This window comes from Gambusia affinis, linkage group LG18 (assembly GCF_019740435.1).
Source record: "Gambusia affinis linkage group LG18, SWU_Gaff_1.0, whole genome shotgun sequence".
In the NCBI taxonomy this organism is placed as follows: Eukaryota; Metazoa; Chordata; class Actinopteri; order Cyprinodontiformes; family Poeciliidae; genus Gambusia; species Gambusia affinis.
Window position 1 is genome coordinate 4136519 of NC_057885.1, and position 144179 is coordinate 4280697.

The window sequence follows — 144179 nt, forward strand, 5'->3', positions numbered from 1 at the left end:
CCTTTTTGGAACTGCACAAGAACAAAAGTAGCTCCAGTATTTGTGTTTCACACACTCTTATGTACACCCATAAACTGTATTTATTGATATACACATGTATATGCTTGTTTGGGGCACTTTTGTGAAGCTATTGCAAAATTATTTGTAACCAAACATATTTATACTGACTTTGGTGTGATTATTAGAGATGGACTGTGTAAATAGTTTTATGTTTATAAGCTCTGGACAGACTGGCGACCTGTCCAGGGTGAACCCCGCCTCTCGCCCGGGACGCAGCTGGAGATAGGCACCAGCAACCCTCCCGACCCCATTAGGGACGAATGGTGTACAGAAAATGGATGGATGGATGGATGGATGTTTACAAGCTGATTGTAGGTTGTTACCCATAATGTCCAATAGGGGATGCTGTAGCTCAGTTCATGATGAGATTTGTCTTCATTAAAACCGGAAAACAAGAGTTAGGATGGTCTAATAGTTTCCTGTCAGTCAGTACTTCGGGCTGAAACATTCCACGGACTAGACGAATAAGAGAACGTTCTTCATCTTTGGGACTCAGGACTGTTGCACATTCTTCAGAGAACGGCTAAAGGCTTCCTAGCAGCACAACACGGACTGTACCAGCATAAAAACTTTGCAGGGCTTGGACAGGGGAGCGAGGTAAATATTTAGAGCTGTATTTGTTCATAAAGTTAACAATTTCATGTAATGTATTCATGTTCTGTGTCAAACAAAAGCACTTCAGCAGCTGTATTTTATTTTGTAGATGACTCTTGCAGGTAAAAAAAATATTCAGATAACCCCTCAAAGAACAATACTACTGATGTATTTTTCAAATAGCAACTTTGTATTTGGAGAAAATTACAATTGATCATCTAAAAAAATTAAAAAAGCATTTTTTTTTTTTACAAATTATTTTTTCCTACCTCTTTTATGCCTTAAGAAAATAAAATCAAACTGGAAAAGAAATCTGACACAAAGGATCATAATTCATGCATGTAAGGGTTAAGCAAAACTTAGTTTCGAACGAAGTAACTAAATGTGAATCTACACCCGTCGAAGCTCTCCGTGTTTTCTTGGCTCTGAGGATTCTGATCTGAAAATTTGAGCCGATATCAATAGCCAACATTAATATTGATTTAATAACAATATTTACCAATTATATATATCTACACACATACCTCTGACATTACTTCTCTGCTTCAGTTAAGTGCCACACAATCCTGCGCTGCATCATCATCGGAGCACACAAATACCACAGACCAAACTCTACGCTTATGAAATGAAACATAAACGGCAACAAGATAAAAAAAAAAAAGAAAGAAAAAAACCCCACTGGTTGTTAACATCGATCCATTTACATCTGTCCAACTGATATGATATCTTAAAAACACGACTAATATTGGCAGATACCGATGTTGATGTCGATATATTGTGGTAGTGATTATCGTTTGGTTTTTTTGCAGTGTGACAAATGATCATTTTCTTGAGGTGATTTTGTCCAATCTGTGAACAGGTGTATTTCACAGTATGTCCGACCACATCAAAACTATGAGCATGGTTTTCACATGTAAACCGAAATTGGATGTGTCACCATAAAATTGGCATTTTACACCCTGGTGTGTTTAAATAATAATAATAATAATAATAATAATAATGATAATAATTAATAATAAATAAAAAGCTAGCATCAGTGAACGGACTGGAACAGGCTTAACCGGAGTAGTTTGGCTGTTTGCTTAATTACTTAAACAAAAGAAGGAAATAAAACACTTTTTAGTGTTTTTTCTTATTTAATTTTGTCCAAACTGTGCACATATGTGCTTCTCAGTATTTTCCCAAACCTATATATTTCAATCCTACACCAAAATAAACTATCTTTGTTAATGTTTCTTTCCTATTGTTAATACAGCTGTTCACAATGTTTGCAAAACGAGTCTTGTTGGCCAAACTGAAGCTATCATAATCAGAACTTTTTTCCTCACTCCCGGCTTCAACATGTATGACGGACCCACCAGCCTACAGCCCAGCAGGCAGACCCTCCTCTTCCTGACCCACAGCTGCCCTGAACGCTCCACCCGCCTCTAATGCCTGTCTGGGTGAGTATTCTCTAAAGCCTCTAGTGAGGCCGGCTAGTTTGCAATGCCTGTATTCCTGAAACGGATAAAAACAGGCCTGCCAGGATATCTGCCGATGGTTTTGATTTAGACGGATGTAAACAGGCGTGGATGAATCATTTTGTGAAAACCCTTCGAGTCGCATGCATTTATGTATTCAGAAAGTGTCGGACCTGAATGTTTGGGCTGCTTTTGTGTGTGAGTTGGAGGAACGGGTGTGTGGGGGAGTGCTGGTAAGGAAAGCAGACTTAGTTTGGTAATTGAGTGCTTAATCCCATCAAAGAAAGCTCCTTGCCATCCTCTTCTTCCATAATCTGCCAATAATTACTCAGTGGCAGTATTAGACTGTCAAACACACACATACGCAAAGTTGATCCTGTGCGGATGCATGGAGAAGCAGAGTGCCTCTTTCAGCCCTAAAGTCACTTCATCTTAAATTTAGATTTTTTTTTTTTTCGCCCAACCATTATAACCCATGGACGAACATCCCGATGCAATGTGTTGCACAACATGACTCCTTCTTTCTGGCTGATGAGTGTTTTAGTTCCAGGTTATTTTTATGTCACTTTGTCTAATGTCACATAAGCTGTTGTACCTTTAAGCTCGGTATTTTCAGACGTTGAAGCGAATCAGAGGAAGAGATGAGCTTCCTGAACGTATAGCTGAACAAATCTGCTGTATGCTCACATGGCCTGCAGGTTTCTGACATTTACGTCACCTTTATGGGGTGATGTACTGTACAGTTGGACTGTTAAATAGTGCTAGGATTAAATGTGTAGTGTACATCCTGCTAACTCTTTCTCTACTATTTCTCCTGACACTTTTTCCTTACAGAGAGGTTTTATTGACTTACCGAAACCTTGTCAAACAAAGGCTTAAAACTGTCCTTAATGAAAGACACTTGTACAAAATCTATGAAAACAAGAAAGTGTTTCCTGGTCTGGGTGAAAAGAAAGGCTGTTTGGACATTATGAAGATTCTGTAAGGAAATATTACACCATGTCTGTTATCTTTGGCAGCATTTTGTTTCTATGCTCCTTTAGTCCGGAAGAAACTTCCAGAAAACTGCAAAACGGCCAAAACGCTGAGATCTTTCAAATCCCACCTGTTTGATTAGTAGCACTGGAACATTGATGATTATTTCACCACTTAAACTCACTAATAGATTATTACATTTTCTTCCTCAGAAAATCAGTTAATCTGTGTTTAAAAAAAAAAAGAGGAAAAAAAATCCCACAGAGAAAATTAACATTTTGATGAAGCAAAACAATGAATTCTACACCCTTCATCCCATTATGCATACACTATACTTCATGCATTACATGTATTTGATGTGGAATGCCAGGTTTAATGATGGCATTTGACAAAATGTAATGTTTAATCCTTGTTTCATAAGAGGTGACCGTTTGGTGTTTCCATGGTGTAAAGCACTTTGAATTACCTCCATGATGAAATATTCCATATAAAAATAAACCTGACTTGAACCTCTGCTAAATTTGAAGCGAGTTTGGAGGGGTTGAATAGTAATAGAATCGCATTTTATGTAAAATATTTTTGCTGTCTTGAAGAAATAAGTTTAACTTTGACACAAAGGAGTTTTATTTGCTCTTGCGTTTGACTAGCTAGCCCGTCGACTGCAACTGATTTGTGAAAGCAACAAAAAGATAGAAGGGTGGAATATTTTTTGTTTATAATCACTGTACATGCCACCACGTTTAGTCCTAAGCCGTGGGGTCGGTGTGGTTAAAACCAGTGCTGACACATCTCTAAACGGCCCCAGCTGGGCGGCTGTTGCTCATAATCCTAAATGATCCTGGTGAGCCAAAGATGGGAAGGAGAAGCAGGAGGAGAAAGAGGTGGTTTCTTCACGGGCGGCAGTAGCCAAAGGGACAAGCTCTAGTGCTAGTAAATAATATGGTAAATACTGAGTCTTTTATTCCCGAACACTCCCATCTGTCTGGCCCAGGGAGGGAAAATAAACACTGGTTGACTGGAAAGTATAGAGGGAATGTGATGAAGCAGCAGGGCCCTGCAGCACATTAGAGATGCAGACGTTTGACTGGAGGCACCCACAGGCCCAAATTTGTAGTAGAAAATGAGTATGTAAAACTCTCCCTGCACCATCAACTATTATCAGTATGCCCATGAGTAAAGCACTTTATCTGGCAGGCTGCCTCAGAAGGGCTGCTGGTGCATACAAGATGACAGTGGTTCCCCTTAAATCTAACCTGGGAATAAGACTCAGGCCGCCGAGGAGTCCATGGAAGCTGCAGTTGGAAATGAACCGGCTTTTCTACTGCAGGGCGTCGCGAAAAAAAAGAGTCCGAGCTGGAAATTACGTTCCTTTTCCAAGCAAACCGGAGAACGTAGCAAAACGCTGTCTTTATGTGTAGTCATAAAGGCGGAAATGTTTCCATTTCAGAACATTTGAAGGGACATTTTGAACGCTTCGGAGTGAAATTCAGTAAAGTTATAGTAAGGCAGCTGTCATGTCTTTGAGTTTATGGGAAAGTAAGTAAATCCCAGGAGGACTGGATGGTAACTTGTCCTCTGAAAGGGAGTCTTTTTAAAAAAAAAAACTCATTACAACAATTTGTGACAATCTTTTTATGAAACTTGTTCTTGGTTTTAGCTTATTTTTCATTAGCTTGTTTAACTGAGTACTTTTTATTAATAACTTATTTTATTGATGTCTTTTTAAATTTGTTTTTATTAAAACAGGCCTCTCTTGTAAATAAAAGTTTAATGAGATAACCTGTTTTAATAAAGGTTAAATCAGATGGAAAAAAAATATTGAAAAGTAGTTCCTCTGCAGCTACCTGAAACCTAGCATGGCTGTGTTTCCATTCACCATATAATTGTGTAATATGATATTTTGAAAATAAATTTGCTTAATGGAAACACGCAAATTTGAAAAAAAAAAAAACAACTCATTTTGGCCACATAGAAATTGGTTCATGTTGGACTTTTTTGCATCATGAGTCACATGATCAACAACTGAAAGTTACTACCGGCACAAACCACAAAGAAGACGACAACAGGAAGTAGCTGGAGGTTTATTAATGACTCACTGCGTGAACAAACGTATTCAAGAGTGATTTTAGTTGTGTTCATTATTTAATGAACACATTAATTGCAAAATTGTATTTTCTTCTACACTAGCAGATTATTGAACTAAAGTTTTACGCAGAGTGGAGGAAACTTGTACACGTTTTCTCCTTTGTGTCTGTAAACAAATACTTCTTGAAATTTTAAACATAAAAAAAACTGATTTATAATGTTACAATCTGGTATTACCTGACTTCCTCATTTCTCACAGCAAGTGCAGCTCTTCCTCACTCATGCAGAATCTGTTCATTCTGATATTTTTCAGTGATAAAGATTGATTTATGACATGAAACTATGGCATGATGCAGGATCGTTAATTTACAAGCTCAAAATCTAAATGAGTTTAAAGCGAACACCATATCAGTTCAAATCTGAAAACCGTCTGTTATCACTCTATGATTTAGCTTTTCATCATTTCTATTTATTCAAACAGCGACCAACAGACAAATCTTCTCCCTCGGTGTCTGTTGATCGCTAATCTGCTTCCTGCGTTGGGGAAACAGGAATGTGAATATTGTTTTTTCACCGTCACTGTTGCCATGTTGGCATCGACGTAAACTTTCAGTCACATCATTATTAAAAAAAGCATGAGAATCACATTGAGATGTATTTATATTATAGACAGCTCAAGGAAATACTGATGATCATCCAGCACAGCTGCTGGAACACTGCAGATGATGCCAGAGGTGGGATTTGTGTGTAATCACGTCGAGATGCGTTTCTGTTGAAATATTCACCGTGTTTCTGTGCATCTCTGCTGCTTGTATCGTATTGTTTATATAATGCTTAATAGTTAATAGCAAATGGCGTTTTGTACTACTCAGATTGTTAAATTCAAATTATATAACACAGAAAAATCTGCACAACGTATTGAAACCTGAGGTCAAAATTAAATGCATTGAATCTGATGTAGAACTATTATTTGTCCAACAGTGTAGAGATGATTAGTTGTGCTGGAATGTAATACTAAATTCAAACTTTAGAATGTTTATGACAAATGTATTGCTCAAGACAGTTTTAAAGATGATATAATCCTGAATACAACACAAGATAGTTTCTATTAGGAAAACTGTTTCTTTAAAATCCGACTTACTAAAAAAAAACATGGAGCTCATCGTACTTTCTCTTCTATTGGGTGCACTTGAACATAGGCCACACTCACTAATTAAAACAAATATTTTTTTTTTTACTCTCATGTAAAGATGCCAACATTACAGTAGCTAGCCTTGGAAATTTTAACCAGGTTCTTTCAGAAGATTATTCCTGTTAAAAAAAGTATTAACCCTTACAGATTTCCTCTTTTTATGATTTCTGCCAAGTTTAGAATATTTCAGGTCTTAACAAATCAGTATGTGGACTGATTAGACAAAAGTGGAACTTTCTGGAAGGTGTTTATACCGTTTTGGTGCAAAAGTAACAGATGAAGGTTTAAGACTTGAGGCTGAGTCCAGTCTGGGCCAAGTTTTAGCCCAGACTGGACCCACAGGCTGAGTGGCATGGCCTTAGATCAACTGTTAAAGCAAAAAATGTCTAGTGTTGCTGAGTTAGAACGATTCACCAACGAACAGTGGGGAAATATTTCCTCACAGCGATGTAAAACTCTCATTACCAGTTATTACAAACGCGTAATGGCAGGTGTTGCCACCAAGGGGGCACAACCAGTTATTAGATTTAGAGGGCAATTAATTTTTGTAATAAGATCCGGTTAGTTGGGACAGCTCTTTTCACATAAGAAAATTAATTCATGATATGAAAAGGTGTGTTTTGCATTTCAGTGGTTGTCTTGGCCTGATGTTAATTGTGTTTGATGATCTGAAACATTTCAATGTGACAAAACAGCAAAAACAAAAGAAATCTGTAAAGGAGAAACATGATTTTACAAACCTGTGTTAGTGAGCAAAGCTGCTAATTAGTCAAATCACCTTCTACTCCGTTACAGAGACTCCTCATCAGCCTCCAGAACAGCACACATCCATCCAGGTCTGGTCCTCACTTTACTAATGTGCTGCTGTAATGTTGTGTTGGCTTATAGCTCACAGCATAAGAAGAGGGCACGTTTGTTTTCATCCAGTTGTCATGCAAATTTTGAGTGAACTTTTAACATTTTTGCATAAAAGAAGAAAAAGAAAGCGGAAATCAGACAGGTTACCACCTACTGGTTTTTGAAGTGAATCAAAGTGGGATTACATCATGGCTATGACACACAGTAGTTGCTTTTCCACTGATCACATAATTGTTCAATTTGACATTTCAGAAATGAATTTGCTCCATGGAAGCACATCAATTTAAAAAAAACCACAAACCCTCTTTTTTTTGGTACTAGAATGAGGTGTTTTGTTTTTTTTTGGCTGTATTGAAATGAGTTTATTTCACGAACTGCAATGGAAACACTTTGTTCACATCACTCGAGTCAAACCACGAAGAAGAAGGTTAGTAGTTGGAGGGCAATGGCCACACAACATGTTTTTAATGATTTCTTGAGTGAACAAACTTATTCGCATTTGATTTTAATGTTGTTTCCTATGTAATGGAAACGAAGCAATTGCAAAATTGTGCATTTTCGACAATACCTCAATGTTGACAAATTTTTTTTTTTTTTTCACACATTTGTAATGGATCAGCAGCTGATTGGCAGTGTGTTTCCATCTCCCTTTTAGCACATTAACTCCTTTCGGAAAAACTAAAAAGCGTAAAAACGTTTTTTTTTTTTTTTCCGAAAATGATTTACAACGTTGTTATTTTCACCACTCTTTTCTAATGCGACTTCAAAATGTGTCTTAAAAAAACCATTGATGGAGGAGTTGCTTTATTCAGAATTGCAAGGTCTATCCGGTCTGGCAGTTCATTAGTCCTAACTACCATCAGTGGGTATTTGGAGATATTTTACATTTTTGTCAGCTGTTCTCGAGGTTTGAGGTTAAAAAAACACCCACGCATTTTCTGAATTTTATTTTTCTTGATCAGAAACACGATAAGCTAAAAGCTGTTAAGAGTTGGGCCACAGAATTGCTATATATTTTCATAGTGTAGAACCCTGAAAATATTACAGGATATATTTTTGACGGTGTAAAATACCATAAGCCTTAAAATACTCGAGCATATATTTTTGAAAACTTTGTCTTTGCAGTTGTTTTTCATTCCTTTCTGAAAACCAACAGAATCCACGTGTTTGGCTGCTTGACATATTCATCTTTTGATCGGCTGGAATATGTTTAGATCAGTGACATCCCGTTTTGAATCTCTGCAAAAGCAATATCCCAGCTTACCTCATAAATCTGACACAAATCCTTGGGAAACCTGCTGATCAGCGGCAGAATTTGTAAAGCTACTGTAGAGGATACAATAATATAACAGCACTGATGTCGATTTGCTGAGCGAACAGAAAGTAAAGTGCTCCGGTGTGAGGCAGGCTGTTTTGACATAAAATACGTTCTCTCACACTTGCATTCCAAATATGTAACATTTATGACTAGATATATTATATTAAGATATCTTGTAATTATATTTTGACAGGACAAAATACTGAGTTGTATGGAGGCTGCAGATGAAGCTATTTACAATAAACTACTGAATATCTGAAACATATTTCAAATAAACAAATGACAAGTCATGAAATCAATTTGCGATATCTCACATTTTGCTTTTTAAAGATATCTACTGTCATTTTTACTCATCAAAATTCCTTTTAAATGTGTCTTTAAATGAGTTAGAGATAACTTAAAAATATTTTTGTAGTTTTTTATTTCAGATATATTGGATTAACGTTGTGACTAGATTTGTGTAGCATTTATAAATTTCAACAAAACAATGAAAAAATAAAAGATTTTTTTTAAAATGCACCATTTTTAGCTTGGGAATGGTTTGAAAGTAGTTCTTAGCTTTTCAAAGCCAATTTTAAGTGAAGCTTGTGTGTCGTAAGAGAAGAAATGGAAAATATTGGAAGCAGTCTTCATGTTCATGAAGTTCCACGTATCCTGTTCTGCTGAGCTCTTTGTACATTGTGACATTTTCTAAGAATTTGGCACAGAAAACTCAAAATTCTGCAGGCAAGACTAGAGTGCGACAGAAGAAAAACTTTTAAGATGGAAACGTTCGCAAGGAAAATGAACAACAATGGTTTAATTGTTTGACAGCTAAATTAAAAGTGATCTAGTGGATTTGTTTTTTATAACCAGTCGTGTTGCCAACATGCCTTTTAGAAAGATGAACATGTTATCTTCGATCTGTTCTTTTCCTGAATCTTAAACTTAACTCTCTTAGTGGTAGCAGAAAAGGACAGTAATTTAAGTGCCCAAAATGTAATTTTGACTAATAAGTATGTTTAAGAGATTTTGAATTGCAGTTACAGGCGAGTGATCCTGCAAATGAGGAATCTGTTGATTTCATTTGAGAAATTTTAAACGGAATTTTGACTCATCAAAATGTAACTGAAGACATCTTCAATTATTCTTCCTAGTAGTCAAAACGCCAATGCAGAGATCTTAAATCGGGGTTCAGGATAGACAAAATATAGATGTTTGGTCAACATACATTTCTAGACATCTAGAATGTAAATACAGGTTGTCAGACAGAATCTGTTTGCAGTGTTCAAACTGTTTTTTTCTGTGTTTGTACCTCGATCTGTATTACATTAGTATTTTGAGGTTCAAGATGTTGTTTTGTTTCGTATTTTTGATTTTGCGTCGTAGTTGATCTCGTTGCCCCTTCCCCTCCATACGTGAACATGTATCGCTTTCTTCATCAACCTGCACGATGCCTTCATAACTTTACATCTCTTTCAAATGAGACAGAAAACAGTTGATCAAGCTTAACTGTATATTAACGGGGAAGAAGCTCCCCAAACGTACAAAATGAAAGAGTCGACGACTTACGATTTGTCAAACGAGAAAGGCACACGTTCAGCCATGCTCCGTCAAAAGATGGAAATGGGGCAGCGTGCTTGGTGGACGGGTTGACTTCCTGTCTTGTAAAGCTGTCTTATTAGGTAAGAAAAAGGGGAAGCAGGACGACCAAGGAGAGGCGGCAGCAGACTGCTAGATCATTGTGTGGCAGATCAGTGTGGCCTCTGGCACTGTCACAACTGCTGCTATCGCTGCTGTCGGATGACAGAAAAAAACAAGGACGGTTCAGTGGAATCGGAGCAGTTTTACTGATTAGAAATGCTGACAAAATATCCTATTGAAGCAAAGACACTTAGAAACCCGGAACAAAACAGCAGAAGTTTTGAGAAGCTGCTACATTTTAGTTGTAGAGAATTTAAAACGTAAATAGTCCAAGCACAGTTAGAGCGAATGTTTTGTAATACAGTTCTGTAGCTGTGTGTTTTTTTTTTTTTTGAACCCACAATTCTCCTGTTACACACTGAGGCCTTTAACACCGAGTCTGTAGCAACACTTGATGTCTAAATGTTTTTGTCTCACATTTCTGATTCGTAACTTCGGGCTTGCACACATCAGCCGTATGGAATATAAATTGTGTGAAATCCGTGCTATTATCAGCAGCGCTTCAGTGTTGCTGTGGAAACATCATTTATATGCAGACATAATCCTGTGATGATGTTCACTCGCCTATCGGTGGTTTCATGATTTTTTTTTTTTTTTTCTTTTAGTTCGTGAAGGAAACAGAGAGGAGCCATTTTGCCCATTAAAACTGTCTTAGTTAATAAACAAAATCTGATGATCTAAATGATGAAGGACATGCTTTGAGTCGCGCATCTCACCTTCTCTGACAGACAAATCAAGAAATCCCACATTAGATTCTCCACTCGGGCATGTCGGACCGGCACACAAACGAGTCCGCCCGCCCACGCACGCACGCGTGGCGGGGACGGGGTACATCGCCGTCATTCCAATTAGCTGTTTTCACACTTGGCTAGTTAGCCTTGTACGCCTGCAAAAAGTTCCATCTGTTTATGTATCACAACTTCATGTTTCTCATCCCGGCTTTCACAGGTCATTTAATCTGCCAGAAGGGAGTCGAGCTTCCACAGACGCCCGAGAACGACTCAGTCGTCATCGCGGAAAGCTCCGGTGACAGAGGGCAGTGGCGGTTCTGGAGGTGGGAGATGCAGCTGTTCGCGGTGACAACTCCCGACGTTTTACCACGCTGCCACGTGAGTCTGACACAGCTGCTGTGGACGGGAACACTTCCACAGCCTGACATGAGACGGTTATTTTTAGCAAGAGGACATTTGATGGCTTGATGAAGATTTCAGTGGAAACAAAGTTGTTGTTTTTTTTTGTTGTTGTTTTTCTTTTCCAAGAAGGATGACATGACGCTAATCCCGCCGTAAGACAGATAGACAGCTTCATGCTCGGTTTGAGGGAAAACGTGCACAATTCGCATTTTTCAAACATGTCCCCAAACAACTACATCAGTGATTACCACAGAAGTGAAAATCATCTGCCTTAATTAAATGCCATAATCACAATTAGACTGACAGACTTTAGCAGTCCCACACACATTACTGCAGTAAACACACACACACACATACACACCCAATCTGCAGCTAAGAAGCTTTTATTGTTCAGATTAGTCCAAACCTGATTTGACTGTTTACTTACAATTTAGCTGTTTTTGTGATGTACGCCAATTTCCTTCCGAGTCTTATGCACAGTGTTGTTTTCTGAGAGGTACTTGCAAAGCAACAAAGATGGACGGTAATGGGTAATGTACGAATCAAACCCTGACAATGACCAGGAAATGTTAGAAGGGCAATATTATGTAAAATGGACTCTGTTTTGTTGCTTTACATCTAGTTAAAATGTTATTCCCTCATAAACAACATACCTGGAGTGTTGCTTTGATTCTTTATCAAATCAAAATCAAACTTTATTTGTATAGCACATTTCAGCAGCAAGGCATTTCAAAGTGCTTTAATCTCCCTTGGCAACCATTAAGCTATTCTAAATGCGTGGGTGGACGTAGCCCCACCTTTGAGGACGAAGCTCCTCCTCTGAGCTGCAGTTTCCAAGCTTCTGAGCTTCTGTCTCACCTGCAGCCTCACCTGCTCCTTCAGACTAGCCAGCAGCAGTTAGCAAAGACCTGGTGAAACTGCATCTCCTTAGCTCATTGTACAACCTAGTTGTAAAAGAAAAACGTGTTAATAGAGGATCTATGTTGTGGTGACTTCCCAATGGTGGAGTTTCAGAAAGAGCAGGAGTTTTTAAAGAGACAGAGACCCAATTTTATGACATCAAGTTACTAAGTCAAATTTATTTTAAGTCATGCTTGATGTATATAGTGTTTTATAAAAACTGAAGGTAAAATAGTTAACATAGTTGATAGATACTATGTGGCTGGAAAACACATAATACTGGCCCTTTAAGTATGTGTTATTCACAAAAGTAAGAATGTGAGATGGATGGTGTCTTGTTTTTGGTTGGTTTTCTGTTCAAATTCTGTGAAAAAGACAACTAGCAAAACAAACAGGAAACGTTGGACTGCCTGATAGAAGTAATTTATTGGGAATTCCAAATGCTCAAGAATCTTAAGAGTTGAGGATTATAATATGTCCATTTACTGGGGATTGCTTCATCCGCAGAACCATATAAAGGATATATACCAGGGGTCCCCAAAGTTGGTCCTCGAGGGCCGGCCCCCTGCATGTTCAAGTTCTCTCCCTTGTTTAACGCACCTGGATCAAATGATGGCCTAAGAAGAACATTGACTTGCTGAAAAGGTATGTTGGTACTACTCGGGAGAGAACTAAAACATACAGGATGCCGGCCCTCGAGGACCGACTTTGGGGACCCCTGCTCTATACTATGAAAACCAGGAACAATAAAGTCACACAGCGCAGAACATTTTGGGGCAGGGTAAGGCCAGGCTGGTGTTGGTCCAATGGATTTTCTTCACTACAACTTTTTTGATAAAGTTCTGATGTAGTGAGTGCTGCCGTCCACTGGAGGGTCTGTGCCTTACCAGAAACACAAAAACCCCACAACAGAGGCACATTTATCTGAAATATGTGGTCCATGCTAATTTGCAGCCTATTCTTCTTGTTTATTGCAGCCATCTGCAACGTTAGCATCTGACAAAAATGCGCTTTGCGTCACCTGGGTCATTTTGAAAGTTTGTTCAAAATTTGCATGACAATTGGAGGGAAACGTGGCGGCTATGAGCTGTTTTCAGTTCATTTGGAATAAGCGCAGAACTCGAAAGAGTTATTAAGTCAAAACTTGAGTTCTACTTGGCTTGAGGTATCTTCGCTCAAATAAGACTAAAAGGAAATTAGAACGTCTTTCTTTTCACATTTCAATCTGTCCCAATTTCTTCTGCTTTCCACCCCCAACATCTGAATATTTGCTGAGAAAACTCCAAGAAGAACTTATCAGAACTCCAAACATAAGTCAGTGGTGTGTGGCCTGAATACACAGCTAGCTGCTAAGGCTGAGGAAGTTGGGAATGTGCTCCATTAGGTTTTTCTCTTTTTTAAAAAAATATGACAAATTCTTATCTACAGCAAAGGACTTTTTCCTAGAGCAACTGTAAATGCTTTCATGAACCGCAGTCTGAGTGTGAATTACTATCGCTTTTAAACGAGAGGGCAAGAGACTGGGAAGGCAGCCAATTATTAGAAAAAGTTGTAGATTAAAGTATCACTTTAAACATGTAAAGAGATAGAGGAAGCGACACGTAAGGAGCTGAGCTTGAGGCACTGAAGAACGGCTTGGGTATTCATTTCTAGGACTGATCAAACATTTTTTTTAATTACCTCATCCGAGCGTGTGCCGGGGCTTCGGCGTCGACCACTGCATTCGTGTTGCTTCGCGTTCTTCTGCAGCGAACCGATGCTGAATTTTATGAGGTTTGGTTGAGCCGTCTGATCATATTTAGCCAGCATCACGGGACTTTGTCAAGCGCAGTTTCTTTCTCTACATGTTGCTTGCTAAAAATCAGTTGCAAAAGTGGGGAAAAAGAAAAATGGTACAACTTTATTTTTGATGTACTACATTTCAGTCTCTGTAAAATAGTTTTGTTTAAGACGAGCAGAAGCTGATGGATAAGTGCTGCAGTTCTGCTAGCTGAAGCTTCTTTTTGCTGCACATAGTTTCTCATCGGTTATAGATGATGTTATCCTGGATTGCGTAAGATTTTCATGGTGTCCTAAGGCTCTAATCGCTGTATGAAGTCAGCGCTGGGTGGAATATGGAAACCGTAGCAACAGAAACACAGTGCCTTTACGGTTGGCTCCTTCAGTAGGACAGCCAGGCACTTTGTATTTCTGCTTTTTTGCAGATTGCCCAGTTTATATGAGGTAGTAGTAATCCTGTCACAATAAACTAGAAATTAAGTAATCGTATAACAAATTAAACCAGGCTGCATTTTTTTAAGGCAGTTTTTGTTTGTTTTTTTTAGTTGCTTTATTTAGAATATTTAACATTTTCTTCCTGTTTCTCTGTTAAATATTAGCTGGAAATGAAAGTTTATTGATCTTTGTGGGAGTGTACTTGCATTATTATGCCATTGCCATTGTATTACTTAAAAATGATCTCAAGATAACAGTATTACTGTTTATAGTAAGAACTTCTGGATGAATTTATCAGCCAGGACAATATGTTTTTTGTTATTTTGTCAGGCCTATGCATTATATTCACGTTTATGAGGAACACTCAGATACAGCTCTATAAACTATCACCAGCAGAACAACGAGCATCAAATTCTCAAACACAGACGCTATTTGTGACATGCAGTAAACAGGAAGTATTTATGCACTGCTGTCTTGACAACAAAACTGGACAAAACGCATGTCGTGGAAAGCAAAGTCTATCTCACTTTCTGTTAAAGATGCCAGACATCAGAGCTGTCCAAATCTTTTCCTTTCTTATATTAGTAAATATTATGATGCCCCTGAGCATTGTGGGGAATGATATTTGTGTCGCCTGTGAACATCTGCTGCCTTGAGACTAAATATTACATCATTATGTAAAATACATGTCCACAACACTTGGCATATTTCAACCAACCAACAATTACTGCACACCAAGCAGTTCTTTGTGATATAAATATTGCACACACTGATATTGTGATGATGCCATATTCGCTGTACATTGTGTAGTCTTACCTCAGATTGTTTTAGATTATTTAATATAAAATTAAATCAACAAAAGAAAGCATAAAACATTTCTTGAGTCACGCTAACAAAATGTAATCAAGAAAACACTTTTTATTCTGACAATTTATCACAAATTAATACAGTTTCACATCTTGTTCACTTAACAATATTCAGAATGAAGCATGAATTGCAAAATATGTAACATTTTTACATAACAATTGCTTTGTCCTTGATTTGTGATTTTAGTAACAGTGGTGGTTTTCGTTGTCTTCAGAGTCACTGCAGGCACTCTTGTTTTTGTTTTTTTTGTTTGTTTTGTTTTAAACAGGGTTTTTTTTTTTTTTTTTCACAGTCAAAAACACAATAAAACTATAAAAACTGCCTGGTACTGAAAGCCAAATGCTTAAAAATGGGACAGTGGGTATTGAGGGTTTAATCATGCAGAAAAGCCACTTAAGATTAAGATTACTGTGTTATGCTAAAACTTGATTAAATATTGAACGATTCAGTCTGTGTTCCCGTTGTAAACTACATCAGCCATTAAATATATTTTATTTCACAATTTCAAATGTAATAACAACATGTTAAGAATATTTTTTTTTTTTTTAATAGAAGTTGTTTGTTTTCTAAAATGAAGTCCTTTGGGGAAAGTCCAATATGTGGCAACGCTGTATTAAAAATAACATTTGTATCAAAGTTGAAGTTACAGATGACATCATTTTCTGTCACTATTGAGGATTAGAAAACTTTGAAGGTTAAGAGATTCCATTGGCACAGTGAAAAATGGACTTTTAAAGCCTCCATATGTGGACAGATGGAGCAAAAATTTCCTCAGCGCGTCTGACCCATTTTACAAAGCAGCTGATTTATTTCTATATAAAAGGAGGAAAATTAAAGGAAACTGACTGATAGAAAAACTAAACACTAACACATCTTACACACATTTAACTAGTCCAAATAAAGTAAAAATAAAGTGTGTGTTGGGGGTTAAATAGATGACCAGTTTGCTTATTGTTTTGTTGCAAAGTTGCACCCAGTTATATTGCTGCAACCATTAGGAAAATTCATCTGCCAGAGCAACGTTTAATGAAATAAGCAAAGTATTGCCAAAGTAAAGGACACAAAAAGGTCAAAATTTGCACAGAAACATAAAATATTTTGTTTCAGAGAAACCAATTGCACTTATTTGTTAACCTTGTTTTTTTCCAGCCACATAAACATAGAACCCTAAATAACCTATTTAGACAGTTTATCAGTTAAAAATAAAAAATAAATAAAGAAAAGATGATTTGGCATTAGTTTCAATGTAACATTTTCCAGGAAAATGGGTCCTTCTATAGTGAGTGATATTTTAATTAATATCACAAATAAATATGTTTACACTTTTTTGTTTGTTTCAACAATGACTAAGAAGTTTTTTTTTTTTCACAGTCAAATGAGCACAATAAAAGGTTTGGATTGCCTGGTACTGAAAGCCAAATGCTTAACACTGATGAGGGAACTATTCATTTAATCATGCAGAAAGCCACTTAAGTTAAGATTACTGATGTTATGCAAAACTTGATTAATTTGAAATGAAAGCTTCCTCCATCGTGTCTTTTCTGCTATTTGCTTTGTGAATGATGTAGTAGGTCACTGATCATTTCAAAGTTTACAGCTAACAGTAGATGTGGGGTGATGCTAGAAGTTGTTTGTTTTCTAAAATGAAGTCCTTTGGGGAAAGTCCAATATGTGACATGCCACTGTGTTTGCACACACCAACACATTTGTCTACCTGTCTGTGCCTGAGTTAAGTGTGCTGGCAGGGCTATAGCTATTAGACTGCGCCTGTTCATCAAAGCCCTGCTCCCAGACAACCTTGTCGCCTGGCAACACGAGCGAAGTTCACCAAGAGTAGACCAGACTCAAAAGAAAAAGAAAACAGGAGGAGGAAGAAAGGGCAAGCTCCACCTCGCCTTTTTTTTTTCTTACCTTTTGACTTTGACTCAAAGCGTTACAGACAGATGTTGACTCTTTTTTTTTTTCTTTTTTCTTTTTTTTAAACCTACAGTTCGGCGGCGCTTCTCAGTGGCGCCCTGTTGCTCGACAGAAATATACCTCACTCCGCACAGACAGAGCAGCCGCGTTCCCCCAATCAGAACTCTCATCGCCCTCCGCCACGTGCGCCAACGTGAAATGCGTCTTCATTTTGGAGCCGTTACACCGTAGAGCTGCAATTACCCACTGATGCCTGCTTACTGCCAGGCAATCAACACTCCATTAGCCCCTCCACGCTCAGCCCTAAGACACACACACACACACACAGAGATATCTACAGATACACACACATGCACAGAAACACACTTGCCTCGCGTCATCTACGATTCTGGAGGGGACACAAATCATTACTGACTGCTGTGCCTGCTTTTTTTCCCCTCATTGTTGATCTTGTTTTTCCAGCATTTCTTTTCCCCCCTCAATCCTAAAATAGTGTTGCTTCTGTAGCTTCTGCCTCCTAAAGGAACAGATTCCCCCCTCCATTTAGAACATATCCTGGCTGAGGAAACTGATCATGTAATACTTTGCCTTCGGTACAGTAGAGAGTAAATGTGTTATTCATGGCCAGAGGCATTTCTATCATGTTAAGTGGAAAAATGTGCCACGCAGAGCGAACCGGGATGCAGGTGGTGGTGAAATGAACACAAACACACACACACACACGCACACACACACGACAAAACATGTTTAGAAATCAGCACACAGCAATACAGATGCGTGAAGTGCAAACAGACGAAAATAGGAGGGGCGGGGGGTTGATGCTTAAATCCGCTTCCCCGGTTAGAATGCTAAGCCTCAGCAGCGACTTTTACATTCCAGTTCACAATCTTTGGACTAATGCATATTCCTGTTCACTGCGCCTCTCTTTCTTTCTAACTTTCTAATCGAGTCGAGCACACAGGGAGAATTTAAGTACGTTTTCCACCCGCGCCGCATGCTTTGTTGATCTGACGGTCCTTCGCAGCGTGTGAGCGTTGTTACCTGCCGCCCTTCAAACTGGAAGGGCTGCCCTTCACGTTGCCTACTTCCTGCTGCCGTTCCGTCTGAAGGCCTGAGAACAAACACTCAGTCCAGACTGTCATTAGTCACACAGATGACTCAGTGTTTTTCTCACAGAATACTAATCAAACGCCGTTGCCGTTCCTCGTAGTAGAGCCGATTTAACTGCGTTTTTTTTTTTTTTTTAATGGAGAGCCTAAAAACTTAGCAGCCCACAGAAACAAGAAATCACCTTAAGTAGAACCTGTATGACAGCATGAAGTAGGCTTAGGAGTTCTCCAAAAGCAACACAAGATGGCCGGATCTCAAGGAGTTTAAGAGATAAGAAAACGTCATAAATGTGAGCAAAACCTTTTCAATATTCTGATAATGTCAAAAAAGTCAAGCTTATTTTGTATTTCAACAACAAGGCAGTTCAATGGGCTTTTCATCATAATAAACAGCAATTATGAAACAAGCAATCAACATTGCATTTTGTCAAGTCATCAAAATCATCAAGCAATAAAATATTGATCAATATGCCAGTTATTAATCAAAGACAACTCAAAGGCGAAAAAAATAATAATAAAAAAATTTAAAACTGAGGTTGCATCTAATTTTGTTTTTGTTTGAGTTGTTTTCTCAGCAGCTCAGCAGCTGCTCTGGATCTGACAGAGCGCAGTAGAGCGAGGAACACGATTCTACTTCCACACTGAAACACAGGCGGGTTCAGCCTTGGTTTAAAGGCAGTCAGTGTTTCAGTTGCTTTGCAGTTTTCTGGTAGTTTGTTCCAAATTACAGGAGCATAAAAACTCAATGCTGCTTCTCCATGTTTGGTTCTGATTCTGGGGATGCAGAGCAGAACCAAAAGACATGAGTTCAAACGCTTAATTAGGAAGTGCAAACGGAGGAATTCTGTTGACACCGAGACATGGTCAGGTGAACTCAAAAAAACTGTCCTTAATAAGAAGTAAAATGCAGATCAAGATGGACAATAAGGAAAGTTGAAGAAAAATGGGCTGCATGGTTGAGTCAACAGCAGAAAGTCATTTCTACTAGCAAAAAGGCGAGCCCCAAAACCTCCGGAACAAAGCTATTTGGAGTGATGATACCAAAATTGGACTTAATGGCCACAACAATAAATTCAACATTTGGAGAAAAGCCAACAAGGTTTTCTACACCAAAACACCGACGTGGATATTTTGGGGATATGTAGGCAGCACAGGGAGGTAGGAAAGTGGACGTAACAGCAGCCAAGATTAAATCAGAAAGTCACCAGGAAATACCTGCAGGAACATCTGTGCCTCAGAAAGTACTTGGACATTTCAACATGAAAATGATTCAAAACACAAGGGCCAGCGGACCGACCCGTCACACCGAGTCCAATAGAAAATAAAAGGAAGGTGCCGGAGTGGCCTCCACGGTCTCTTGAACTTAGTATGATTCAACTATGGTCTAGAATTTACTGTTCAACCCAATAATTTACAGAAATTCTGATGTTCTTAGCCATCAGAGATGGTAAAGCATGAAAGTTAAAGGATGTTAAAAGAAGCTTTTGATCGGGATGGATTGGTTTATCTTGCAAAACTACAATGGATTTTTTTTTTTTCGCATCATACGAGTCACATGTTAAACAATCGAATGTTGCCACTGGAACACTTGAACTAATTTAGATTGTTTCCAACAACGTAGGTACACTTAATTGACAAAATAATCCGAGCGATTTCTAGTAATTCTGTTTCCCAGGGCAATACCCATGTTCTTCACTTTAAATTGACAGTTCCCTCTTGTCACCTGGACCCCCCCCCCAATGCCACCCCATATTAGGGATTATCCGTTTCACCACAGCAGTAAGGCAGACGTTTTGGCGGAGCGTCGTCTGTGGTGGAGGGGACTGGAGCCGGCAGTAGCTAATATTCTGCGGGCTAAACAGTGATTAATGAAATCAAACAGACAGCTTGGGGAGTGTTTCAGAGCTTCCAACGAACCGTGTGAGTCAGAGAAGCAGATATGTGGAAGAAATTCTTTGATGATTCATTACAGCGAAATTAAAAGAAAAAAAAAAAAGCTTTGTATACCGTCTTCAGCGCCTACATCATCTTTTACGATTGTATAAAGAACGAGCTCTCGGCACACAGTGTGAAATAAAACCTGTTAAATTGGTAAAGATGTAGAAGACATAGGTATGATTAGAAAAGGTGATAGTGAGCAGTAAGTGAATGTAAGCATTGCAAACCTTTTATTCACAGCAGTGTTATGAACATGGAGGAAAATGTGAGGAGGCCCAGGTGAAGATATTTAATTTCTACATACAGAAACATGAAAAGGCAAAAAAAGCTACGGAAGGAGCTGAAGAACTGTCTGAGAGAGTGACCATTGGAGACGAACTCCATGCTCCTGCAGTAGAAGTTTCAGATGGAAATACTAAATTGATATTGACTTGAATTTGACTTTGGCATAAAATCCTCCCAAAAAACAACAACACCAAAAAAAACACACACTCTGCAGCTGCTGGAGTGAATTTAATGTTGAATTTGTCTTTTCTTAGAAAATCTGAAAACAGAAACCATCTTTTCTCTGCAACTGCTGCTTTCCTTTCCATTAGTACTTTTCCAGTGGGACCACATGGCTCACGAGTAAAAGATATCAGAATACCGTATGAAAAAGAAAAGCATTTCCTCCAGAATAAACAAATTGGAAAAAATGCAATTATTATTTTTTTCTTTTTTTTTCCTGTTTGGTTCGCTTGTAAGTGTAGACATTTTACAAAAAGACAGCGTGGCCCATGGTGTTTTCTCTGTTTGTCCAATACATGACCCACAGAAGAAATAAACAGCTACTTACACCAACATCTCCATGAAAACCCAACCTGTAGTTTGTGGTAGTATTCCAGTTAATGCACTCATCTCAGTATTTTGCCCATTTCTATAGACCATAATAACTCATAGATAATTCAGCTATTTAGTCATGTTTTATTTAGTTATCCTTCAATACTTCAAAAATTAGCAGTTACCTTTTTATCATCTCGCATTTAATTTTCCATCCGAAAGGGTGATATTTGTACTATTTTGAAAATTAACCAAATGTAATATTGACCAGAATAGAGAAACAAATAAGCATTTATGCTCTAATAGAAAGAGATTAAAACTTAGTTACATTTCTAAATGAATCAATTAAACAGCTTTTAGTCTTTAGAATGAATAAGTAGTTTTATGAGCTTTAGCCTAAAGGACAAATGTAAAAGTGATATTTTTTTTTTTCCGCCCATGCAGAAAGTCAGAGAAACAGAAAAAAGATTTTGCAGTATTTAAGTATTAAACTGCATTATTTAGCATACATAAAAATAGAGTAAAAATAACTGTTGCCTATTTGCCCTGGCAACATTCTCCTAGTGCTCCATCCTAAAGTGTCGTAGCTCTACTTGGAAAGTATGATTGTTGTACAAGTGACATTTTTCTTCTGGAATAAACTGAACTTTATGTCTGATGATGTTAAGAAACGTCTTGCTGTTTGCAAACTAAAAAGCTGCATTGTTGACAGTTTGGAGTCACAGTCATCTTTCCATCCGACTGTAATGTATAAATATTTAGAGTGTACCCTCTTAGATTGTTCAGTGGAACTTACCTCCAAAGTATTCTCTATTTGTGGCTCTATTTGTAGCGCACGTCTAAAATACTTGATTGATAATCACCTTGGGAAGCTAAAATATTTAGGTTGGCGTTTACAAAGCAGACGGTCCAGAAGCACCATTTATATTCCTCTGCGCTGATTGGTTGTACACCAAAGAACAGAAATAAGGAACAGAAATGCTCCATTCGCTTCTGGAGTGGAGGGTTTCCACCTTGAGCATCGAGACTTACTATTAATTTGGTGTTTTTACTATTGAAATGGGCAGTTATCAATGTTTTTAAGAGGAAGTCCCAGGTATTTGTGAATTTTAACTTTTAGGAACCTGTGGTCCCAAACGTCTGCAAATGCTGGAGCTGTGCTGTAAATATCTCATATTTAGCACTATTCTGTGAATTTCTCTTCCTTTGGTTGGCATTATCCTCAACAAAAGAGTCAATATATCTTTGACTCACACTGTTGTCTGCGTAATGTCTTTAATTTAATTAAATTTAATTTACCTTGGGGATTAAATACTTTTGAATTTGATTTGAATTTTCGTTGAAAACATCTTTTGCTCACTTGGGTTTATGAATATCAAGCGATTAAAAACAAAAACAGAAAACGGGAACCATTTGGCAGTCGAAAGCACCGTCTCTTTTTGTCGCGTCGAGCCTTAAAATTCTGATCCGGAATTGATTCGTGCCTGAATGAGGTCTACCTTTAGCTGCTGCACAATAAGCATTGGAAGTTGAGTGGATTCAGCTTTTCCAATAACAGTCATTTAAAAATGATGATTAGATTCCACACAGATGTTGGATTGGATCCATCCCAACAGCAACAAATATAATTTTTCCTTTTATGAGATTATATCCATAGCATTGCTGTTGATGTTCAACCACAGAAAACCTGACATAGACCTTGACGCAATGTCACTGTACTATAATACACAAAGAATCAAATACCTGGCAGTTTTGCCTTTCAGGGACTGACAGATTGATTAAATAAAACACATGAAAGGCATCATATCCATCCATTTGTATAATCTGACATAACTCAACCTGTTTGGTAAAAACCTGTTCGGTTTTTCAGTTTATTCCAGTCAGAGGTTTTCCATTATTTAACTGTTAAAGATGATGCTGTCTGTGTAATATATGGAACTCTAGACACAATCCTGAGTAGATATCAATCCGTCTGCCCACATCGATTGCACCACAAACGCACTTACTCACTCAAAGTCAATAAGAGAAAGTCGTCGTCTTTTGTTTTTCGCCAATCTCACTTCATCCCCCCCCCTCCACTGCCAGTCCCCGTCTCCCATTCTTCTCAATGGCAGCAGCAATATAAATAATTGGCCGTAGAGCTGAAAATGGAAAACAGAAACACAAAGTAGAGATAAGAAAAAAAAGAAAATCTCTCACATAGACATCTCATAAACCACCACCCTGTCAAAAATGAGCCTTATTCCCGATTGCGGTTTTCGATCTGTGTGTCAGTGTACTGCTGAAAGTAGTAATTAGGTTGTCAAGGAGAGAGCATGCCAAAAAAACATAATAACCATTTCACACACACATATACACACACTGGAAGGGGACATTTTGGGGATAGAAGAGCCATTATGAATAAGCTGATGACAGGGACAATTGTGTGTCGTATGACTTCACTCCATTACTTACCTCCAAATACTGGCTTATCATTATGCAGATATGTTTTTTGCCTCATATGGACATAGATGTGAACATTTCCCATGGACGTTGTGGAGAATGTATTTAGTTTTAGATTTCCACAATAAGTAGTAGCACAGTTATCTAACAAAATCTATACACTTCCAAAAGATTTCATCCCAATGGAAAAGTTTGAGTTCTAAGTTTTAGAACACATTATTTAACATGTTATTTAAAAGTATCTCCAGATTAGAACACCCAGTTAAATATTCTTCTCATTTAAAAGAAATGTTCATCTAAAAATGTCCAATTCTTTGTAGATTTAGGTTTAAAGGAATATGTAATTTTTACTGACGTGTTTATTCTTTCTGGAAGTCATTAGCGCTATGGACTGGCCTGGCGTCCATTCTTCCATTTAAAGAGAATTTGTTGAAGTAGACGAGGATTAGGGTGACGGCCAGGAAGCTTCCAACCTCAAAGACCCAAAGATAAATAATTGAAACACCTTTCCTATAATGTTGCTGTTGATTTTTCTCTTGAAGTGACATTTTAGGGGTTTTTGAAGACTTCTTTCAGCATCTTGGGGCATGCTTTGGGGGTGAACTGGCTTTACCATTAGTAGGACGGCGAACTTTGTGCTTGAACTCACTTTGCTTACAGAATAAATTTGAGTCGGAAGCTTTTGTGGAAACCCACAGCTGATTAACACACCAGCTTTGTTTGGTTACTCACAGTGCCGTTGTTGGTTTTAGACAAGAATAAGAACAAGAGGAAGAATTTGACAATGGTGAGTCATGTGACCAACTGCTTTTTTTTTTTTAATATATCGGATGAACAAACATCTTGATGTGTAATTTTAATTGTGCTTCCTGTTTAATGGAACCACGACAATTGCGAAATTGTGCTTGTAAATTCCTATTTTGTCCGAACGCTGGAAGAAACAATTTGAAACATTAGCAGAATATTGACAACGTTTTGTCATGGAAACTACTGCTGGTAGATGTAACCCAGATGTTTCTGCAACAAGAAAAACAGATTATGCAGATAGACAGCACAGACGGTTGATTCTTATCTGTTCCAACACTGACTGCGTTTTGCGTTTGGTTTTGGACAAAACCACACTAAGCTTCTGAATTTACTTTTTGAAGCTACATAACACAACTGAGACAAAGGAACCCCAAAAATAAACAGCAATGATCTGCAAGACTGAAAAGGAAAAATAAAAATAAAACATAATTCTTAACCCTGAACTACATTTTAATGACTTCTAGTCTTTTCTTCTCTGAATTGACGTCTTCATTCTCTACATAAAAACATCTTTCCCCAAAGTTCTCGTCATATTTACATAAATATTTCAAGCTCTCTCGTCTGTTCCAACTTCCATTTCAGGAGGAAGACGCGCCGTGACCACCGACTGCAGCTCTTTCATCGGCCTTTCTCTCTCGATTAGGATCACAGCAGAAGGAGGTGGGAGGGGAGAGGAAAACAGGAAGTAGAATTAGTGGAGGAGGTGGAAGGAGGGGAGGGCATATTCTCTAGGAACACACACCAGTTGACTCTGTTACACCCTTCACAGCAGGAGCTGCCAATCCAATTATGCCCACGGCCTGTCCGACACACACTCACACCTCTACAAAAAGACTAGTACACAGACACATACATTACTCAAACAAGGCCAAGACTTATAGGCACAGTCTATGCCCTACACACCGATAAACATACACACACACACACCTGGTGAAGATGGCTCCAGCTGAGTTGCTGACAGTCACTGCATCCCCGGTGCGGTGAGGGTATCACAGCAACAACATGTGCAGCAGGGGAAGAGGAGGGGGGTTTAAAGTGTCTCCAACTAATGAAGGTGTGTGAGCATCAGACACTTCAAAGTCCTGCTGTTAGCTGCTTTTCACCTGCCTGATGTAAATTCTTTTTTTTTTTTCCGAACACTGGAACAAAGCCTTTGAACACATTTCCTGCCCCCTTTTGCTGTTTTCCTCCCACGATCTCCTCCGCTTTCTCCTCCTCCAGTCCCCCTCACCCCCCTTTTGGCAATCCGTTTCTGTCATTCCAGCTTGTTTACCGAGGGGTTAACCCGTTTTGTTCGTCAATACGGGGGTTTACCTTTTCGTGGATTGCAGTCCTATTGCGTTGCCCCGGCTGTCGGAATCGTCTCCAGGAGAAAACACGGTTGTTTTCTTCCATCCTCGAAAAAATAAAAACGACAACAACAACCTCCAACGAGAACACACGCAATCTCGTTGCAAGGAATTTATTTTTTAATCAAAATGGGATTTTAAAATAGAGAATACATTATAGAAAAATAATCAATTTACATTCATGGGGAGACTGCAGCAAATAAAAAGGAATCTAAACCAGGCAGTAGCTTATACAGATACATTTACACTTCTGCAGTGGTCAGCAGAAATCCTGGGAGCACTCAGCCTGCTCTCACTGTCACTGAACAAGGGCCTAATGGAAGCACAGTGTGTCCGCACTTCAGGGATTTCACAACTTAGGCAAATAAATATCCCAAAGCAAAATTAAGAGGAGATGAAATGATAAGAAAATACATTTAAAATAGCACCAAAACACAAATATATACACGTACTTTTAAGCAGCATGGGATATGTGTAGAGGAGAATGCATGGGTGTGATAGATGTTTTTCTTTTTTATGTCCAACAGTCAAGTTCCCCTGACTGCAGCCTTGATTAGTTGTATAAAACAGATTTTTCTGAGTTATATTCATGACTGCAGTTTTTCTCTGTGGTTTCTGGAATAAACTAGCTGTGTTTACACTACAAATGTTCGCATAAGTTTTGTCAAAAAATAACATTTTGCGGTGCTTCCATTAAATAAGGAATGCAATTGAAATCACACGTGTCCTCCAACTGCTTCCTGGTTTCTTCTTCGTGGCAACATGCGGCGGTCAAGCTCAGGTGACTCCTGACTCCTGAGTGCTGCAGTGGTTAGCTAGTTCTGTTCGGGTATAATGTCAGTAACATTTACACAGTAAACAGTGACTCCAAAAATATAGCTATATATGTCTTAACCAAAAGAGTTTTACTTCAACACCTACTCTGTTTTATGCTTTTGGACCCTGATTTATCTTTCTCTGTCTCTCTACCAGCCACCCACCTGGGCTAACCGTTGTCTGTCCAGTTGGTGGGAATAGGAAGTCTCCTGTGCTGTCCATAGTGAATCCCTGGCTAATTCAAGTTGGTGTCGACTGAAACACTTCTAGCTTGTACAAAACTGCTCTTTTTTTTTTTAACAGTTTTGTTCAATCTGTTACACAGAGAGTCAGGTTACACTGTAGCAATGAACGAGATTTTAAGAATCTGGATGGAATGTGACTCCCTCGATGTCAAAGAAGTGCAGTGGTCCTCTGATGTTAGGGACTACAACTTTCAATTCGGTTCAATTTATTTTGTATAGCACCAAATCATAACAAATGTCACCTCCAGACACTTACCATCTTTCACTTGTCAACGAATAGCTAAAAGTAGTAGTTCAAACACCTTCATTTACTCCACATAGCACACACAGTGTAACAGGCACTACCACATAACCTGATATGTACAGTCTTCCTTATTTCCGCTCCTGGGTGTACAGCCAATCAGTGCCAAGGAAATTAAATGTTACTTCACAGATTGGCTACTTGGGAAACAACAGTCAAGTAGCGTTGCAACAACATATTTCACCTATGTTGTTTTTTTTATATATATATATATATTTTAGAGCTGCTCCACAGAAAAATCTGCCAACTAGGTAATTCATGAATCCTGAACTGTGAATACGCAGAGATCCACTGAAAACAGGCATCTGAAATCTGGACCGAACCTTCTGACTATTACTAAAATCACAGGAGCGATTTTCAAGCAAAGTGAGAATCTTATTGTGAAGATCTATAATTAAAAACTGGTTGATATACACCAGTACTGCAATATTTTTATTTCACCGTTTTAGCCGCCTCCTGTTTTTGCCGGATCTCGGTATTCCTAAGCCTTTGAGAATGCTTTGGAGATAAATCAGGTCAGCTGCAGCCTCGCCGAGTTGCATGAAGTACCTTTAAACCCCAACGTTGAACTTTTGACTCGTCTCAGACGTCTAAAGCATTCAGGGAGCCGAACATGCGATGCCAGTTTAAGCGACAGCCCTGTGCAATGTATTATGCTTCTGAGGCGACCGCGATGTGTGAGAAAGAGGTTACACTGCAGTAATAAACGAGATGAAAGATATGCATAATGCGTAAGACCAGTCACACAATTTTTGTTGTTGCCACCTTTTTGAACAGACTTAAAGGCTCAAAGCGATTCTTTAAGCTGATGGTGCAAATGCAGTTTGAAATGCTCAAGGTCCTCCGGTCCCGAGGTGAATATTCTCACAATCTGTTTTCCTCTTTTATGTTGCATTTATGAATTCTCTTTTTATTAGTATTATTATTTTATTTTTTTTTACAAGAGCTGAAGCAACACAAATAGAATTTCCTCCCACATAACCAAACGGCATATAAACATTGCAGTATAATTACATTATAAAACTGGAAACGGAGCAACCGCTGGCACACAATCTCTGCTTGGTTATGTGATATAAATTTGCTCATGTCTGAAACCTTAGCATAATTTCACTTTTAGTTTTTGTTTTTCCTCTGGTTGCAAATGTGTCTGTACATCCGCAACAAAAATCTGAATCTATTCTTTTGATGAAAATGATTCACGTGTGAGCATGTTGGATTACTTCTGCAATAAACCATTAACAATGAATTAAACCCAAACACACTGCAAGTTAATCCCTCCACTCCCTCCAACCAAATGGTTTTTCATTTTCCCAATGATGGAGATTAAACACACCGGCTTCTACTCACGTCTGTTTATGGGTACTTTTCCATGGCAACACATGACCAGGTCATCTCAGAGAAACAGAGGGCCAAGAAAAACAAAATACTAATTCAAAATACTCAAACTGATCAACCAGGTTTGAGTCTATACTTAAAGTTGATCACTCCAGTTAAGATACACCTTAACTATAATGAAGCAACATTCTCTTTGGTAATGAAAAATGGTAATTGGTTGCATAGTGGCTCAGTTTGTACCACTGCTGTCTTGCAGCGAGAAGGTTCTGGGTTCAAATCCCAGCCTGTGGTCTTTGAGCATAGGTGGGTTCTCTCCAAGCACTCACACTGTTCAAAAACATGAGTAGCAATAGATGCAATTTCATTACAAAATTGGGCAATAATATGGTCAATGGAAAAGCAGCTTACGTTTCCATCCAATTGCAATGTGAATTTTTAGCAAACTTTTGAAATGTTACAAAAAAAGAATAAAAAGGAAAATGCGAATTAGACACAATTCCATTTACTGGTTTGGAGAGAATCAACCAGGCAAAAAGTGTAATTTTGTCTGATGTTGACATTTTGCTTGGCTGTAATAAACAGGAAGTAGAGGATGCAAACTAGCATACACTGCTCAGAAAACATGGAGAGTTTTCCCCTCTGATCTGAAGGCTTGGACCCAGAAATGTTTCAGGGTTTTATGCCTCTGGTAAGGCACAGACCCTCCAGTGGACAGGAGTGTTCAAGACATCAGAACTTATTCAGCAGAGATGTCTCCATCTCCCCATTGGTGTATTTATTCTTCTTGGAAAGAATTGCCCTTAGGTATGAGTGTGTGTGTGTGTGTGTGGGGAGGGGCATGTCCATGGCTGTGTGTTTTTATGTTGCACTGTGTACTCCGCCACCCTGCAAGGACAAGCACAATGAATAGTGATTAATCGTGACTAATCACAGCACTAGAGTGTGATTAATCTGATTAGAGCTTTTAATCGATTGACAGCACTGATTTAAAATCAAAAAATGGGGTCATGAATACTTTAGTAAGGCAATCCAGAAATACTAATAGCGACTTTGCATTCCAACTTCTTCGTCTTTGACTAGGAGATGGAACACAATAAGACTGCAGATCCTCCTCCAGCACTGCTCAGGAGTGATTTGGGCAGAAGCAGCGAAACCATTATTGGGACATTGGGGAGAAAAAGTGAGAATAGACAGGCAAGTGCAAAGCATTTAACTGAGGTGGTATGAAAGTAAAATGGGTGAGTTAGAGGGAAGAGATGCTGTGTGACGGCGAGAGGAAAGGGATGGGGGACATAAAAGTAGTTTATGGTAGAGAAGAAAAATATGACGGTCTTCTTCAAGTGAGTCTAATGGATTTCTCTTGTTGAGCCCTCATCCTTTCTGACACACATCGCTGTCCACCGCGGCTTTACGCTGAAAGCACCAGGCCTTCATCATAACTCACCGCCTCCAAGTAATGGCGGTTCGCCTCTATAATATGAAAAGCCTGTTAACACAAAGTGCTTTTGTTGCCACGATCTTTGGTTTCTCATTAACGTCAGCTGCCTCTGACGTATTTATGCGGCGGCGAGACTCACAAACGGTGGTCGGTCAGCTTTCTTTTGAAGTTATTTTTATTTTTTTTCTTTTGAACAACGCGGGGCGATGATTTTTTTTTTTTTTTTTTCTCGCCAGATCGAAAGCTGTATTTTCACACTTCATGCCTGATGTGACATATGATAATGGGTTCTATGTGCACAATTCCACCCTCTGTGGCATACGTCTCTGTCATACGGTGATAAATGTGGGATCTCTCCCGGACAGATTGATTTTGTTTAATTCAGTGATTTCTCAGTAAGAGGAAGAAAAAAAAAACCCAGCTGTCAGCAGTGTCTCCTTTTTCTGTTTGTGTCCCGGCGCTGGAAGGTGCAAGGCGCTGTCGAGTAATTAAGCGGCTCAAAAATAAACTGGTCTTTGATGAGGAAGCGCCGCTTGTCCACAGACATTGTGGGTGTTCATTTTTAACTATTAACATATAAATGCCGGCCTTGATTGATTGACCGGGGTCTGAATGGTCCAATTTTTAACACTCAAGTAATTTCAGCTCGTTCGTTATCGGCGCAGATGTTGTCACAACAACGCGACGTGGGAGCTTCGGCAGTTAATGCTCCGGCGTCACACAACGTTTCCACAGTCGGGCTTTTTGTAGCAGCTTGGAGCGCGGCGAGGCGTTAATGCTCGTTTTAGAAAAAGGTGACCTTCGGCGCGCAGACTTATCACGGCCGCTTTTAAGAAGAAAAATCAAAAGAGTAGCTTTTCACTCCTCAATTCAGGTTCTCTCAAAGTGTTTTACCTCAGCAAACAGAAGTAGGTAAAACATATTAACGTTAAGAAGATGTTATTGAATTTTGGTTGAAAGACTCACTGAGTGATGAAGCGTTGTTCAAATTCTACACAATCCACCAGTCGTTGCTCGTTTGACCTGTTGTGTAGTTTAGGGGAATGTCTGTAAAGCAAATACAAATTCTGCTATAGTTCTGCAGAAAAAAAAAGCACCTGTTAGCTTCGGTGCCCAGTTTTGGTGTCCTATCCACTGAGGACAAATGGTTTTTACTAAAGCAAATTATTTATGTGTTCTTTCGTTTAATTACAGTTTGAAATGAACGTGTCATATGTTGCGATAAACTAAAGCTTTGAATGAAACGGAGTAGACTGAAGAAAAAAAATCTTTTCTCAAAAGTAAAATCACTGAATCCTAAGGAACTGACCATCAATCAAACTGAAAATTCAAAGTAATTTTGGCAAAAAACCCAAATCATTTAGCAAAAAATTGCTGCAGTCATTGTTTTAGGAAGGTGACGATAAATAAAAATAACACAAATGGTATATATATATACACACAGGTATATATATATTTTATTTTTTTATGACAGCATTCTCCTGAATCAATATACTTTCTTATGTCTTAATATTATATATTTTTTTTTTATTAAAAGTAAAAATTGAGTTACTCTAATTATTTACAGTACTTTAAAAAAAAGTGCTGGTCAGATACTGTACATTAGCATGTATGAATTTATGGACGGTAGGTTAAACTCCATGTTGTTCCCAAACAAATCAGTTGTTATTTTAAAATACTTAAATATTGTTTATATTCATCCATCTATTTTCTAACACTCTTGTCCCTAATGGGGTCAGCAGGGCTGCTGGTGTCTATCTCCAGCTAACGTTTCGGGCGAGAGGCGGGGGTCACCTTGAACAGGTCGCCAGTCTGTCGCAGGGCAACACAGAGACAGACAGGACAAACAACCATGCACACACTCACACTCACACACACACCCTCACACCTCGGGAGAATTTAGAGAGACCAATTAACCTAACAGGCATGTTTTTGAAACACACATTCATTAATAAAATAAAAGTAAAAAATGTTGGGCCCTGGACTACTGCCCCTTTATTCTGTGCGTTAGAATAATATGCAGAAAACATTAAAGCCGTCAATTAGAATTTCATTTATAAAACAGAAATGTTTGGTTTTGATCATTAACATTTCTCGCTACCATAACAGATAAATGTGTGATGAGGTTGTAGATGGTGTCAGAATAAAAGTAGGATGTTATTACATGCACCCAATAAGAGGACACATCTGTTAATGTCTTCAAAATCAGAAGTATACATACAGTAATACTCAATTATTGACTGTATGGTGTTTTTATGACTTTGTATTTTTTGTGTTTTTGAGCTGTAAAGCACTTTGAATTGTTACCGAGATGCGCTATGCAAATAAACTTGATAGATAGATAGATTGAGATCGATTGCTACCTCTCTTTAAATAAAAAGGGAACGCCCAGATGATGATGTCATGGCTTTTGGAACTTCTGATAAGTTAACTGATGCATTCGAGTAGATTGGAGTCTGGCCTGTGGATGCATTTTAATTATCTGTTAGGATATTTTTGGCTCTGATGGTGCATCAACAGTGGTGAAAAGTAGCTACTGACATTTAATCATATTTCCTCTGGCCGAGTACGATTTTGTGTTGGAACTTTTTGAAGTTTTTAAAATCTTTACTTTTACTTGAATAAAATATGTATCAAGTCGTGAACTCAATAAGATTTTGAATTCCCTCCAATAGTGAGTAAAATAAGAAAATGGGGAAAGACAAAATAAAAAAATAAAAAAAGTCTGTCATGCAGTTGCGTGTTGTTCTAAAATGTCTGCCAGTGGAAGCTCATTACCCTCTGTGGGAATTCACTCAGACTGTTGATGGAAGGAGTCGTTTCCCAGCTCTCCACTTTATGGCACACCACAGGAAACTGGCCGAGCAAGTTGTGCTGAAAAACCAAAAGATGGAGATGAAGCTGAACTCCAGCATATTCTGCTTGGGAAGGGATTTCTTTCTGTGGACGGCATATAAATAGTCTTGTTTGCCACCGTCAGACATTACATCTGGGAGAGCAGCAAACTCAAATCAGAGCCTCCATGTTCTTATCAAAACATTTTTTCTTTTTGTTTAACAAGCAGCCTTGGGACCTTTCCTACCTCAATAAAGAGTACTGTGACAGTATGATACAGCTGGTAAATATGAAATTCATACACAATTCTGGTTGGGTGGCTAATGCTAACAGTTCAGTTGTAATCAGTGATTACAACCTTGATTTTAATTTTAATACGGGAAAAAAAACAGAACTTAACTTTCGACTGCTCCTCTCAGGGGTCACCCGGTGGATCACCTGTCTCTGTCTGACTGTTAGCATTATTACACCAACCATCTGCAGTCTGTACTACATAAATCTACATAAAAAAAAACAAAACACGTTAAGCTTACAGTGAAAAGTATTTTCTGATGTATCTAACCATGTAGCAACATATTATGAAGCATAAAATCATTGAATGTGAATAGTAATATTATTTGTATTTGATTTATACCCAGTAAATAACTGGATTCACCACAGATAGGTGAATTGATCCAAAATATCCATAATCCATACCGATAATAGCATGGCAAGATCAATACTCTGGTTTCCCTCTGGAAATGTTTTACTTTTGTTGTCTTTTTCTGGCACTGAAGTAAAAGTTGGATTTTTCTCAGTTGTTCGGTGAAAGATCCTACCGGTGCAATAATTCAGAATTTAATTTCAAAAACTGTTTTAACATTTTTAGTATTGGTTGTGCGGGGGCGGTAATGCATGTCAGCTCGAGTGAGCAAAAATATTCCGGCTTTAAAAGCTTTTAAATGCAGCTGAGTGTTTGAAACACTATTAAAAGCCTAACTTGTGTTTACAAGCTTTATCTCCTGGTTTGTTGCCAGGGCAGTGAATAGTTTAACCCCAGTGGAGTACTGGCTGTTGGCATACTGTAGTTTCATTTTCTTTTAGTCTTTGTACGTTTTGTTCTTCGTTTTCTGTGATTAAGTAGCTTCTCATAACAGCTTTGTTTTGATTAATTTTGGGAACTATGTGAATGAAATCATCAAAGAAAAACAAACGGGAGCATATCTCACTTCCATCGGTTTTATTTTTACGCTCACAATGCGAGGCTTGATTCTGTCGGTGTGAATCAGGCAGCAGGCGGGCTCTCTTTACAGCATGTAAAATGAAACCAGTACGTCTCCTGTGTCCCGTTTCTCCTGGAAAAGCTCGAGTTGTGCTGTTTAACGTTTGGAGCCTTCAGCCACCGAAGGAACGCCGTCAGATGTACATCAAACGGATCTCTCTTTGGGTATGTGCTGCGCCAGAGGGGTTCATCAGTAACAAATGGCCCCCAACCAACTCATCTGAGATGTACTTAAGAAAAGACCCACGCTCAGCACTCTGATGTCTCATCTGATCTCATCTGGTGCCTGTGTGTGTGTGTGTGTGTCTGTCGTGAGAGGCAGATGTAAGGAGAAAATCGTGCAGTCTTGGATATTTATGGTGAAGTGTTCGTCTTGTTGCCTCGTTTCTCACAGCTGGCAATCCTGGCACACTGGAGGCTGTGTTACATAGATGAGACTGTAGTCAAACTGCTGCACACTGTAGGAGCAGGCTGGCTGTAGATGTACACCAATCACCTGTTAGAGAGTGGGATATGTTAGCCAGCAAGAGAACATTTTGTCTTCAGAGATGATGAGCTGGAAAAGTAGAGAGAACGGTGAAGAAACCAGAAAGTCTAAAAAAAAAAAAAATTTAAAGAGAACCGAGTGAGAAAATGTAGCTTGTGTGTCGAATCCTGGGTCTGCAGAAGGAACGCACCGATCCACTTTGTTCACTTCTGATATCGATATATTGATCCGATACACAAAAACAGATTAAGTAACTTGAAAAACTTTTTTGTTGTTTTTTAAACAGTCATGAATGAACTGAGTCACAAATGAATTTAATAACTGCACCAGAACAGCTTCACAAGCTTGGTCAAACATGTAAAGACAACATTACTTTCCTCAGTTAGTGCAATTAGGAGAATAACGACAATGTAAAATAAAAAAGAAAGAACGCGCAACTGATAACCACAATAGGTTTCTGTCTGGTTTTTGTTTGTCTTTCACGCTTACTGGTGAAACGTAAAAAATAAACTGCAACAAACCATTCAATGGATTAAAAAGTGCAATTAGGAATTCTTAATATAATGTGAAATAAATAAATAAAACATAATGTTTCTCAAAGTACACAACACAGAATTAGATTGAATAGATCTCCCCCTTATGGATTAGGCTCATTGTAATCGATACCCGATCTAGAATATTTTTCAATTTTGGAACAAATAATCATATCACATTGGCGCATCTCTAGTCTGCATTTGCTTATATTTATTAAAAGTGGAGCCAGGACATTAATGATTTGATTTTGATTCAATAATTACATAGATTTTAACATAAAGAATGTTATGCAATAAATAGTTTTTTGTTTTTTTTGTAACATACAAAAATTCAGAGTTGGAAGCTTTGCATTTGCATGTTTCTGGTACATCCGTAAATCTGACGCACAGACAACATCCGCAAGCTAAAGCGATGGACGGCAGCTTCTCCTGGCACTAGTGAGCATTCTTTTAGTTTGGAAAAGATCATTTTTGTGTTCAACTTGTTGTTAAATGCAAATTCTGATAGAAAATTGTCAGTTTGCTAAATATGTGGGGAGGTAAAGTGTGAATTAGGTTTTGATTAGGGTTAGGAATAGACTAGTGATAGCTAATGTTCAGTAAAATGTCTGGGTTAGGTATAATTGCAACTACTAAAATGAATGTAAGTGAAAACATCACAGAAACTGTCCATCTAAACTGCATGAGCTTGAGCTGCTTTATGAAAAATAATTTAGTTTGTGACATAAAATTCCATCCAAACAGTGGTAGAGCAAATAACTATTATATTTGCTGTAAACTCTCTTCCTTCACAGAAATATCAACAAGATCATTCAAAACATCAGATTGCTTTAGCTTTGTTGGAAAAGACGACACATAAACAGGTCCATCGTAAAAAAATAAATAAAAAAAAAAGATGCAATTACAAGCACATTTCTGAAAAACAATGAGAATATTGTTCCGTCATGTCACAGCAGAGAAGCTGTGTTAATGTTCCCTTCATTTAAAAGATGTCCTTATCTCCACTTTTCTCCTCCCTGAAGCTACAGGCATGCAGCGAGCTGGGATCAAAATGAACCTGCGTGTCTGTCTGTCTGTCTCTCAGTATGTCTGTCTGTCTGTCTGTCGGCTGTGAGGGCTCAGATTCTGTACCGTCACTGAACGGTTAAAGTGACTCACACCACATGGTGCTGCCTTCAGCAGCACAAAGGCACGGCGACTGAAATAGCACCCGTTTATGTATTTCCACATTTGATTCTGCTTTTAATTGGGTTTTCCACACACTCCCAATGATTGTGCTCTCCGCTGTGAGATTCACACACACACACACACACACCCACACACGTCCCCCCCAAACAAACAACATTTTCTCTCATGGAGCCAGTGAGGGAATGCATGTGAAAATTACTTCTTTGTGTTTGAGACATTCTGAAAGTATTTATGTCTCACAACGTTTCCCCGTTTTCTCATATCCCAATAAATGTCAATGATTTTTTTTTTTTCCTACCAGACCAACACAAAGTAGTACCTTCATGTCAAGTGGAAGGTAAATGACACATGGTTTTCTAATTTAATTTTTTAGAAATCCCAAATGTTAGGCCAGGCATTAAGCGGGACTTCATAGGCATAGTAGTAGCATCTTTTATTTTGAAATATGAGCTGCCTTTGTGCAGCATATTTCATTTTCAGACTTGTTACGATACAGCAGCTTCTACATGTTTTTAAAGGAGTAACATTAACAGGGCGCCTGCACATCCTAAAAATTCTCATGCAACGAAATTTAAGGCTTTAAAATGTCTTAAATTTATAACAAAAATATAAATTGGCCTTAAATACATAAATAAGGTCTTAAAGTTCTGTGTAGTGTATTTTTTTATCTTTATAGGACTTTCATCAGGCAACAGTTTTTTGCACGCAGCAGACATCTTCCTTGCTTCCTGCAACTTGGCAGTTGATGCTTCCGCCACCTGCCTGCTAGTATATCCTTGTCAGCTAGATAGGTGGCTTTTTTGCGTGTATCATGAGTAACGATAAATTTATCAAACGCTATTGACAATGTCCATCTTGGTCGCTAACTAACGTCTGTTGCCGACCCGTACGATGCTACCAGCATTTTGTACAAAGATTTTTTTGCCTGTGCGGTAGAGCCACATGCAGGGTGAGAAGCATGAAGCTGCTGCCAAGAACAAACAGACCCCCAGAAATGTTTTTGATCCGTTGCTGTGGCTAGACCTCCACAGAAAACAGAAAGCGATGCTACTGCTAGCGCTAATCTGAGAGTGGCATTTGGTTTGACACAATCTCTGAAGTCGGTTTGTGGATTTAAATATGTTGCTTGAGCACAAGTCATATACAGCTAAGAAGGACAAGAAAATGCAATTTTCTTTTGTACGTTTCTACGGCGATACAGGTCTTAAATTTCATTCATGGTGTTCTTGAAAAGGTCTTAAATTTGAATTGGTGACCAGCTCTTCCAAGTCATATTATTTTTGCTGCAGTAATGCTGTAATGGTGACAAGTCTTTTGGTTAAGGTGATATGTAGAGTTTTTTTTTGTTTTGTTTTTTGTGAATCATGTGGTGTTTTGCATATTGGCTAAAATATTTAATCTGATCTGATCTGATCATGTTTTATGGTAAGAAAGACATGATGTGACTACTCTTCATTGCTGCCCAGCTGCCATAATCGCATTAGCTAAGAGGCTCCAAAATAAAAAGAAAAGACAACCTGTGTAAAAAAATAAAAAATCTCCTCTCTTTGTTTTGATCTGGTTTATCAAATAAAACAAAAAGAAATTCTAGAAGGCCCTTTTCTTCCCCTTCCTTCTGACCCACTTCTCCCCGGATTGCAGCTTTTCTCTCTCATCCCTGCACCTGTTGCTCCAGCAGTGCATACGCACAGACTCTCTGTTGGTTCATTATCCAGAGGAGATCTTAGACAAACAGAAGATGACTCACCATTTAGTACACAAGAGTCTTGGAGTCTTCCAGTAACTGGACCATTAATACTACAGCGCATGATTCCTGGAAAATGTCACCATTGGCTGGGTTTTAGTTTTTTTTTACTTTTCCCACTTTTTATTTGCTTAAATCCTTTTAGAAAGTCTCATAAAGATGGAAAAGATGATTTTGATATTCAGAAGTACACTTTGCAACAAGATGTTGAATGAATTGTATTTAACAATCTAACTGGAAACTCAAAGTGGTTTCTCCATCAAATTAGGCTCATCATGAATACCTTTGTGGTTTCTCTTACATAGCTGAACATTAATCTACTTGCTTATAAAGTGTTGGCCTAAAAATGACTTGTCTGCACTTTTCAAATACAGTTTGTCCCAGAGGAACCTTCTACTGTGCATTATTTTACTTTCTGTAGAAATTTGGGTTGAAAAATTAAATAAGAATAGAAGAGAGGGACTATTTAAAAAAAAAAGGTTTTCAGAAATTTTTTATTTTTACATATGGTAAGAAAAACTATGTTTTGGTTGCTGTTTAAGTGATTAAAACAGATTTATCCAGCTAATTTAAGTTGTGCTCACTAAAACTGCACAGGTTGGTGTTACACAATCAGTCAATTTAATGGAAGCTTAATTTGCAACAACCTTTAAGTTAGGCGAACTAATTACGTTTTGCAGTGTATTTATTAGGATGTCCAGAGTTTTTCACATCACTGTGCACACAGTAAGCCCTGGTCTGTTCAGTTTATGCAAAACCTGTTTTCCATTGCACTGAACTGCTCTGGAACCCATGGATCAACTTTATGGACTCTTGAGTGTCGTCTCCATTGGACTGTCACAGGACAACAAAGTGTCTTCAGTCAGAGGCTTCTTTAAATTTGCTGTATTACAGCAACAACTTGCATGTTATCATTTACAACATTCAATTTCCCTTTGGGAAGAAAAACGTTCTGGAATACCGAAGATAAACAAAAGGTTCATGTCACAATCCACCATGTACTTGTCTGTTAGAGCAATGTTGATGTGAATGATCTAATTACTTACATTGATATGTTGACTTTACTGACCCGTTGGTTTATTTTTAGCTCCAATTCTATTATTGGGGTGGTGAACATTTGATTGTAATCCAGAATAATGCCTTTCAATCATCCTTAACCAATGCACAGGTTTTGGCTGTAGAGCTAAAGTGTTCATCACCCGCCCCCTAAACGAAGAATTGTGCAATTTGGTTGCTCATGTTGGAGAACAATTTCTCTAAAAGTTCTCAGTGACCAGACTTTTCCATCAAGTCCAGCAGATGGGACGCCCATAACCAGCAGATGTACAAATGATGGAATATGAATAAATGTTCAGCTTTTACAACGCGCCACAATGCTGTTTCTAAATCAATGGGATTCCACAGATTGCAAGACCCCTTTAACGGTTTCATTCAGAGATAAACAGCCTTGATAAAAATCAAAACGTGCATCAGATTGTCTAAACAAACATGCTACAAATGTAATAACTTGTAGAATTTTATATGTCACGATAAAATAAGAAAATACTTGTTTTTACTACCAGGCCTTTTCCAGACAGTTGTTTCTCCTTCCAATCTGCTGTAAGCAAACAGCTCTGGTCTCAGAGAATGCCAGGCAATTTGCTGTGGTTGTGATTTGCATAAATATGCATAAATATGTACGGACTTCCCCTTAGATCCATGTGTAATGCTTTGGCATCAGTGCAGTGAGAACCTTTTCAGCTGGTGGTGCCACTTCAGGGACAGAGTACAGTCTTCATTGTCTAGATTTAGGATAAGAAAAAAGAAAATTGCACTTGTAAAACTTTAGCAGCCTGTTTCTAAAAGACTGCGTGTTTTAGGAAAGATTCACAATTACAGTAAATATATTTTTGATTTAACTTACATTACAGAACAGAAGTTAAGTGTGTCATCTAGCTGCCTCCGGTGCCTTTAATGTTTCTGTGACCACTGAATAAGTTAACTGCACTTAAAACCAAAACCTTAAACCAATGTTTCCAAATGCTAACACTATACTGCTCTGTGTACATGTTAATCTTTTATGTAACTATCTTTCCAATGCAAACTTACAGCAGGGTAAAAGTTTAAAAATAGCGTAGCATGACATAAATTTACCCTAACCACTCTGTGCTCTAATCCGTATCTCCTTTTCATTGAAATGAAGCTGCAAATTATCCAGTGCTGGTCAGATATTGAATGCTAAAAAATTTATTTTCTAAATGTCAAATGATACTATTACATGGTCAATGAAAAAACCGTGACTTACACACGGTGAGTATTAAAGTATTTGAATTTAACACCGTAGCAGTAGTATCTGATAAATACCAATTTGGTATAGCGTTAGTGTAAATAGCCTTTCTGTTTAGTGCCTTTCTGTTTAGTGCTTTAGTGTTAGCGCTACCAACGTTTTAATTAGCATTACTCACCACTGCTCATTTGAAGTTTTCCACATGAGGTAAAACTACAACCAGCATGGCCTGTGATTCTTTCTTGTAGATCATGCGTACCGACAAACCAGGAAAGATAAATGTGAATCTAAAAAGCCGCCATGATGTTCAAGGAAATGGTGGAGTTTCAGAGATCCATAACTTGGATGAGAGAATTTGCTGACGGATTATTACTAGAGATACACAAACCTGACCTTTATGAAAGAGTGGCAACAAGAATGCTATTTTGAAAAGAAAGCCATCGGAAGTTCAGTTTGAACTTTGTCCCAAGCAATGCAGAAGACACAACAAACATGTCGAATAGAGTTGCTTGTGTTCATGTCGGATAAACGCAGAAATACAGTGAAGGTTCAAATGAAACAATGATGAGTCAGTTGGTTACCATAAATAATCCATCCATCCATTTTCTATACACCCTTCATCCCTAATGGGGTCGGGAGGGTTGCTGGTGCCTATCCCCAGCTAATGTTCTGGGCGAGAGGCAGGGTTCACCCTGGACAGGTCGCCAGTCTGTCGCAGAGCAAACAGAAAACAGACAGGACACACAACCATTCACACACACACTCACACCTAGGGAGAATTTAGAGAGACCAATTAACCTGACAGTCATGTTTTTGGACTGTGGGAGGAAGCTGGAGAACCCGGAGAGAACCCACCATGCACAGGGAGAACATGCAAACTCCATGCAGAAAGACCCCGGGCCGGGAATCGAACCCAGGACCTTCTTGCTGCAAGGCAACAGCTCTACCACCATAAATACAGTCCCACCATAAATAATAATAATAATAAAAAATAAATAAAAATAATAAAAAAATGTAATGACCCAAAACTGTGCCAGCCCACTGGGAAAATGCCCAGTATGCCTGACTATCAGTCCTTCCCTGATGAAAGGTAAAAAGTACACTAGCAACGGTTCAGTCGACTATGAAATTTCTGCAGAATGATAAATACAGAATTCTACATCTGCAGCTGCTTTACCGTTCCAAACCTTCAGTGTTGCTTTTGATGAGTGACTGTGATCGGAGCCTCTGATTCAGTGAACAAGAGCTTCTCTGCACATCACTCCCTGCTTAGCATTACTGCTCCTCCTTTGCTTTCAGCTGACTCCGGTGGCTCTGCCCGCTCACATGTTCGCCCACACTTAACACACCTGGATCTAAAAGTCTGCTCCCTGAAAGCATTCAGACTGCTCTGCCAATGCTGAGGGCTCTGTCAGATCCCTCTGCCCTTATCTGGGCTAACAACGGTCCTTAAAGTACTGAGGTTTTATGCGCCGACAACACAGTGATTATGGTTCGAATGGATGTGTTGGGAGGGATTCCATCCTGTACAGCAACAGGTTACGACGGTTCTTTGGCAGCAGAATAGCAGTGATAGGTCTGACATGAGAATCTATTTTTTAATATCTAGGGTCTTCTGCCTGTGTTAACTATGAATGAGCTGTTAAATAATGTGACTCTGAGAACAGAGTATGTCTGCAGTCGAGACGTGTTCTACATGCTACCAGTTTTCAGACAAACTTAAATAAAAAGCACTTAATATATTTAATGATCTATATTTATACGAGCCTGAAATTAGCCTTATGTTTTAAGATCAAATGCAATCAAAGTTTATTCAATATTTTCTTCAACATTTTTCATAAATGTATATTGTTTTTGTTAAATAAGCCGGCCTGGTCAAAGTCCAGAGCAAAATTCGATTGAGGATATATGATAGACATGAAAATATATATTCACAAATTCTCTCCACCTTCAGCAAAGGAAAATTGGTACAAGTTTCTGCCTCTCAGTCAACTTAGCTAATAGAAATATATTTCACAAGAAATGCAGCTTTAATTGCATTGTGCCGGTTTCTGTTGATTTGACATAAGATCATGTGGTGCAGTAAAGTTCAAAGTTTACAGAGATGTAAAGGGAAAGAAATGATTATAGTCCAAATTGGGGTAAGTTGAGCCGCCCCATGTTTTTAGAAAACTATTAAAAAAATTAAAAAAAAAACTTTGATTATGTGGCCAACAGACTGGCGACCTGTCCAGGGTGAACCCCGCCTCTCGCCCGGAACGCAGCTGGGGATAAGCACCAGCAACCCTCCCGACCCCATTAGGGACAAGAGTGTATAGACAATGGATGGATGGATGGATTGATTATGTGGCCAAATAGTTAGAAAGAAGGCATCCTTTAGTAAAGTTTAATAAATGTTGTTAAAACAATAGCCTCATGAGTAAAGTGGTTAGACTTTTATTTATTAAAAATAGTTCTTCATGCTTGAAAGTGAATTTAGAGAGAATTGTGTGTCTATTGTGCAGTGTATGTGTTGGGATCCCAAGTTGTTGTTTTATTGATTGTAGTTTTATTCTGTATTCATTAGTTTCTTTAATTAGATCTGTTGCTGACAGAACATTACTAGTGATGTTCTGTTTTACTTTATTTCAGTTATTAGTATTCTGGTTTGTCTTTGTATCTAGTTATTCTTTGTGTTTTTGTTTAACTATGTTCTTTATGTCTACTCATTCTTTAGTGTTAGATTTAATTCACAGTTCCCTGTGTTCTTTCTCTACTCTGTTTGCATTCTGCTCTCTCCCCTCACACCTGCAACCCGTTAGCAAATCAGCCCAGGTTTATTGTTTCAGCATTCAACCTCCCAGTATTCTTTCTCAGTCAGTCCTCGCTGGTTCCTCCTATTACTTCCCTCTTTTGCCCTGCGTATTCCCTGTATGGCCTTGCTGATTTTTCTCTGTGGATTGTGTTTTTGTTCTGCCCTGGCTCCCTGTGGTTTTTGTAAGTTTGTATTTTTATCATTTTCATTTAAATCTTCAAATTCACTTGACGCCTCAGTCTGCCTGGATATGGAGCCACTACAACCTCCACACACCACGACAGTATAAGCTACAACATAAGGTCACGTGTTAATACGTGTTTCAGTAACATTCTTAATTTTTTTTATGTGCTTGCTATTTTTCTAACTTATCAATTCAGTTTACTTAATTTTGTTTAATGTACTAGCTACAATTATTCATGTTGACTTAATGTCTTTAGCTGTAGTTTTGCAGTTGATAAAGTACACTTAAGAGATTTGATTGGTTTCCAAACTGCTTAATATTTTTGTATAAATTTATTGGACCAATAAGTAGAAGTAAATGTTAGCTTTTATCTTCAGTGTGAAGAAGAAAACATGGGAAGAGGTGAAAGAACCAGGAGAACAAAGACCAACCTAGTTTGAACAAGGTGGAAGAAGAGGTAAATTAACAAAACAAAGATGGAGGTGACTGTAGAACAAACAGTTGTGGAAATACAAAGAGACTGAGAGGACACAAGTAAACACAACCCAACAATTACAAGGGCAAGAAAACATGAGCAAGGACGTTCAGTGAAACTAGAAGGCACTTGGGGAGCGACTCTGCATTAAAGTGTTTCTGTGTGTGGTGTAAATGCGCGCCCATGTCTGAGGCAGATAGAATGCGTAAAATATTCCATTCTCTGTTGCTCTTTTCCCCCCGCCGGCTGTTTGTTTCCTCCTCCTCCTCCTCCTCTGCATCACAGCCACCCTGTCCATCGCGCTCCCCTCCATCATGCTACTCCTCGCAGAGCTGCCAGCAAAATGGCTGTCTTTAAATGGCCCACTCAGCATGGCAAGATGACTCGCTTATCATCAAGGTCTGCTCTCTGTGCAGACATCCTTCTGGTGCACAGAACACACACACACAACGGCTGAGGATTTATGCAAGGCTGGGAATTTGCATAGCCCCCCATACACACACATTCAGGATACCACTTTGCATGCTTCTTTTCTCTCTCTCTCTCTTTCTGTTTTGCACACACACCTGTCTGCTCTGAAGCATTCCTCATCATTATTTCTCCCGTCTGCCACATCCGCTGCACCCTTCTCCTCTTCTCCCAGCCTCCAGGTTCTACCCTGTCTGCCCCACAGGGGAAACTTCACATGGAGTGAAATACAGTGTTGCCAACATATGTCTCTAGCAATCAATCTAAGCCACCAGGTTATCTCTCTCTCTCGGCTCCACACGTGCGGTGCTCTGGCATCCAGAATGGCTCCGCTCTCATCACATGTAGCTAGGCTAGCATGTTGTGCTCCACTGCTTACTTCTTGCGACATGCGAACATGCATCGAGCGTCAGCGCTTGATCGACGCTTAGGCATCTGAAGGGAAAGTCGGAAAACCTATTCATGATTTGTTCACATATACTATGTCCTCCTTCATGCACACATCGGCCTAAAATTAGCACCGAACACGGCGCTCACTTCATACAGTCTGTATGGTAGAGGCATTTTATCTGACATGAATCTGACTTTATTATAATTGTATGACTAACAACCAAATCAAACTATTATTTATTTGCATTTCTCTGTGATTACACAGGAAGTTACTCTACCTTAGGTTAATAACCCTCCTATGTTTCTATTAAACAAAAAAAATGCTTAAATTGAAATTAATAAATTTGTGCCAATTACACAAAAAACAAAAAACTCTCTTACAACTTTTGCAGCTGGGATTAGTGGGTTTAATATGCAAAAATGCATACTTTTTTCACATCACATGAGTCATGATCAACAGTCGGATATTGCTACTGGCGGAAATGACAAAGACGACAGAAACTGGTAGGAGGATGATGGATTGTTTTTTTTTTTTTCAATGAGCCGCCAGCTCCAACAGAATTCTCTCAGCATCACACAGTTCATAAAAAGTTGTGCATTATTTTAACATGTTGAATCTATATCTTCTTGCTCCAGCACCTGAATAAGGTGCCGACGTCTCCTCTGATTGGCCGATAGGTGATGAGCGCAAGCCCCATAGCTGAATTATGAATATATCTCATGTTACTGTTTGCATGAGTTGCCGCCAGGATTTTCAATGAGATACCATGGGTGATTTTAATTTTATTTCTTACTGGATGGAAACACAGCAATTGTGAAAATGACTATTTTCAACATTAGCAGAATATAAAGGTTTGTGCACATTTGGAAAGGAAATGCAGCTTTTTTCTTCCTATGCATTTCCCACTGTGACATACATGATTGTTTACCAGTAAAACCAGGCTACCATAAATTTATTCAACATGTCCAAATATTGCATAATTTGAATACCACTGCTCCCACATACCATGCGTAGCCCACTGCACATGTGCACCACTGCTTTGGATTTGACACAACTGCTCGTCCAATATGGCAGTGATCAACTGTTAACACCAGCCATGAAACTTTTTGCTCACCTCCAATTTTGTCAGGATTCTGAGTTGTTTTGTTCTTTTCTGGGCTTATAGTCCTGATTATTTGTTTTTCTGTGTTCCTTAGTCTCTGATTCATTGATTCTATCAGCCGTGTTTCTGTTTTACTTTAGTTCAGTCCTTACTTGGTTATTCTAGCAGATTAATTATTCCTTTTGCTTCATTATTCTTTGTTATTGTTGAATCCTTTTCCTAGTTCCCCTGTTTGTGTACTCTCTCTCGCCCGCTGTGCCATTGTTTCTCTCTCTCCTCAGCATCTCTCCTTCAGACCTGCAACTTGTTTGCCAGTCAGCTCAGTCCATTGTTCCAGCAATCACTCTCCAAGTATTTAACCTCCTCTCCTTCACTCACACTTTGCTAGTTCCTCCAGTAATACGCTGATGTTTCCTGTTTGTGTGGCTCTGGTGCCTTGTGTTCTTTGAAAGTTTGTTTGTTTTTTAATCATTTCTTTCATTAAAATACCAAATCAACTCTTTGCCTCTACAGTTCCTACTTCACCATCTCACATTGTGAAAGATTTATTTAGCTAATAGATAGAAGACCACATGGGGACAATTAGAAAGCTTTGCAATTTTCTTCCCAGACAGCCGTTCGTATTTAAATATGGGGGAAAGCCCCTCTGTGACATCACATTAAAGGTTATGTACTCCGTCTTAATGCTATTGAACTGTGGAAATCCCACACCCTTGATCCCAATAGTCACTATTCAAACCAGGAGTGCATAAAAAGTGACAAATATAGTATGGGTACTTAGAATACTAAGGTTGGACAGGACTTGATGTTCAACATTAACTTACTTTTGCTTCAAATTTAATCTTTTCTTTCATTACGATTCATCCATCCATTTTCTAACACACTTTTCCCTAGTGGGGTCAGGAGGGAGCTAACGTTCCAGGACAAACAACCATGCACACACACTTTCACCTAGGGAGATTTGGAAATGGAAACAAAAGTCCCTTTTATCCCAAATCTTTGAACATGTAGGCTGTGCACTAACAACAAGATGCTTGCTTGATATCAGCACAGATAAAGCTATGTTCACTCTTTTGAAAGATTAAAATGGGTGCTGTTTAGCATGAATTTCTGAATGTATTTCAAATCTGAACTAATAAACTTTCGTTGACTGGCAGCGTCTAGATGACGCAGAGCTGACAGGATGTCTGTAGGGCAGATGAGGAGAGGAGCTTCATTTTTATTTGGTCTGAAGAAAAAAGTCTGCCAGTTTTATGGGTAGATAATAAAAGCATGACAGGGACACATGAGAGGCCCTGGATTTATCCTTTCATTGTATAATTATGTGTGCAGCTGTGTAGGTTGAGGCACTGTGTGTAAGCGAGAGGTCTTGGGTTTGATCCCAGGTCATGTCATCAGATTTTCATTTTTCCACTTGTCAGGCTGAGATGCAACATTTCTATTACACAAGACCTATTGTAAAAAAAAAAAAAAAGTCTCTGGAGTAGAACTGCTTTGGTAGGAAAACCTTATCAGATGGAGCAGATAGAGTCGATTAGCAATCATAGCTGTGGAACTGAACAGAAAGTTTACACTTAACCGAAACTGTAACTCAACAACAAAAAAGAATTTTCCTTAAGCAAACGTACAAATAAAATGCCCTCAATAACTCTATTAAGTAGGAAAGAAATAAACTAACTCAGTGGAAATCAACATTTCATTTCCTATTTCTAGCTTTAGCAATGCAGCACTAGCTAGGAAAACTCTCGCTTGAACGTTACCTCTCTTAACCCTAACCCTAACTGCTTCATTTGTGTTGTTAAACAAACAAGTGTGTGAGCTTTCCACTATTATCTGTCATTTTTGTCTAATAGTTAAAACAAGAAAAAGATTACTGTTAGAAATAGAAGTCCTTACCTTGTTATTGATGAAGTGGTTCATTGGATTTTTCGGGAGCTACTTTAGCGCTAGCTATTGCTAGCATGTGCAGACAGAAAGTAACAATTTGCTTTCAACTGTAGTCTCGTAACAACCCAACGTTCCAAGATACTGAAGCCTCTTGATGGACTTAATGTTCCACTTGATGAAATGGTCCATTAGATTTTACAAGGGCTACTTTATTGCTAGCTGGCGCTAACGCGTGGCAACAAAAAGAAACAATTTCCTTTCAACAGCATCCTTTTTAAACAAGGAGAATGCTTTAACAGCATCCTCCTTGTTTAAAGAGGATGTCCGTTTGTGAAAAACTCACAAACGGGAACTCTTTGGAGCCGAGCAATTCGTAACCCACTAATAAATCCACCATTATCCCAGGAGAGGTGCGTCATGATACGCTGCGGGACCAGACAGAGCTAACTGTGTTACTTCTACTGTAGTCGATAAAAAAAACAGCTGTTAACCTCTGCTTTTATTAAAAACCTTTGTGTTTTAAACAGATTCATTCTGACTGTGAAGTTTCTGGTTAGTTAAGTTGCTGTGTCCATCCAACACCACAAGGTGGGGCTGCAGCCCCCCCTTATCCCAAACGTCCCACAGTGATAGTCATGAGAGCAGTCTTCCCTGTTTGGGATGGGCTGCTTTCCGTCTTTTGCTGTAGCCCGGAGCGGCGAGCGAAGTTTGTTTTTGACGGATGAGAATATATTGGTTAACATCCAAAGCTCCCTCAGAATTGCCCCTGGCGTCTTTCCCGCTGAGTGTTTTGTTTTTGAAGGTGAAAATATGTTGTCAAAATGGTAATGATGGTCAGTCCGGTGTAATGTTTGTGCTCCCTGTAAACACTGTGTCAGCCTGCAGCGTGCCAGTAATTCCTTTGTTTCGGCACCAGTGGAGGGAACAACTCCCTGTGAATTCCCCCCTCACCATCCCAACTCCCACCCAACGCTCCCAACTCCCTCCACTCTCTGACTGGATTTTGGTTCCCCTCACCGGCTAAATAAATGCCCACTTTCAGGGTGAGAGCAGCAAAGCATTAACAACACAAAGATGATGGAAACAGGAGGCAGAGAAGAAAGGACTTTAGTGAAGCAAATAGCAGATAAACTGAGACAGTTTAATTTTCTTCTTTTTTTTTTGTTGTTGCCGTTTTGTAGATGAAATAAGACTCAGGTCACATGTGTGTGTGTGTGCTGTGATGTGATGTGGAGTCGTTAATTTGCCTCCTTCTCCTGCTCTCGTTGAAGCCTGTCGTTTCAGTCGATTGACTAAAGCCGTTTAGACAAGAGACAAGACAGAGGGAGCGAAAAAAAGAAAAGCCCCCCTTCTAAAAAAATGACACAGAGATGGAGAGATGACGCATAGAATCATGTAGAAAGACTCACACAATAGGCGGTTAAGACACACACACACACACACACACACACACACGCTGCTCACCCACACACTCAAACAAACCGATTCCTTCCGTTTTCTGACGTGCGCTTAATGTATGAACACACAGATGTGGGTCTAATCGCTGCTACCGTGTCAAATAAAGAGTGGATGGACTAATGGACTGTCTTCATTACGTTCCCGCTCTCCTCTAGGAGGGGCCGTGTGGGCAGAAGAGGTTTAAATCACCATAATCCTTTCCCAGTGCCATTTCACTCCAGCTTTCAAGTTGCCTTCCTTGTTCGTTCTCTTTGTATCTCATGCTGTTTGTTCCTGTAAAACTGTCCATGTGAGGAAAATGGGCGCCTTTCACTGTGAGATATTGCTAAAATTTCTTCACAAATGAAGGAAGAAGGGTGAATGTATAAAAAGAAACTCTTTTATGCTCCAGTAGGGCTACAAAATACTCTCTTTTTTATACATGGTGTGTAGCTGCACAGACAGTGGATGCTCAGCTTCGAACCCTCTTTATCAACTAGTAGAGGCCTGTGAACTATTCAAGGTCAAACATTGTCAGGTTCCATAGGTTCAGTAAAGGTACAGGGCCTATAAAAAGTATGAACCTCCCAGGATGTTTGACCCATTCTGTTTTTATAAATCAATCAACATTTGGCTTTTTTGCCTGTCAGAGTTTGAAACTTAAATCAAGTTTGACCACAATCCCTCAATCACGATGAAATTGAGGTCTGGACTTTGACTGGGCCGTTCCAGAACAGCCATCTTGTTGTCTTTTAACCATTTCTCTGTGTCTGTAGCTGGATACTTGAAGGTGTTGTCTTGCTAGGAAATAAATGTTCTCTGAAGTCGTAGTTCTCCTGCAGATGGACGTACATTGTCGTCCAGGACTTTTCTGTATCTTGCTGCATCTGTTTTACTTTCCACCATTAGAAACTTTCCGGAGCCTGTTGCTGAGAAGCTCCGCTGCAACAGGATGTAGGTTGACATTTTGGTTGGTTGAGTGGTGGCGATGGAGCTGGGCTTGGTGGGGGTGGGTGCACTGGGATGACATTTAGTGGCAGTGTATGGTAGTGTTGGCTTGTATGGTAGTGGGAGTATCATGTGGGCCCTCGGCCCCCGGGTGCTGCCTGATGGAAGGGTTGATCTAGTCTTAGTGTTGGGTTTTGTGGTTTAATGTTTGTGTGGTCTGACCTATTGTGTTTGCGTGTAAAGCTGGAGTGGTTTAGTTCAGTTCTGAAGCTTAAAAAAGCTTTTTTGGATTGTTTTTATTTATTTATTTATTTTGTCTGAAAGGTAACATTTTGCTGACCGTGATTTTTGTAAAAGCAATAAAAAGTGTGTGAATACTTTCCATAGACTCTGTAGATCTGCTCTCAGGTGGGCTGGCGTGCCGAGAAGTTGATCTATTTTCCAGAAGTGTCCCAATAACCATCGGGAATAACGAGCGTCAGAGGGTGAAAATGTGAAGCTCTGCTGAATAACAAGGTCAGCGCTGTTGCATCTGCTTTCTGTCTATTGATTATGCGAGTTTTCATCGGCGCAAGTTTCAAAAACTAGTATGGATTTTTATCTTAAGCTGAACTGAAATTGAACTGGTGCTGCAATTAATGAGCCTCAGCCCCGTTATTAATACTACTTTTTTCTTTTCTTTTTTTCTCCGCCCTACCTCCGTTTTTAAAACGTTTTAACCCAGACTATTGAGTGAAAATTAAAGCTCAGCGTCGACTTTAGTTCTCACTAATTACAGGTGGGAGAAACAATGATAACTGTAACATGAAAACGCATTAATGAGCAGAAGGAGACGGGGGTCAAATCAGGGCTAAATGACGATTCATTTCTTCACTTCAAACCAGATAAACAACACCACCTGTAATAATGTGCAGAAAACACAGCTTTTGATATTCAAATCCACTTTACAAGACTGTAACTATGTAAAACATATATTTAAAAAATTACAGAATGACGTAAAAGCAGTAAAAGCAGCCTGGACTAAAAGCTGGGGCATTTATCTGACCGTTTCTCTCCACACCCAGCTTGGCGTCTCCACAAAAGCGATTGTTATGAAGGTCAGTGCACAGAAAAAGAAAATGAAAAGGGTTTCATAGGAGAAAGTTCAGGGTGATCACCTGCACTTCATCCAGCCGCTGGCGCATTGTGCTCCCCTGGATGACTTATACTATTCACTTCGCTACAATACTGCGTGGCCTCTGCTGTATTGTACTGTGAACGGGCAGACCTGGAGCCGAGCCGCTGATACTCTGTCAAAAAAAAAAAAAAAAGTTTGGAGTCTGGAAGGTCAGTGAAAAAAAAAAAAGGAGAAAGGATTCTGTTCGGGTCATCCTTTGTTGAATTATTTTTAGGTTTACCGGATTACAACCTAAATATATATATTGAATCTTTTGGATGTCATGAAATCAACAGTGCAGCTGAAACGAAACTCAATCGAAGTATACATAATCACAATACTTTGACCTTTTCCAATTTGATTCTTTTTTCACACTTTTTGAATAAAAGTATGAAAAAAGTCTAAAACTGCTACAGTAACTATTAAAAACTAAACAATATCTAACTCACAATAACAACTTAAAACTAGCATACAAACTGTAAAAACTACTTAAAGCTATTTGACAAATAAAAACTCAAAACAAATTAAAACTAAACTACAACAAAAAACCCCAAAGTTACCATAACCCAGGATGGAACACCTTCACTTTAAATTATATTAGGTTTAATCAGTGCCAAACATTATGCTGTGGTGCATAAACACGTGAACTCTGGCTGTGGGTACTATTTTCCTCAGCTGAAGCTCTACACACACACGCACACACACATACTTATGTCTCGTTAATGAGGGTGCTTCTTCAAACCTCCAACTGTGAGGCAAAGAGGAATTAGTTTGAACAAGTATGCGTGCGTGCGTGTGTGTGTGTGTGTGTGTGTGTGTGTGTGTTCATGGCGGAGAACCTTGCTCACACATCCTAAAAGCTGTGCATGGTCAAGGGATTCAGCTCGGACTTTCTGCTTTCAATTAAGCCGATAATGAGCTGACATTAAGGTCAAGCATGGACAGTGGTGCAGGGGAGCGCTGCGCATTAATCAAAAGAAACTCTTCCAAGTGGTCAAGTGAATATTATTAAACACAGGATTAAGATTTCTCCATGTCCTGTAACTAAATAACACAGCTCTGTGGTGTGATATGTCTGTGGGAATTCTACTGCTGGATTGTGTAGAGAGGCGGTGCCAACGCTGCTTCATACAAGGAACAGCTGGGGAAGAACTGATTAGTCTCAGTGTATATAGAGGTGTAATAGTACAAGATTGTAACAGATTTCAAAAGTGAGATAAGTTAAACTGAGAAAGCTCAATTGTAGTGACATCCTAGTAAATTATATGTTAAATCAATCAATCAATCAAATTTTATTTGTATAGCACATTTCAGTATCAAGGCATTTCAAAGTGCTTTACATCATATAAAACACAGAAACACAATGCAACACAGAATCAACAATCAAAACATTAAGTCAAGTTCCATCATTAAATGTGTAATTGATTACGTTTCAAATACAATCCTAAACAAGTGGGTTTTTAGTCAAGATTTAAAGGAAGTCAGTGTTTCAGCTGTTTTACAGTTTTCTGGAAGTTTGTTCCAGATTTTTGGTGCATAGATGCTGAATGCCGCTTCTCCTCGTTTGGTTCTAGTTCTGGATGTAGAGCAGACCAGAACCAGAAGACCTGAGAGGTTCTGGAAGGTTGATACAACAACAGCAGATCTTTAATGTATTGTGGTGCTAAACCATTCAGTGATTTATAAACTAAGAACAGTATTTTAAAGTCTATTCTTTGAGCTACAGGGAGCCAGTGGAGGGACTTTAAAACTGGTGTTATGTGCTCTATCTTCCTGGTTTTAGTGAGAACGCCAGCAGCAGCATTCTGGATCAGCTGCAGCTGTTTGATTGATTTGTTGGACAGACCTGTGAAGACGCTATTAAAATAATCAATGCGACTGAAGAAGGCCGACTTTGTAACTATCTTTATGTGCCTCTGGACGTTCATGTCAGAGTCCATCACTACTCCCAGGTTTCAGGCCTGATCGAAAGCTGCAGTTTATTAAAAAAACATGTTTGTTAAAACGGTAACCATGTCTTGATAGGATAATATGAGACAATAATATAATCTGTGAAAAGATCCTGCTGTTGCCATGTGAAGAAACACACCGCTCTCGGTCCTAAACAAACAGAGTCAGGAGGAGGGGCTCGCGTTCACATGGTTGATTAGCAGCAATAAGACCGGCCTTCTGGGGGTCTTATTGCTGCCAATGAGACCCATCACCCAACACATGAAAAAATGTGTTGCCAATGATTGCAAACAATTGATGGCAACTGTTTGCCACCCAGTTATTAGGTTACCTTTCACAAGGACCCAGGCTAACAGTTTATAGTAACTGTTAGCCTGTTAGCTTTTCCTCCAAAGAGGAAAAAGTTCTTCCTGGCTTAGCCTCGTTTCTCAGACAGGATGCGACTGATTAATAATGATAACATGTCGTTGTTTGGTGCCATATAAGTGTTGTGATCACACTGAGAGCTGATGACAGCATGATGAAGAGAAACAGAGACACACTCTGACACCCTGCTGTTAAAGAGAATGAAATGGAGAGAAAAAAGAAAAACCTGGTATTTGCAAAGAGCTCAGTTGTTCTTATCCACTGTTTTTATTCATATGGAATTTATTGATTTTTTTTTTCCCGCACAATTTTGCTTTGTTTATTTTTGTTTTTTAATTTCGCTTCTATTTTTGAAAACAAAAAGGCAGCTTTATTTTTTTTTTCATAGGAAAAGGCAGATATGTTTTTTCTTTATTATACAAAGCACAAAGAAGAAAGCAAGCTTGAATCAAGACCAAGGAGACAGATGATATTCTTACAAAAGAACAAAGAAAACACAATAAGTAATACAACGAATTTTATTTATTTTTTTGCTTTGCTTAACTATAATAAGTCTTTCATAGTTTTCTTTTCCAGGACTCATGCCACTGTCTCAAGAACAGAACTGATCTTTGATGGGATTTCATTTGTGCTTACACCTCATAAAAAGGAAAGAAATAACAAAGTACAGAAGAGAAGAATTCAATAGGGGAAAATTACTAATGTGAAATATTGAATTGAAAATGTACTTCCACCATGATATTAGTAACCTGTCCAAGACTGATCCCCGTCTGTCCCCAGATGATTTTAGCAATGAAAACTAAATGTTTACTTTATAAATTGGTTGGATTTTGTTTGCAATAGTTAACTGTTTGGTTCTTTAACAAATAAGGCTGCTGGAGAAGTTTTGCTCCTTCATTTTTTTCCTATTACAACACTTAACCAATGTAAACATCGCACGTTTACACATTTCAAAGTAGCTGATTGCAGGAGCTGATTGCACTCACACACCAGCATGTAAATGTGTGTGTGAAAGGAAATGACGGATTTCATCGTAAAGCATCTTTGATGTCCTGATGGAGTGTAAATCTGATGTCCTTTCAGTATATTTCCTATAAGAAAGTCAGTGTTTCAGGAGATTTACAGCTTTCTGGAAGTTCGTTCCAGATTAGTGAAGCATCGAAACCGAAATCCTGAAAATCTTCTTCAGGTGGTAGAAGGCCAACTTTGTAACTGTCTTTATGTGGCTCTGAATATTTAGGACAGATTTGGGGCCTGACTGCTAGTTTCTAGCTGTAAAACAATCTAAAGTTGTGTGTTTTTTCACACACGTCTTTAGATTGTTTATATCGTTCCTCTTTGGGTCCAAAGATAATAACCTCAGTTTTGTTTTTGTTCAGCTGGAAAACATTTTAGTACAACCACACATTTATCTATTCTAAGCTTTAGTTCAGTGCTTGTATGGGTTCTGCGTCACCTGGTGACACCAGAGTGTAGGGCTTGTATCATCTACGTAGTTATGGTAGCTAATCTGAATATCTTATCCTGAAGTAGTGGGAACATGTAGGTATTAAATAGGAAGGATCCTAGAATTGAACCTTGAGGTGCCCCACTTATGACGTCTGTTTGTGCCAATGAAAAGTTACCCATTGACACAAAGAAGTCAATGTTCATGACTTCAGCTGGTATAGTTTGAGAAAAAAAGATGACATTCATTAATTTCTCAGAAATTGATGTTTTTTTCCTCCTGACTCAAACCAGACTATTTGGTGAGATTCAGTTCTGAACATAAATTTGTGTTGTTATGACAATCCTACTGAAATTCACAAGCTGAATTTGATTGATAGGCTCCTGTTCCAGTTAGCAATGTCCATGGCAAGTATTCTATTTCCTCCTGTGATACTCAGCCATCCCCACTACCACGCCCCACATGCACACACACACACACCCACCCCCACACACATACACACATCAGCTTCTCAGTCACTTCTTTGCATACCATGTAGTATGCATCCACCATAAGTGGTGTGTCGCGCGTTATTTCAGTGTGGGGGTAAAGAGGAGCCTGTGGAGGAGCAGTTGGCAGCAGTGCCAGCCACCCCAGCATCGTGACAAGATTACCTCTACACCCAATTCAATTAGAAGCCCACTCTAGTCACCATCCACCCCTTCAGGGTCTACATAATCATAACAGATGGCTCTCCGTGAGACACCCACCATCTTTCACCTCAGAGAGGCCTGAAGAGGAGTAGAGCTGGAGTACTCATCATGGCTCAGCAGAGGATCATTCTCAGGATTATTCACTGATGGAAGAGTAATAATAATAATAATAATTCTGTAGCTCATGATCTGTGGTGCAAAAAAGATAAAAACTGAACATTTTAAATATTAAAATTATATGCAAAACCACAATTGGGACAACGGTCACTTTATGTCCACCTAACTGTCTTCACTCCACATTTTATTTTATTTTATTTTATTCATTCTTAAGCGGATCATATTGTGGCTTTTGAAACATTAGGATGTGATAAAATCATACCAACAAATCAAAACAAATTAGTCCACAAATGAAACTACTGAACACAGTTCAAGTCTTCATGGAAAACCTTGTTTGGTTATGAAAACTTTGAGTTGTTTCCTGTGTGGAGAATCATTGGTCAGCTGTTATTTTGATGCTCCAAACTTTGCAAGGACTGACCGCCCCGCTCACCGCTTTCTCATACACACAAAGCCAACAGGCCAGTAACTTGATGACATCACTCCCACATCGACATGCCCACCACCCTGGTGTCAGAGCTGCCTGCTTCTGTCATATCAATGATTACTTATTTCATTCATATGGCTTTTACAGAGCCTCACTGAAAACTTGTTTATTACTATTAAGTCTTTGGTGGAAAACACTGATTGAAAATAGATTTCTTTTTACTGCATGTTTGTGTCTGTTAAGGTTGAGATGGAACGGCACTGAAAGCCCTTTAAATCATTCAGACTATGAACACAACAGAGACACAATCAAAACTGTCAGATGACTAATTACCCGCGATAATTACTCAGAAATAGTCCAAATAGTTTGGATTATTTCGCAAAAGGAAAAAAAATGTCCCATGTCCCCTGGAGGGCTCTGTAGCGTTCCCATGTGGCATCCATCAGCTTCTCGTTGCGTTTCGTCTCTTTGTTTGCTTCGTTCTGTCGTGGTGTCGCGTCGCCAACGCCTCAGATGTTATTTGCTCTTTTCCCTGCACCTGCCGTTTTCTCAGAAACACCACGGAGCCACTTCTCATTGTGATCTCTGCAGGCCTTAAAGAGTTTCAACGGGGCTTAATTTCTCAGTCTCCTTGCGAGAACAAAAGGAAAAGATAAACAATCCAAGTGTCTTCTCGTACACAAGCAGCGTTATCATCTTGGGTTCCTTTTTAAGTTGTGAAGGACTCTTGCAGAGCAAGAAGACAGAAATCTCCGGCTGGTGATGTTTCATGTCATTTGTTTTGTGGCAGTCGAACGTCGCAGCTAAAATGTCTGATGGTTGAAATTGCCTTGTTTTTGCTGCCAATCTCTCTTGAAAATTTGATTTTTAATCTCAAGTTGGGATTTTGTTTTATAACCTGAACCCGCCTCCCACCCACCCGTCGTCTTCTGTGTTGGATTCTGTTGTTTGTTCGCTGAGATAAAAGTTTAGTTGCCTGGATTTCCAAAATAAAAGTGTCCAGAGTACGGAAAACTTCAAAGGAAAATTTTTTCCTTCTGGAAAATGATCCTGCAGGATTTTGTCTCGCATAAAAGTCTTTAAGCTCCTATTGAAGTTTGTGGTTTTAGGATGACAACATACTGAGAGGCCTGGAGGGAATGAATACTTTTCCGAAGCACTAACCGCCATGTCTCCTTGTCATTAGAACCTGAGCTCTCGCCACTTTTTTCTGCAGTCAGATTGCGTCTTTTGTGCCTCGCCTCATTCTTTCAGTTTGCTCAGCATGACTCGAAAAGCAGCAGAAAAGCGGCTTTATCAAGACTTTATCGAAAAAATAGAAAATAAAAAAATGTAACACAGCGTCGAGTGGCTGCATGAAAACACTTTGACTTTTAGCATGTGTCGCCAATCAAGTTTCTCCCGCTGAGAGGGAAGTTAGCGCCAAAGTGCCTCTCGGTGTACACAAAAAAAACCCACGGATTTTCTTCTTGCTCATTTCAGTGAAAAAAAAAAACAAGCTGAGGGGAAAAAAAAATTAAAAATCAGAAAGCAAGCTTTTCAACCACCAGTGATTACTCAAGCCTCTTTTGTTTTCTACGGTTATCTTTTCATTTTCATTTTTGATTTAACACGCTTTGGGGAACTCACCATGAGACTTGTTAAAATCTAGTGAAAGATGAGATCTGAAGCAGATTCCTACCTTACTGTAAGTACATTTTTCTTTTTAAGATCTGGAAATAACTCTTTGAGATTAAAAGGGAAGCAGAGTTTTGTTTTATTTCTTCCTTCTGGAGGTTTATTTGTGTTTGCGTGTTTCCCGGCCCGTGTGTGTTGGTGATCAAAGTGTCTGCTCTGCTCCGACCCGGTTATGACGGAAACGTAAAAGTCCCCATGTCCGCACTGAGTCCCGTCACAGATGCGCCTCTCCTCACTCACTCTCAAGTTGACGGCGAATCAGAACCACAAATCTCTAAACGTGACCGTCTGCAGAGGCCACTGTCGGCTGCTCCACCCGACCGCGCTGGTTCTGTCCGCAACGGCGGCTCAGAAACGCCCGAGTGACGTTGGCCCCCCAACTTCTTCAAATCAGAAAAAAGATGGTTGTCAAACGTGCAGCGAAAATTTTTTTGTTTGTGCCACTACAATTTCAAAGGTATTAAAAAATGTTTCCAAGAGTCATGGAAGGTCAACCACTCGACGACGTTTGTGCAGTCCTGCTTTGGATTTGACAATATTAGTGGAAGTTTAAAGGTCAAAACATCAACCAGCCTCCCCAACTTTTACTAGACCAAAATGACCTTTGAACTTTCACTAATATCTTCAAAGCCAAACCAGCACAAGTTGATTGATACCATTTTTGTCTGATCTGAAGAAGTCGGGGGTCCAACGTCACTCAGGTCAGAGAAACTTGTGCAGACAAAGCTGTGAAGGACGGAGAGGCGACAGACGTCACACTCGTCCAGGTTTTCTCAGTCCAGGTTAGCTTGACCCCCAACGACTTGGACAGAGGAAATATATAATTCAGACAAACACTAAAGTTTAGATTCAATAAAAAGATGTTCCTCAGGAAAGTGATCTTGCAGGCATTTTTCGATTTGTGAGGTCAGATCGACACGAAGGGAACATACTTAAATTTATCAGCCTTTGCTTAATAAATGGATTGGTTATTATCTGCTATGCTTCTTTCATAGCTGCAATGAAAAGTCTGTGTGTGCCGTCAGCTGTATAATAACACTGAAGCACACAGCTGTTATCTTAAATTTTTGTTTCCGTGGCCCTGAGAACTGTAACTGCAACAGAAATTAAAGCTGTGAATACTTTCCATTCGCATGTCTGTTTTCGATTGTTGGCATTTTTAATCAGTAAAGAATGTTTAAAGGAAGAGGCCTGCTACCAGACACTGACGATGACAATCACTCAGAAGTCTGATTCTTTTCATTCAGCCTCCTTTTACCGGCTTGTTTGCTTCACTCTGTTTTTGTTCTTCTTTTTTAGTTATAAAAAGAGCAACAATGCACAAGTAGTGACAATTGATTTTTTTTTTTTTCTTTTGCACCCAAAACAAATTAAAACGTCTTTTAAACAGCTGGCTTTCTGAAACGTTTCAAGCGATGCACGCTGACTCTGAACGTGCCTCGTTTTCATTTTTCACATTTGCTATATGAACCATCACTTTCCCTGCGCTCCACACTTTCTTCTGTGAAGAGTTGTTCTTCCCCATGGACGCCGATGTGCAACAAGATAATTTTAGCTGCTTTCACAGGTAAAAGAGGTTCTTGGGGGTTTTTTTTCTGATCTATTTCTAAAAAAAATAAGATAGAAAACACTGAATGCACCTCTAAAGAAGTTTTGAAAGCGTCGGCAAAAAATGGTTGCCAAAGTAAGTGAATGGTGGACTGAAGGGGAGCTGTGTCACACGCAGCGTTCTCTGTTTGAGGAGAAAAAAAAGTGTCGTGTTTTTCAGAGTTGGTCCTCGCCGTCCGTCCTCTCGTAAAACGGATGCAAAGCCCGGCTGTTTATTCCGAGCTGTCAGAGAGAATAAGACCATGGACAACATGGTGGGCAGTTCTGGCAGCCAGTCACAGCAGAGAGGGGGAGGGCTTGTAGAGGTCAAAGAAAAAAAAAAAAACAGAGCTGGGAATGAGATGTGGAGGAGGATACATCAGGATAACCTGGGAGGAGGGGGGAAACAAAATTGCTCATGTGTGTGTGAGCAAACCACACAACACATGCTTACTCACTAGTAAGCAAGTGTGTGTATCTGCGGGAAGAGACAGGCTGAGAGACGTTCCTCCGCCGGTGCTGAGGGCGGCAGGTTTTTGGCAGCAGCGGCGCTTTCATGGGCGCGGGGGATGGAAACACGGAGAGTCTGAGGAGGAGATGAAGGCAGAAGAAGAGGAGATTTGACTGTACCAAGCTGGGGATGATGAGTGGGAGTACAGGGTGGTGGGGAGGGTCATGTTCAGCATGAACAGGTTTAATAATCTGACTTCGTTTGACCTTGGGCTTTTGCTGCATATTGCTGTATCTGAGCGCGGTGACCGCTGAGCAGATACATGCCCAGACTTTGTTCCTGAGACCGCGGCCGGCAGAAGCGGCTACAGATGTTCACGCTGCTGCGCGACACGGCGGTGTTCTCTGAGGTCAGCTTTTCGGTGGAGACTTCTGATCTACAAACCTCCACTGAAAATATCCAGCTGTTGGTGTTTAGACCGGATTACTTTAGCCACATTCAGAATCTGTTTTATCCACCAAGTGTGTTTGCACACACAGCACTACATTTCCCACAACCCCGCCTTCATTTCCTCACGTTTAGACCCACGGAACAGGTGTTTCTGAAAAACACCAGGCAGAAAGCTTAAATGAGCAGCAGTGCCATGTAAAATCAACCTTTGAGTTTTAAATAATTTCATAGTGTTAATAACTCCTGAACATACCTGGAGTGTTGCCTTCATTCATTCATGCATGTTTGAGAAATTCTTTAATCTCCATGGCAACTATTCAGCCAAAACACCTGGGTTCCGCTTAGCAGAGCAGATCTCAACCACTCTGCTCCTTCAGACTAGCCAGCAGAAATTAGCAAACACCTGCTGGAACATCTGCTGAGCTCATTATAGGAGCTACTTCTGAGAGCAGTGCTGGTAAAAATGTTGTCAAATGTCAATAGAACAGCGATGTTATAATGACTCCCTGAAGGCGGAGCTTCACAGAGAGCAGGAGTTTCTTAAAGAGACAGAATCCCAATTTCAAGGTGCTAAATCAGGAAGTAAAAGGGTTTTCAAGTCATATTTGATACGTACAGCATTTTTATAACAATTGACGGTAACATATTTACTCGATTGTGCTATAAAATGGCACTATGTGCCTGGAGAACATATAATGCTGCCCCATTCAGAACCTAATCAATAAAACCGTTTCAGTCCCAGAACAGGGCTGGTATTTTGATGCTCAGCTGGTGATTTTGTTTTATTAACCTCACTTGTAAATGAGAACTTGGATCTCAATTATATACCCCATATAAAGATCTAATAATTGAAAAATAAACATTGATTTTGCAAAACATTTACAAAATGTACTTTTTATATATGTCTGCACTTCCATTTGAGCCTCTACTGCCTGTAGGAACGGTCCAAGTGCAAAAATGAACCAACCTGACTTAACCCTACTGCTTTTTGGTGTCTTTAAAAGCCTCCTAATTATAACATCACAATTGGCGAGTGCCGCCGCATTACCTAGCAACCCAGATGAATCTAGTCAGCTGGTTTTACTGCTGTGCAATGGCTGCTGGAAAAGACAAGAATTTAGTTGTTGACTTACCATCCAGAAATCAGTTGCTGCATCCTCCACTTCTTCTGTTTTGTCCTTCTACAATTGTCCATCTTATTTGCAGACTTTTTGACATTAAGCCGGGGGCGTGGCCAGCAAGAGCTTACCTGCATAAAAGCGACGTAACACTTAAGCAGTTTTTTTAAAAGGAGCTCAAAATCTCATTTGAGAATGATTTCATGCAAACGAAAATGTAATGAGCATGTTTTATATCACCCATAGGCATGTCCTAACTTCTTTTAAACAAACCATAGTGGTTCGCCTGTAACAAAGTAAACAGTTCTGAATTTTTCTTGGTGTTTCTTTGTAACTCTCTCCAGTATATTTCTGATTTATTTTTACATTTTCCACAGAACTGTGGCTCAGAGCTTATTTTATCACTCTGGCAAGCATTTTTTGCTAAATGTCATAAGTCTAAATCAAAAAAATGCTCCTCTAGACATAACTCAGAGTTTGGGAACGCTATTTATAATGCCCAAAGCAAGGTTCACTGAATAGTAATCATAAATGGAAATGCAAATGAGAGCCATGCAATTTATAGATGAATCAATACCACACCATAGCTGCTGATATTTAACAGTTCAGCTAAAAAAATAAATTGTGTTGCCAAAGGAATAACTGAAGTCAGTTGCTTCCCATTTGCAACTTGAGCAAATGGGATGAGATGTTTATGGATAAATCATGTTTCAGGCTGAACTCTTCACTGACATTAGATTGTAAACATGGTTTTCACAACATTTTAGTTGGATAACAGCCCCCACTTTGATCTTTTTTCTTTTTTTTTTTTTTTTGCTGCCTGGCCCAGACAAAATCATTTTTTTACTTTCCCCAAAGGAAAAGTTGGTCCATTGTTTTACAGAGCCACAGACAGGGCTTCACAAAGAACTGGTACCCAGAGTCCCCCGGGCCAATTTTAATTGAACAGACATAGAAAAAACATTACCTTCCATTAACTAAAGTGAAACTGTGTTTGGAATGTGAAAAATGGAAAGATGCCTAACAACAACCGATGTCTATGTGCAGATCAAAGGCTCTTTCAGATGATCAAATTGGCCGATTTTATCACGGACTTAGACGGAACTGAAACGAAAATGGCCAATCATGTCGATGGGAGACATCTTAAAAGAAAACTGGGCAAATAGGCTTACCAAGCCTGACTTTAAATGTCTTTGATAAGACCAAATTTGGATTGGATTTGTGGATTTAAAAAGTGCAAGCAGTTGCCATAGAACGATGTACAAGGATGTCTAGTGTTAGGAGGACAGTTAGCTTTGATATAAACATAAACCCACTTTAGTGACAAGCTCACATCCATAGGATGTCAGAGAACTACCAGTCTACATTTTGAAGATCAAAACAATTAATCCTCCCTGAAACTCTTCAGCATCAGAGTAAGACCACATAAACTCTTGGGTGGTTTACGAACAACAGGGGGAGTGCAAGTATTGGAGAACAATGCAGTTTTGATAAGAAATTAGGATCTTGATGAACAGTTTAAAATAACTCGTCTGCAGAGAAAAAAATTCTGACATAAAGGAAATGTGAAATGCCATTCATGGCAACACTGAACCTGTCCAGAGTGTACTCCACCTTTCACCCAATGACCTCGTGAAGTCAACCTGTGACTTTGCAAAGATAAGCAGGTAAAGAAAATGGATGGATGTATGGTGAACTTAATATGTCTTTAGGTATGGGATCATTGCTGGTTTGGCAACTTGATGGTCAAGCTGTAGCCGATCCACCATCCATCTTAATATGTTTGATAATGCTACCCTGTGTGGACCCTGGCCAGGAAATCACCAACTAATCCAGGTTTCATGTATTAATGTGCAGCTTAATTCAAACTCCCGCACCTCAGTCCATAACCCTACATGGATCTGTAACTTCTAGGGCCTGTATACCCATCGTAACTCAGTGACATGCAGTCCGCCGAGGGATTACACTTGACCTGCACATGCTGACCTTCCCCTGTCTGTCAAACATATTTAATGAATGTGTGTGACAGATTTAAACTTTCTGATCAGCCATGAATGCGCCGTGTTATTGTGAAGGGTGACACAGAAAGCACAATGCTGCACTTTTTGAGTCTTATAGGTCTAACGGACAACATGTTCTTCTTCTACACACTGGAAAGACTGAAATAAATCTGAAAAACCAATAAATGTTTCACTTAAGTTAAAAACAAAATGTAGGCTTAAATGTTTTGTTTTAGTTTTTACATTTGTACACTGCAGAGGAGTCAGTGCCTCACTAGTCAAGAGTTTCACCACACGTCACAGGCTTCCCTCCACCTCTTTGATGTGCGTTGTGACCTGTATGTCCTCCAAAGACGACTGAGGCTTTGTTCACACTGTCTGGAATCTGACGGAATCTGTGGATGTTGATTGATTTAAAGGTTCCTTGTTTTGACGGCGCCTCTGTGACACCTTTAATCCACTGTAGTTTTCATGCCAGGCCACTAGATGGCGGTGCGATTTTAGCATGCCATTGAACCCTTACGGATTTCTCAAACATGCATGAAAGAATCAGAACACTCAAGATGTGTTTTTTGACCAGTGACGTAGAGGTTAAAAAAGTCGATTTTTCCAAACACCTCCACCTTTAACACAAGTTTATGACAGCTGGGTGGCCTTAGTGTCTCATTTTCAAGAATTTCCCCTTTTTTATATTTCTACCACCTCATATGCACAGATAAGTTTAACCTCCAGACTGTTGATTACTTTTGCTTTTTAGATTGAGCAAAGCATTCCAAATACGACTAGTACATCTTGGGGTGAATTTTAAAAAATACATTTTAATAATGATAATAAAAAAAAAAGGATACATTCTTATTCTGTATTTTTTGAGTATTGCTTAAAAGTGACAGGCGGTTGGACATGAAGGGCGAGAAAAACTGAAATGAACTACTAGCTGCCGTACCAACTTTTAATGAGTTGAGTGCGGCGTGGTCCTTTCGTCCACTCACCGCCGTGGGGTTTCTTTAGCCCATCAGCGAGGCACAGAAAGATTTGTGGCATGATGAAGCAAAATCAATGCATTTCTCATCTATTCTTTGAATTCCATGCTGTACGTCCCACAAGAAATAACACTGTGCAGTCGCATTCATTATTTTCTGACTACAGGAATGGCTGCAATTGTCCCTACCAACAGTCCAGCTCAGTCAATTCAGCCACTCGTTACACGTCCAGGATTCGAATCGCTCGTTTTCGGTCTTCTGTTACATTTGATTACAGGGGAGCCGCTTATTCACAAAGCTGCTCACCACTTATCTGAGAGTGCAGACTTAAAAAAAAAAAACCAGAAGCACTCGTCAAGTGTTTTGCCTTTTTTTTTTTTTTTTCTAAAGCCAGACAAGAAAACGCATCGGAAACATTGGTTTTATTAGATAACCACAGAGTCTGGAGCGCTCAGTTAAAGCCGCATTGTGTTGTCTCTTTTCAGTTTCTTGTCATGTTAAAACGAGGTCAGTAAAACCCTGGAAACATCAACACAAACAAAACAACGTGGTATTTAAAATGTGAACTTGTTCCAAATGTCCCAAGACAACAAAACAAAACAAACAAACTTGAATTTGTTTCGTTTCTGGGTGCTACGTAGCCAACATCGTCTGTGTGATACATCAATCCCCAGTAGGTATGTGTGTGGGAGGGCGGGGGAGGAGAGCATTGGTCATTTGTGCAATTTAAGAGGACGCCCAACAAATCCCATGAGGTGAAACGGGATCCGGCGTTCGGCTTGTTGCGGTGTGTATGTGTGTCCATGTTCTGGCGGCTCCTCCCTGTTCGCCGCCTAATGTGCTGCCATCAGGGCTTTTACAGCCTGGATCTCTTACCCGCGTCCTTCAGGAGCCACTCAGACGTGTGACCTTCGGCACCACGGCTGCCTTGGGGTCCCGGCTATCCTTTCGAATTCATTTACCTCTGTGTCTGTGTACTGTTGCACCATTATCACTGGTTCACTTGTCCTCAAAAAGATTACGTAATGAGGAAAGCCCTGAGAGACCATTGTTGGCCTGGGTTACGGGTTGTACAGAATAAATAATCCATGGATCAGGTTTTTTTTTTTTTTTATTGATTATGCTATAGAAATTTTAAGGACAAATAAAACATGGTTTACATGTCGCTATATTGATTCTGTAAACACTTCCAGCATTAAAGGGAGGACAGGAACACGTTTTATTTTCTTTACTCTCAGCTGGTTTTCTGTGAGACTGCAACATTTTGTTGCAATTCACTTGTTTATTCGCCACCAGTGACTGGAGTCTTGCACACCATCACGTTTTAAAAATAATTTTTACACCACTGTTAGACAGTATAGGTCTTCTCTGGGGTTTTTACATCACAGGGTGCGAAAGCAAAGTGAAAATTTGGCAAAAAACCCAAAACAAACAGGGAAGGCCTAGAAATCCTGTTTGTTGACCATCACTTTGTTTTGATTGATCACATCAACAACATACATTTAAGTGTTTTAATATGAAAAAAAAAACAGGAAAGGAAACTGTGTGCTCTTTTTGTCTGAATACCTTGATTCATACTCTTGCATTAAAAAAAACTAACATTTTTTTGGTGAGGTAATAGATACACTTTGATCTCTTCATCAAAGCAAAGATCATTCTGATCTATTTTCTTTATTGCTGGAGTTATTTATGCATGAACATGAATCATACAATGCAAGATCAAGAATAGATTTGACATATTTATCATTTCAAATGGATGGTTTTCATGCTGTACTTTATGTAATATGCTGTGGGTTGTTATGCCAGTTTACGGTTAGTTTTAGTCAAGAAAAGGACTAGATCAAGAAAACAATCACAGAAACACGGAACATCCATGGAGGACATTTTCTTTGTTACTTTAGGAACAAATCTGCATTAAAGTACTGTATATCTCAACACATTTTTCACGGTTTGTTCCAAATATTTTCAGACAAACAAGCTACTTTTTTGGGGTTAATAATTGAAGACTACTCTGTTAGGTTTAAAGCTGTGAGTCTTTAATTGATGCACCACCATAACGATGAGGTTGCAAGAGGCCCTTGAAAGGTCACACACACCTCATGCAGTTTGTCCACTATGCAGCCCATAATCAGCTGCTTTCACAGCACAATTTTGAGCTCTACATAAAGTGGGAATTTATCATAATTGATCGGAAACTACAACCATAGGTGACAGAATTTGATGTTTGACAGAATGTGGTCCAGGTTTTGACAGCAGCTTCATTGTTTTTCTCTCTTTTGGACCACAGAATCCTTGAGCAGACATTGTTCAGGCAAAGACCGCCTCGGTTCTGTCTAAAATGTTGAGTGGTCTCTTTGGATAGGATCCAGTAACCTACAGATACCAACAACATGGCTTCAGAGATTACATCAGGGGGTCTGCAACTCCAAACCAGGAGCGCCGCTGTCCTGCAGCCTCTGGATGGACCAACATACCCAAATCAGAAGGCTGAAATACTTCCTTAGCATTTCAGCAAGTCTTGAAAAGGCCTGGTCATTAACCATTCGAGTATTGATCCCTCCTTAAGTTGCAGGACGGTAACTCGAGTACTAGAGTTGTAGAGCCTGTAAAGGTTCTCATCTAGAAACTGTCTATCTGATGGATTGATGTTGTGGCCCCTTACTAGGAGCCACTGTGGTGACCTTATCTTGATTTGCCAACAGTGTAACAGCGGAATGGGGTTTGGTCTTTGGGGTTAAGAATTTCATCAACATGTCTATTAAAGATTAGAACAAACTTTCTTCTCATTTGCTTGTTTTATGAACATGTACTCATGTTACAGACTAGCATGGAGAGATTAACATACTTTATCATTTTTTTAATGTGATTCAGAGGTTTTGTTTATGTTGTCTGACAGTTGGGGGACTTGAACTGAACACTGTTTAGAACTGATTAATGGATATAAATGTTTGTTTACTCCGTTTCAGGTTTCTATCAGGGGGAAGGGACCGTTGGACCTACCAGGAGATTGGGTTTGCCCTGGGTGAGTCATCACTCCATAACGGAGCCAACACTCAAAACAAACTGATAGCACCGTCCTCAGGTCAGATGACCCAATCAGTCCAGCAAAAAGAAATAAAGTGAACATGAAAAAACAGAAGCCTTGGAGCAGAGAACACACCAGCACCACATAGAAAGATTTATTTCTTCTTCTGTGACATCGTCGTTCAGTATTGTCCTGGTATTGTGATGAAGATTCGGTCCACAGATTGAGGTTTGAGGTTTGGAAAAGACAATTAGCATCGCAAACAAAATCGAAGTTAATGTTTCTTTTAAAATACGATCCATTGAGCTTTCTCTTTGGTTTAATTGATTGGTTTTCCAATTCGTCCTCTGCTCCTTTACAAAAGGACTAAGGTGTTTTTTTCTCTCTCTTTTTTTTTTGTAAATCAGACTGACCTCACACTATTGGGCTCAACAGAGATCGTGCTGCCTTCATGACTGTACAATGTGAGGCGGCTACATCTCACACTTATCAAGCAAACTTACCCAGAATTCTCTATGGCTCTTCTCGTTTCCTTGAAGGATTATTTGTTTTCTTAATGACTCCTTCACATTGTCTTTAACATAGATATTACTGCACTGCACACAATGGCTGCATTTCTTTTTAAACGGAACTGACTGTAAATCGTTTGAAAGTCCAGAATTCAAAGGAACATTCTAGGAAAATTATCTCATATTTTCAAATTTGTTTAAAAAAAAAACACACAAAAAACATAATTACATCTCGTCCACTCATTCCGCATTTATTTATAAAAACGGTAAAGAAAATGCAGCAGCCAGTTAGTCAACGTAAACTTCCAGAGAGTAAATGCATCTTAGATTATCAAACAGATTGAGGAAAGCAATTTCCATAAAAATACCAATAAAATGCAACCTTTCAGTTATTCATTGACAGGTGACTTCTAATCAGTGATGTAAGTCAACGTTCAACATTTTTTCCAGTCAAATATATAAAAAAAAAACATTCAGAAATGTAGAATGTCTCTCCATGTGCTGTATGAAAGCTGCCTGGTGATGTTCATAATCCCAACGGCTTAATCCGCTAGGTTTTTACCTGACCACATGACCTGTGATAGAACAGTTAATGTAGTCGTTTTAAAAAGTGGTTTAAAGTCGAGAACCAGAGCGGAGACGACTTTAACACAAAACAGCGAAGCAAACTGTGGGTTTTGCAAACTATTTGACCTCAGCGTAGAATGGCAGCAGATAAATTCCCAGCTTCTGGCCCTGCTCTCCAGCCAGCTCCAGCAGCGTGTGAGGAGAATTTCATCATCTCGACTGGCCCGCCGGCTTCTGTCAGAACTCTCTGCAGACATCTGCAACAAGCAGCAGATAAAGGAAATGGTGCCTCAGATTACCAGCAGATGAACAAAAAAACCAAACAAAGACACAGTTTGCTCGCTTCCACAGGCTTGGGACCCGAATAATGACTCTTGTTTATAGGGAATTGTGTGCGTTGCCAAATGAGTTGTTTGGATAATTTGTCTGAGGAACACCCTCAGGACAGAAAAACTGCTCTAATAACCTCGTGGGAAAGCCCTTTGTTCTTCAGCTGCAGTTCTTCCTCTTCTTCTCTTTGGAGAGGATATTTTACAAACCGCTGCGTTATCGGCCCTGATAAGGTTGGCTGTCACATCCATAAATCTCTCAGTGGAACTCTGTGGTTTACCCACAGCCAAAATTAACATCATTTTATACAATAATGAGACGTGAAATATTTATGTCACAATTAAGGCTCAAATAAAAACACTAACATTTTATGAACGTGTTACATTTAAAAGCCTAAATACTTTATTGGCGGAATACTTTAATGTTAAATTGTTAAAACTATTTTTTTTTTTGGTTCATAATTTCATTGTACTGTGCTTTATAAACTGATTTTTACCAAAGTCAATCCCATTGACACAGAAGACATTGGGCTACACCTGATTGGCTGCATGTTAACCAATCAGACGTCAGAGTCCATTTATTAGAGTTAAAATTATTACATAACAAAGAACCAAACAGATGAAATACTGAAATAAATGCTGAAAAAGTGATTCATAATACACAGTGGGCGATATGGGCAATTGCCCAGGGCGGCATCAAAATGGTGGACCACCCAAAAACTAGATTATTATAAATGATTATTATAAACAGATTTGTAAACTTGTATGCATGTGTAATGCAGTAAGGTTCCTTTAGTTGCTGTTGATTTCTGGGAGATTATATGACCTGCTTTCTGCTACAAAATAACAAAAAATCTGATAATTTCTTGCATTTTAATTGGTTGGAGTGCAGAAAAAGGAGGGGCTTGCCTAGGGTGCCAATCCAGCAAGAACCACAACTGTGTGCATATTTATATGTCAAGGTTTTAAAGTTAGGCAAGAGAGTAATTAATCTGAATTGACCGACAGCACTAATAAAAACATCAATATCTGGACGGCAGAACTTACAGTCAGACTTGACAAGAAAATCTAACAGACTATTTCACACAATAAGGAAATGTATCAGTTCCACAGGTTATGGTTGCAAATCTTCAAAGCAGACGGTTAAGCGTACGTCTCTACATTTGACCTCTGAGCAAAAGGAAGAACGATTCTTCAGAAGGACGTTCCTCTGTCCTCCACCCGACATGGGTGGGTTCAGGAAGCGCTGTAGGGGTCAAGGTTAGAGAGATGAAACACACAAACACACACCCACCCACACCAGGCCTCAATGATTAAAAGTCCAGTTCCAGTGACCATGAGTGTCCGTTTCTGCTGCACCAAAACCTTCCAGCCGCTGCGGTCCGGTAGAGTGTGAACCCTTCTCGCCCGGTTCGAGGGGAGGCATCCAGCCCGCCATCCCCCACTGATGGATGAGGAACATTACGGCTCTTGGGGACAGGTGCCACAGACGATTAAAGGCCCCGGCCAGTGGCTCGGAAAAGAATGGAAGTGGAGAGAGGAAGGAAAAGGGAAACTGTTGCTGCAGAACGAGTAAACACAAACCCTGCAGGGAAAGCAGATGTGAAACGAGCGGCGAGGCGGAGGGGAGGGAGCGGGAGCTGCAGGTAGAGAGGAGACAGATGGCGAGAGTTCTTCTTGGCTTTTTGTTGCTGTGTTTTTTTCTTCTTCTTCTTTCTGCATTTAGATTCTAACTGTGATACAACGCAACTGCTGGTGTAACAAAAACACAGATCACACAATGTGACTGTCTTTTGAAGAGGTGCAGAAACACTTTGCTTTCAGCCATATTAAGTTTTTGGCAACTTCTGCAATCTAAAATTAATTAATAGAAGAATACGCTTTTTTTCTTTTTTTTTTCCACATGGACTCACATTACAGCCACAAGTGTTAGAATTTTAGTCAGTATTTTTTATGAATGACCCAAATAAAATTGCATATTATTGAGAAATAGAAAAAAAACTGAGACAGGTTGGGGTTTTTTGGGGGGGTGGCGGGGTTTGGAAAAAGCATAGCATTTCTCCAGTCAGACAGTAATAATCTAGTAATTAGATACAGGCATCCACCTATGTCTAAATTAATCTCAGTAATATTTTTCGATAAAAAATTTTGCTGCCAAGTTGAGGTGGTTTTTATTGATTGTATCGAAATTGATTTATTTTTGAAAAACTGGCAAGAAAACACTTTTTCCTCGTCAATCGACACATGATCAACAACTGGCTGTTGCCTCCGGTGCAAACCATGAAGAGGAAGACGACAGGAAGTAGATGGAGGATGATGGTGTTTTCTGTCCCGTGATCAAACTTAATCCCGTCTGATTTTAAACGCATTTCTTATTTAGTGGAAACATGGTGATTGCGCAATTGTATGTTGTTTTTTTTTTACTTTAGCAGAATATTGACAAAGTTTTGGAATCGCAGCTGCTGACTGGGGCAGGCTGTGTGGAAAGGTTCTGTGAACACTTTCAAAATGCACTAACAATATTTAGTGTACAGCTCTAACAACTATTGCATTGCCTCCTCTATATCCACTTTTCTGTTAGCTGTACTTTAACCACTTTGTGATATACTCTGTTCACTGAGTTAGATGCAATCATTTCAAGGGTCTAATGGCGCCCTAACAGTAAGGTGAATAGTTTGCTATTACATTAAGAATAACGACGTTCGTCCCCTGATGACCGCAAATCCAAACAACCTGAGTTTTATTTGACGTGAGGTAAATAAGAGTGGAATCAAGCAGCATTTACTTTGTCACTTCGCCCAAGGGAGCCTCCACTGCCAAACAACAATCGCAGAACTAAAAAGGAGGCTTGCTGCGAAGGTAAACTTGACAAAAATAATCAGCGCGCCGCTCATTTCCATTATCATTTCTGATCATGAAGAATGTTCCGGGGGCGCTCTGGTGAAAGGGAGGCGATAGCGATGGAGGAATCAGCATTCTACCGGGAGCGCCCACTCTTTCCCAAGTTGAACAAACCGAGTGTGGAATTGAATCTCCGCAAAACCAAGACGGGGAATAATGGGCTCTGGGTTAGAGGATGGAGCTATACTTTAGGTTTCATCTGCAGAGGAAAACGTACTGCCATCAACGTGGGAGAAAAGGGATCGGAGCAGGGAGCAATGTCTGTCTCTGCCTCACCAGTGATTATCTGGAAATTGCCTTGACATTCAGCTATAATTTTCTTTGTAATGACTGGAAATAGCTGGGGATGAATCCTCCCAGATTGCTATGTTATCAAAAATTGTGTCTGTGAAAAACAACGTTTTCACATTTGCAAACAGTGCGGGCCCTATCTCTTCATCAAACTGCCCCGCCGTCCTCCACTTCCATCCACACTACTCTTGAAGCCTTCACGTTTTTTTTTGTGGGGGGGGTTTTATCCGCTTCAGAAAGACCCAATCCATCAGTGTTTACTGCTACAATGTTTAATGTTTGCTCATCTGCTTACCCATAATCCCTCTGCACACATCCCGTCTCCTCCTTGGCCTCTCTATTAGCTCTGTGTCGTCATCGGCGGATTAACTCTCCTGAACTTCTGAAGGATGATACAGAGCTCCGTTTACCAGTCATTGCCACCACAATGTTCCTTTTATGACAACGGAGAATGAGCTGCATAGTGCAAAGTTCTACCAACTCGTGTTTTTGGAGTGAAATATGTATAAGTGAGATCCAAGATGTCAACATACATCCAGGCTGAACATGGTGTGAAAGTTTAGTCAGCAGAAGTGTAGTCTTCTGGTCATCTAATTCCTCGTTCAAACGGCAAGAGTTTGAAATTCTCTACTCATTTTCATAACCGTCTGTCTTGACACATGATGATAAAAAAGTCTGAGATGTGACAGGTTCGGTTCGACAGGGTGTGACGTCGAGCCGCACGGCAAATACAACACAATACATACAAATAGAGGTCGCTCAAGAACAGTCAGACGGGAAATCTCGCAAAATCTCTTGAGATCAAACGTGAGTTCAGAGTAAACAAACATGGCCGACGAGGAATCGTCAACGGCGACAGTTTGGGGAATGTTTTAAACAGAAAAAAAAAACAAAAAAAACTAAGCAAGACAAAAAGACGTTCTGTATTTAGGATTCCTCACCGTGTCTTCAAGTGAAGACTGAGACATTTATTCTCCTCCACTTTTTTTCCCATGGAAATATTTATTGAATTATTTCTGTTTCTCCTGAAATCCACAATCAGATCCTTTACAGTTACTGTGCAATTTTTATTAAAATTAAATTGTAAAAAGTGAAATAATAAGAACTATATTACCTTGTGTGTTTTTCTATTATAATAACAATCAATAAAACCAACAAGGTCTATAGAACATTTCAGCAACAAAGCAGTTCAAAGTGCTTTACATCATGAAAACACTAAAATATAAAGTCATAGAATAATAAGACACTTCATATATATTTAAATATATAAAAGGAAGGAGTTAAAAAGTTTTTACAAATTTTGTGAAAGTTAATAAAATAGGACATTTCTGGTGAGAAAAAATGTCTCTCCATGTTAAAATAGCTAAAATGAGTTTTTTAACAGATAATCCATTAAACCTGGTTTTGAGGTTCAAACACATCATTTTATTTTCTAATGCTTAAATAAATTGGACAATATATTGATATGAACATCCCTAACTGTACAACTGAATATTTAAAGGGGCGGTCTGTGTCTGTTTTGAAATACATTAACTAGAAAGCTTGACAGTAAACACAGATTCTTTAAAATACATGTTAATATTAATAAGACACTTATTGTATTAACTCATATAAAGGAGGGAGGCATTTTCAAGAAACACTTTGATATTAGGACCATGTTAAATTTCAAAAGAATCCCATTACTAGCATTAATAAACTGATTTATCCTACAGTAATTACAGATTCTTTAACGCAGTTTGCAACTCATGAAACTAAAATCTTTTACTTAGAAAAATCTCGTTAGCTGGTTGTGTTATGACACCCCTAGTCACAATGGATAACAGTGAGAACCAATAGGAATGGCTGTTGTTGCACAGTCACGCCGCTTTGAAGCTAACGTTTTCATCTGCTCGAGTTAACGACCCAAACCGTTTCACTTAGCAGAACTAAAGCTGAAGTTTCTCCTACTACTTATTCTCTTCCAGCACAAATAAGAGCTTAAAATAAACTTTAGGTGCTTGTTCATTTAAAACCTATGCATTCCACCTAATTATAATGAAAGCCCTGTTCCTCCTGCTTTAGTCCATGTCTGATAGGTTGTCATGTGGGTTTCTGCTGCCTCTTGAAAGTGTCCCTTTATCAGTGAATCCATGCAGATAGCGCTCAGAACCTCTCGGCAGCTTATCTCGGTTAGACTGTTAATTAGCATGAAGCCCGGCAATTACACTCAAATATCGAGAGCAACAAAGACACAAAAGATGGCCCCCATGCCTACCCCCTTCCGCACCCCGCTGCACTCCGGCCGTAAAGCAAGACCGGCTCCCACAAATGACAGGAAAGCAGAGAGGAGTGGGGAGAAGGAAGAGAGGACTTTTAAGCAACGCAAAGGCGAAACTTGGATAAGACTCTGCCGTCGTTTTTAATTGGTTTCTCTCTCCTGAGAGGAGCTCCAAATCTGTGAGGGTTTTAAAGATGTTCAAACTTCTGCTGTACATGCATCTTCATTTGCAGTGTTTATATATATAGTAAGAGTCAGAATGTGTGCAGGTAAATGGCTGTAATTGTTCACATGCAACTATGGAGCGCTGTTTGTAAAGTCAGACAGTCTGAAAATCAGCAGTAATAACGGATCACTTAGCCTGTCATGGAGAAATAAAGTGGGGGAATCATTTTTCTAAGGCTTAGTTTCAACATCTTATCGTTTATAAATGTTACAGTTGATTAGTAAGCTAAACATTTAGTTTACCAGCTAAATATTTATCTCCAAACCAAGTAAAACTGAGCTAACTATTTAATTTGAAGCTAAATATAACTAAATATGTAATTCTGAGCTAGCTAGGTAGCTCAGCCTTTTAGCTAGCTAAAAACGTAGCTAAATTTATCTAGATATTAGCTAAATATTTAGAGCTAATTATGTAAGTGGTTAGCTACATTTTAGCTTTCAAATAAAAAAATAAACAATTAGTGTTGAATTACATATTAGGGATACTATGAAAATATTTAGATTGAACCTAAGTATTTAGCTTGCTACACAGCGCCTCCATGTGTGCAAATATTTAGCTTTGTAGCTAAATATTTAATTAACTTGAAATTGTGCCTTTTATAAATGAATGAATAATATGGTGAACATCTGACCAGCTGACAAATGGACCCCCATATGTTTCATGTACGTCAGGCTAAACAACCCAAATTATTGCTGATATATTTTGACTGTGTAGCTTTACAAACAGCACCCCATGTTCAAGCTAGCATAGATCAACCTCTAAAACCAGAGATCTGGATCTTTCCATTGCTCATGTTTTTTATCTGAAAGGTTATACTCATTTAAAAACTTCAAGAGTGCTCACACTGCTTTATCCCAGCTACAAACAAATATCCTTCTAGACCTTGATAATCTGCTCATGTTACTCTAAACCCGTACTGATTGTTTTTCAAGTTTTCTTCTGAGAGCAAAGTTGTGAAGGTCACTGGTAGGATGTTATAAAAACATTCAGATCTAAATCTCTGACAGCGACACACTGTAATTAAAGCTGTCTGTTTCATTTGAGGACTTTTCAGCATGATGTGGATAAAAAGGAAAAAAAAACATCAGTCAGAGGTAGTTCACGCAAAATGTTACATCACATTTAAACGAATGAAAACTTATTGTACTTTAATGACAACCAGCTGAAGAAAGCGACTTCCATTTCTCAAATTAGGTCTGTTGGTTGTAAATACGGTTGACTGATTATGCTTTGACAAAAACATAAATAATCTACAGCGTGTGTTTGAAAAGAAGCCAGACGATAAAAAAATCAAAGTTCCATAGCAGCTGAACTGAGCCGTATTTGTCTGTGTTATCAAATAGATAACTTGAGAACTTTAAAAAAAAAAAATGTAAATGCGAATGTGGCTTTTGAGGCTTATACAAACACCGAAGCATCTGCTGGAACCCAGAGTAAAAGGTGTGTGGAAAGCCTCCAGCATGTAGTGGAAAATGTAGTGAAAGCCAACCTTCGTACAGTATATTATTATGAATATGAATATTATATTTATACACTGGATCAAAGTTCTCTTGTTAATTAATAATTGCTCTCATGATTTATCGCCAAATATCACAGGTGGTATTAACCCTTTTGCCAAAAAGACAGCGCTGCGTGTTCTACTGTAGCATTTCACAAATGCAAACCTCAGAGATCTGCTAGAGAACAGGAGTGACGTGTGTTGCCTTTCAAAAGGCCTCGGGTGTTTGCTTGTTCTCTCTGAACGCACCACAGACCGCTCGGTGAACAGCTGAGCGGACTACAACCAGCAACCATCTGGTGGCACCGGGGATCCACACAGTCCCCTATAGCGCTCATTATTATTAGCATAGCTCTGAGGGAAAGTGGAAGAATGAATTAGAGTGTAGCACATAATTATAAAGCGTTCTGGACCGAACACAATCGCTTTAAAAGAACTCGTCGTCCACATTCAAAAGCATATGGAAGTGCAAGTCGTGAAATGTACTTCAGCTCAGATTGCAGTATGGAAGGCTGCCATGGAGATGAACGAACTAACAGCCAAGTAAAATGTCACCATGTCTTTATTGAATATGATTGAATATATAGTACCGGGTTATCCAGTGGCTAGCTTTTTTTTCTACAGAGCAACTAAATGCAAGTTAGTTTAGCTGGTAATTCTTAACTGCCTGTATACATATAAATGCCTGTATATAAGGCATTTATATTTACACAGCAACATTCTAACATAAAGTATTTCAAACAAGTGCTATGCAGGTAATTAAAATACCAGAAAAAAAATCACTTTAAAAATATGGAAAACCTTCAAAGAATGAAAGTATAAAAGTATAAGCACCAAATGAAATCTTAAAATCAAATTTAAGGCAACTAAATTACTAAACACTAATTAAACTGAACCAGTAAGGTAATATTTGACCTCTGTGGGAAATTGTAATGGCTCCAGTCTTAAATGAAAGGAGTTACGATTTCTGTACATCTTTGATTTTCAGGGAGTTTTCAAAGATGAGGGGAGTTCAAAAACAAGATTCATGACAACTCAGCCACCAGTTTAAATAAATCTGAGGCGGTGGTGGTAACAATGACAGGAGTTGCAGGTTTGAACTAGGGGTTGAACGACTACATATTTTTTAAGGTCGACTACATCATGATAATAGTCGAGTCGATGTCGACTAGTCGCGGTGACGTCATAGTGACGTAAGCGCAAAAACCCTTCACAACTACTTGGAGGCTTTATTACCTATTTTCACGGCAAATATTGACCCCCCCCCCCCACACACACACACACACGCACACACACACACTCCCCTTCTCCTGCTTTTACTAAGTCTATTATGGAGAATTAAAAGAGCAATTAACTTCATTTTACAATGAAGTTAAGTTTTATATCCCGACTATCAAAAACCAAAAAAGCTATTAAAACAAATGAAATCTGTGTTGTTTGAATGTACAGTTGGAACCAAAGATCCTTAACTTTTTCTTTATCTTGAATAAATTTATCTGTATTTGTTTTAACTTGAGGCAGAACAAATGAGGCAAAACTCTGTTGTTATACAGAATGAAGTTTAAAAAAAAAAAACATATCCCCCCCGGTTCCCTCCACACCCAACCGACTTCTTGTGGCTTTGATGTCACAATGATGTCACAGTGATGTCACTCAACCCGTCTGTGACATCACAGGCGACTGTCTTTGTATTCTCAGATTCCACAGAGAAATTCATTTGCAATCTCTGGCAGCAAACAGTGAAGATAGATAACATAGTGAAGATAGAGAATATAGAGAACATGGAAGGACAGAATTTGTTGTTGAGTAAAGTAAGTAGTTTGGAGAAGAGCTGTTTGAAGCTGCAGAAGGAGAAGCAGCAGCTTCAAATCACAGTGGATAAACTGAGGACGAAGATTGAACGACTGAATAGCTGCACCGATAACAACGAACGAAGTTTCCAAGCTGAAAATGAGAACCTTGTCAAATCAAACAAATTTTATAAAAGTCAGACAAGAAGTTTAATTCTGGAGCTGGATGCAGCAAAAAAGACAATTCATCATTTAGAACAAAATTGTGACATTATTTCCAGACAAAATGTTGAACTGGATGAAACAGAGCGGGCAATGAGAAAAAATTTTGAAGTTTCACTGAAAGAAAAGACTAAACATTTGAACTGGATGCAGAAACAAAATAATGAATTAAACATGGAGATTGTGGCAATGAAGCTGAAGAGCGACCGATTAAGATCCAGGGTGGAACAAAACTCAAAGGAGGTCCCCCAAAATAAAGAGAAAAGAAAAGAAGAAGAAAAGAAAAACCCAGACGAAACCACTGGAGAGACAGAATCGCCGACCATACTCCAAAGAGTTGGTCGAACATTTATTAATATGTACAGGTCGGGGACGTTGAGATACTGGGTGCCACCCTGGATCTTTTAGTTTCTGATGGTGGCAGACAGAGAGACATCTTAGATATCTGCTGGTATCAGCCAGCAGTGACCCGTCAGCCATCAGTTTTCAAAACCAGAAGAAAAGCTCATAAACCGGCGACCCACCAGAACCTCACACTGGCGGGATCTTTGAACTACAGGAGGTTCAAACTCCACTCATTAATTTTTAGTTTACAGAAAAACGGCAACCCGTGAAAAAAAACAAAAGCAAACCAACCAATCAGATTTAGACTTTAGCGGGTCAAACCTCACCCCTCACAGACCGTACACAGCTGTACACCATATCTTTGTACGCGCGGCAGGAAGCTCTGCTGACTCAGCAGATTGAACGATTTAAGATATTTTTTAGTCAACGTCAACATGACAAAAGTCGAGTCGATGTCGAGTTGACTAGTCGTTGTGACGTCATAGCAACGCAAGACGCAAACTTTGGAGTAACGTACAGGCTTTATTACCCGTTTTCACGGAAAAATACGGCATTTACACAGAACAGCAACAAGTGAAACAACAAAACATCGGGATAGTTTATGATAAATAATAAGTTGCTGGGAAACCAACATTCAAAAGGAAACGCACATCTTTTAGATGGCATTACCACAGATCTTTATTTAATCAGCAACATAACATCATAATGTATTAGTTAGATCGTCGTGACAAAGACACTCGCGAGCCGCTAAGTGACATCCTTAGCGGGAAGGGGGCGAGTTTTAGACGGCTCGTGTTTTGTAGTCGACTGCAGCTGCAACTCCATCTCCTTTTAAAAACACTGTAAAACCACAAATATGCATCCATCTACATATCATTTAAACTAATGTATTAACTTATTTTTCTTGTGTCTTGTGACGTATACTGTGCTGTCAGATCAGCACAGGCTGTCACCACCGGCAATCACATGACTGCGACTAGTCGACATGAAATGTAAAAACTCGCGAGACGTCCGAGAGTCGACTAGTCGACTAGTCGACTAATTGGTTCAACCCCTAGTTTGAACCTGTTGAGAATAAACAATTCTGTGTTTTCCTTTTGTCTCTTTTAGCTAGTTGCTAAGCTAAAACTTAGCTAAAGGGAAAAACATGTTAGGAATTGTAAAGGAGAGCTGGGGTAAGGGATGACACACTAGATAACGCCTCTTTGGGGCGTAGCTCAGAGAAACAAAGGGAATGGGAAGATCTTGTGAGATGCCATTTTGACTGTTAGCTCTTAAAGGTCGCATGTAGGAGTGGACCAGCTGTATTTTGATATTAATAAATGAAATTCATGAATTGAACTCACTGACAATTCTTCAACATTACAAACTTAGAATGGAGAACGGAGGATTCTCCACAAACCCCACTCCGAACTAGATAGAACGGCATAAAAGTAGCCTAAGAATAAAGCCCTGAGGAACGCCACATGTGATCTCTGACATTAATATTCATAATTAGAGATACCCTAAAAAGAAAAACGCTTATACAGTAACTGCCAATTTTAATAATGCAAACACCAAGTATACCTTCAACTTTCATCCTGAAACCCTTTAATTCCATTTTAGGATGAACGTACAACATTACTCTTAAACATATATAGCATATAGCAACTTGTGAACACTCCTGCAAATATTACTGTTACCAAGGCGAAAACTAAAGGAGATATCCCAGTATTAACCATAAAATATATGCAAAATAATTCAGTAAGATTCAGTGAGACACTTGAACTGCAGAGGTCTGTGAGGTGAACCAACAGAGATTTGGGCTCCTGGAGCTCATTTCCATGAGACGGAGTCTCAGGGGGTTGACTGAGCGGGGATTGTTCAACCTGTTAACGCTCCTTGATTGGCTGCTGAACAAACGTCAGCCAATGGCGAGTCAAAAAGCATCTTGCCTCAGTATTTCAGCTTTCCAAACTCCCGGGAGTTTTTTTTTTTTGGGAGGCGGGGGGGTCGGAATTAAATATGTTGAATGAAAAATCAGTAGCTTCAAAATGAACTTACTGTAGTTTTTCCTGCCTCATCAGATTCATGACCAAACCTGCCATCAGCATTGGGGTGGACGTTAACATAGATCACATACTTAGGATTTTAGGCCTTCATAAAGAGTGAAAATGTGTTTTGGTATAGGATGTGGAAGAAAACTGGACCAAACAGGGTTTTTAACCTTGTAATACAAGGTGAGGAAAGGTAACAAGAGTCAAAACACACACCAGTGTCTTGTGCAACAAGAGTAATTAATGTTATACTTTTGAATAAGATTCAGTAAAGAATTTGTCTTTTTGCACATAAACATCATCTGGACCCATATTATTTACACTTTATTTCAATATGTTGGTTTTCCTCTGAAAAAGCCAAACTTTGAGCTTCCTTTTGAAATGTAATTTTGACACAAAATATTGAGTAACATAACTACGACGGTGTACCATAGACAGAAGGGCCACTATAGAAAGAAAAAGAAAGGAGGAGTAAATTATCGTGAAAGAAAAACCTCAGAAATGTTTAAATTAATCTAGGAAATTTTCTAGAACAAGGAAATTTTAGATCTCCAAACATCAAAAATTTGCAAAAAGATAAAAAGAAAAAACTAAAAAAAAAAATTCTACAAGAAAATTCAAATGTCTGAGTTTGAAGTTGGAACTTAACAAGAAAAAGAAAATTCTTGAGATTAATCTCAGGAATTTTCTAGAAAAAATGTCACTTCCAGCAAATGGTCAACTTTTCAAGCTCAGAAACATCCTTGCTTTTTTTGCCTAGATAATTTCTGAGATTTAATTTCACATCAACGTTTTTGGCAGAGATTTACTCCTTTTTTTTGCCTGCTATGACTCTAACACGCTGTTGTACATAACAGAATGCCACAGAAAGTGTTCTGTAATCCTGAATTTGACGTGAATAAAGATGAAAAATCTTTTCTGACTGTCGCCACCATGTGGTCAAAGTGGGAACATCTCTGTGATTAGAATGGATCACTAACTCCGTCCAAACATCATGGCGCTGTCCACGCCGGTGTGTAAATAGTGCAGACCCGCTGCCACTTTTCTTCCTTGCTTGTTTTTTTTCTGGTGAGCTTGATTGCAGGAGTGGAGACAGGTGTGCTGGAACTGGGCCTCACCAGCTGCACCTCGTTACAATCAGGAAGCCGGCTCTAAAAACTCTCTCAGCTTCCAGTCGCCAGAATGTCACTAACAACTCACCGTCTCCCTTCTAGTGCTGTCCTTTTGAATCAGTCAGCACCGGTTAACCTCATTGGTTCAGCAGGTCTTCGTCTATCATGCATCATCCGTTCTACCTTTTTCAGTGTTTTTTTTTTTTCCCCTCCACCCTATTTCATTCAGCCTGGCTGTCAGTCAAGTTTCAGCTTGAGGTTTCCTCCTGAATCCCAAATCTCTAGTCAGGCTGTTTGGAAACTTTCTTTCAAGCGAAAAAAATTTTTTAAACCCAAGTTGGGTTTCCTTTTTCGTCTAATGTTTAATGACCATCACAGTCGTGACCAAACTTGGGTACGTTTAGTTTCATAACCAAGCTGAAAAGCTGCTAGCTTACTTTTTTCTTTTCATCTGAAAGGTGAGCAAGCTGTATTTCTAAAGGAATGCACAAAGCCACGATGGGTTTTGCATAATTAGCTGCTGGTACAAAACATGGCTAAATATAATTATGAATTAATAAGAAAGTGAACAGATTTCAAAGACTGTCTGCAGCTTTTTATTAGTTAGTGTACAGTTGTATTTTGTAAATCTTCAGCGAACTTTCAGTCTGATTCTTTGCAAGGTAACATTTTGTTATTAAACGTTTTCAAGTACAAATATAAAGGTTTGTCAATATGTTGCACATTTTTGCAAAAGATTATACAGTACTTGTTCACCCAGGTTTATACAAATGTGAGGTGCTTTTTTTTTTTTTTTTACATTTCTAATCCTTGTAATTTAGTTTAAACGAAATGGTAAGAAAGCAGAGAAAAAAATAAATGAATAATAAATTTCACATTTTCCACTACAATGAAATAAATTTGTGGTGTGACGTGTCTAGACCAGGGGTCCCCAAAGTCGGTCCTCAAGGGCCGGCATCCTACATGTTTTATGGAGACGGGTTGATGAGGCGTCATGAAGCGTTTCAACCCCTAGCAAAGCTGTATCGATACTGTGTCACTGAATACCGACACCTGCTGTTTGTTCCAAGTTTTTAGTGCATAGATGCTGAATGCTGCTTCTCCTCGTAAAGTGAAAGTTTAAGTCAAGGGTCACCAAACTCGGTCCTCGAGGGCCGGCATCCAGCACGTTTCAATGTAATCAGTTGTCGTATGCAAAACACTTAGATGCGAGAACTGTTTCTCTGAGATTACCGTGTGACGGGGAGTACGTGGGCATAGAAATTGACTTGCAAGTTTCTTAGTGAACTGATTCAGTTGGTGCAATGATGACTTGGGTTAGCTGTGATTTAGAAGGTTCTGAGCAAAACTCTTTTTCTGGACACAGGGTTTATATTTGTAGTCAAACTAGGATAGTGCAAATTGACATCCATGTTGTTGAAATGTATTTCCACAATGAGGAAGGCTAGGGGTAGGGATTAGGTAATTTACTTGTCCTACCAAATATTAAACATACTGTAGAGACACGCTTGTTTGGAAAGATTAGCGTTTTCACTTTAGCTAGCTGCTACACCTTTGAGCACATCGACCAAACTATCATCAGAACCTTGACAGGTTCATCAAAAACTACTTTGGAAAAGATTTTTGTGAAGTTCTACAAGTATCAGAAGCTCTGATACTTCTAGTAGTCTGAACCCTAGTATAGATCAAGACCAGTGGAAAGTTACTTCAACTGCCTGCCTTCAACGGCTGTTGACTGATTTAATGTGACAGCTAATATACAGTCTGAAGTAGGAAATTAGGGGAAAAAATGCTCAGGCTGGCAATCAGATTTACTTTGGAGTGTCTGTGACAGCGGTCAGGCTCCGCGGTTTAATGCTCACCACGTAATCCGACGCTTCATTGCTCTGATGACAAGGGTTCATGTTTTACTGCTTCAGATTTCAAAGTCAGAACAACCCCATTAAATATTCAAAAGTACTGCTCATGTAATAATGCTTATCTCTGGAAAGGAAAGCTGGTTAACCACAGGTAAACAGCAAAAATTAATCTTGTTATGGTGAGCAAACAAAAGATATCGTCTAACCCTCTACTAGCCTGAAGGTCTGTTTCACTCCTCATGTTCAGCTGTGAGATGTTGAGAGTTTCTTGCAGGTTCATCGCCTGCTTTCATGTGCAGAGCTTTCTGCAAAAAAGGTGGAGATTCCAACTTGGGAAAAAAAAAAAGCATGTGTCGAGGTATTTTACAAGTAACTCCTTCCACAAAACAAACGACACAATCGGGACTAAAAAAATAACATCTGTCCCATTTCTTTTCCCTCTCCTTTTTGGAACCAAGTTTTGCATCAAAAACCCAGTGATTTAATTCATTTCCTTCGACTGCTGTGTTTCCCTAATGACTGCAATCATGACCTTTAGGTGAATCCTACCGCTCTACACCTTCCCACACAGTGCTCTCTATCCTCTTGTCTACACATTAATTTGTTCTTATGAGAATCAAACCTTATTATAGCTGAAGGTCACACAATTACCCCCCTCCCCCCACCCCTCCTCTCTGCGCTGAGAGTTCACCTACAGCTCCGACATCTGCACCTTATAATCGCAGGAGAAACAGAGATGCCACATGAGCTACATTTCCATCACAAATGTGAGCAAAACATTGTTGAAATTCAGCTAATGTTGAAAAAATACATTTCATAATTACGATGTTTCCATTAAATACAGTAAGAAACGCAATAAAATCACACATGAATAAGCTTGTTTAAGTGATAAGTCATTAAAGAAACATGCTGCGGCATAATCCTCCATCTACTTCCTGTCTTCTTCTCCATCTTATATACATTTAATATACATATAATTGTTTTTGGGTTTTTCATTATATTTCATAGTGACTTTGTCAAATTCAGTTATTTTAAATTGGTTTGTTCAGTGAGTTTGCTATTTTCTTTAGCTATTATTAAATATTGTTTAGTTTTGATTTGGCTTTTATCAGTTATGTTAATAGTTTTTTGTTTTTTTTTCATACTTTGGTAAATTTTTAGTATAAGCGCCAACAGGAGGGGTAATGGAGTACCAGAGTAAATGGCCGACTTCAGTTAGAAATGCCAATAAATAGAATCGCAAACACAAAAACAATGGATATTATATCTATAATTTCAGTACATCTTAGTTAGTTTTTATTAACAATTTAGTTGAATGGTATAATTCCACGTAGTTCTAGTTTTTCCCCATTAGTTATCGTTTTTGAGATCACGTGACTCGTGATACAAAAAAAGTGTTTTACGTTGCAGTTTTGCTAATAAAGCCCCTTATCCCAGCACAAAAACCTTAATTTGAAAAACTTCCTTTTTTAAAAAAATTGGCATGTTCCCATTAGGCGAATTTATCTTTGCAATCCCAATTTGCGCAATTAAATGATCAACGGAAACCCATCTTGTGTCATCAGCAAAACTGATAGAGCCGAAATGGATTCCAGAGCTAAAATCTTGTGTGCCTTAAACAGTGGAGGTTAAAGACTGAAAATAGTTTACCATGTCAATGGCTGTGCGAGGTACCCACTGTACTTCTGGGAATGTTTCAGCTGAAGGAGGCACGGCAGCTAAGAGGGGGGGGGGCTGCGAGAAAAGGAACAAGAGTGTCATATCCATTTGTAACTCCCGCTGTGATGTCGGGATGCCGGCGGGGGCTCGCCAACTGTGCACAGTGACATTGACGGATGCAGGTGAGCGTGCAGACTTTCTCGCACAACGCTCATCTGTGATGATCCGTCTGTTTGTTGCTCCTTTAGAAAGCCGCAGCTGAGGGTGATGAAGATGAGAAAGAGAAGGGTGAGAGCAAAGTGGGAGAATAAAAGTTTCTCAGAGAAGTGATGAAACAGAAGGGGAGAGGAGAGGTGGTGTGACAAATCCACACAGAGTCAGACAGATGAAGAGAGTACTAGAGAAGTTTGTGTTTTCCTTCTGCCTGGACTCAAACTTTTTCCTTCGATTCTGTTTAAATATTTAAGGCTTTTAATTAAAAGGTGCTGGAATGAGACGCCACAGGGGGCTCTGGCGGTATTGACCCTAGGAGTGACAAAGCATCGGGTGCTATAGGAATTACATCGTCTGGCACACAAGACGCTAGAAGAGGAGGAGGAAAAGGAGGAGGAGGAGGGTTGCATTCTGAAATCTTGAAGAAAATGCATCTGGATGTCAAGATGTTTTCATCTGTTTACGTCCCAGCAAGAGCCCCCGCCAGCCTCCAGGGGAGCTGTGACAAATCTGCGCAAGAGCTCACAAAGAAAGCTAGGTGTTTCTGAGCGTTTATGGATTGCTTAATTTGTTTCCCTGCTCCACACGGGACTGAGCCCTTACTGAGGCGATGACTGGCAGGCAAGACGAAGAGTCGGAAGCGGCCCCGTTCAGAATCGTGTGCCGTTATCAAAGTCCCCCTGCTACCAAAGCCACGGTTGAGTTTTGAATATATCCAAGGAAAGGATTTTTGACCCTCTTCATATTTAATTGCTTGATGTTTTTCTTGCTAAACATACAGGAAAGGGCTTCGAGGGGGTTTCCGTTGACTTACCCTGTTTCCCGAAATGTGTTCGGATCAAACGCAGGTACCGCAGTTTCAAGTGTTCCTTGTAAGACGAGACATTTCTGTCTCCCAGCCATCTGTGAGCAGTGAAACAGGCTGAGATATTGTATTGAATCCTCACCTTCATTAATCATACATGCCTTTGAGTAAATTCACAGCTCAACAGATTTAATAAGAGATGTGGTGAGAGGCCCAATCAGTCTATGTGGCTCGTATATACCCTGTAAGAGAGATCATTATGGAAATTCTCAGAGGAAGGTGAACTTTAATAACTGTTCAAAATAAATCAAGGGGCGATATTAAAATTGACAGGCGTTTCACCCCCTCCAGACTTCAGGTAGAGTGTGCAATTGAAACAACACCGGGCGTCAGAAACTCTCAAGCAATATTGCTTCTTGAGAGAGAGATTCTGATTATGTGGGTTAGAATATTATGTGCCACGGCGTTGGGTAATCGTGTAGTTGCTGCGACTGCGCTACTACTGCAATAAATCACAGTTTATGATAATGACTCCAAAGGAAATCATTGACACCTAGGCATCCGGAACACACTTTGCAATGTTCATGCATATTCAGCTCCGACATCTCGCTCTCTCACTCCCCTTCGCTTCAGACTGAATTCCGGCTCTGCCTACGTGATAATGCGAGAAGATGTAAATCGGAGGCAGACGGCTAAACGCAGTTGACCTTTCCAAACAAATCGGAGATGACCTTAGTGCGTTTATGCAAATGCAAGGGATGGCTTGGAGTTTTAAAGGGCAGGTCGAGCCACATTTGAAAACTATCACAGTCTGCAAATTTCACTGATACACAAACATCAAGGTAATAATATTTGGTTCGGAGTTTAGAAGTTGTTGGGGGGTTTTTTAATATCGTCTGATCTGATGCCAACCAAAAAACATTTTGAGTCGCACTGAACCAAACCTAGGTGGCTGGAATTGAATTGGTCCCATGTCCATCCAGTTGTTTCAGTATCAGCTTACTTATATGTAACGTACTTTAACCACTACTATGCAGAGACATTGACTGTCAACCACTACTATGCAGAGACATTGACTGTCTGCTAAATTATTCTGAGAACCCAAGACTCAGAAGTTGTCCAAGGGTAGTATTAGTATTGCTTCCTCGGTTACGTTCAGGGTTATTTTTTCACGGTTGGACTTTTCCTCCTGAAACAGGTGGAAAAGTCCAAAAGGCAGTGAAGAAAATAGACATGAAATATAGTCACATAAAGGTGAAGAAAATACTGACATTTTCAGATGAAGACTGACTGAGTTCTTTCTGTTGTTCACCACTGTGCCTCCTGGTTGGGTCTCCCTGCAAAGAAATGTTTTATTTTAAGGGACTTCCTGTTAAAACGGTTAAATAAAAAAATAAATAAAAGCCATGCTTTAAACTTCTCCATAACATTATCTCTGAGCTGTCTGCTGTGCTGGTAATTGTACATTAATGTTTTCTGACAAACCTCAGAGGCCTTCCCAAACAGCTGGATTTTTACATTGCAGACAAATGGACTCTAATTGAAAATGAGAGGAGTTCATTTATTTAGGGGTATTCAAAAACCTGCCATATATATATATATTTTTGCAATTTGTGTCAGTGAAATCTCCCACCCATAAAATATGTTGAAGTTTGAGGCTTAACATGATAAAACGTTAAATCGGTTGGTTTTGCAGATCGTCATTTGAGCTCTTCTATAAAGCAAAACTATCTTATTTATTTATTTATTTCAAGTTATTTCAAATTTGGTCATCAACTTAATGCAATATTAAATCATTGAAGATGAGACTTGGGGTGGGGGGGTAAAAAAGAAACAAACATAAGGTTATTTCTTCTCATTACCTGCTCAACAGTAAATGTTTTTATGACATCTGTATATCATTAAAGATCCAAAACATAAAAAAGGCCTTCAAACTGTTCTGTTCTTAAATGAAAAACATACCATTTCCAATATATTTTTTTTTTAATTTTAATTTAATGTTTTTTTTGTTGTTGCACAAAATCTCAAGTGGCCCCCGGCCCACACTTTGGACACCCCTGCTTTGATTTCAACACAATGCAATTAGTGACAGATTGACAAAGAGTCAAACGCGAACGAATCTAAAATGCTGCATTTTCAGACCTCGCCCCGACTGAAACCCTGCAGAGCATGAGCCGGTGTGATCACCATAATGCCAGCAGAGATAAATCTGGCTCAAGCCATCAGAATAATGTCCCGTCGTCTACATTTCGGCTGTAATGCTCTCTGGGGTCAGAATCTTTTTTGCATGATTCTCCTGATTTATTCAGTTTCAACATATTTTGCAAATGTGCCATTTTCAGCGAGGGAATATTTGCTGCTTATTTACTCGAGCTAACTACCACCTGCAGAGACGGAGCCAGAAAAAAAAAGAAAGAAAAACACTGGAGGGAAACGGTAAAAAGGTGGCAACACGAGATTGGTAAATCAAGCTGCTTTCTGCCGCAGCACGTAAACAAACCACTCAACTGAAGGCCATTTTGTTTCCACCTGCTGCATTTCCTCCTTAATCATGGATAGAATGTAATGCAGGTAATGGGGTTGGGGGCCTCTACAGTTGTGTGTCACCCTGAGCTAATCTCTATTGTTACCTTATTATTTACGTCCATTACAGGATGCTAAAGGTTTGCAAGAAAATATGTCTATGTCAATTGATTTCTATAGCACATAAAAACAACAGATATTGACCAAAGTGCTGTACAGTTCAATAAAATAAAGCAACATAACAACAACAGGAACACAAAACATATATATCTTAAAATGGGTTTAAACAGATTACAAATATAATCTATAGATGTCATCATAAAAAACTCAATCTCATTTCTTTAGGTCTTTGGTTTGTCTTCACCTTGGCAAATTGTTTTGGCTGGAGAAAAAAAAAAAAGAGTTTTATCTTTGATAGTGGTTTTAAACTAAACAAACAGATAAATGCTGTTGTGAAGTCCAAATTCCTGACAGCAGCAGTGACTCTATGAAGACTGTCGAGCCTTACACACTTTCCAAATCTGATCACATCTGTGTTATTTTCATTTAAATCTGAGAAATGCAGTTCTAGAGAAGAAAACTGAAATTAGCTGCTTTTCCATTCACAATGTAATTGTGCAACATTTCGAAAATAAATTGGCTAACCGGAAAACTGCAGTTTGTTGGTTTTTGATAAACAATTTTGCCGCTAGGTGAGTTTTTTTTCCTCCCCAGCCATATTAGAATTGGATTGTTCCACAAAACTGCAATGGAAGCATTGTTTTTTTCGTGATCGGTTTTTGATCACGAGTCACATGATCAAAAACTGGATGCTGCCATTTGCGCAAACCACAAAGAAGATGACAGGAAGTAGTTGGAAGTTGATGGTTCAGCATGTTTTTTAATGACGTGTCTCGTGAAGAAACGTTCACATGTGATTTTAGTTGCATGTCTAGTCTTATGAAAACATCACAAATGCAAGTTTGTATTTTTATATGTATATACATATATTAGGGAGAAACTAAGTTTGGCTCACATTTTTAATGAAAACGCTGCAGAAAATTTTAATTTCATCAGCAAAACATTTGAAGAAGGGGATCGTACGTTTTCTAAAAATGGAACCCAACGGCAGAGTGTAAACGAAACACTGTGAAAGTATTTTCCTGCTACAATGTAACTCACATTTTTGGGGGGGTTTTTTACACTTAGAAGTCATTTGGTTGGAACTGAGAGTTTATTCCTCCATTGTCAACAGCAAAGTGCAGCTGATATGAAATAATAAAGAAAAAAAAAACTCCCTGACCTGTCAGGCTTTCTTATCATCACAGACGTACAATGGGGTTATAGAAGAAAAAGGAATCCAGTTTTGGTTTGGTGACTGCTCAGCCCTCTGGGGATTTGATGGAAGAGCTGACAAGCAGTGACAAACTTCTAGTTCTGTCCCTGAAGGTGCCGGGGTGAGCATTAGGCAGCCGGAGCGATGGCCCCTATTTTAGTCTCAGGGAGCTGATAAGAGCAGGGGATTCTGAATCACACATTTAGAGTCACAGTTATTAAAAAGCAGGGTCACTTCACTCAGACAAGCACTTCAGATGGAGATGAGGAGCTGCAGGGAGAGAGAGAGAGAGAAAAAGATGAACCAAGCATGGTTTTGTTTTTTTGTTTTGTTTTGGGGTTTTTTTGTCTTGACTAGACTTGGAATTCAAGGGCTTCACTTTTCTCCTCTACCCGTGAAATATCATTTTCATAAAATTTGATGCTCAGTGTTGGTTTTATCAACTTAGATGGTTCTGCTTTGTGTTAAATGAGGGCTTACTATGTATTTTCTTTGTCTTTTTAACTTTTGTGTATATAACACAGTGTGTAAAAATTGCCCTCAAATTATGAGTAAAGTCAGCGTTTAGATTGAAATTAAACTAATGATGTTACTGCAGGGAGACACAACCTAGTACTGAGTACAGAGAAATGAACATAATTTTCTTAAGTCTGACATTTCTGCTTTTTTATATATACTTTTCTTTTTCATTACATGCGTTTCGACCTAGTGGAAAAAAACCTTAATATGCATTAACCCCTGGCTTTTAAAGAAATGTATTCATGTGGGATTTTAATTGTGTTTCTTATTTAATGGAAACACTGCAATTTTAAAATTGTGTTTTTTCAACATTGGTGGAATAGAGACACGTTTTTAATGTAAACCGTGACACTGATATTATACAATATTAGCAAAAAGGTAAAAATATTGGTGATTATATCTACCTGGGAAGCTCAGTGCTTTGCTGAGTACTGTCAAAGACTTTATAAGTTAGAGGTAAATCAAGCAGCATCTTCGCTTTTCATGATTTGTTTTTTACCTATTCACTCTCTGTGCCACAAAACACAATTCACACTGGTAAAAAGGTGAAAACCCTCCTTTACAGTTATTCAGATTCTTGTTAATATTTATCACTTTTATATGTTTTACATTGAGAACTATGACCCTTTTATGTCTGTCTTGGATCAGCTAAAATGCCCTAACCTGCTCATCTTTTCTGTCTTAATGCCTTGGTTTTGTTATTAATTTTTGTTTTTACTATAGATAGTTCCAGACATGTTTCCAGTTTTTCAATACATTCACCAAGCTTCTCCAAAGAGTTTTTTTTTTTTTAATTTGGATATTAATTTTCGTCTTTTCAAAGGCTTTCTTTTATCTATTATTGTGTCACTGTCAAATACATTATGTATAAAGTTTTTATTCCTATGCTCAGAATGTATTTTTAAAACTCTTTTCAGCCTTAGAGTTGGTTTCTAGTCTCTTTATGTGTTCCATCTGTTTCCAGTCATAATGAAAAGGGGACAGAACCACATTACCATTAAATGTCCATAGCTTTTTCAAGTTTTACTCTTTTGCTGTAATCCATATAGCAGTAAAACGTTATGACTGTCATGACGCTGGAGCACGCTTCTTAGTGTTCTCTCTTTCCGTCTCCGTTTCCTGTGCAGCTGTGGGCGGAGTCTAACCCTCTGAGGATTCGGGATGCAGTGCTCTGTCGCTCCACTGCCTGATTGTCAGCAGTGGTTGAGGTACTGAAGATTACGAGATTACATACCTGTTGCTAACCTCCAGTGTCTGAGCATCAGTAGTGCCTTTTGTAAAGTTACTAAAGTTACACTGTCAGAACTGAACTGCAGTAATTTAGGTTATCTAGTCTGTCATATCAGGAAGAAAAAGAGGCCAGTCATTGTTTGTCATATATTCACCATGTTTTCATTCATTTATAAATCAGTTTCAAACTAAAGATTTAAATTAGCAAGTTAGAAAGTTAAACTTTAAGCCTCAAACTAAATATTTAGCTAGCGAGCTAAATATTATTTAGTTTGATAATTAGCTATTATACTGAGTAAGAGCTTAATAAATAAATATTAGCTATTAAATTTTTTTTTGATAGCTAAATATTTAGTTTGATCCCATATTCCTTTGTGGTTGAAGTCTTTTTGCATTTCTTTGCATATTTCTAAGCGCACGTGTATCACTTTTAAGTTCTAGAAATAATATATTTTATCATTCATCGTCAGTGACGTGCGGTGAGGTTCATAGCTGGTGAGGCACTGACGTCATCAGAATCAGATTTGCAAATAGATGCATAGATTGACAGCAGTTTACAGGTTATGTTTCACTTCTGCATCCTTACACATACAAACTGTAGCTCACAAAACACACATTTCCTTAAAAAACAAAACAAAATAAATGTCGAAAGTCGGGATAAGCGAGAGGAAAAAAATCACTATCTCTATTATAATCTATCGCTGCACTTGACTTGCTTCCCGAATCGTTTAGCCTAGCTCGCTGTCACTTACTCGGCAGTTGAGGAGTGAACAAGACGAACGTCTGGGATCTTGAGCGCCCCCTGCCATGAGGCAAGAGAACTGCCTGCCTCACCTCGAACCTGTTCTCTGCCGTTTATAATCGCTCATTACACGAAACACGTTACACAAACACAGTTAGTGACAAAAAGCACTGTACATTATATACATAAGCTAAATTATTGGAAATAAGTTCACATATTAAATTAGTTTAAACCATTTTATTGACGCCGTACAGCAACATGCTCTCTCCGCTTAGCAGCCAGCGCAGAGCCAGGGGTTGCGCAATCCAAGGTGAGGCAGAGCTCGCTGCTGCCTCACCGGCATCGCTTCCAAGCATTTGAATGGGAAAATAAGAAAATTCAGCGATTTTGAACAAATAAAAATCGAAATTGGTGAAGCTACATGAAAAATAAATATTTTTTAGTACAAACCACCGGATGAATATAACAATTTAAATTACTTTATGATTATATATTTTCTTTCTTTCCATAATGGCAGGTGAGGCACTGCCTCACCTGCCTCCCCTGACCGCACGTCACTGTTCATCGTCTACTTTAACAAATTATTACTGTCTGGACATAAAAACCACAAGCAAGTTCCTTTATTCCCTTTATGTTGTGGATGCAGCACATGGTGTGGGACGACAGTGGCCCGCCATTTTATTAGCATGTTAAGCTAACGTGAATATTTACAAGCCTCCTCTTCAAACACTGACATCACTTCCTGTGTTTCTACCACTTTGAAAAGTTTTTTATTATTCTCTCTCTGCATAATTATCTCTCTGCAATCAGATAAGAACGTGATTCGAATGAAAACAATCGCGCCCTAATGCGTTTTTGAAGAAAAGTGCTTCCCAAACACACTTTGACACTCATTCAGTCTTCTGAATGTTTGCGTGCGTGGGTGTGTGTGTGTGTGGCTGAGTAGGAGCGATCACATCTTTTACACACAAACAAAGAGATATTAAGTACAGACAATGAAGGCTAAAATTATTTTTCTGCCATCGTTTGGCGCCCACTCTTGCGCATCACCCCAATGCGACCCATACTGTGCGCACCCACTTTTTATGCCACTTTTTATGAGACCACCTCCCGCATTTTTCTTCACGTAACAAGTCAGGCTCTTTGGCCAAAAACCGACTCCAACCCAGTGGAGGACGATGGCGTGACACCGAAACAAAAGACTTCTGCGTTAGCCCTGCAATACATCCTCTGCTAACTCCGGTTGCACACATGCAACAAAAAAAAAAAACAGCTAGCAAGCACGGATAAACGGTGAGCAGGTTCTGAAAAAGGATGCATGCTGCAGTGGAGCTCCAGAATCCTGCAGATTCATTGCACTAAGCAGAAGGCACACAGTGTAGCAGAAGCCAATACTTTTCACACAGATCCTCAGCACTGTGAGATCCTCTTAAAGTAAGCCTCTCACACACAGGTTTTCTCTGAGTGATAACAGCCTCCATTTCTTTTTTATTCCTGTGCTGGATCAAAATGTAGGATGTGTGTTCCGTACTTTTTTTTTTTCTTTTTTTTTTTTTTTTTGCAGATACAGTGCTTTGCTGATGGGATGAACAAGACAAATTCCCTGTGTAATTCACAAGGACTCCACTGGCTGGACTACAAGATGCTAATCACAACTCCACGACCATCAGAGGACGCTTCAGGACTCGGGCGTTCTGCTAATCTAATCTCATCTTTGTCGGGGTGGTGGTGGTGGGGGGGGAAGCCTCATCCTTTAATCAAACACATTTCGCCTGTGCGTTTGTAAAAATCTTCCCTCTGACTTTTCGGCAGGCTTCACCTTTATCTGCCCAGACAAGGGCGAGATACCGGCAGAAACAGAAAGCAAAACTGTCCATCTGTCGTGTTTTATTTTGCTTTGCTGATGTCTGCGTTACGCAGGCTTCCTCCACTCCCAATCCATCTCTTTGTATTTATTTCCTGTGCTGTGAGTTCCGTAGTTAGTGGATGGCTCTGAAATGCCAGCTGTCAGAGTGACAGACGCGGTGTCACCTCTGTGCAGCCCCATCACCGAGGTGACAAGCCGTCAGCGGGTGCCGGGGTGGATGGATGAAAGAGAGTTGGACAGGGAGTGTAGGTGTTTGTTTGGCGACGATGAGCTGGTGTTTTCTTTTTGTTGTTGTTTTTTTGTTTTTAATCTGACAGGATTCCTTTTGAATGAACTGGCAGGAGAGGAAAATAAAAAAATTAAATACAAAAACAATTCCACAAATACAAACACGTGCTGGGACGGAAAGCAACATGCAAAGCTGCACACTTTGCAGATCCCGTCTGGCTCCGTATTTGGACATGACGGATGTTAAGGTGAGAGGAAGAGCCTGCGGTGGGTCCAGGAAAGGTCACAACAGAAGCAGACAGAGAGGAGCGAGATAACGGACGAGAAAATCCTCAGTTGAAGGGCAGCGGAGGAGGGGGAATATCGATGGAGGGATGATGGAGAAATGAAACTCTGATGTTAGGAGCAGGTGGACAAAATACTCAACTCTAGTGCTTTAGCAAAGGTATCGACACTGATGGGAAATTTTACCCAATTGCGAGTAATTATTACTCGGTCAAAAGTTTACTAAAGTCGATGTACTGACATTCTTTTGAAAGTAAGTATTAAAAAGTACGACTTCTATTTTCTAACATCAGTTCATTCCTGTACTGCTCTTATAGAACCTTGTAACTTTCTGAAGCCACTTGATGATGTACTGACATGTAGAACCACTCTGCTACAAAATGTCTACCGCACCTGTAAGAAGCTCAGCATGAAAACACCAAAAAAATACAATTTTTAATGGTTTCTGGAAGCTGTGTTTCTTGTTCCACTGTCTGACTCCATTCAGACGTTACATTGGTGAACAATCAACATCTTGGGCCTTTGTGACTTCGATATAACAAGCAGTGGAAGAGTTAACTTTAATTAAGTACCAGGTATTTTTATTTCAGCCTGTGAAAAAAGGCAGAAATACAATCTGATGGGTATTTTTCCTATATACCTAAATAAAAGAACTACAGACACGTAATATGAATTTTATGAAAAAGCTTTAGCAAAAGGAGAAGTCTCCGAAACAGCTTCTCCAAGCTGCTTACAAAGAGAGTTCTGATTTCCTTTTACGCGAGCTCCTGTTTTATTGTCAAAGAAAAACAGTCAAAACAGTCAAAGGGGCAGAGGTCGTAAAAAGAACAGAGGTTGTAAACGTGTAGCCTAATCAACATGTAACCTAATCAACTAGAAAACTACTCAACTGCTCACATGAAGATAAACAGACATCCTGACCTCCACGTCAGAAAATACACATAAGGAAAGAGAACACTTTAATTAGACTGAATTTCACCTAAAGTAAAAACAAAATGATAATTCCGAAAATTCTCTAACATTCCCCCCTTTTTATCATTTTACGACATGTATAAACTTTATGCAAAAGCATAGAAAAGAAAAAAGAAAAAGAAGAAAAAGACCAATAAATGCAAGATTTTTTTTTTTTTCTAACCTAAACAGAAAATACAATGAATAAACGAAATATAAAGTAATAAATGAAAAATAAAAGAAACAGCAAAAATCAAATGCAGTTTTTCTTTCATCCAAAACACCACTTGTTTTCACATTTTCGGTGTAGGAGTCATTCAGCAAATGAAATCATCTGTTTATTGATTACAGAAATTCATCATTTTTCAGAAATTCATCTGTAACTTGGAACAAGTAATCTTCAGTCGACTCTTATGATGCCTTTGTCAGTTGATAATTGATAACAGTTGTGTCAATTGTTTTGGACACCATTTTACGTAGGCAAGGAAAAATGCAACCCGTAAAAAGACAGAACAAAACTAACACAACTAGAACAGGCGTCATGAGTTTTAACAGCAAGGTCCACCATGGTCCAGAAGTAAGCCATGAAAACAAATCGAAAGAGGGTGAACCACTTGTTCCACTCTCCACATACTGTTTTAAATCTTCCAGCTCGTATAGAGCATCAGAAATAGTTCCTCCAGTTCCTGTTTCGTCAGGCACATAAGTACAGCACGTTGGGCCAATGATTTTACAGACCCCTCCTTGAGGGGCAGTGAGGAAGTCCAGGACAACACGATTTTGCATAACCATGTTTCTCAGTTCAGCCAGTTCTTTCATGGTGCCATTGGCCAGCTGGTATGTGATGTTGATTAGTCGCAGTAATCCGTACCTGTTTATCTCAACGTGGTCGCGAATCTCTCCTAGACCAACCCACGGAAAAAGGCTTTGCATGAATTTTTCTCCACCGTTCCAAATCCGGAATTCCCATGGAACTCCAGTATGTGTTGTGAGGCCTCCCCATTTTTTGACCTCTGACGTAACTGTTCGTTTGGAGCGGGTGTGTAGATCATTCTGTGCTTTCCTGATGAATGCAATCGGGTTGATCAAAGGAACCACAGCACACAGTCCTCCCCAATTTTTCGGCAAGAACATGTATGCTTCATTTCCACATATGAAGTACCAGTCTGCCAACATTCGGGAGCCATAATCTCCTGGCACTATGGCGCTACACAGTGTTGTCTCCTGTTTCCTCTTTGTCTTATGCGTGATGTTGAAACTCCTCTCCTGAAGCAAGTTGTCACAGTCTGGGTTGTCCTTCCAGACTTTGCAGCGTGGAGTCGTCTCTTGACCCCTGCATGCTGTGCAGGTGATGAAATCCTGTGTCGGTTCGCAGTAGGTGTAAACTCTGTTACACAAGTTCCAGGGCACCGTCCCTAGAACAACATGTCCATTATTATAAACACAGTTCCCTAGAGATCCTGGTTTAGCTCCTGCTAACGAAATGATCTCTGGTATTTTCCATACAGTTTGTTGAGATGACGAAAAAGGAAGTACATCATCTGCAAGTGAACAATTTAAAGATTGAAATAGGCTTTGCACAGCCTCTCCCATCCGGAGGTCAACTGAATAGTCCTCCTCACGTGGTCTGTCTCCTCTTAGGGGTGGGATACGCCGTGGTCTGGTGCTTAGAACGTAGAGACACATCTGTTTGTCGTCAGTAATGTTACCTGGTCGTAGACCTGAGTTATGTATGGAAACCGGCATCTGCGCACACACGTAGCAGTTCACAGCATGTCCCTCATAAGCGGTTCTATTCATCAGCTTCCACCACAGATTCGTACTGTAGTCATGCGGATGAAGCTCAGGCTCGTTTCCTTCTCCAAACATCAAACATACAGCAGTCACAATACAGTAGAAAATCCATCTGGCATATGGAGTTTCCATTGCTGCTCAGAATACAGGGATGTCAGGACCCCCAGCCTAGCAGAGTGAGGATCTGTTGAATTCTTCTGCTGACCTTGAGACGAACTGTCCTAAACGACAGAACCCCTTTGTAAATCAGACTTCCCCGTCACTCTGATTTAGGGGTCTAACACTCTCTGTACCTTACAGTGACTGAGATGAATCCATGTGGGTCTTTCAGCAATCTTTACAGCTGTTGGTGTGGTCATCAGCACCTGGAACGGTCCTTCCCACCGTGGACTCGCCCAGTTCTTTCGTTTGATGACCTTTATGTAGACCCAATCACCTTGCTCGATTGGAGTGGCCTCCTGTACAGGAAGAGAATCAGAAGGCAGTAAATTTGCACTGGACACTTCCTTCAGTTTAAAGGTCCTAATCATATAGTCTGCTAATGTCTGTTGTTCGTCAGCTTTTTGTAAGTCTGGAGCAAATAGAGGCAATCTATAAGCTCTCCCATGAATTATTTCAAACGGTGTTAAACCATCAGCTGTCGGGGTGATCCTCATATAAAGCTTCACCAAATCTAAGCATTCTGGCCAGGCTCGGCCAGTATCTGCCATGCATTTTCGTAATCTGCTTTTTACAGTTCCATTGGCTCGTTCCACCAGCCCCGCGCTCTGTGGGTGGTAGGCACAGTGATTCTTTAATGTCATTCCCAAGTGTGTAGCCATATTTTGTATCACTTGGTTTACAAAATGTGGTCCATTGTCACTATAAACAGTTTGTGGAATGCCATGTGTTGGAATAATAGTTTTACAAATAGCCTTAGCTACTGTTAAAGCATCTGCATGCTTTGCTGGAACTATTTCCACCCATTTAGAAAAAGCGTCAATCATCACCAGACAATATTTGTATGGCCCACTTTGTGAAAGTTCAATAAAATCCATATGCATAGTTTGAAATGGATAAGATGGTTTCGGGAACCTGCCTCGTTTTGGCCTTATGTTTCCCTGAGAATTATATTTCACACAAACTGGACATGCAGTACAAAAATTTTTTAAGTATGAATTTAAACCATATGTTGTGAAATGCTGTTTTATTATGGTTTCCATCCCCCCTGTTGACACATGGCAGCGCCCGTGTGTCACAATTGCTGCCGCTTTAAATAAAGATTTAGGAAGGACTGGTTTCTTATTGACTTCAAAAATGTTCTCATCATTAATTTTCGCACCCTTAGTTATCCACATCCTTTTTTCAACTTTCGGTGCGTTATCCTGCATGTCTTTTATCACTGCTTTGTCTATCATTTGTTGTTCTCCTTCAGTCTGTGCTGAGAAAGTTCAGAATATGTTCATGTGTCACTCAAATACATGAACTTGAGCTGTGCCTGTAACAACTTCACAAAGTGATTGTTTCCAGACATCACAACTGGGGCTGTAGCTCCAGCCATCTTCACTTTCTTTGTAATCAGTGGCTTCAGAAGCCATTTTGGTTCTGTTACCCACATCTGCCCATGTAATATTATGTGGTTTAAAAAGCGAGATGTGTGGGTTTGCAGGCAACTTATACAGCTCTGTTTGACTTGACTTGTCGGAAGGAGCACAGTCACAGCTGCATAAGACCGACGGTCTGTGAATATTTCAGTCACAGCAAGTGTCACAGGATTTGTTTCTAAAAACTTTTGCACATAATCATCCTGTGTATCATTTAGGATGTTCATTGTTACATGCAATTGATTGTAGTTCATTTCTGTTTCAGGTAAGTCCAGTTGTCCTCGAGCTTCTCTGAGAAGCTTTCCTGGAACATGAGGATTGTCAACTGGCTTTAGATCATATGAACAGTAGATTTTTTCATCTTTTTGAACTGTATACAGATCAGAATGTTTTAGTCTGACAGCTCTCATGCCATCTTGTACAGGGACTACTGCTATCCCTAATTTTGTCATTAGGTCTCTACCTAACAGATTTATTGGACATTGAAACGACATCACAACAGAAGCTTTTACTTTAATTCCTGTTTCAGGATCTTTAAAAGATGTATTTTTTGACATATGTTCTCTATGTATTTGTCCATTGGCAGATTTCACCCAAATGGACTCATTTGTAGGGTTTATCCCTTCTATTTTAGTTTTTAGAACTGTTTTACATGCACCAGTGTCGCATAGAAATTCAACTTTTTCCCCACAAACAATCAGTGTAATGTAGGGTTTTTCTTTTAATGCATTTAACATATCCCAAGCTGCACATATATCCACCATTTCATCAATTTTATCTGGTGGTATGTTTTGTTTGGGTGTGGCAGAGTCTAGTCATGTTGAAGAGTTAGGCTTTTGTTTTTTCTCCCATCTGCCACCCCTTCGATGATTTATTTTGTTTTCTGGGCAATGTCTTGCCCAGTGGCCAGGATGGCCACAATGCCAACATCCATCTGGATGTTGTAGTTTTTGTGGGGTATAACTTCGGAGTGGTTTCTCATAGTGACCTCCTCTGCCGCTATTTCTCTCTCGGCCTCTTGAGGAGCCACGGAACAAGACAGAGGTATCTACTTCTCCAAAATCCTCCAGATGAAAAACATCTGATCCTGTTTTTGGTTTTTTTACTACTTTTTCTGCATGACGTGCCCACGTCATCAGCTGTGGGACTGAGGCAACATCATATTCAACCAAGTGTTTTTTAATCCAGCCCTCAATTTCAGGGCGGAAACTAGACATTAAAGCGTTTTTTAATTGTTGTTGATATACGCTTTCTGGTCCTTCATCATAAGTGATCCCACTGTGAACTTTGAACTCCTTCTCAAATCGTAGACGAAAGTCGTCCACATCTTCTCCAGTTTTTTGTTTAATTCCTGACAGATGACTATAATTTGCCCTTTTACGAAAATTTGTTCTAACTCTCTCACACAACGGATCCCATTGTGCTTTAAAATCATCAGAGAGAGCGGGGTTCGCTCCTGGAGGGTATGGGATTGGAATTAAAATATTATTATTAATTACTTTCCCTGTATAACTTCCCCTCACTTTTGCCCAATCCTTTCCTAATGAGGACATGGCTGCTTCTCCTGCTTCCACTCCATTTAATCTATATGAATGGATTAATCCCGTCATGTCTTCTATCCATTTATCGGGATCTTCTGATACAGGAGTTATTCCTTCTACCGCCTTTCTGGCCTCTTTCAAGGTCCAGGGTCTGAAAACATAAATGTGTGGCGGCTGGCCATCTCTAGGATTTGGGTTTGGGACCTGGATCATTGGATATTGTTCCGTCCCTTCAAGGCTGTACGAAACTTTTGGCTTCCTGTTCTGCCTCAGGTTATATGAATGTCCCTGATCGCTGGGACCTGCACCTTCCTCCTCATATAACGGTGGTGGGGAGACAGGCAGGGGTGGGTAAAGTTTAGTTGGAGTATGAACTGACAGTGGATCTGTAGTTAGATCAGCTGGTGGGGATTTTGCAGGAATGAGAGTTGGAGAAACTGAGGGCAGTGTGGCTCGCGCACGCAAGGGAGGGGCCTGCACTGCAGCTAATATGGGCTCATTATCTTCTGGTTTTACAAACAAAGTATTTGTCGAGGCTGTTGATACTGAGACAGAAGCAGACAGAGCTGCTGCAGCGGTCGGGGGAGGAGCAGTCGGCCGTACCTGCTCTCTCTGTCCCGCCGAAGTATTCCGTCTGGTTAACACCATTTCATTTTCTTCTGACCTTACAAATAAGTTATTTGATTCTACAAGCTTTTTATCTTTAACCTTTTTAATTTGTTCTTTACGGTCTATGGCTGCTTTTAACCATAGTTTAGCACATCTTAGTTCATCCTCCTTTTTAGCCTTTTTCATCCCCTTTTTTCTTGCTACACTATTCTCCAAAATTCCAACAATTGTTTGCCATTTCTCAATTTTCAGCTTCCCATCTATTTTATATTTATTTTTCCATTTTTTTATGTATACAATGCTACCAGGAAATCTGGACAGCATGTATTTCTCATCTCCGTTGAGACCCTCAGCGAGTGAGGAATTACAAGAATTTTTGTTTCCCATTATTTAAATCACTTGCAATTTTAGCTTGAAAATTTTTGGTATTTTGTGCTTCCTCAGAGAAAGTGCTGTAAATCAGCGCTCAGTGCCTCCTGAAAAACAGGCTTCTACTTGGAGCCTAGCTTCCAAGCGGTTTTTCACTTTGGATCCTAATTCCGAAGGCAGAGAGTTTTACTCCCATAGAGAGAAACACCATTCACTCCTTCATACACACACATCAACAAAGCAGCAGACAAAAACATCAACATCAACACAGCAATAACAAAACAGTATTACAAACTTTCTATCTACGTGAGGACTTACCCTTAAAGAGTGTCCTGTAAATAAGGAGGCTCTAAAAGCCGTACCTTTTGCCTTTAGTTGAAACTCAGTCAACTGGGACTCTAACCCTTCTTTAGTCAAGCTGGTATTTGACAAGGACTCAAACCTTCATTTAGTCAAACTAAAAGTTGACAAGGACTCAAACCTTCATTTAGTCAAAATGATATTTGACAAGGACTCAAACCTTCATTTAGTCAAAATGATATTTGACAAGGACTCAAACCTTCATTTAGTCAAACTAAAATTTGACAAGGACTCAAACCTGTATAACTTCTTTTGCTTTAAAATTCACCTACGTTTCTGTAGTTGTCTGGTTGTCCAGTCGGATCTCGTCTCTCCGCCGTTGACAGACAAAGTCGGACATGCGTCGCTGGCCCAGTGAAGTATTTGCTTCCTGGGTCCTTCTTTCCAGGTCCAGTTGACTTCTGGTCGTGCACGGATTCAGCGCGTCTTCCTCTGCCTGGCAGCGGGGGAGGAGAGATCCCGGGTTTCGGCACCAAAAAATGATGGGTATTTTTCCTATATACCTAAATAAAAGAACTACAGACACGTAATATGAATTTTATGAAAAAGCTTTAGCAAAAGGAGAAGTCTCCGAAACAGCTTCTCCAAGCTGCTTACAAAGAGAGTTCTGATTTCCTTTTACGCGAGCTCCTGTTTTATTGTCAAAGAAAAACAGTCAAAACAGTCAAAGGGGCAGAGGTCGTAAAAAGAACAGAGGTTGTAAACGTGTAGCCTAATCAACATGTAACCTAATCAACTAGAAAACTACTCAACTGCTCACATGAAGATAAACAGACATCCTGACCTCCACGTCAGAAAATACACATAAGGAAAGAGAACACTTTAATTAGACTGAATTTCACCTAAAGTAAAAACAAAATGATAATTCCGAAAATTCTCTAACACAATCCAAACTATCAGTCTCCAACTAAAAAAAACTGTTATAAATACCTCTTCAATCACCAAATATACTTTCATACGCATTAATGCACATAATGGAAACCATCTTAGTTCTACAGCAGAAGTTAACATTTACAGTCATACTGAACAATAGTCAATTTCCATTGTGTTTCACAAGTATGAAAAAAATGTCTTAGTTTTTAATAGTGTCGTAATTACAGGTTATTGCAACTGCAAAAGTACTTACATGGTCTAATGGATTTCTTCATGTGTTGAACACGTAATTATGTGGGCAATGTGCTGTTTGATGGAAAAATATCAAAAACATGTTCTTGAAACAACCATGTTAAAGCAAAAAAATGAAAGCTTTTCAGGATCTTCTACTTTGTAATGTCTTGTTTGATTTCCTTTGTATGACAAACATCTTTTCAGACAGTATGATGTATCATTCACAAATAATTTTCTCCTTTTGTGCAACACTCATTTGGCTGGACAGTAATCCAATTATATATTAACCTAAGAGTCAATTTATCACGCAGGTGATTTCAAAATAAAACTGCCCTTCTCTATGGAAAGTGTTCAGTCACAATATTTTGTGAGAAATGATCCTCCATCTGGGAAATCATTTCAGGGGGCCACCATGATGAAAACAGAGGCAAAGCAATTTTGTTCAGGGGGAAACGGAGGTGCATTAAAAAAATGATGGCGCCCTCAGCAAAAATTTTATATTTGATTTCCATAATAATCAAATGATTCATTATTAACAAAAAAGCCAATTTAATACTTAATAAAGGTGGACTTTTAAATGTATGTGTAGTGGCAGCTATATATGTATATGAAGACAAAAATGTCGGCTTGTATTTTGTCCACACAGTGATGGAGCAGCCGCTCCCCACCTTGGCGCACAAACTGAAGGGTAAAAGCAGATATGAAAACTAGGCAAGTGGCAAGTCAACAGACCGCCTCAACACCTCTCCGTGGTGTCAGAAAGAACCTTCCCCGGGGCGCTGGAAGAACCTCCAGTGTCTTTATTTATTCATTTGTTTTGTTTCCACCTCGAAAAGGCTTAAGTGCGGATAAATGCAGACGGACCAAGTCGGTGAGAGAGCGACCCAGAGACTTGGAGAGAGTGAGAGATAATGACAAAAGGGGCTGTTTTAGCCCCAAGACGGCAATGACTCATCCAATCACGCATCCTGACTCACTGCGGCCCGGATACAACCCCGGCCGCGGGAAGTCTTCGGTCACCGTGGTTACGGGGCATATGAGGGTGTGGAGGGGGGGTAGCTACTCCAACATGCTCGAGGAAGAAGTAAGCTGAAAAACCTCGTATGTCTACATTTACATGTATGTGTGTGTTAAAATGAACACTTCCGACGGAGGAAGACGCCGAGGGAATGTGTGCAGGCTGCCTGGAAGCGGTGAGGCTTCGGTTCTAATTGCTCCGCAGTCGGCTGTTATTTCGGTGCGTGGCCGGCGGGGAGACGCGCTGACAAGACAGACTCTGAATGACAACTCCGCCTTCATCTCTCCTCCCCCTGTCTTCATATCTTTTCTGTGCCTCTTCTCTGCGACCTGACATTGGGCCGCTGTCTCCATCTCCATCTGTGCCTGCGTTCCCGGCCCTTTATAATGGAATTCATTACGGCTACAGATAGCAGAGTAACACCCGTTTAGAGACCCGTGTAGAGAATCAATCACGGGCTGCTTTGGGTGTGGGGGAAAGTTCGCGAAGGTTTCTCCCCGCGCGCGCCTGCCGGTTGACGTCCGTGGCCTCTCCTGCTGTGATGTTTGCGGTTTGTCTGACAGAGAGGGAGGAGTGGGAGGATTTCCTACATCAGCAACGCGATATCTCCTCCGACCTTGTGTGGCTGTAATGTGCGTCTGCACAAATAAATCTTTAGTATCAGGCGGACTGTTTGATCTGGAAGTTCGGGGCAGAGCGAGGTGAAGCGGAGTGAGACCACCTATACTGATTACTTCTGGAAATGAAGTTGCGTAATTCTATTAGGGTTGTACTTTTTAAATAAAAAAAAATAATAATAATAAAAGGAAGCACCTTACAAGCTCGAGGTTATCTTCTATTAATCCAACATAATGGAAGCAGCTTTGCTCTCCTTTTATAATTCTTTTTTTTCCCCCTTCCACAATATAAACTCATGATTCATCTTGTAGCCTTTCGCTTTCACTGAAACTAAGAAAATTATTATGTACTTTCATCGCCTCTGAGAAATGTGGCGGCGACATTCCAGCTCTGCATGAGAGGAATAATATAGCACATTATAACCTCAGGGCTTTCTGTATAGTGGTCAACACTTTATTATTACTTTTGAGCTTGTTCTAACCGTATACAGCTAAAGACATTCAGGAAATGCCTCTGATGACATTACAGGGTCAAATGATTAAGCGACATAGTTCATAAGACGGTTAAAAATGAATGTGCTCGGTCTACGCTGAAGATTAGACATTAAATATGGAAAGTTGTTCATGAAGAAATGGAATTGAATTATGCTGTTACTATACTTTTTTTCTGTTTCTGCCTGCCTCATTCAGTTCAGTTCTTTCTTTTTTTAAAAAAAAAAAAACTTTATTAATCCTAAAGGGAAATCAAATGGGTGTTTTTTTAAACGCTCTAAAAAATTTTCAGAGTTGCTGCAGATGCTGATGAGCAGGAAGAATCTCCTGTAGTGGTCTGTATTACAGCATCTCTGAAGAAGCCTCTGACTGAACATCAAAGCAACTGTAGCAGCACTTGAAATAGTTTGCGCAGTCTCCACAGGTGATTTTCAGAGTTTTGTTTAGTTTCTTTGATGCGGGTCATCACAGTCACCGTGGAAACGGTACATATACAAATATTAGAATACAATACAAACAAAACGTACCTCGCTGCTTTCACCGGGAAACACTAAGCTTCGATTTCTTTCTGCCAATCACATCTTGACAGTCAAAACAATCCCTCTGCCAGCTGTTACAGGCCTGCTCTCCTTGGCTACGGCAGCCTGTGAGGTACATACAAAATAAACAAGCATTATTAAGTGAAAATACCATTGAACAAAACAAAATATAAACCACCAACAGTGCTAATCAAAACAGACAGACATCCATAACCATTCTGCAACATTCTTAATTTAGAAAACTAGTTTTGAATAAGTTTTAATAATTTAGACAATTTATTTCCAAATAATTCACTATTCATTACAGCAACATTAAGGCCAAATAATCAAAGTATCTGCTTATCTGGGCTAGAAACAAGCTAATCTGTGTCTTATCAATTTTCCTCACTTTCTCCTACTACTCTCCAATTAGTATTTTTGCTGTTCTTTCAACTGTTGACTTTATGTTTTCTCTCAGTTTTTTTTTCCCTCCCCATAGAAGCTACATCTGGTCTGGCGCTGCAGGAGGGCTTCAGAAGTGCTTGTCAGTTCTGTCGATAACAATGACTTGTTAGCTGGTGGGTTTAGTTTGCATTGAAAGGGTTGCAGTGATGAAGGAGGACAATTTGGCACTAAGCTCTTGTTCTGGACGTTTTTCAAAAGAATGTGAGGAACCGAGATCCAAAGAACTGCTGGCGTCTTTTTAATGGACTCAAGCGGCTACCGGACACTTTTACACGGAGCAGCAGAGAGCAATGATAGCATCCCTACAGTAGCTTGGTCATTAATATGGATGAAGTTCCCTTTGATCGAGGCAGAAACTGTGAGAGGATCAGCGCTTGCCGTCCTTGATGAAGTTGTGGTCGACAAACGAGAGGATCGTTTCATCCGTCAAAAAAGTGTCAACGTCAATCCAGAGTGGAATTACTTGCAGAAGTTATTTCACAGAAGGTGTTTGGAATCTGGTCTTCAAAGATACACTCTAAATACTGGATTACAGATGCAACTAAACACATCCTGTATTATTAAGCACCATGTACTTTTCAGTGATGTTGTTATTATTATATATGGATGTGTTGTTTGTCACTGCAGTTTTTGATTTTCTGTTTTTGTTTTTGAAAGCAGCATTTTGAAGCTAAGTAACCTTATAGAACATTACTCTGCTCTGGTTTTGTCTCTTTTCTGCAGGTTTAGAGTCAGACTTCTGGAATATTGTCTTGTACTCTCCTCTACTCTTATCTTTTTTCCTCTTTATCTTTTTCCCCTGCCTTTCTACCTCTCCTTTCTCCCCCTTTCTTTTCTGTCTCCATACATTTTAAGATCAACCCAGAGCAAATTTTAATTAAGTTTCTTTTAATTCATCAAGTGGAGCACTAAAGCAAAAGTCACAAAGCTCCGATTGTGAAAGTAATTTTGTTGGGCTTCATCTTGGCAGTCAGTGAACAATTATAAGTGGAACATTGCCAGACAGGCAAAATAGAAAAAGAAACATTTTAGATTTTTCATTGTGTTTGTTTCTGGGTAGAACTCCTGGACTTATTCCACCTCAGGGGAGCTCAGCAGATTCATCGATCTTGTCATCAGCAGCTTCCCCGTGCATGATGAAGAAGAACAAACTCAAAACATGGTGATGGCAGCATCACCATGTCGTAATAATGTTTACCAAGTAAATGTAAATTTTTCAAATGTTTTGTATGTACGCAAGAAGTTCAACTTTGCTCCAATGTTACTAAATGCTTCAAATAGTAAGTTGCTCAGTGCTCCTTGGTCTTTATGATGCTCTCTTTCTCTCTCTAACATCCATCTGAGGAAAAGGCAGATTCATATTGTGATTAAGGATGCATTCACACCAGCCCTGTTTAATCTGCTTTAATTGAACTCTAGTTTGTTTGCCTGTAATGTCCGTTTGGTTTGAGGAGGTGTGAATGTGCAATCAAATTCTGACACGGGTCCAAAAGGTGAACTGTGATCTGCCTACAAACCCTGGCCTTGGTTTGGTTTAAGTGAACTCTGGTGCAGTTTGAATGTGGTATCAAGCAGACTGCTCCAAAGACAGGATGTGGAATATAGCGCAGGGCATTCTGGGTAAATACAACCAAAACAAACATGCAAGTCTAGCACTGGTGGGAGAAATAGCTTGTGGTATTCTACCAAAGAAAATAAGAAATTCTTCCACCTCTAAAATCTGACACCACTTTATTTTTTGTTTACAATTCGTGAAGAAGAAAGTTGCTCGAACCTCTGAAGGATTTTGTCGGAGGTTTTTGCGTCGCTTCCTTCAGTGGCTGTTGGTGCAGCGCCACCACAGGTGAGGAGTGGAACATTTTTTTCAAAGGGCTTAGTTCATTGGACACAGTGCAGTGTGAAAGCGAACTGCACCTGTTGAAAATGGAACCGTTGTTGTAATTTTGGTCCAGAATCGAGTCTACCGGACTATCAGGTACTAAAACATCCTAAACCACATACAGAATGGACTCTTTTTACATTTGGTTGCACTAGACCAAACATGCTGATCTGCATAAAATCCCAATAAAATATATCGATTTGTGTTTGCAACATGGTTAAATGCAGACGTTTTCAAGCAGTAACAATACTGGGGCATGAAACTGTATACAGCGTCACTTTAGGTTGGAGGATAATGGCTGCATGTAAGAATTGAATGTCACCTGTGATTGTAAAAAAAAAAAAAAAACATCCTGAAAAGATGTCTTGTCCAATGTAACCGTAACAATATGTCTCACTGTACTGGATTGGTTCAAAAGCCTGACACTGGCTTCTTGGCAGGGTGCATTGTCTCCCCACGAAACAGCCATCATGACAATGGAGGTAATCATTAGGGTATCAAAGTGGTCTGTTCAAGCGGCCTTATGGAGCAGTCAATTATATGGTAGGAAAAGTGGGAAAGGTAATTACAGTAAAATGTGATTTCAACTTTCTTAGTCAGATTGATATTTCCCTCATGGCGTTGGCGGGGTTGGGGGTCTGCACTGGTAATAGCTACAATTTGCCCTTAACATTTTCAGGAGCTGCAGCGTGAATAGTTGTTTCCTCGCTTTTAATGTTTTGTTGTATGTATTTATTACTTACACTGAACAGATAGAAAGTACATTCTGTCAAAGCAGCAGCTATTTATTTTCATATTGTTTTCATGGTTTCATTATGTGTTTTTGTGAAGATGACAGAATAAACAAGATAATACAAATTTTGACATTTCAGACAAGCTTTTTTTTTTTCTACTTCCACGGCACAGACTGCAGTAACTATGGCGTGCGGTCTTCCCTATCATTAATGTGAGCGTCTCTTTGTGTGCTGCTTTAGAACTGAAAAACACATTGAGCTTCCACTGTGGCCACAATATTTTCCTTTTTGTTCTTCCATGTTTGAAAAAAAGTCTTATTTGGCAAATTCCCAAAAGAGGCCTGAATGCCAGAGTATATTACAAGCAGAAATAGGAGTTCAATGCAGTCATTAAATATAGAAATATACTTTATGTACTGAAACTGAGGAGTGGATATATTTATATCCAGACGAAATGTTGAAGTGGCCTTTGTGGACAGAGTCGATAAGATTCATATTAGATCACGTTGCAGTGATGAAGGAAACGGAAACAGATGGAAAATGGTTTCGTCAAAGTAGTCTGGGAGGGAAATGTGTGTCCAGCTGTACAGTCAAATCATCCCCGTTAATCCCTGGAGGTCACACTTGTGCATACAACATGTATTTATGTATACAATCCAAGCCCATGCGATGTGGACTTTGTCACATCGCAATAAACGTCAATTTTATTATATTGAAATTTTATGAAACAGACCAACACAAAGCAATTTTTTGACAAATCTGAACAGGATTTTGTGCATAATTATTAAAGGGGCAAAATTATACAATTTTCAGGCTTACATTAACATTTTATAGCACACTCAATTAACTATATTTCTTTCAGTGGCTATAAACAAGTTGTACAAATCAAATGTGACCTAAAACAAAATCTGACTTCATAATCTTGTGCCTTGAAATTGGGCCTCTGTCTCTTTAAGAAGCTCCTGCTCTTTCTGAAACCCCTCCTTCAGAAAATCATCACAACATGCCTCCTCTAGTAAAGTTTTTACCAGCGTTTCACTGAGAAGTAGTTCATATAAGGAGCTCAGTAGATGTTTCACCAGATGTTTGCTAATTGCTACTGGTTAGTCTGAAGGAGCTGATTGGAGGAGAGGTCAGCTGAAGTTTCAGAAAGAGCAGGAGCTTCTTAAAGACACAGAGGCCCAATTTCAAGGCATGAAGTCAGGTTTCTTTTAGGTCACATTTGATATAACAACTGAAGGTAACAGTTTATTGATTGTGCTGTAAAATGGCAAACACATAACGCTGCTCCTTTAAGAACTTTGTATGAATCTTTATGTCTCTTGCTACTGTTAAAACCTGAATTTCTCCTTTGTGGTACAATGAAATGTGTTTCTATTCTATTCTGTTCTGTTGTGTTGTTAGAGTATCTTTAGCTTGGAACCCTAATTATGCAAAAGCATACGAAAAAACACAATTGTTTTTTCCACTCCATTGGGAACAGTAGAAGGGCCATAACTGGCTCACTTCTGTGGGTTTGAAACTCTAATAAAAACACTTCTAATTCATTTTTCTTTTTTGTTTTACCCGATCTAACAAGCATATTTAAAAAAAATGATAATTTAAAGCTTGTCTAAATAGCAACCTCACTGAGAGAAGCTTCAGGCTATGACTCATTGTTTCTGCAACTTTTTGGCCTTGTTTCTCGAGCAGGTCGAATGTACTTCAAGCCAAACCCCACGTAGCATTTCTGCTTTTCTTTGGGATGAAAAATAAATTAAAAAAAAACACAGAAGAACAGGAGCAGAGTTGCTTAGTCACCTCCAAACTTCTACCACACGGGATACGACGCAAGTACAACACAAATTGGCTGCAGAAGGACACGCTGGCCTCATTGGTACAGGAACATGAGAGGATATTGTTATCGGTGCAGGTGTTTCTGTGCAGACACAGAGTGCCTACGGGCCTGCCGGGAGAGAGATGGGGGGCCTTATCAGAGTGCCAACAGACAACCGGTGTTTTAAATTTATTTCCAACAGATTTCCAGATCGAGACTGGCATTTCCATCCGTTGCTGCTTGCTCACACGCCTGCCTGTGTGTGTGCCAGGTTCTGTCGACGTTCATTTCAAAGCGGGCCAGGTGAACGGTGAGGCGGGCATGTTAAATGTTGAAATGCTGCATTTTGTTTTAAACGCTCATCATTAATTTGGCACAACACCGAGGCATTTGCTTTGCAGTGAATCATCTGTAAATCTTTGGATTTTGCGTGTGTGTGTGTGTGTGTGTGTGTGTGTGTGTGTCTCTTTGAAATTCCCTTGTGTGTCTGATTCCAGTGCTGCTGTTTGCTGAGGGGCAGTTTAGGACAAAAACTGTTTTGTCTCTCACACACTATTAAAGACTCATAGATAATATGAGTCATATATAATATACTCACAAAATACTAAAATTATGCATATACACAACTAAAATATCACATATGAAAACAATTTTTCTCTCACACACACACTAAATACTAAAATTGCACATACACACTACTAAAATATCACACACAAATACAATTTTTTTTCCTTTAACGCACACACTAAATACTAAAATTGGAGGTTCATCTAGGCCAGGTAGGTGACCCTCAGCGCTGGAGGAGGGAGTGGTAGAGAACGGCTGGCCCAAATTATCGTTGATAAATCGGATCAATCTTAGGCGAATCGCCTCGTACGCCGTGGAGCGCCAATATCCAACTTGCTCTTCACTGTGGTATCAATGCATGCGCAATCTGATCTCCAAATTGTGCCCCGCCTCTTCCGTGACAACTCTCACACATTCAAAAAACGACTCTTAGTACTGTCTATGTGTGCAATGTTAGTCCTGTGTGCATGCATGTGAGAGACAAATTGTATGCATGTGTGATATTTTACTTGTGTGTATGCATAATTTTAGTATTTTGTGAGTGTGTATGAGTTTGTAGTAATGTGTGAAAGACAAAACATAGTTTTTGTCCTAAATGGCCCCTCATAGTTTGCCACCTCTCTCTTGCTCCTGTCGTTGTTGCTTCTCTAATTACCTTTCTATCTCACTATTTCCTTATTTTTAACATGAATTAGTATCAGCATGTGCTTCACGTTTTGGGTTTTACCATGTACAAGTAGGATGTTGACAAACTATGCCAACAATAGGGCTATAAAATTTATATCAGTAAGGTCCTGAATCTGAATTCAATAACATATCAGACATTTGGTGCTGATGTGTTATTGCTATTAAAATGCTATTTAAACAGTTGCGGTCAAAGTTGCAATATTTTTTCCCTTGAAGTTTATTCAAATAACACTTTTAACAATGAGTTGAAAGTGAAAGAAATAAAATGAGAGTACAGTAAAATGACAAAAATAAAACTAAAGCACCAAAATGAGTTTTCATTGGAGTTTTATGATATAACCCAGTTTTGATATGGCTATAAAAAAAACACCTCTTCCTTGTAGCAAAAATTTTTGTACTTTAGAATGTTTTTCCAAACGAGAGCTACTTTGAAATTGTTGACCATTATGTGGTCAATGGAAACACGCCTTACTTGGTTTAAGGCTGAAATTAATAATTGGATTAGTTTTGATGATACAATTATTGAAATTGTCATCAACTAATATAGTAATTGATCAATTAACTGGACCATAAAAGTAATACAAGACTTGGAAAAAAGGCAATTTTCTAAGTATGGTATCAGAACAGAAATTAGGCCATAACTTTTCCATTTAAGTTTCAAATAAATCTTTATAAAAATGTTCTACAGAACTTGTGACAAACCTCTGGTTTGCTTACAAATTTCTGCAAAAGTAGTTATATATCCAGTGATACTTATTAAGTACCAAACTATGGATATAATTGTCTTCTATGGCTTTATTTTGGAAACACATTAGAATCCCTGCATCAGTAGCACTAGTTCGTAATGTCAAAACCATAGAAGAGGAATTAGGACAGATCCAGTAACTAAAGCGGATTGCGTCTTTCATTTACATACGCTACGCTGCATTTTCAGACTGAGTCGGTGCACTTTCAGTCAGATTGGTAACAGAATCCCAGACGCTCATGAATGATTTTATAGTGGCCGGGTACATGATCTTGTCATTACCAAGTTGTCCCTGTTCTCGGCTGGATCAGCTGCAAAATCTAGACCCTGCTTAATGGTGCCATTACTGCCCTGACCTGCAACAAACGTATATATGAGTAATCTTAGCTTTGCGTTTCTTTCTAAAAATTGCACAGATTGTTTATGGATCATCAAAAACACTCGTTAGACTGGCAATTAAGCAACATTCAACCCGGCACGGTGCGATATCAGCCTTGGATTCTCTGTATTCTTTTTTCGTTACATGCAATGCTGACAGCATAGCATGAACCTACAGAGAATACTGCAAGCGCTGGGAGTAATAACAGCATATGAGTTTACATGGAGTGACAGGATGAAGGCGGGGAGTGAGGAAGAGCGGGCCGATATCACAGTGAATGTACTCTCTCAGATTACTCTCTTCTCACATAGCATTTCTCACTCATTTCCTAATGAGCTTAATGGACTGAGAGCAGAGTGTCACCTCTTTAAACCTGATGAGGTCGGGCAGAAAATTGATCTGCCTGGAGGGCTGATATGTGCTCATGCAAAATTAGATAGATGTCATGCGCTTTTATATTGTCTTAATAACTGTAATTTTGCTTTAACTGTGAAGCTGTCAAAATAAAAGACTGTTTTCTTTACTAATAAGTGGCATCAGCAAAACAAATGGCACCAGATTTTGTAATGATCTTTTCTCCTTCCTTTCTTTAAACTTTATTTGTGTAGCACATTTCAGCAGCAAGGCATTTCAAAGTGCTTTACATCATAACAAACACAATGCAACATAGAATCAACAATCAAAACACAGCATTAGGTCAGGTTTTGTCAATAAATTTGGAATTGATTACGTTTCAAATACAACTAAACAAGTGGGTTTTTAGGTGAGATTTAAAGGAAGTCAGTGTTTCAGCTGTTTTACAGTTTTCTGGAAGTTTGTTCCAGATTTGTGGTGCATAGATGCTGAATGCTGCTTCTTCTTGTTTGAAGATCTGAAGGTTAAATATGGGAAGATACAGTAACGAATCGCAGCTTCATTGCCGCTACTGAGTCATGCAAAAGTATTTAAGCCTCTGGAACATTTTCACATTTTATAATAATATCTGTAACTATTTCATTTTTGGTAATGGACCAACACCAAATACTGCAAAATTGTAAAAAAAAAAAAAATATTAAGCTTCCTCAACCCTGATTGGATATCTTATACAGTCCTGTGAAAAAATGAGTGAATCTTAACGAAGAGGAGGGGAGGGCCGGGGGCGTTCCTCACCTTCGGGTTAAGGTGTCGTGAAAAGTTTGACTCAACAGTTTGAAAAATTAAGAGTGAAATAAAAATTATTCATGTTCCAAGAAATGTCAGCTGTTGATCAATAAAATAACCTCAAAGCGAAAAGAAACAAAACAAAAAAAAAAAAAACGTCTTTAACAAAAAGTATGAGGCAACAAATGGATCTTTCAGAGAAATACCTTGAAGCTTGACAACAGCGTTGGAGGAGCTTTCTTTTAATTTCAGTTTCTTCTGTCTGTCTGACTGTTCCTCAAGTGTAATTCAGATCACCTGTCTGCAGAGTCTTATGAATGGAAATAAAAACACACACACACACACACACAGGGAGTTCAAAGAGGCGAGGTAGTCAAATCGCATGATTTCTGAGGGTGTGTAAACTTTACTGTAAACCGTGGACACATCTCTCACCTCTAATGGACAGCATCAACCAGTAAATACAGCCTCTGCCAGTTTCTTTTGATCCATCATTTAAAGCTTTGACATCTCTCACTTACCGTTCTAATAAACCAGACTCACAGCAGCATGGCGGCACGCTGACAGAGAAAGAGGTCTAATACACCTCTCTCTCTGAATGTTGTGATTGGACTGGAAACCTGCCTCTTCCTGCACCTCCCCCCTTTCCTTCCTGCGGCCGCGCCTCTGTGAAACCCTTCAAGCTGTCAGTCAGAGAGGCGTGGAGCGGGTTTAAGCAGAAGCCGAGCTGTCCATCACAGCCTGCCACCCTCGGACAGCAACATTATCTTCCTCCCATCCGTTCACAGGAGCCTTGAAATGAACCCGTCCACCGATGACAAAATCCACCAAGTCAGTCGGTTGAATACATGTTAAGTTCATTTACAAAATCCAGTCCTTCTCAACACAGCAGAGGATGTGATTAAAGCTTTTGGCCCGACACCAAACCGTCATCCTCTTACTACTTCCTGTCGTCTTCTTTGCAACAAGTAACATCCGGCTGTTGGTCATAGCAAAAAAAAATGTTTCCATTGCATTTTTGTGAAATACATTTATTTTGATACAGCTGATGAACATCATCCTAGCGCAACAACCTTTTATCAAAAAAACGTGAATTTTTTCAAGGTTGGCATGTTTCCATATTTTACTGTCATAATTGAAATTTGCTCAAATTATCTGCAGCTCCTGTTGATCTCTCTCTGATTGGACAGAGGTATGAAATAATATTCTCTGTTTAAAAAAAAAAAAAAAAAAAGAACAAAAGTCCATCAAAAGCAAATCTCAGGAATCTATAGAAATGGGCAAAAAAGAAAAAAAAATCAACCCTATTCACACGAGATAATCATTATCTGCAAACCTCATGTAATAATTAAATCTCTCCATACTGTCTGCTTACGGAGAAGGCAGGATATGATATTAATACACTCTCCTGCACTGACAAAGCCTGAGAGACACGAACGTATAGAAACATTTTACAACATATTTCCTTTGACCCTGCTGTTTAATTCCTAGGCGGTCAGCGGTGGTGGTGGTGGTAATGTTTTCAGTCACTGTTGTGTGAATTTTCAGTGGATATGTTCTGAATTTGATGATCTTCCATTACTGTGCAACTCCTCAGACAGACGAATGCCTAAACACACACCCCTACACACACCTCTCACTCGGCTCCTCTAGAACCACGAGCTCATTTGGTTTGAGACACAAACAGAAAGCTGAAGCTCAAATGATAAAGATGTGAAGTTTGCAAGCTTGTCTACGTAGAGCGAGTAGATGGATTCAAAAGCAGCTTATAGCAGATTTTAGACTCGGAGAAAATAATGACTTCTGTTTTTACCGCTTCTCATCTTTACATTTCAGATCAAACACATTTTGATATCAGCTGGTATTTACGCTGATGCTGTTTAGGATTCAAGAAAACTGCAAAGCTGCTGAAACAGTGACTTCTCTTGAGTTTTTCTATCCACTTGTGATCCTGTCACTTTGCTTAATGTTGGAGACTGTAAGGATCCCTGTTTCAGCTGACCATCTTGGAGCTGGGATGTTTTATCAACGCGGGCCCCATGGGGCCAAACCCCTGGTCATACATATATCTTTCATGGTTAGAGTTGCCATGACTTTTGCCTTTTCAAAAGGCAATGCATAAATTCAGCAATTTTTTCCATAAAAATATTGAAATCATACAGGGAAAAAAAATAATTTATAGAACAGCCAACTGGAAAAAAATTAATTTTCTCTCATCATTATTAGTTCTTGTTTTACTTGTCATGATGAGGCACTGACTGCCCATCACTACAGTGTCCAGTTCCTTTTAGGCTTCAGAAGCATTGCCTTTATTGTGTGAAGACACAGTGAAGTCACAAAGATGATAAAAGAGGAGCTAGTTTTACCTTGAACTGACAACCAGTAATGCTTGGCCTCAAGTGTTTGTTTTTTATTAGGTATGTTTTAACAAGAAACTGAATCTTGAAGATGAAAAGATTTCTTCCACTGTGTGCTCGGCTTTGCTTTCATCAAACATAAACTCTGCTTAATGCTCATACAAGGGCAGATTTAAACTCCTGTTTTTCTGTCAGACTAACACGTTCGTACATATTTTAAGCTTCTCCACGGGTTCTTCCTCGATGAAAGAATGACATTTTTGGATCTGTTTGCTAGTGAGATCAATCACACAAAACAAACAGCATGAAACAAACGATAATAATAATAATAATAATAATATAATAATAATAAATGTCCTATCCCATAAGCCACTTAGCTAGTTGGATTGTGTGCTAGCAAAACAATTACAAACACTGTTAGGTCCATGCAATCTCTAAGGCCCTGTTCACACCAAAAGAAAATTTAGCAGGACTTAATCGAGTTGTTCCATTTGTTATACATGCAATATTTTGGTGATAAAAAACTGGTTTATAAAAACAAAAAATGCATTTCAGTGTTGAAATTTCCAAACTATTATTATGAGTGGACTAGAACCCATAGAGGATAGTAGATGAAGTAATAGTTGATGCAAATTATATCACTGTTGAAGTAATATTTCATGTCAACATGACATTAAGCAACAGTGCTTTCAGTGATGACATCTGACAATATATCAAATATTATTTTTTCTTTTCTTTTTTATCAGTTATGTTTGTGTTCGCCTTCCTGAATAGCTTGTCGTGTTTAAATCCCAGAGTAAGTCTTTTCATATTCTCAGTTTGTTTTACTCTTTCTTCACCAGATTTAATGAAAATGATTCTTTTAGATGGCATCTTCCTGATGTAGAGAGAAATCCTGCGTCTTTTTTTCCTCAATCATTGACAGAAAACAGCAACTGTAACCATGCTCTTTCTGCTTTTACATTGCAAATGTCCCTGCTTTCATTCGTCTAAGGCTATCACTCATCCTTCTTTTTAACAGTCCTACTGAAATGGCAAAAAAAAAAATGTCTGGGCAAGAAAGCCGCCTCAACATAAAATGTACTTTTAACAGCCATTAGTTGAAGAGCAGACATGGTTTCAATCAAGCTGCTTTCACAGCTGAACCATGTATTGTACCAAAAGACGAGCGTACAGATGTGTGATTGGATGCGTGTGTTGGAATGTCTGTAAATGTCTCTGTGCAAATGCCTGGCTCTGTGATGACAGATGTAATCTTTAGACTTCCAAAGCGGGTGGAAACATAAGAAAGGATAAACGAGCGGACGTTTGTGAGAGACCTGTCTTTGTTGTCGGGCTGCAGTATTAAGGGTCTGCTGTCTCATTTCACATGTGATCATCTTTTTTTATACTGACTGTGATTGACAGTGAGACGGGGGCAAGAAAGAGACAAGAGGTTTTCGGTTGGCCAGAGGGAGTATGGTTACATACGTGTGTGTTTGTTTAGCTTTCCTATTTTGGATCATTTCCCAACCTTCTGAAGATGGATTCAGAGGTACCAGGTTTTAGGCTGATACTGAAATGAATGGAAGTCAATACAAGGTCCTAGTATGGGTAGAAATACAAACTTGTGTGTGTGGGGCCTTGCATTTAATACATTTTAAGGACCACTTTCCAAACACATGCATTGTGGGGACCCACTGCTCCGGAGAATAGTTTTTGGGTTAGTCTAAGTTGGGAAGGGTGACCAAATGTCCGTATTTCCCGGGACATGTCCGTATTTCACGTCCTGTCCCGGGCGTCCCGGGATATTTTTAGAAAGTGAGGAAAAGTCCTGTTTCTTGCAGGACCCAATGTGTCATGGATTCTCTCCCCTCCGGTCCAACGTGTCGTGGAAACGGTACCCCCCCTCACCGCTGAAAGGTGTCCCGGTTTTCCCAAATGAAAATATGGTCACCCTAAGGTTGGGTTAGCTGTTAGGTTTATGACCAAGGTATGAACTGAGTTTCTGTTATGATTAGGATTAGACATGTACTGGTAAAGGTTAAGGTTAGACTATAGAAATGAATGAAAAATGAATGAAAGTGAGTGCAAAGTCCCCGTGAAGATAGAAAGACATACTGTGCACGTTTGTGTGTGTGTGTGTGTGTGTGTGTTTTGGAGGAACTGTAAACGTGTGCGAGGTCAATTCATGGGTTGGGGACAAATGCGAACATGCAGCGCTGACAGTTTCCATCACAGAGTCCTGATGAGAAGAGACAAGTTGTGTCAGAACACAGAAGAAGCACGTTTCATCATCTGAAGGCAAGAAGGGAGAGAATAATCCACCGAGAGAAAAAAAACAACAACAAAAAAAAAACAGGTAATCACAATTACTCCTGCAGTCCTTTGCACTTTGTCAGAAGCAGCGGCGGAGGGGACACAGGGCGACCGCGTGTTTAGTTTCAGAAACAGAGAAAAGCAGCAGATTTGGATCTGTCAGTCAGAAGCAGCTGGCAGACAGAGACGTCCCCAACAGAAATGGCAGCCTCAGAGCAATGTCACCCCTGCCATCACAGAAAGAGGGTTTTCTTTCCTCTCCTCCACAGGCAAACATCCACATCACACGCTCCGCTAAGCAGAGAAGTTCAGTTTTCTGCTGTGCGTTTCCTACGCCGCTCGCCCGGTTACTGACGATGTCGTCTGAATAAACATGAGGCATTCACAAACTCAACAGACACAAAGCTAAACGAAGGAGCTAGTTATCACATATTGCTAGAATTATGGCAACACAACATGTGATATTGTGCGACGTGGCATATATACCTGGATGGTGTGTTTTTGTTGCCTTCCTCCTATAAATGCTGCAGCTTGCAGTCAAAGTAAGTTCACCTGTTTGGATGCGGTGATCTGACGCTAATGCAAAGCTTTCCCATGAGACGTTTTTAAAGAGAACTTTTCAAAACTAGTGAAGGATTCATCATCCTTGTTCCAAGCCCACATCTCTAAAATAACAACTTCCTGTCTGTGCCCCCCTCTGGTCCCCAACACTTCAAGCTGTCGCCTTCATAAACATTGTAAGTTTTTGTCAGGACTTTGGGTTTTAGGGTTGGTTTTGCTTCTCATTTTATTTAGCTTCATGATTTTAGTTCACTTTAGTTTAGCCCTTCCTGGTTCTTTTGATATCATTATTATTTGAGATATTTAGTGAAATAAGAATTCTCTTATTGTTTCCTTATTTTCAGTCCTTTAGTGTTTCTAGGTTTATTCTTTAGTTAACTTCAGTTCTGTCCTTGTTTGTCTGAGTCCATGTCAAGCCTTCTTTTATGACTATAGTTTAATCCTATTTCATCCTTCTAGTTAGGTTGTTTCTTTGTTTAGATCTCCTAGTTTCTCTAGCTCTATGTTCCTTAGTTCTTATTGTTGTTAGGTCAGCCTTGTTTCCATGTAGGTTTGGTTATGATTTTTTTTTTTCATTGAAACATCTGTTTATTTCTACGACTGCCGCCTGCTGAGTTTGCCACACCGCCACACCACATCATGACAAATTTGAGAGTTGGAACTTAATGATGCTGTTGTTCATTTATGTTTCTATTTTGGTCATTTCTTTGTTTATTTACATGGCTCTTTACGTTTTAGTTTATGTCTTGTCCGTGTTAATTTGTTCTCATCATTTCTGGTTTGGACTTTTTTTCTAGAAAGACTGTTTTTTTTGTTAAATTAGTTTCAAGCCTTTTTCATATTTCTTTGTTGCCTCTGTTGTTCCACCTTCCCTGCAGCTGCTATCCATCTCCTCGTTCTCCCTCAGCTGTGCTCTATTCCCTCCTGATTAGTCCCTCTGGTTCTTTCTCCACTTCTTCCTCAGCACATACAGCTCCTGTTCTCCATTGTTCTCCACCTGCTACCTTCCCCTGTTATTTTCTCCCTGTTAGTTCTCTGTTCTCATATCGGCTCCCTGTGTGCCCTCCTGGTCATTGTACCCCCCCACAATCCCTGAGTTTCATTCCCCGTTCTTGATTGTTTATTGTTGCTCTGCTCTTTGTCTTCTCCACTTCATCTGTGCTCCATAAAAATCCTTTGGTGACAGGAGCCACTTCTTGGAGTCAGAAAAGACCAAACTGCAGAGGCAGAACTTTAAATGTTGTCCGTTGGGCCTAGTTTATTATCGAACTAACGTTTTTGAAATGAGAAAAAATGTCCAAGACACTCAGATTGTTCATGAAGAGAAACATTTTGTATTCAAAAGTAAAAGTTTTGACTCGGTTTGCACCGCCTGGAGATTCACATTTTCCTTGTTAGCAATACCAGCTACATTGCGTTTAATCACACTGCCATATATAGTTATATTTAATATATTATTTTAAAAGTACCTTTTGAAAACAACCTTTAAACCTTGTTTTCACTAAGCTCACATTTATGTAAAAAAAATCTATTTTCTTGGCCTGTTTTCTAATCTTAGTTGTCAGATTGTCATTTGTAAGTGGAAACAGAATTCTTGAAAACATCAGTCTGTTTGGATGTAACGTTTCACTTACTGAGGTAAATAAACTTTTTCAAAATACTGAAGTTTTTAGAACAGTTCCATATATACACTATAAATATGAAAAGTTGGGTTTGCAACTCTTAAAAAATAATTAGCTATGAGTTGAAACATGTACATATCAGATAGAATGTATTTGTACCTCATAGATATGTAAAAATGCATGTTTTACTTTGCTGTATATATGGAAAACAATTATTTGGGGAAAAGGTACCTTATGGCCACTGAAATATGGTGATGGATCTGTGATGCTGTGGGCCTGTTTCTCTTCTAAAGTTGTTTGTAGACTTCTAAGGCTGTATGGTATCATGAAACTTTCAGTAAACTGGAAACAGATGATTGGATCGTCATTGGGCCACAATTTGGACATTGATTCAAACATACGGTCAAACCAACACAGAAATAGTTCTCTAAAGATGAAATGTTCTTTAAGACCACATGAAAAAAAATTCTAAGTCTGGAATAATTTCTATGTTTTCTTTCACGTCTTTAGGTTTTGTAGAACTTCTGTCATGAGATTCAATAGCAAAAATATTCTACAACGAAATGCTTTTTTCCGCGGTACCGAGTTCTTTTCAGTTGACGTCATTAAACCTGACAACCTGCAAAGTCTCGCCTCCTCCCAAGAACGTCTGTCTTCTTTATTGTAACAACAGAAATGAATGTTAGAGGTGGTTTTCTAAGAATATAACAAATCTGGAAAAAGGAATATTTTCCAGAAGCTACTCATGGTGTACAACCATCAGCAAACTCCAGTTTCTGTAAGGAACAGTGACCGTTCTCTGGGACACTGGTGAAAAGTTTGTAAATTTTGGTAAAATGCTGGGAGTCACTTTATGTGACAGTGAGAGAGCCTATAGGATGACGAGGAGAACAATGAGTCATGGCTGCTCTTTCCAAGGATTTTTATGATTCCAGCTTCATGCTGAGGTTGACTGACAACAAAATGACTTCAGTTCCGATGAGTAATGGAGACGATTACGAAGGAAGCCCGCAAAATGTTTACTGTCAAGAGAAATTACATAAAACTTATTCAGTTCATGCCAAGAAGTGGCTCGGCTTTCTGGTACATGTGCACTCTAGAAATCTATTTTGCTTGGTGTGATTAGGAAATTGCAAATATTTAAGAAACTTCTACTTCACCAGCTTCTGCACCATTAATTCCGTCCCTCAGCTGAGAGTCTTGATTATCTGTTAATCCTCCAGAGATTAGGTGTTGTAGACCCACAAATCCTCCAACTTAGATCAGTCTCTGGTGGCTTCCTGGTATGATTTAGTGTCAACAGTCCTGTTACCAAATCCTGCTGTTGATTGGATATTTTGTCACTTTGTTCACCAGTAATTTGGCTGTGAGAAAAAGAAACCAAACAGATGAAAAAGGTCAACAGGACCTTTGTAGTTTGACACAGAAACAGGACAACATCTTAGCTCTTTGTTCAAAACCAGCTTCTAAGAATTTCTGATTAGCAGACATGCTAGCATGATGATAACTGAGGTGATTTCTGAGATGGAGCTAACTTAAGAAGAAATTATTGAATGTATTTGTATTGGTTTGATATAACATATATAAAATCCTACCTGTGTTTTTCTTTAGTTGGAAGTGCAAAATTGTCATAGTTAACAGAAATAAAGGCAGGGATGCATCTCTATGTAACCATATAATGTCTTTCACTTCATGAATTCAGTTACTGAAGAGACTGAACCTTTTAATAGTAATCTAACTTATTGAATGTGACTGAAATAAATGACTGGTTGATATTTAGTCATTTAGTACAAACACTTAAACAATAAAAAGAAGCCAATCACGCTGAAAGAAAAATAAAAGCACGTGGATCACAATTTGTTTTTTTAAATATACCATAAAAGAGACGCAACAATTAAATCATGTATGTAGAGAAGAGCTACAAAACAAGATGTCTTGCAAAATGTGATCCTATTGAGGATTGTTTTACAAATATGCAGCATTTCAAATGGTCAGCTTGAAATACTTGAATTACTCTGCATAATCTGTTTCCCAAAATAAATACTAATGAACATTTATGTTCTCTTATTTTACCTCAACGGCAAAATCTGTTGAGATTTAAAGTACCATTTTATATATGTATATATATATATTTAGAAATGCAGGATGTTTCCATGCACTCACTTACTGTCTCTTCTTACTGCAAAGCAGAATACGATAAAACTCAACTCTTCAGCTGTGAAGTGGAACATTTTTTTGTTTTCACACATTTCAACAAAGGTACTAAAGATCCTTCTCATTTTGTTCAGTTTCCTGCCTCCAAAAATTGAAATGGAGAATGTTTCTTTTTCCACAAAGTCCACAATATTTCTGCGTCTCGCCGTTGAGGACCTTTAATCTGAACGACACAGCAACTTCAGTATCACACACTGAGCTGAAACCGTCGTCGGGAATCGAAGAGTTTTTGCTTCGTGGAAAGACTTTGCCCGTGAGGTCCAGCCGTCAGCCAGTCTTCCTGGACGACTTCTGGCCTTTGCCGTTCTCATCTTCCATAACCGCACCTGTATAATTACACTGCAGCCGCTGACTGAGGTCAGAGTTTGACGCTCTTGAGCTTGGCCCTCTTCATCCCCAAAGGACATTGATTCCTCTGACCTATGTGTGACTGCTTATCCTCCGGACAGAGCCACACCGAGCTCCTTGCGGCATGCTTCAGTAAGCAGCTAATTTCCCAGGGCTCAGTACACCAGGCTATTAGCGCGGAGGCTAAAAACTAGCTGCCACAGGAAGCCGGGTCTCTGAGATCGACAACCAGGCTGGTGAGAGCAGAAAGAAGAGCTGTGACATGCTCAGACCTTGCGATGGTTATTCATGCATGCAGTGGTGTCGTCCTAAATCTCTGCTTCCTCCCTAACAGGGTGACGCCGCCTGGTGGGTCTGGTCGTGATGCAGCTGTTTCTACAAGCTTGTACTCGCTGCTTTACAAAACGAGCTGATCTCTGTTCTGATGATTCTCAACGTTTGCAGCGATGCACTCCGCTCCAAGAGCAGGAAGCGGACCACAGCACTGGGTGCCTGTGTAAAAAAAAAAAAAGAAGAGAAAACATTCACCATGGTCTCTTGGCTGTTGTTCTGCTGTTTCTGAACCTTTTGCTGGATTTCGTGGTGGAACATTTGCCAAAGACAAAAGACAAAAACCCTACAACTGACAAAATCTGTCGCCTTTCCATTTTTTGTTTCCATTTTGTGAAGAAAGAAGTTGCGCTCTGTGTCTTCTTCAAAGGTTTTTGTGAAGGGAAGAAGTTGCTCAAAGGCGAAGTAGCTGTGTTTCCACTGGCTTCCACTGGGCTGACGGGACCACCAGGTGTGAAAACATCCTAAAAATGTTTTGAAAACCAGATGATTCATCTGTTGCATTAGCTTGTTTTTTTTTTGCATGCGATTATGGAGATATGTTCAGATTAAACCTGGTTGAGTGCCTGAATGTCCACAGATAGCCAACCTTTTTCCTGTTTTGTGTGATTACTGCTGTAGATGTTAAATCCTAACATCGCCCTTTTTTTTTTTTTTTTTTTTTTGCACCTGAATTTGCTTTAATCGATACCTGAGCCCTTTCGTGACGTTCATTAATCCCCTGAATGTATCACTGGCCAGAGAGGGGAGAAACTCTGTCCTCCAAATAAATCAGCAGTATGCAACCTGGGAGCAATCAGTGACCTTGACCAGAAAGCAGCTCGCAGCACAGTGGCTTCATAAGCTGATTCTTAACCTCGTCTCCAGCCTTTCCTCCCTGTGCCCTCCAGCCCATGCAGTTATGATGCCGAGTGCCAGAGGCTGCTGTGAATCTCAAATACACGCGTCACCGGTTAATACTGTAGGTTTTATGTAGCAACTGTTGTCAAGAGTGTGGTGGCGCGACCCCCCCTCCCCTCCCCCCGCTCGCTGGCTTTGCTCCGGCGCAGAGCCTCTGAGGAGACAAATTAAAGAAGCGGTGAGGAACGAGGCGCCAGATCCCACACCTCCGGGGTTCCCAGCTTGTTGACAAAACTGTTTTGGCAAAAATATTTGTTGCTTCCCTTAATGTGCCTGTTTAAGGAGCGCTGTGTGCGGAGCGACGAGGAGAGACTGTGGCTCAGTTATCTCATAGTGACCTAAATTCACAGCGGATGCCTTATTCTGTTATTCTGGTACCCAGGGGGAAGAGCGTGATTAGCATGATTAGTCTATCTTTGTCTAATCCTGCTGGGTGAGTGTTAGCACACAGCATTCATGTGATTGTTTTTTCTCTGTCCCATTTCTATACGTGACATTACAGTTGTTGCCTTCATTAAACTTGGCCTTTTATGCTAACAGATTATGTGGGTAAAGCAGCAGCATGTAACTTTTATTTTTAAAAAGTAGATATATTCCTTTGCATATTGGTTAAAATTGTCACCATGTCGTGACAGTTTAGCATGAGACAAACAACTGAGCTACTCTGCTAACTAGAAACAACCAATCAGAGGCAGGAGGCGGGGCTCAGTGCTGCTCATCCACCCCCTAATGCCTGCTATGAAGTTAGCGGAGCCTGTCATGAATGCTAGTTAGCATGACTGATCAACAGTTTTTCTGCAACAGAATGTCACTTCTCTGTCATTAGCACATTTAGTAACGAGTACGCAAAGTTAATTGACAACGCTAAGCCCCTCCTCCTGGCTCTTATTGGTTGTTTTTGTTCAGGAGCGATTCATTTCTTCAGACAGCAATAGCACTTTAGAGTGTAAGTGGAGGAGACTGATATTTTCACTGATTATCTGTCTCACATCATACCATCGTGACATGTTGACAGTTTTGACAAATAAGTAAAAAACGGCTTTTTGTAAACATCTTTTTTTTCCCCCATCTTTAACAGACAGGATGTGTTAAAGGTGCATCCCGTGCATCTTTAACACGGGATGCACCTTAAAACAGCAGATCTCTTGGCTCTAGCCGTTTAACACTGGCTAACTGGCTAATCCTCTGGAAAGGTGCCTGTTTGTGGCAGCAGAGGACTAAAGACCCATCCTGGGTCCAGAAGCTGTGAGCCGGTGCCATCAGGGTTTTTAACTGACCTCAGAGACGCTTCCTCCAATCCTCAATGATCCTTGGGATGAGCCTGAAAAATGCTGCTTCAAGGAGATCTTCCTGCCCAGGTACGCCAAAGGCAGCCAGTCATGCAGGCAACAGCTGAGCATCAGCACTTTTAAAAAGACACAGGAGAGAGTGGGAGGCGGGAGACTGGACCACCATCACTGGTTGGGGGGGACTGGGGCGGAGAAGAAGAAGAAAGCCGTGGAGAACACATCATATCTCCCCTTCCAGTCCACTAACTCCCATTTAAGGCTACCATTTGGCATGGGGATAGTGCTGTTTGCTGTTTCCTCTGAGAGCGTGTGAAGAATTTCTTTCATCTCACCACCACTACCCATCTTGGAGCCGTTCCCAGAGCCAAGCACACGGAAGGGTCCGACTCTGCTGATTTCTCTCCGCCGGTGATGGAGGCCGCGCTGAAAGTCCCATCACTCTTCAGGTGATTGTTCATTCTAATGTGATGACACAGCAAATGGTACAGCCATGCTTCTTTATTAGCTGGAGTCGCAGAGCGGCTAAGAGGGAGAGTGCATAACATGTTCGATTGAAGAAAGGTAAAGGAGCTGACGTGAATAATGCATGAGGCTTCACCGGCTCATTGTTTTGTTTGCTGTGCAGCATTTACAAATAAAACATATTTAAGTTATTAGCTTTTTGGCCCCATCACTGCTAATGTAGTTATTTTAAAGCAACTGATTATATTTTGATTATAACTGATACTTTTTTCGAATGGATTAATTTGGATTCCTTTGTGTAGATGTCATGCTTTGATGTGAAGCTTGGAGAAAATTTGGCACGATTCTTGGAATCAGAAAAGCAGTGGAGCAAAGAAACACACAGCTGGCAAAACGAAGGTTGAACATGAAGAGGTTGATTTTTACATAATACTGGCCCTTTGAAACTGTTCTTCCAATCAGAATATCTGTCTAAAACATTCTGATTGGATGTCTTAGACAGCTGCGACAGACTGGCAACCTGTCCAGGGTGTACCCCGCCTCTCGCCCGGGACGCAGCTGGAGATAGACACCAGCAACCCTCCTGACCCCATTAGGGAAGAAGGGTGTAAAGAAAATGGATGGATGGATGTCTCAGACAGTGAGTGAGTTTTTCAGTTAACTCACTGAAAATAATATCTATCATGGTCTGAAACGCTGATTTCTGAAATACTCTTCACTTTTGCCGTTTTTGATGCGACTCATTAATCATTTGGCCTGGAAAATATTCCAGTGCTGTTCCAGCAGTTAATGGTGTTCAGATAAAACATACAAAACGTGTTTTCCTGCATCATAAACTGAGTTATTTCCCTTAAGCATCTTGGAAAGTAAGAATTGTCTCATCTATGCTGTTTTTCCCTGGATGGTTAGCAGTTTGATGGTATAGCATGCAATGCAGATCCCACCACATGATGCATACAGAATCATGAACAAAGCCGAGTCCAGATGTTGGTAAGAAAAGCTTAAAATGATAAGCAGTGATGATCCGCTTGTGTATAAATTTACATAAATATTTCCAGCAAATTTGGAAAGAAAAAGGCCTCAATAGTTGGTGGATTTCTACATTTCCAACATCAAACATGTAGGGCAAACCGACCTTTAGAACAGTTGAATAAATATTTCACAAGTTATGAAAATGGGAACATTGAGCTCATTGCTGTACACAGTGACTTTTAGATTTTGCTTTCTTTATATGAATATCACATTTTATTAATTCATTCATACACGACTGGCTATGGTAAGTTACTGGAGAAGCAAGGTTGAACTCTGGTTGAATCTGACTGCTTTGAGTCTGACTTAAACATCAGGGACTTCTTTGTGTCAACAGCTAACAGCTAACTTTTCATCGCAGAAGACAAAAATCACCTCAGGGCCCTTCCTGTTTAATATCTTCCACCCTAGTGCAGAAATGTCCAATATAAAAATACTGGCCTTAACTTAACATCCATCCATTTTCTGTACATCCTTGTCTCTAAACCGTACAAATCATCAAAATAAGTTTTCTGAAACGTATCCTCACCAGACAATTTAGTTGTCTTTCTGCCACCAAAAGAGCACTTTATGCTAAAAACAAATCCAAATGACAACTGAATGGACTGTAATAGTAGACTTGGATATGCAGATACTGTAGATTTGTGATGAAGAAAAGGAGAGTGAGGGGAGGAGGGGCACCCTCCACGAAGGGAAGGGAGCATTAGCATCTCACTGCATCCAGCATCACTGCTAATTAGCATAATGAGTGTTTATGTAAACCTGTTATAGGTAGCCTTTCAAAGAAAGGTCAACCACTCTAAACACAGAGCGGGAGTCAGACATCTCACACACACGCCCACACACACTGCGGTTATTTGGATCCGGCTCGAGTAGACAAGGGTGTCGAGTTCAGCCAACAAGCGACGCAAACTTTGTCACAACTTTTTGAACATGAAATTTAAAAAACATCATCTCAGAGTTTTTGTCATGTACTTTCCAGTAAGAACTCAGGATAAATAAATGAAAAGTTTTAGTCAGAGAAGCTTGTGAGTCTGTTTCTGCTACGTCTGTGGAGGAGAGGAAGGGTTCGGGTTATGAGTTAATGTCGTATGCCTAACACCTCTGACATTTCTGGACAATGAATCTAGAGTTTGGTGAGGAAGTGAGTATCTACCTGATCCTGACAAGAGCAGGGAGCATCAGAAAACGACGACCAATCGTCGTTCCATGTTCCATGTCCAATATGAGTTTTTAAAAAACCCTGTTAGCTTGGATATTTTCTTCATCACCTCGCAGTCAGAAATCCCTCCCTGATGCTCCGCCCCAAAGCGTAAGAAGCGTCCAACTTGGACCAATAATAGACAAGCATTCATGATGGACTTTTGCCACTACAAATAAGAATTTTTTTTTCTTCAACATCACTGTCCAAATTCTCTTAGCCAGTGATAAAATTAAGACATTCACAAAAATGTTAAGCATCTCTCGGGGCCCTTGAAGATCCGGGGCCCCGGTAAGCCCATGCTATTCATGGGATCATCTGCGTTGCTAGCTGCTCTCTCAGTGAGCTCTAAGAACGTGAACGTAGGAAAGGTACCAGTCTTGGGAAAATAAAAGTCATTTACTTTTCGAACTAAGCTGCATCTGGATTCACCTTCTCCCACAAATCACCCTTCCTCACAGCTTCTTCTCTGGGCCTTTTCCCCTTCACAAAGAAACTTTCCAAAGACATCTGATCTGTTTCTTACTCGTTTTGCTGCTTGTGGGCTCAATGTTGGCGCACAAGACGAAACTGAGAGAATCCGGTTATAGGATTTTCAAAATAAAAGATCCTCCAGACTCAAATAATACATAAAGTGGAAAAATTTAATTATTTCTTGCGTGGCCCGGTACCAATTGGTCCACGGTCCATGGATACACAAATAAAATTGATTGATTGATTATTACTACACAAGCCACAAAGCAAACATAACCATCCTGCCCTTTGCCACAGAGTAAAATCCTCATCTGTGTGGCTCCTATTAGAAAGCCTCAAAACTTGTTTATAGGAGACAAAAGGAGAAAAGAAGAAAGAAGAATCACAGCCAAGGTGAGGTTGCCATTTAGACGTCAAAAACATTTTGATCTCTGTGACAACGTCTTGACAAAAAGGCAGCCATTAGACATTAAAGAGAACGGTGCAGCTGTCACATTTGGTGCCGTGGATTTTTGAGCGTTCCGATAGCGAGCCAGGCTGGAATGTTTGTGTACAGACGTTACGTTACGGGGCCCCAATTTAAGAGACGGAGCCGGAGCTGACCGATGTTTCCTGTCCACAGAGGCAGGATGCTGTCTAATGGCCGGCCAGCTCTTCTGCAAAAAAACACACAGCAGCTCTTACTAACTGCACATTTTCTATATATAGTTTTCGATCCACTCCAAAGGAAAAGTACAGCTGATTAGACTTAATAAGGATTTTCTGCTCCATACTGTTCACACAGCCTTTCCTTCCCTTGTGTTTTTGTTTTTTGTGATAATTGGTTGGGAAAAACATACATAGAGCGAAATGGGAGTATTTTTCAGAATGATCCAAATTTATATCGGCTTGTTTCGAAAACACATGAGTCATAATCATTTTTTTTTTTTTTTAATGCTTTCAGATGGGAGGTTTGTTGATTTTTCAGTGATCTACAAAACCAAAAGTACAAATCTGAACCTTTTACTGCCACTGCTGCTGTTTCCAAAAGCCCAAATTTTCCCCACATCTGAAAAATAAACATCATTTTACGGAAGCTCTAAATGTGAGCGCCACGGTGCGAGTGGACGTAAAGGTTCGCCGGGGCCCAGTGTGTGGATCTTTTGAAAATTCTTATGAGTGTGTCTGGCTTTCTGTACCTGCGAGCACAAAGCTCTCTAACTTTCAAAATTCCATTTCGTGCCACAAAGACAGATAAAAAATAAAATAAAATAAAAAAGCTCAGAGGCGTCGCCTCCGTTTGCCCTCACGTCCCTCCGTTCGGAGCGGCGCCTCCAAACAGCCGCAGTAACATTCAAACACCCACTTGGCTCAGTTCCCTCACTCCCATCGGCACCTTCTGGAAACGCTTAGTATAACTTAAGGCGTTATTACAACATATTTTACCAACGCATGGACAGGGAAACTGTCGAGGCCGCGCCACCAGACGTGTGTTTTCACCTCGAAATAAACACAAAAACACCCAGAGAAGCAGGTAAAGAGGCTTAGCGTGTAATTAGCTTGGACTGTTGCTGCAGTCTGCCATGCACAGGTGAGTCTGCAGACTGAAAACATTTAAATGTCTTCAACTTTTTCACATTTTATCACTCTTTCAACATAAACTGCAACTTGTTTTATTGGGGATTAAAGCGCAAAACTGTAAAGTGGTGAAGGGAGTGTTTACCAAATCAAAATCTGTCTTATTTGCATTTTTGTTCAGTCTCCTCCTGAATAACCACAGCAGAAGGGAAATATTTTTTATTGAAATTTGTTCTTAGATTGTTAAATGTTCTCATTCGCAGTAAAAATCCAGTTGCTTGGATCTCATAGAGAGCGTCTGTGAACTTTAATTTTCAAGCCTTGCTACAGATTCTCCACTGGAATCAGATCTGAACTTTGACTGTTCCATTTTAACACATCAATATACTTTCGTTGTTTTCTTTACATGGTTTGTACCAAAGCTCCAGAACTTTATGAGGTTTTTTTCTTCCTCCACTTTTCTCCTGTCAGTCTTGAAAGGTAAAAACTTTTACCACATTGGTGGTCTGTTTTATGAAAATCTTCCAAAAATAAGGACTGATGTTTGTGATTATGTAGTTGTGAAATCTGTCAGTGTTCATTAGGTTTCAATAGATAATTCCTGCTATTTGGGTTGTTTTTTTTTAAATTGCAACTTTAAAGTTTCAAAACAGCAGAGTTACACTGGGATCAAATGGTGCTACATGAAAAACATATCGTTTTTCATGAAAAACATATCGTTTTTCATGTAGCAGGAGTTATGACATGGTGAATGCATCTGGTAAATTTTCATATCATCATGTGCTTTATGATTTTTTTGTGAAGTAAAAATGAAGAGCTGAGGGAGGAAAATCAAAACTTTTCCCCCTATTGAATAACGTCAACCATTAAATTGCCAATGTAAACATTTCACATAAAAATACAGAAAACAAATCAAAAGTAAATCATATTGGCAGGAAATAGGACATTTCTCTTGCTGGCATTCATACTGCTTACAAAGGATAAACGTTACAACATGAACAGATGAAACAAATCCACTTATATTAATGAATTCAATGCTAATTTTGTTTTCTTCCAATGATCTAAAATGTGTGATAAAAGGTGGTAGTTTTCTGGAAACAAGTCATTTTGGTTCTTAAGGGTTGATGTGATTGTGATGAAACCGTCGTGTGCATCTGTTCAAAATGTGTAACGAGGTCTGATCTCATCATCGCTGAGCTTCATCATAAATGGATGGGCTTAGAAAATGAACCTTCATTCATCAACTGGAGGTAATTACATTTATATAGTTAAAAAAAAAACAACAACAAAAAAACGTTTCTTAAAGCGAAGCACCTCAGCAGAATCGGCCTTTTTATTCTGCAAATCCGCCTCGGTTAATGAGGGAAACACAATCATTTGCACATTATGTTAACAAGTAATTTCACTATTTAGCTTTCAGTGAATAAATCCTCCTCCTGATGACTTTGAATAATAATAAAAATGCTTTATGCTTATGTTTTATTTAAGTATTAAATACTCCAAAGCACCTTTGGTTATACTGTATGTGAATCACATTAAGAGGAAACGGTGCTGCTCTCTCTCTCTCTCTCTCTCTCTCTCTCAGCAGACAGCAGTGAGTCTCAGTGAGGTTTGTTCGGTCAGAATCAGAAATGCAAGAGGACAAATTAGAGCCTGGCTTTGTGTCAGTCTCACACAGCAGAAAGGTATGGCGGCACATAAAAAGTCGAAACAACATGATGACTGATATGAATTTATTCAACAGCTCCAAACATAACACAGCTGCTCCTGTAAGTGATTGTGGACTGTTTTAGTTGGAAGCAGTTCTCTATTTTTGCTTCAGAGTGAAATTATCCCAGTTGTTGGAAAACGGAGCGAGACTTTTGACATTCTAATCCGCCCCGTTGACACTGATTTACAGTAAACTTGTGATCTTGGTCGTCCATTTGGTGTTGCCACCTCGGTTACTGTAAAACAGATCACCGTCAGTAAGATGCGTCTCCACCTCTTTAGTCTCCTCTCCTAGCCGCTGGGTTCCCGTTCTCCCATAAACCCAAAACATCCGCAGTACGGCTGGTTTCCTTTTGCGACGCCCTAAACCGCAACACCATAAGCGATGTCACCATAAGATGTGAACAGTGTCTAAAATTATGATTCACATCCCACACATGCAGGGAAACAGAAGATAATGAGCTTTGGTTTTCTTCGTCTCCATGGAATCCCTAAAGGTTTGACAGCTCTGAACTTTGTCGACTGTTTTTCGACTAATACGATCTCATCCCTAATGAACAGCAGCGACTCTCTCCTCGCGCCTTCAAGCACGTGTTGTGAAATCACCTTTAAATTGATCCCACTCTAAATAAAACCTCCCCTCACACCTAATTGTCATCCCAGTCTGAAAACACCTGTTTCTGATTTCACTTCTTAAAGCCGTTAGCTGTAGAGCTTCTGCACGTTTCCTGCTTATCTGGGAATGTTTAGCTTTAAGTGTTTTTGTAAGGCCCTTCCTAATTCTACCTGTGGGTTTCTTGTTTGACGATGAGATTAAATCTTCAATTATACTTCTGAGAGAACTGCTGACAAACAATAAAACGTTGGATTTGATTAATAATTTTGACAATTTCTTTTTAGCTGCTTTGCAAAAACACAAGCTTACCAAGAATTTTCTGTCTAGTTTCAAGTGCAAATGTAAACTTACAAGTAACTTATTGGCGAGATATAGGAGATTGTTTTTTAAGTAAATATTTAGTTGATATTGTTGAAAAGGTTTCAGATTATTTCACTTATAGGAAGACATTTTGCCCGTGTTAAAAGTGAAATAAATTTGATGATGATGATGATGATGATGAATACTTTATTAATCCCCTAGGGGAAATTCAAGGTTCCAGCAGCTTAAGACATTACACGCAACATACACTACAGTTCACACAATATATTACAAAAACACAAGATTACTAAATTAACACAATTACCAGATCAACATTACTAAGAGCTAAAAATACTAAAAAAAAAACACTAAAATCTAAGTGCTAAATTAAAATTTAAGACAGTTGCCAGAATCGAAATTTGTACTTAGACAAAAAAAAATACTTTAAACACTGCAAATAGTTTTTGCAGTGTTCATTCCTCCTCTGAATCACAACAGTCACCCGCCCCTAATACGATCCCGCATGCACTCTATCCACACACCTCCAGCTCATCCACCAACATAAATGGGTTTTCATAGACCGCCAACGCGAACGCTGGAAGTTCCCTCATCACACTCTGCACCCAGACCAGTCCCGCTGCAGAGAGTCGAGTCATTTGGCGGAAGAAGACAGTCGTTTTCACTCCGACAAAGTCACACAGAGCATTGAGCTCCCCCCTTATTTAATGGCTCAATAGCGGTACCTACTCCCTCCTGTTCAAGAGCATTGTTTCCCTACGGTTATTGCACCATCCGTTACCGCCGCCGATGCCTGCCTGACATAAATGCATACTTCCCCATGCCAGCCAGGCAAATGAAACTGAATTGGAGGTGGAGGAAGAAGGAAAGAGGGATTAAGTGATGGATGGGCCACGACGAAGGGAAAACGGGAGGATGGCGAGGTGGCAGAGCAAGGTTGAGGAGGAGATCGAAGGGATCAGTTGACAACTGTGTATCTGCCTGTGAGTTGTTCTTGTCTTACCTTCTGTGTTCATTTGTCATTTGTCTGATGAGCACTGCTTTCTTGGTGAGTGCTTCCAGTTATTTCACACCCAAATTTATACATGGAGTTATGGTGTATGTAAACAAAACTACCAGTTTACATGTTTAAGAAAGTAGGTTGATGATTCTGACAATGTGGCTCCGTTACTTGAAGGGTCAGGGTTAGGTAATGTTAAAATTTAAGGGTTTCAGTTAGAATCTGCTAAACCATCTCTAAAAAACTTTTTATCCCTGCATATTTGATAGTTGGGACAACAAGTATGCCTTCATATGCAATAATACAAGAGGGAGAAACTATCTTAGCGCTACTGCAGAAGCTAACATCAACAGTCTCCCTTTTGGTTCACTCTTCAGGGTTACAGCCAATCAGCCGCCAGGGAAAATAAATGGCGCTCCTGCATTGGATGCTTTACAAAAACCGGCCAATAGTGTGTCAAGGAGCGTTGTGCTTAGTTATTTCAGCTTCCCTCGCTGCATTCTCTTTTTGATATTTTAGATATGCTTTATGAATAAATCTGTGAACAGGCAGAAACAGAAACTGTAACTCCATTCAGCATGGACACCGATGACGGAGCAGAAACATTTTTCTGTTGTTTTCTGCGTTATTAGCAGCACATACTTGAGGGTTATAGACAGCGCTAAGACCCTCCTCTTGCCTCTGATTGGCTGTTTCTGACCATTAGCCATTTATCTCTGGAGATTGACTCAAACTATACTGTTACATAGTTACACTTTTAACAAAAATGGGGAAAAAGTTACATACTGCAGCCTTAACAATAACCATGAAGCAGCTTTATCTGAACCGAAAGAAGTTGTTGGAATGTTTACATTTCTTGCTCGTCTTACAGGCTGAGACTGGCACACAGAAAGCACTGATTCCTGTGTGATGGATTAAGTTTTGTCCTTTGGAAAGGCTGTGGAGTGGTTAATGTCTTACCTGCAGTCATTTCCTTTTTCCAAAGCTTGGAAAAAGAAGTGAGGCAGAGTACTTTACAAAAGAAGTTCACATCCTGGACACAGTTTGTTTCATGGGAAGCTAAACGTATGTTCAGACATTTCAAAGTTGTGCAGCCACTGCATGTCCATAAAAACAGGAACAGAAATAACACTGCACCGCGTGGAGGCTTGGCTGTCAAACATCAACGACGACGACGGATTTAGATTTAGAACACACTCTGCTGTCTCTCTAGATTTGCAGTCGGAACTTGTTTTTCATTTTTCTAAGCAAAAATCCTTCAATAAGTTCTCAGTTTTACTTAAGATACTACCAGCTCACAGTGTTTCCACATAACCCTTCCCTCCAAACTGTGAGGTCAAGAAAACCGTAAGTGAAAAGGCCACTGGTTTCTGACAGGACGGTTAAAACCCTGACAAGTTTTTTCTTTAAAAAAAATAGCTTCAGCTAACAATCAAATTAGAATAATCCAGAAAAACAAAAAAAGAAAAAAGAAAGACGCAAACATCCACACATGTGCCAAACACCAGTACAATTACACAGAGTGGCTCACGGAGGAGAATAGTGTGGAATTCAGCTCTGATTTTCTCCATCCTGATAATAGAGCACAAAAGCAGCTCTGCTCACTGCTGCCTGCTACTCTCTATCTCAAGGGGATAAAAGGGAGAGGGAATAATTGCTTACCTTCACACTGTGTGTAAAGTGTGTCTCCTTTGAGCAGCCAAACCTGATGATAGCAACGGTGCCACCACCCCACCTCCACCTCCATCTCTTCCTACCGTCCAGTGCTGCTGCTGCTGCTGCAGTCTCTGAAGGCCTCCTCTAGAAACAAAACAAGCGTGGCGGTCCGCACAAGAAATGAACCCCACACTGGCACTGGAGCTGCTTAAAGCACCACCCACAGAAAAGGTTTCACTTTCACCGCAAATCTCCAGGACGTTGTCCCGTTCCATCAGCAGGCGAGACCAAATTTTACTAAGCAAGGTGAGTGTGTGTCAATAATTGGATCTCGAGACGCGCTCGTCTGCACGTGTTGCCACTGCTGCCTTACGCACATCCAACAGGGCTGTGTGGGGTAAATATGTTAGGCTGATTATCTAATCATGACTGGGCCTTCGGGGAGCAGAACACGCCGCTGCCTCGCCAACGCCGAACATGCTGATCGCGCAAGTTCTCCCACAATGCCCTTCACCGCCGCAGCGGTTCAGATCTCAGAGGCGATTTAGATTGCTAACGCAGGCTGTCTAAATCAAGTGCTGTTGTGACAATTTGCTTTGAGGGGATAATTGATGTGTTCGGATTCCTCCAGACTTCAGATCCGAGGGATTATTCATTATCCGCCCGTGGCCAGGCGTTCGGCTGTGTTGTTGTTTTTTGGTTAGGGAATTTGAATTAATTTAACGTTTTTTGGTGGAGGGGGGGGTGTTGGTAAATCAATTAAAACAAGAAATTAAATGTTGCAAGCTTGTGAATAAAACCCAAAATCTAAACAGGAACAACAAAATGAATCAGAAATGTTCCCAGTAATGTTCCGGATAGTTTCACTCAAACATTTTAACAGTTTTTTTTTGTTTTTGTTTTTTGCATTACCACATCTTTATTGTTCCATTTGCATTTATTTCCATTAAATGCTACACTCCAAATATTTTCACATTATGCTAGTAGTTATTGTTTTTATTTCAATTAAAATGAAAAATGCTTTTTAATTCCCTTCACAGACGCATCGTCATATAATTCAAGTTTGTTTTTGTTTGCCACAATCTGCTCATAATTTCCTTATCTAAATTAGTTTCGGGGAATCGCTGAGGCTTGTTGGAGAATGTAAATGGAGGCTTGTTGAACATGACTGATGACAGGTCGCGATAAGAGGAAAGAAACCAGTGCTGACTCTGATTACGAGCCCAAAATAGAGCAGTGGCTGCCAAGCACCTTGCACTGTAGAAGGATTGTGATCAACATTTTTAAATGTGGGATCTACTCTTCACTCTGATATAAAAAATAATAAATAAATAAATAAAAAACCAGCAAGAGCGTCCCGACGCCACGGGTTCAAACTTTATTTGGGAGGTTTGAGTTTTGTTTGTTCACAAATGCATCACAAGGTGTTGAATTGGGAAGTCAAATATCTCTCATATAACTCATTAAATCTGTCAACATTTTGAATACGTACAGTTTCCATATTCTCACCATGTGGCTCCCAGTGATTGTGCATTTGGATGGAAGATGAAATTAGTTTCAATGATTTCTTACACGAGTTCTGATAATAATGTTGTAGCGTCGGTTGTTTTGTGTTTTCTGTTTGCGTATTGATTGTATTTATTGATGTAACTATGTCGTCTTAACCTTGTTTTGCTTAAACTTTGTTTACACCAAGGCAAGTTACTCATTGTCCAGGAATGACATGAAAAATAGCCTTATGGCTAATTCTGGTGCATTTACAAAAAATATTAATTAATGTGCATTGTCCAAATAAATTCAAATTACAATATTTGACAGATAATGCATATTTATAGTTGATTGAGCTATAAAATAGTCTGTTAAATCCATAATATGTCAAATTAACATGTTTGAGCTTTACATTATGCTGTAATTTTGTTCCTTCATCAAACACATACCTGGAGTGTTGGCTTTGATTTTTTTATGCATATTTGAGAAATACAAATACATTCAGCTATGCAAAACATCTAGGTGGACTTAGCTCCGCCTCCAAGGATGAGGGTTAATAGAAGTGCCGTGTTGTGACGAGTTCCTGAAGGCGGAGCTACAGAACGAGCAGGAGTGTTTAAAGAGACAGAGACCCAATTTCAAGGCGTTTAATTACAAAGTCAAATTTCTTTTCAGTCATTTTTGACACAGCATTTTTATGACAATAGAAGATAACAGAGTTACTTGAGTATGCTATAAAATGGCATGAAAAATCCATAGCACCGCCCCCTTCAGGCGTCTGGTGAGAATGGATCGTGGATGTTTCCTGGCTTTTCCTCCTGGACCTGTTGCATTCATGCAGATTAAAATGTGAACATCTCAAACAGTGATTCAAACCTACAAATGCTCCAAAGCAACCAAACTGCATCAGTTTCATTCTTTGAACTTGGCCTGTCTCCCAAGTTCATGTTGCTAAAACTGTGATCATTGGTTCACAGCAAACAAGGGAACCAACCTCCCCCTGTGTGCGTGACTGTGTGTGCGTGTGTGTGTGAGTGTGTGTGTCGACTTTTATTTTGCTGTCTGATTACAAGGCACACTTGATTTGTCTCATTTCAGGGATGAGCAGGACTGAGATGGTAGCACAGTGATTCAGGGGCTCTCTACCATCAATTCAATTCAATTAGTTTTAATTAGCGCAATGGAGAGAAAGAGGAAAAACAACAAGCTCACAGAGTCCTCCAACAATGAAATGGATTACTCGCGAGTAAAAGCTTATCAAATTAGCCAGCTCTATATGTGGAGAATATTAAATCGGAGTGCTGCAAGACATCGAACGGGAATGACTTATACTGATATTTAAAAGGCATGAAATCTCTATTGTTTTCAAATCAGATCATGATAACAAGCTGCCGGTTATTTGATGGCGTTTGGTGCGTGATGCACTCAGTCTCCGCGTGTCTTTTTGTGGAACACTTAGTTTGTTTTCTTGGAGGCTGACAACAATCAAGACTGACTCAGATTTGATTGATGTATCTGTTTGATAATCACCATGGAGACGAGCGGTTTTTCTCAGAAGCAGGGCCTCTGATCCATCTGAGAAACACAATGTGACGATGAGATATATAGGGGAGTCGCTCTCACATCATCTTACCAAGTAATTTTGGTCTGGTTTCTCTCTGAAATAAGAAATAGGAAAACTAACTTTAGAGTCACTTTTCATGAAGATATAGGAGTTTGTTTTGAACCAATAAATTCTTAATGCTGATGAAAATACTAGATTATTTCACATATGTGAAAATATGTCTTGTTGCAACAGATAATAACAACTCAATCAGGAAGAGAGAACTATGTTGAAACCAAGCAATGGTCTGGCAGACCAACGAAAAGTTCTTTCATGACTGTCACAAAAAAAAAAAAGACTAACAACTTTCAGCTGGACAAAAAGCAGTGCAGTTGTTTGAAGAGGCAGAGTAGAGGTGGCACTTCAAGATCAAGTTGTCAGAAGGGCACCCTTCGTCTGCCAGGCAACAGAGAGACAAACCAAAAACTTCCGGAACAAAGTTCTTGGGAGTGAGAGGACCAAAAGTGAACTTTATGGCCACAACCACAAGCACTGCATTTGGAGAGAAGTAAAAGTTTCCTGCAACGCAACACGGAGCTGGATTGCTGATGTGTTGGGGTTGTGTGAGGCTGGGAAGCACCACCAAGTTAGTTGGAAACGTAAGATGAATTCAGAAAGTGATGAGCAACACTGAAGGAATATTAACTCCCAGGTCAGACGCTGAACATGGGAACTATTTGATGAAACCACAAGAACGATGAAGTTGACCTGTCAACAAAACTTAATTTACTAAATGTTTAAATCGAGGTGGTTCAGATGTTTCTGTTGTCTAAGGCTGCAACTAACGTCGTCAAATATTCTATTAATTATTCTGACATTTAATCAATAAAACTGGCAGATTTTTTAGTTAAGCATGTAAGCTTTTTTAAGCAGAATAAGAAATTAATAGATTGCAAATACACAAATAATTCTGACCCTTTTTTAGATAGTAACAGAAACATTTTTTATTGCCTAAAATGCAAAGCATGCATCTCCAGCTAAAACGATAAAGTCAATAACACGAGGAGCTCGGCCCTTAGCATCAACACAGTGGAGAGCTAAGCTCAGGATTATTCTTTGGATTAATCAGCTAAAAACAAAAAGGTGCTTAGTATGAGATTTTTCTTTACAGATTTTAAACCAGGTGAAGGTACAACTTTGCAAAATGTGAAAAAAAAAAAAAAAATGTTCACACCTCTGTAAAAACTGAGTGAGTATGTAACTCTATGAAATGACTAATCCAATTTACTAAATGCCACAATAATGACAGAAGAATGGGTCTATGATTTATTTATTAATTTCTCAAAAACCCAAAAGATGACATACATTTCCTCAGTATTTAGTAGCCTTGACTTTGAATTCTATGAATTGGGTCAAAGATTCTGGGTTTCCTTCCAGAGCCATTTTTATCAAGTCCCATCATTGAGCTCTGTATAATTCCATCCATCCATCCTTCCCTCCCTCCCTCTCTCTCTCTTTCTCTCTCTCTCCCTCCTCCCCTCCATCCCTCTATCCATCCATCCATTTTCTAACACCCTTGTCCTCAGTGGGGTCAGGAGTGGTTCTCCAGCTCAGCTCTCCTTTATGGTGTTCTGTCAATATGGCTAACAGGACAAAGTGAAGAACCGATGAAGAACACCATGATCATTCTGGGCTGTTCTCTGACTGAGGCAGTCGACCGCAGTGACGCCACGGACGGCGGCTAATGAGGAACTCTGTCAGCGCCGGTGTCAGACATGATGATGAGCAGAGGAAATAGAGTCAAAGTGAAAGCAGACAGAAATGGAGTTTCTGCTTCAAATGGTCTGCGTGACTTAAATGGCCCACCTCTCTGCCGATATCAAATGGCCCCCTCTTGTTTTACTTATTTGTTTTTTTTTTGTTTGTTTTTCCTTTTTGCCAGCAGCGTTGGCAGCAGGCCACTCTTTAGGATAACACATGGCAGTGCAGCTGATAAAGAGCGGCTCTGTCGGTCAAAGCCGATCCCTCGTTGTCTGGAAAATATGCCGTACGGCGCTTTCTGAGCTCAGCGTGGTCGGGGAGTCCCACCGACTTTCATTAGGGCTATTGATCCCAGGCTGATTTACACTCGGTATGTTCAGTCGATGCCATGAGCCGAGGAGAAGAATTAAAAATAGGAAGAGTTCTGCTGACCTGTAAAAACACTGATATTCAAATCCAGTTGGCAAACAAAGGGAAGCTCTAAGGCTGCGGGTGTTCGGTTGATTGGCTGCCGACGTGACCGTATGTTTGAATGCATCTGATGTTTCACAAGCCAGTTTTGTTTTTTTGTTCTGAAAATGATCAAATCATCTAACACAAACTACAATGCTGGTAAGTGGAAGCGTGGAGGCAAGTTGTATGGCTGGAGTTAATCTATTTGCGACAAATTATCATTTTCTTTGTCGTCAAGCAGATCTAAAGCTAACAAAAGTCACATTGGTCATAAGAGAGACCATTTAGCCTCTCTTATGAATATTTTGCCAGCGATATCCAGCTAAACATTTAGCTCAGTTAAATGTTTAGCTAAATATCTGGTTTTCTAGCTAAATATTCAGCTCTGAGTTCAATATATGGTATAAGGCTACATATATAGATTATTAGTAAAATTGGTCTGTAACCTAAGCATTTTGTTTGATTATTATTTAGGTTGAAGCTCTGATATGCACTATAAATGAATACATAAAATGGGGAAAATATGACTATTTTTTTCTTATTTAAATTGTTACAGTAGGCAATGTCAGTGCTTAGAAATGCTAAATGTAGCTCTGAGCATCTCTAAGCTCAGAGCATTTCCTGATGCAAACTATAATTGCATCAGGAAATATTTTGCAAAATATTTTGCATATTTTGCATCAGGTGGCAAAATATTTAGTCTGTAGATAAATATTTAGTTTTCTAAATTAATGTTTATAAAGCTAAATATTCGGTTCGTAAGAAAATATTCAGCTCGTTAATTAAATATTTAGTGTGAAACTATTGCATTTTTATATGAAGGAATAAAATGGTGAAAATATGACTGTAAAAAAAGGAACTCCAATTAAAATAAAAGTTTCAAAGTAATAAAATGAATACTCAATGAACATCACATACACAAACTCATTACTACCTCCTGACATTTCGCTCTTTTTTTTCGCTCTGCTTTTTTTCCCCCCTCTATAACTTTGTCATTCCAAAACCGTGATCTTCTTTTATCATCACTGTTTCTTGGAAAGTCACTACTATTTTCAGTGAGGTGGGCTATAAAACCTGCATTATTTCCCCGCCCTCCCCTCTCCCTCGCACCGGGCAGTGCCACCTTCTGCAGCCGGAACGGGGCGCGCCTTGGTGGGCGGCCTCTGCGGTGCGGCCGCCTCAGCTGCTGCTGCTGATGCCGCTGTGACTCCATCTCTAGTAGAATTAGGTGGAGGCGTCGTCAAGACACCTGCACCGCAACCGGCGTTAGACAATAAAAGTCTGGACGCCAGTTTTGAACAGCCGGAGTTTTACTTTGAAAGGACGGGGAACTCTGAAGACACGTTTCCTGCCTGGCGTCTGGCTTGACGGCAGCGGATGCAGGTGGAGCGACTCGGGCAGGACCGTTCACATCTGTCTTGAAGGAGAAAGGGGGGGAAAGGAAATCTGCTCTGCTCTACGCTCTGGATAAAAAAAAAAGAAGAAGAAAAACGCGTTAACTATTCCGAAGGATATTAATAAATATTGGCTTGTCTGGAGAATAACGGAATTATCCGAAGATACAAGTAAGGACTTTTTCCCCCCTATCTTTTTACTGAGGTGACAGTTTTATTTTCTCTGGCTGTGGGAATTAGAAAACAGGGCTCTATACATGATGACAGGATTTTATTCTATTCTATTTTATTTTTTAATAAATGCGTGCTGTTTTCTAGAATGAAGAAACAGAACACAGATGACGCGTAATGGCTCAATGTTTTTCGTGGTTTTTTTTGGAGATCTGCGCTGTGCTGTTTGTTTTTGGCTGCTTTCTAAGTAGACACGCTGAGTTCAGTGTTTGTGTGCGTGAGCGCGTCAACGCGTGTGTGTGTGTGTGTGTGTGGAGGGAACTGGTGGACATGAGTGTTTGCAAACCGCGCGTGGTAAGAGTGTGGGGGGAAAAAAGAATAAGAGCATCCTACCGCGACTGGTGACAGAGAGCAGCTGTGGATGTGTTTACGCAATGTCCAGACGACTTGTGCGGGATTATTCACACAGGTCCCCGACACTCAGTTCGAGGAATCGCCTTCATTTCAGAGCTCTGTGGGTTTAAGTGCTGCGGGGATGGACACCAATGATTCTGCTGATCAGTTTAGCTCTCCTATAAAATCAAAACAAACAAAAAAACAAACAAAACAAAAAAAAACCCGTATATGATGCACTACTTTAATCTGGAGTGTTTACGCAAAACTCCTTTTTTGCGCGCAAATTCTCCTTGTATTCTTTGTATTGTATTGTATTCTCCTTTTAATAATCGTGAAGTCATGTTTCAAACACAGCCCCCCGAATTGTGCGGTATGCCAAATTAGACCACCGGAGGGTAAGATGGTCTCTTTACCAGCTGTGGTCGCTTCCTTTTCCGGAGAAAAAGGACGCCAGTGACCGGACTCGTCACTGCATCGGGTTTGTTTGTAAAGTGTCTGGCAAATTCAACCAGCTTCGATGAGTTAGATACGCTCCATGCGCAGGAGTTTGCCGCGCCGAGGCACGCGACGGCTGCGCCACGGTGTCGCCAAGACGCCCACTGTGATGCGTAACGGTGGCTTCACGCACAATTCCCAGAGCAAGCGCGTGATTACCAACAATGATCGAAGAAAACCTTCTTAGGAAATGAGTTAGGTTGAGATCGGTTGTGCTAAGGAGAAGTGATTGAGGTGAGAGGAGATGGATGGATGGATGGATGGATGGATGGATGGATGGATGGATGGATGGATGGATGGATGGATGGATGGATGGATGGATGGACGCCACATGAGGAAAAGCCGACTGTGTTTGCACCGTTTTCAAGCAACATATGATCAGCATGGCGACTTATACAGAAGCCACAGTTTTTTTGTGCAATTTGTGAGCTGAATTTCTGACCTTGCCCAAATTGTGCTGAGTGCAGATCTGATAACAGCAGAGGAGGTTCTCAGTGTCTGGCTATATCCTGAAATTCATCACAGGAAGCAATTGATGG

General features: G+C 39.6%; 2 protein-coding genes and 1 long non-coding RNA gene across 3 annotated transcripts in view; 2 read left to right on the forward strand and 1 right to left on the reverse strand.

Annotated features, from left to right (window-relative positions):
• Nucleotides 1-488: 488 nt before the first annotated feature.
• On the forward strand, nucleotides 489-95120 carry LOC122820518. The gene is made up of 6 exons (XR_006368809.1): nucleotides 489-657; nucleotides 2016-2096; nucleotides 11174-11334; nucleotides 67240-67295; nucleotides 91402-91482; nucleotides 93811-95120. It is a non-coding gene; the product is annotated as an uncharacterized LOC122820518 (long non-coding RNA).
• Nucleotides 95121-99059: 3939 nt separating this feature from the next.
• Nucleotides 99060-102117, reverse strand: LOC122820517. The gene is made up of 2 exons (XM_044097996.1): nucleotides 101994-102117; nucleotides 99060-101954 (listed from the first exon to the last, which is right to left on the reverse strand). Exon 2 carries the CDS (start codon nucleotides 101489-101491, stop codon nucleotides 99770-99772), a length of 1722 nt encoding a protein of 573 aa, XP_043953931.1. The 5' UTR covers nucleotides 101492-101954; nucleotides 101994-102117; the 3' UTR covers nucleotides 99060-99769.
• A 40427-nt stretch (nucleotides 102118-142544) lies between these two features.
• The window catches only part of nrxn2b (neurexin 2b), a 746427-nt gene continuing 744792 nt past the window's right edge, over nucleotides 142545-144179 (forward strand). Inside the window, exon 1 of the mRNA XM_044097998.1 lies at nucleotides 142545-142749. The gene's annotated coding sequence lies outside the window, so the exon portion shown is untranslated. The remainder of the gene's footprint in view (nucleotides 142750-144179) is intronic.

Excerpts from the sequence above, each read along its gene's own strand:
- LOC122820517 (XM_044097996.1), bottom strand. The coding sequence starts at position 101,491 with ATGGGAAACAAAAATTCTTGTAATTCCTCACTCGCTGAGGGTCTCAAC.